This window comes from Aquarana catesbeiana, linkage group LG03 (assembly GCF_042186555.1).
Source record: "Aquarana catesbeiana isolate 2022-GZ linkage group LG03, ASM4218655v1, whole genome shotgun sequence".
NCBI lineage: Eukaryota > Metazoa > Chordata > Amphibia > Anura > Ranidae > Aquarana > Aquarana catesbeiana.
Window position 1 is genome coordinate 280,190,705 of NC_133326.1, and position 138,773 is coordinate 280,329,477.

Consider the following 138,773-nt stretch of genomic DNA (forward strand, 5'->3'; position numbering starts at 1 on the left):
AGCATCCACAGACCAGTGAGCACAGTAGTGTAGTGCTGTGGATACAGGCTCAAGACTTTCCCTAGCTGAATGATCAGTAAGGTAAATTTTGGGTTAGTCAGACATGCACTTAGTCCATGCTCCTAGAGCCTGACAAATTTACATGACAGCTATAGCAGGTTGCTTAGCATGGGCCTGCCTGGGAGAATAAGGACTTGGAAAGGGTTTCCAGTAGCATGTCAACCTGTTCCCTAAAGCAGTATTAAACCCTAAACCAAAAAATGTCATATACTGCAGCTTACAATCATTAGATATGGTGGCTGCAGTTTTTTTTTTTTTTTGGCAGGCTTTTCGCCTGCTGTTGTCACCTGGTGCTCTGGCCAGTAACACACCTTTTGTCTTTGCGCTGTGTTAAAGTACTAGCAGCTTTAAATACACTAACAAATTGAAACCAGGTCCAGCTCTCACAATTTATTTTTAGTTACTGCAAACTTTTTTTTTCCCCCCTTGGATAAAGGTTTTACATAAATAAAAGCTGATCATTGTTAATCCTGCCAGTGTTAAATGGTTTGTTTCATCCCTGTAAACTAATACATCTGGAGGAGAGTTTAACCACTTCAGCCCCTTAGGACATATCCGTACATAGATAGATCATGGCGATCTTTCCCCGGAAGTGGGAGCGGATACCTGGTTTTGAAAGGTATTCGCTCCCCCCTGAAGGGTGCCAAATGTGGTATTGGAGGGGGGGGGGGTGAAGGAATCAGATCCACGGAAGTTCCATTTCTGGGTGGAACTCCCCTTTAAGCATGTAACTGGTGCGAGGCCAACTAATGGATTTTTAGAGTAAAGAAAGACCTTTTTATTCTTAAAAGTTCTTTGTTTTCCCTGTACAGAAGTTATTAGCAGCTTGGTATATAATTTTAAAGCAATATATACACACGCTAGTTGCCTGATAATCCTAGGTCTCCCTTACAATCTGCTGGCATTGCATAGTTAAGTAAATTTTAAATAACCAGCTTACGGCTGTGTGAAAATCAACATTTCTGAAAATGTTTAAATGCCCAGTGTGATGTAGGAAACATGCTAAACCAGTGTTCCTCAACCTTTTTTTTTTTTTTCCAGCCAAGGCATTCTTTAAAATTGCACACAATCTTGCAGCACACCATTCTAAAATACGAAACAAATAGGTTACCGCAGCAAAATCCACACACATAGGACACTCGTTAGAAGTGGTTTATTCTTCCAAAGCAAATACACCTGTGCACACTGGTACTAACTAGTATTCCAGTGTTTCTCTTCTCCCTCATTCAGCTAATGTGATCCCAGTGCTGACAGAGAGGGCAGGGGAGGGTCAAACAAGGATGCTATGCAGGTACCAGATATCCTTATCAACTGATATAATTGGATGTTAGGGTGTCAACAGCTAGAAAGCTGTAACTGGTGCACAATGAAAACCTGTGGCGCTGTGCAACTAAAAGGCAGGCTTGTATACAATTTTTGGGTAATTTTTAGCCATTTTGCCAAGGCACCCTGGTTGTTCAAGGCTGCACTAAATACTAGCTCCTGAAAATGTTTCAAAAGCACTATGGTATCCTGAGGGGGGGAGGCTTTAGCCGGAATGGATATAAAATGCATTCAGATGTATATATTTTAAAATTGGATGGATGAATACAGCTTTTACCGATCATAAACTGCCCCTTACAAAAATACACCAAGGTATGGAGAAAGACATTGATTTTCCAACATAGAGCCTAGGGGTGACTGGCCAAAGTAGTATTTTTTTTTTTTTTGTCAGCCATCCTCATAGTAAGGTATAATTATGCAAAGTCTATAATAAGTGCATGTACAATATGCAAGTCACATAATAGCTTATCCCTGATACTCCACCTTTTAAAACTTCAACAAAATCAATCAGTGCATCATTATAGTGAGTCAGTTCTATTAGTCCTGAACTTTAGAACACAATGGGATTGACACATTTTCCAAATTAAATTTTTTTTTTTTTCCTAATTGAAGTGGGAAAGTTATGTGAAAACATGTATAAACAAACCCATAAAATAGTATTTAAAATATTTTCAGGAATAAATTACTTTTAAAATCTAAAAGATCAGCCTAAATAAGTCTAAAAACTATTATACTTTTCCTTTAAAAACATCTGAGGCAAGTGAAAGGTGTATGATGTGATAAATGTTGCAAATAAACAGGTACATTTGTAACACCCATGTGATCTGAAAATATTGTGGTGCACGTGTCACTAGAACAAAGAATGTTGAAAACCCATTAGTCACAATTATTTACATTATATAGATTCCGGAGTCATACTGCAAATGCCTGCATTAAACCTAGATAAGAGCCTGGTCAACCTACACACAGCAATTCAGCAAAGGAGAATTCAGCTCCTTTGTAAACGGAGGATTTCTGATTCGAAAATTTAAATGTATTTATTTTTTTTTTAAGCAAAAAAGAAAAATTAAGGAAAAGCTTCCAGGGAGTTAAAATGCAATGCTAGTATCTGCAGAGACAAGTTCAAGAAACTTGTGCCAATATATCTGAATATAAATATTTCAAAAGCATCTCAAATGCAAAATATTTTAAACATAAAATTTAGCATAATTAACATTCCCCTGAACCAATGAGCTGAACAAATACTCCGGTTTTTTAAACGCTCTGAAAGTTAGCCTTGCCCAATGTTAGTAAAGCCATGTCTTTAATCCACATTTATTCCAATTTGAGGTGCTGACATTAGGAAATCACTTCTCCAAATAACGCTTACAATATGCTTCCACAGAAGTAGTATTTAGAAACAGGCAGCAAATTCAAAATCAGCTTTAATAGTCATCTCCTCGGCTCACAACTTCCTTGCAGGTTGGGCGCAATAGAATGGTATGTTCAAACTGTGCTGTATAGGAGCCTTTGATATCACAGAGGGGTGGGTAGGGGTCCACAATACCCAAATCACACAGGTTCTTTAGTGCCATCAGGTATTTACTCTCCCCAAGTCGATCCAGCCATCGGCGACAAAAAGCAAGAGTGCCGAAGTTCTCATGGATGACATTTAACAAGTGTTTAGCTCTTGGAAGTCTGAAAAAGGAAAAAACAAAAAAAATATCTTTAAATTCTGAAAAAAACTTAAAACGCTAAAATATCAGCTAGAATGAAGCTCACCAAATTAAAGTAGGATATAGTAGGATAATAAAGATCAACCTATGTTCTTGGCGCCGGCCTCATGCAAATATGCGGGTGGGCCTTTGTGCCAAGCGTTCACATATTTGCGTGAATTATGGTAAATGCAGATGTGCCGAGAGTGCACGCACTGTGCGTTACGACAAGCTCACAGTCGGGAGCTTTCTGATCATGTTGCAGCCAATCACGGCAGTCACATGATCATAAACCTCACCCCCGGCATCTGAAACCTCTTAAAGGGCCTGGAGGCGCCAGCGCAAAAGGGGTTAAAGGCCAAGTTCACTTCTTTTCTCTCAAAAGTACAGCTTTCCTATGTTCCAATATATCATTAATGTACCTCTGTTGCGTACACACACACAAAAAACTGTCCCCAAGTTCTGGAGCAGGCTTTGCCTCAGCCCTTTTATTATAAAAAGCTACTCCATATCTTCCCGGTATCCGTCCTGCAGGATGTCAGAGCCATTAGTAGATTGTTTTAATGAGGTCAGCTGCTGAAGAACTTTCTCAAACTGTGCTACTGCCCTCTTCCTCCAGGAGACTGCTCCCTTCTACCTTAGTTCAGCCCAGTGTTGCAGTGCTTTCTAAAACCAGTAATGAGGAAGGCATGTTCCAGAGAAGTAAAATGCACCCTATTCTGTGCTGCAGTAAGGCAGTGCATGATGGGATATGAAGTTTCCCCAAGTTGGTCACATGATGGTACAGAAAGACAGGGATTAGAATGCATCTATTGAACTTTTGAAAAGAGAGTGTGAAGATTTAAAGCTGCCATGGGCTAGGTAAGTGGGAAATAAGCACATTGGGAAGGCTTGGGCAGAAGATACATTAGAAAAGGCTTCTATTATGAAAAGTGAAATTCTGCTTGAAAAGGTGAACTTGGCCTTTAACGTAACCCAGTTCGGTCTTTCAAATAATTCTCGAATGCCAGCTACCTAGGATGTGTTATAGACAGTAAGTAAGCAGTGCACCTCTACACCTTTCCTTTTTGTAATACTTTACTAAGCACTTATTCTATATCCAGCAAATGGTCTCCCATCAGACTAAACTCGCAGCCCGTGGAGGAGTCTGGAATGATTTACCTTCTACATAAGAGGTAGTAAACTCGCCTCACTGGCAACCCCTTTGTCCCCATCTTTTCAGTGCTGCCTCCACTTATCTTTGACAAGTCTCCAGAGACTTCTCTTACAAGTGTGAGGGCTCTCACTGCATAGGCAATGCCAGCATTTGGATGTAAGCACCAGAGCAGGTCTGGGGGGTGAATGAGAACTTTTAAATGTGGGGAAAGAGAAACGCTTCCCCCTCTTTGCCTATACTGCTGTATCTATATATATATATATATATATATATATATATATATATATATATATATATATATATATATATATATATATATATATAAAAATAGCAGTGGGGAAAAAAGCAACACATCCTTCTAAACATGTGGTCTCAGCAAGGGCACACACCTGAGTATTGGTGTTTACTGTCAGCAGCAAGTGTGCGTCCTTGAGTGCAAGCACATGTTAGCCTTTCCTTTCCACATAAACTAAAAGATTTGTTCATTGCATTTCAATACATACACAAACACCGGTCAGACAGATTTGGAAGACTACAAAGATGTAAAGATACAAAACATTGGTACTGCTGTACACAGCAGTATTTTCATTTAAACATATAAAAATTCAGAAGAGTCTCCTACCTAATTGGCACATGCCCAACACCAAAGTTTTTCATGTAGTGAGAACATTCCATGTCATCATGAACCACTCCCTTCCCGGTGCTACCGAAAGTCTCTATTGCATACACTTCACCCTCCTGAAAAAGAGTTTTTGTCATTTCCATTTCAATATACTATAAAATGAACAGAGATAAAAAGTGCCATCAACTGCAACATGTACCTCCATTCTTGTTGCTTCACCACCTTTCACAATGGGCACAGTTTTTCCACCATGTATTCTATAAGGGCCAATAGAATGACCATTCAGATTTCGAATCGGTTTCACTTAAAAGAAAAGTCACATTACAAAAAGTTAAGAAACAGAACCAATACACACTCTATCCCAACTTTAAGAGAGGGGGAAAAAAAAAAAAGAATTGTACAAGGGTATACATATCCCATGCCCACAATGCTTTACAGTGCGGCAAAAATGATCCCCCCAGTGCACCATTTGATTGGACAACCATATGACAAATGAGGATTAATATTAATAAAATGTGAAGTTATGCAGGAGGTAAACACATGCATGCATCATACACTCAACTGAGAATCTGATCTCCGGGTGTCTTCGTAGATACCTTAACAGCAGCATGCAATGTCAAGCTGCAGTTAATAAAGCAAACAAAATCATTTCTTGTATTAAAAACAGCCATTTAGGAGGGATACAGATCACTTATATAAATACAGGCAAAGGGGAATGGATGGATCGGAAAGCAAAGGCCTGGGGTGAAGACTTTAAGAAACTATGCACCCAAGAAAAGTTTTGAATCTTTCAGATGGACTGTTTGTCTCAATGAGGAGTTAACCAAGAAGTAGATGTGCATACATCCTCAAATTCCTTCTTTCATCCCCAGATGAGGCTGATATATATGCATCATGTTATTACTACAACTATGCTAAATAAGGGTTTTGGGCTTCCTCTGGATCAACTGTGGTTATAAAATTCTATATATGGAGGTTTTCAATTTATTAATTTTTTTTATTGGTTAAACTTGGCTGGTCTCAGGACCACTGCTCGCTACATTTAAAAAGAAACAGATATGTCAATTAAAATGTCAAACAGAAGAAATAACACATTGTGACATTATGCATCCCTGACAAAGCTCTCCATTAAGAGTGTGAAAACGTGTTTTTTTTTTTTTTAATGTCACTAGGATGTGGTTACACCTGATAGGCACATAATTTTTGAGGGGCAAATATTCCTCTAAGGTAAAGGAGCTCTGATCTGATTCATGGGAGGGAAGCAAGCAATAGTGTAGTTTGGGCAGAGGCTGGGACAGTTGATGTGTTGGGCTCTAGGCACTTCAGTATTCACTGTACCTGTGAGAATAGAGCCTTTTCTAGTACACGGAAGGGCAAATTGTGGTGCTCCCTCCGATTATGCCTCTGTGATACTAAACAATAGCCCTAGAGCAGGTTCAGAGACAAACACTTTCAGATCAGACTATATAAGCTATGGATATGCCAAGAGATATCTCAGAGAGAACAGCATCTGGAAGCCATCCTGCACACTACTAGCGGCTAAGAGGAGATGTCAACATGATTATATTTTACTTTTGTATTCAGGTTTGATAGTACGTACTTTAACCAGTTGCCTGCCGCCCACTATTAAATGACGGCGGGTCGGTGCGGCTCTCATTCTGGGACGCCGTCATATGACGACGTCCCAGAATGGCCGCTCTGGCGTGCAACGCAACGATCGTGGCCATAGGACACGGTGCGACCCTGATCTCTGTAAAGACTCTTTAACCATATGATCGGCTGTGTCCAATCACAGTCGGTCAAATGTAAACACGGAGATGCCGGTAATCGGCGCTCCTCACCTCACACTGACAGAGTGTGTGGCGAGGAGAGCCAATCAGCGGCATCTCCACGCAGGGGGACATCTAGGCATGTAATCAGGACACTGATCATCAGTGCCCTGATTACAATATAGTGCTAACAATGCTAGCAATCAGTGCCCACCAGTGCCAGCAATCAGTGCCGCCTATCACTACTATCCAGCAAAGCCACCCACCAATGCCTCATCAGTGAAGGAGAAAAATTACTTAGTTTCTGTCAGTAGATTTTGTAACCAAATAAAAAAAAAAAAAACATTTTTTTCAACATTTTTGGTCTTTTTGTTTTGTTTTTTTAATAACATAAAAAACCCAGCAGTGATTAAATACCACCAAAAGAAAGATCTATTTGTGTGAAGAAAATTATAAAAATGTAATCTGGGTACAGTGTAGCATGACCGCGCAATTGTTAAAGTGCGATAGCGCTGAAAGCTGAAAAATGGCCTGGGCAGGAAGGTAGGCAAGTGGATAAAGTGTTACTAAACCCAGGACCCTGCTGTCACAATATCTGCTCTCCCACAGTACACAGAACATGAAAATTAAATTAAAGCAAATATAAACTGCTACATACTTTTTCTCAGCAGTATACAGCAGTCTTGTGACTATCAGTGTCCAGCCAAGCACTGGTTAAAGCTTGTAGGAGGAGTTTTCTGACTGACCTATGAGACTACAAGGCCCCTGACCATCTGTCTGGACAGTGCCGATTGGCCCTGTGTTGATCACATGCATCCTCCAAAGAAATAAAGAAACCTCGCACGCAATACACACCAAACTGAGCATGTGCAGTCTGAAATCATAGACTGTGTTATCAGTAAATAATTAGGAGTCAGTGGAAGGAGGGGAGGATCAGAGAAGCCAGGAGCAAACCAGCCTTTTTACACAATGCAGAGGAATAACCCTCTAGATTCCACAGTGAGTATAACAAGCATACAGACTCATTTTACTGTTGTGGGTTTAGTAACACTAACTCTATTGACAGCTTTGAAGCTCATTAAATTTCTTACAAGATTTATAAAAAGGCAGCAACCTATGCAATAAGAAATTGCAAGCAATAACACCACCACTGCTTAGGTATTTAAAAAAAAACAAAAAAAACAAAAAAAAAAAACAAAACACTAACTGAAGTGACAAAGCTGGGTAAAGGTAGCTTTAAATCACTAACAGGCAAAAATACAGATTTATTCCAGTTAAAAAGTAGCCCCCCAAAAAAGGTAGAAAATAACAGCAGATTCTAAAGAATGTCCAGTACCTCCTAAGAAAATTTTTTTGACATAATCTGCATATACAGTGGATATAAAAAGTCTTCACACCCCTGTTAAAATGTCAGGTTTCTTTGATGTAAAAAAATGACAAAGATAAATAATTTCAGAACTTTTTCCACCATGTGACCTATAAACTGTATAACTGGACAAACGAAAAAACTAAAATAATATGGTTGTATAAGTGTGCACACCTTTAAACTAATACTTTGTTAAAGCACCTTTTGATTTTATTACAGCACTCAGTCTTTTTGGGTATGAGTCCACCATATTGACTTGGCAATATTTGCACACTCTTTGCAAAAACACTCCAAATCTGTCAAATTGCGAGGGCATCTCCTGCGCACTGCCCTCTTCAGACAACCCCACAGATTTTCAATCATAGTCAGGTCTGGGCTCTGGCTGGGCCATTCCAAAACTTTAATTTTCTTCTGGTTAAGCCATTCCTTTGTTGATTTGGATGTATGCTTTGGGTCATTGTCATGCTGAAAGATGAAGTTTCTCTTCAAGTTCAGCTTTCTAGCAGAAGCCTGAAGGTTTTGTGCCAATATTGACTGGTATTTGGAACTGTCCATAATTCCATGTACCTTGACTAAGGCCCCTGTTCCAGCTAAAGAAAAATAGCTCCAAATCATGATGCTGCCACCACCATGCTTCACGATGGGTATGGTGTTCTTTTGGAGATGTGCAGTGTTTGTGCCAAACATATCTTTTGGAATATTGGCTAAAAAGTTCAACCTTGGTTTCATCAGACCAGGAAACATTTTCCCACATGCTTTTGGAAGACTTCAGATGTGTTTTTGCAAAATTTCACCGGGCTTGGATGTTTTTCTTCATAAGAAAAGACTTCTGTCTTGCCAGTCTACCCCATAGCCTAGACATATGAAGAATACGATGCTGCATCTGTCCCCCGCCGCCTCTGCACTAAAAACCGAGCGAACAAACACCGCTGATGGCTCGGTTCTCACAGTTCCCCGAGCAGAGCTGATGACTGTCAATCAGCAGCTCTCTGCCCCACCCTCAGCTGTGGAGGTGCAGGAAGCGGTAGTCTCAGGCGCTCAGTGGCTCGCCGAGAGTCTGAGATGGGTATCAGTCCAGGCACCTGGCGGATCCAGACTTTGTCGTGATGCGGTGCCTGGATTAATTCCTGTGACATCAGCAGAGAGCGGACTTGAGCCCGCTCTCTGCTAAAAATGGGTCACAGGAGTGCAAAACAAATTGCACTCCTGTGACCCATAGGAGAAGCCCAGCCAAACGAGCTCTGGCTGAACTTCTCCTTTTAATCAGGCCTGTGATCCATGAGTTTTCCAGTTATTGCACTTAGCTTAGGTGTGCACTGACTCCTATTTACCATGAGTTTGAATGTGATTGCTTAATTCTGAACACAGCTATATCTCTAGTTATAAGAGGGTGTGCAAATTATTTTATTTTTTTTTACCCCCCCCCTAAAAGATTTCAGTTTGTTTTTCCGTTGAGTTGTACAGTTTATAGGTCACATTACATTTATAGATCTTATGTTTTTACATGACAGAAACCTTACATTTTAACAGGGGTGTGTAGACTTTTTATATCCACTGTAGCACAATTTTTTCTTTCAGAAGTTTGAAAAGAATTTGAACCCACTCAATAAAAATAGGGCAAATCTAAAATTTTCCCATATCTGCCCACAAACAGGGCTATTCAAAACAATCAAAAAGGTATTAGTCCTGGAGAGAATGCTCTGGTATCCAAAAGCAACCGTATATTCAAAAAAAAGTACATCAAATGCTTATGGCTGTAGATTAGGTATAAAGCCTGGTTTTTAATAACTAAAAAGTTATAATCCAACAGAGTTTTCAATAAGAAGTTTAAAGCTTGGACCAATATAACTATGCATATGCCATACCTGGCCTATCCCTCTGGAAGCTGAATATCACAAGTAGACAACTCTACTCCAGTGAGCTCCACTTGCTTCCAGGTCCCATGAGGGCCAATGCATTCTGAATACAGGAGGTCAGCCGTTCAGCATGGACACCATTTAAAGAATGTTTTTTTTCTTTAAATTAAAGTATTGTTCTGATTGAACAAGTCAATGCCCCGCCAGAAGTCATTGAGAAAATGCAAAATATTCCTATTCTGAGCAGCCAGCCTCCTGTATTCATAATAAATAAGGCCTAGCAGCTCAGCACAGGACCCTGAAGCAAGTGAACAAGTGGGGGTGCCTTCTTCAGCGACTTCCAGCTTTTAGGAGCATCGGCAAGGTATGGTATATATACAGTTACATTGGTCCAGCTTGAACCAATGTAACGGTTTAAAAAATATAACATGCCTGGAATTCAATGATTTGTGCCCTATTCACTTGCTCCTTCACTTAAAAAACCTCCCTTCCTCATTAAATCCCAATTCAAACTGGCCACCTTTGTACTACTTGCAGCAAAACAAACTAAAGCTTTGAAGAAACAATTCATACAATCTACTGACGTTAAACAGCACACTGACCTGTTCCTCATTAATAAAAAACTCACTAGATGCCCACAAAAAGTCATAATGGTTCAAAATCTTTGCATCCAATACACCCATACACTTTCATCTGACAGCCTACATTCCTCTAATCCTACCCTTCCTTCTTCCCCACTCCTTGCAAACATTTTTTTTTTTTCTCTTCGCTTTTTATTTCTGGTTAGTATTTTCTCTGCTGATGATACACACCTGAAAAACAAAAATGATGCACTGTCCTCTTAAATCAAAGTGCTAAAGGTGTTTGAATATTATAAACCAACTGACAATAAAAAGATTGTAAAACCTCTGAACATACTAGCTCATTATGAAATACTTACCTTAGAACGATGCCCTGCAGTTCCATCTCGCACTCCGCTCCCATGATGGACATCTTCCACTGAAGTTACTTTTGGGTTCGCGTGCTCTGACGCTGTGATTAGCCGGAACCATGATTATGTCACTCCCACGCAGGAGCGCAAAGCCGCCGGTCACGGCGTGGCCATTGAAGAAACGCCACCAGCAGCTGTTTCTTCAGTGCGTATGCGCCAATGACGTCGGCACCAGCGCATATAGTGAATAAATGGTGCAAGTTTAGGAGATATTTACAGTACCTACAGGTAAGACTTATTATAGGCTTACCTGTAGGTAGAAGTGGTGTAACAGAGTTTACAACCACTTTAAGATTCAATTAGTAACATCATAAGGACTTCTTGTGCAATAACTCATTAAACAAACTGCCATCTTGCAGAAACTCATGGATCAATAAAGTACTTTATGATTTTACTAACTGAATATTGACAGTTGGTTTAGGATATTTAAGCACATTTAGCACTTTAATGATTTCAATGGACAGTGCACCATTTTTTTCTAGTCTGCACTTATCTTGTATTCAGATATAGCTGCAGTCTCACTTACTGTAGGACACTATACACAGGATTTTTCTGGTTGTTTGGATGATACAAACTTGTACCCACTGAATAAAACTGGGACTTACAAGATGCACATGATCTTAAAAGGTGAAGTTTAGGGTTTCAAGAAAACAAAACATATACTCACCTCAATGCTGCAACATTGGTGTGATGCTTCAGCGGTTTCACGTCGGCTCTAAGAGCGAAAACTTAGTGATCACATGACCACGGATGGCTCAAGTTTCAGTCTGCTCGAAGTGGAGCAGTATGTCAGTCACCGCTCTCCGCCTTACTCCTGCAGCACCAAACAGGAGAGGAGGTGGGCACAGCTGGCTCCAGCTCCAACCAACACAGAGACAGTTAACCAATCAGGCAGCTGGGTGGATCCCTGCAAAATGGTTGGAATCTTTCCAGAGCCTGAAGCAGCTCTGCCCCGGCAGCCCACTGTCAGCTGGTTCTGGGTCACAAGAGAGCAAAATTAGGTGCAGACCTGTGACCCACAAGAGAAATATGGCTTTTTTTGGCCATACTTTTAACAGAATTCCCCTACTATTGCCTATGTTATGCTATTATAACTGCATGTTATCCATTTATGCTGAAAATGTAATAAAAATTTACTAGAAGTAAAAATAAGCAGACTTTAAAGGCTTCACAAAAGGTATACTGCAACCTATTTTATGTCAGCAATAAATGAATGTCTATATGCATACCTTGATATGTTTTGCCATCAATTTCAACCTCATACGATTCCATAACTTCCTGGATTGCTTCACCAACATCACAAAGGCGAACATCAATACCGGAACACTGATGGCGGCAAATAATCAAAGAAATCAGAAACTGATTACACATCCTTGAGATGAAAAATTCAAGGAGGTCTTTATGAAACATACCCGTACTCCAGTGTTTGTAGCATCTTTGACGGCTTCCAGCAACTTGTCATACTTTGAATTGAATGTGACTGTGAAAGCACAGTCAATTATATGGCCTGAGATGAGAAAAGCCAAAAAGAAAAAGATATTTAACATTCTACTCACTATGGGCTTCTTAATTACTGTGCCTATATAAATATGAATCACAGCACCTTACCATTGATATGTGTTCCGAAATCAATTTTGCAAACATCATCATACTGCAACACTGTGGGATCCCCAGCATTGGGAGTGTAGTGGGCTGCACAGTTATTCAAGGAACAGCCTGTAGGAAAAGCAAGCCCAGCATACAGTCCATTTTCCTTAATAAGCTTGCGAGAGCAGTCCTCCAGTTTTTCACTGAAAAACAAACAAAAAATGCATTAGTAACATTTCTACTAATCAGTTTTTCCAGTTACAGCATTACAACAAGAAAGATTGGTTTTGCAAGGATATGTTTTAGCATGTGGTATACAGTTGCTCAGTGTGTATACAATACCTACAAAAATTGAAGCGGTTGAACAAAAAAAAAAAAAAAAAAAAAGAGGATTTTTCTGACCCCTATAATTTATATGCCAACACATCCTTCACCAACGTTTTCAATCTGCCTATTTTATGTGGATCCAGAGCATGCCAAACTAAAAGCTTACCAGATTTCAATCATGGTCATTCCTGGCTTTATCCAGCTCATAACATACTTCCTCACTTGTCTATGAGCTTCAGCAGCTTGTCTAAAATCAAGCCACATTTCCTCACTGGCCTGGTCCAGCGCTTTCTTCTCTTCACTGGTTATCCTCCAAGCCGCAGACCGTCTGAGAAATATGCAAATAAATTCATGAATGCATACTCAAACCTAGAAAATGACATAAAATGGTAGCTTTTCATCAGCAATTATACCAAAGGAGAAATGGTTGAGTGACAGACCAATAAAGCCTAATTGCAGCAATTTTTTTTTGAATGAGGAAAAAGGTAAAATATTTGTCAGGATTTTATTGGCCCTACCACTTAAGGAAATAGGAAAAGGGTATGAACAAAAATGGCAATAAAAATCAGACAGATGTACCAATCTTTTCCCTCTCTATCTAAAATGAACATTTTGATTGGAGTCGAGTTTCAAAGCTCAATATACCATCATAGTAAGCATATCTTGTTTTGCAACCCCCTGGAGAATCTCTGCCAAATCCTAAAATTGGTTTCATAAAAAGTGTTCTGTCTAAATGGTATTCCATCCCTCACTAGCAAAGTACAAAACTTCAAAAATACATAGAAAGTCAGATATTAACCTGCAGGAACAGTCATCTATATGACTTTTGACATCTGCTTTTTTAAATAACCATTAAAGCACAATGTGTAAAAAAGTTCAGAACCTTTCATGTTCTCATATACATACCCATCTTGGGTTGCTGGATATTCACACTCCTGTCCTTTTGGGAAAACCCCACTTGAAAACAGCTCACAAATAGGAATAGAAGGTGGATCTGTTTGCGATTTGGCTGCAATAAAATCAAGATAATAATCAGAACTCATTTATTAAACATGCAATTAAACACGAACCTCAGTATCCTGAACACGTTGTGCTCATAGCTCCTTTCTCCACGAGCAGTAAAACTGCTAATGGCTTACTTTTAAAATAAAGGATTTTATTGTGTCATCATTACTTATGTAAAGTACACTGTGCCCAGGCCCGAAGGACACGAAGGCCCCTTTCACACTTGTGCGACTTTCCCTGCGACTTTGGACAGTCACATGACAAGTTGTACCCCATGATTCCCAATGATGACCATTCATATCTGTGTGACTTCAAGTCGCACTACTTCAAAGTAGTCCCTGTACTACTTAGGTCTAGCCTGAAATCGTGTCATAATCGCGGCAAAATTGCATCAAAATCACAGTAAAACCGTGCGGCTTTCAAGTTGCAGCATTGCAAAAGGGGCCTAGGTGAGGCCCAGCTTCTACTGTTCTCCTTCTCCATCACAGGAGTGACCTCTCAAACACTGAGCTCAGAGCCACTGCATCAGAGGAGAGAAAGCGAATGTCAGGAGGATTGAATCAGGGAAAAAAGCTCACTCCTGTGATGGTGAACAGTAACAACTAGGCCTTGCTTAGCAACATCCTAGCAAGGTCCTGGGAGTTTTCAAGTCATGGTTCATGAGTTACGCAAATGGCCTACACCTATAGCAAGGGCATCATTCAATTTTGGTCAGAGTTGCACAGTTAATCTACAGACATCACCCATCTGCAAAGGCAGTTTTATTGGTGAAGGTGAACTAACCCTTTAAAGCTGGCGACTTTTTTTTTTTTTTTTTTTTCCTTACTAGAAGGATGTTAGGAAAAGGTTTCCTAAAATAGGTAGCAAAACCTCTTTCCTATTGTTTATATTAAGACCTATAAAATGAATTTGCCTATGTTTTTCCATTTTCCCACCTCATTCTCATCATTCTAACACTGCAACTTTTCCTCTCAAATCTTTTAGAAGCTGGAAAGAAATCGGTAAGATTCAGCAGCAAAAACAGATGTGCACAAAAATGCATTTATCTGATTGTAATGCTTTTTTTTTTTTTTTTTTAAACTTATTTAAGCTAAAAATATAAAGTATGAAAAATTATTTTACAATTCTTTAAAAACAAACCATTAAATCTAATGGATAATTATTTGTTTAAACTGGAACTATAGGGAAACAGAAAAATCCATGTGTATATAGCTTTACTTGCCAAAGGAGTACTGTAAAGCCACTCTTGTGACTTACACAACCTCTACCACAGTGCACAAAAAAGATCACTACATCAGATAACCTCCATGGTCATTAGACAGAGCTGATAATGCAGATTCATTGCCCAATGAGCAGGCTGGAGGCACAGGTATGATCTGGGAAGGCCTGCTATGCATTTCAAATTATCCTCATGGTCTTTTTTTTTTTTTCCCTTTTCACCTTTTTTATCCTTTAACCGTTTCCCGCCCGGCCTATTGTACAACGACAGCTGGGCAGGACAGCTCTTCTGACGAACTCCCATTCTTGCCACGCAAACCGGTTGTGAACTGTGTCTCTCGGATACAGCACATAACCGATCAGGGTAAAGCGCCAATGACGTTGGCTCTTTACCATGTGATCAGCTGTGTCCAATCACAGCTGATCACATGTAAACAAACATGTAACAGCCCCAGGACGTTGTCAGGTGTGACAAAACGCAGAGTGAGGAGCGACATGCTGACGTCACCGTGATACACGCAAGTCCTGGAACCACGGGCTGCAATCGAGAGCTGGCCGTCTCAGTTTTTTGCACTGCATGGATTTATTTGTGCAAATGTAAGTGCAATATTCTTTTTATTCATTAAAGTTACCCGAAGATTTTATGCTATGGAAGCTTTTTTGTAAGGGGTTTAACACCTGGGAAGACGCTGAGATCTTGGCTGTATACATAAAAGGCCCGGGCTGGGTATTAAGCCAGAAGCGCATTTGATCACCTGTAATAAGAGATCAATTGGAGTCAGTAAGCGGCAGTGTGTGTGAAGGTGGAAGGCAGATTTTTCTCTCATCACTATTCCCGGGTGTATTGTGTGCTGATTTCACAATGGATATCTACTATCAATAGAATGGACTGTTTATATTGTGCAGTTTGAATAAATATATTTATGATTTTTATTCAAGAAAGGTTGAAATGTTTTAATTCACTGCCCGGATTCACTTTATGGAAATTAGCGCGACTTGATATTGGAAATTGTTGATTGATGTGTGTATCTCGCAGGAAGTCGCAGTTGTTTTTCTATATTCATTTCAATTTTTATTTTTACTAATTATATCACATCATATATAGGACAGCGCAGTCGTTTTTAATTAGTTTGACATGTAAACAAATGCGCTGTCACTGTCTGAGGAAAGGAAAGTCGATAACTGGCTTTCATGTAACAGGGGACATTTACACTGATTTTATAAAAGAAATCAAGAAAAAGGTTTTTTCAAAATGTTTGGACTTTTTTCTTTCGTTTAGCAAACAAAAACCCAGTGATTAACAAAATACCACCAAAAGAAAGCTCCATCTGTCTCAAAATTACACCTACTGTATAGAGGTCAACCGATAGGCTGATATTTGGCTTTTTTTACTTAATCCCGATTGTGCTGATAAAAAAAAGCAGATTATAACTTCAGAGGGACTTGCTAATGACTTCTGTAATAGAAGTCAATGCAAGTTTCCTGGAGTTATCTGTGGAGAGGATTCTCTCCTCCCTGGGCAGCCTGCCAAGTCTGATAAGAAGATACATTGTATCTTTTCAAGTTCTTTTATCAATAGACTGAGCTCTGTGTGTAGAAGTTCTCAGTTTAACCATTTAAAGACTCAATCTTTTCTGATACTTGTTGCTTACAAGTAAAAATCCTGTATTTTCTGCTAGAAAATCACTTAGAACCCCCCAAACGTTATATATATTTTTTTTTAGCAGAGACCCTAGGGAATAAAATAGCGGTTGTTGCAATATTTTATGTCACACGGTATTTGCGCAGCGGTCTTTCAAACGCAATTTTTTTTTTTTTTAAATTAATGAAATAAAAAAAAAAAAAAAAAAAAAGCAGTAAAGTAAGCCCATTTTTTTTCGTCCAAAAGTTTTGATTACCTGTTTTTGTGTATTTAATATTTAAGATATAGTTATTTTTTGTTTAATCTAAATTATACATACAAGTGAACTGATTGGAGGTTTGTTTTGTTTAATAAATGTTTAAATGTAAAAAATTTTCTGTATCACTTATTACTTAAGGTTGCTTTCACACTGGAGCGGGCATGCGTTGATGGTAAAACGCTGTTAGTTTTAGCGGCGCTTTACCGTCATTTTAGCGGCGCTATTCGGCTGCTAGCGGGGCGCTTATAACCCAGCTAGCGGCCGAGGAAGGGGTTAAATGCGCCCATGAAGCGCTGCTGCTGAAACGCTTTGCAGGCGCTTTGGCAGCGGTGCGCATTCATTTCAATGAGCAGGAGTGGTGGTATACACTGCTCCAAAGATGCTGCTTGCAGGACTTTTTTTTAACATCCTGCCATCGCATCGCCTCAGTGTGAAAGCACTCAGGATATCACACTGAGACTGCAGGGGAGCCGTTTTACAGGCACTTTATAGGTGCTATTTTTAGCCCAAAAGCGCCTGAAAAAAGCCCCAGTGTGAAAGGGGTCTAACTGTTAGATTTTATGAGATGAAGGGAAAAAAAAAAAAGAAAAAAAATCGGCCTAATATATCGGCATCATATATCGGCCATCGGCCACCGCGATTTCTAAATATCGGCATCGGCCAGAGAAAAACCCATATCGGTCGACCTCTACTACTGTATAACGATATATATTTGGCTCTGAAGAAGCTCATGTTCACAAACCAAAAAGGTCAGCACGGCGTCATTACCCTGTGATGTCCATTCCTAGACCAGACCCTGCAGACTCCCACACCCACGTTATCTACCTGTGGACCGATACTGCACATGTGGAGCAGGACAACCGAAGAGTGCTCTGGTGGACTACCTCCATGTGGATTCTGTCCATGAGGTATTAGGAGCTTTCAGCATGGTTGGGGACTGGTGAGATCGCACTCACTTACTTTCTGTATACTGTCCATAGAACGCCAACTCAACCACATGTAGCCACCCTCCTAGCAAGATACTGCACGCACACTGCTCCTATCCACACCCGTCTCCCGCTTACAGTCCAGCTTTAAACAGCCAGGTTAGCCGTTTGGCTTCCATTCAGTATATCGATGTGCAGACGCCATTCAGCCTTTACCTGTACCTAAGGCTATACTATGCAAATGTACCACTGATTGACTGTTTCAGCAGACTCAGCCATCCATCCCTCATACTCCATAATACATCTGGCCCTGTACTACCATTCAAGCCATAGACTGGCCAACTGTGGTTAAACCACATTATACTCCATCCGCAGTCACTTGCACTAGTGCCTCTTTGATTCAACCCTCGGATTGGATGAGTGTGTGGTGGATGTGTAATTTGTGTGGGTGTCTGCAGCTGCTTTCTTGTATGGTTTTGACAATGTTGGCATTTTAACTTTGTTATGTCGGATGTTTTTGCCATTTTTCATGTTCTATCATTACTAAATATACTTTAATAAAGCTGTTTATAATTGACCGATTGATCCTCTTTGAAGATTTATTTTTGGACCTTTAGTCCTCCTTAAATATATGTATATTGATATATACTATATACTCACCAGCAGTTTAAACTGATGTATTAGCGGCACTAAAAGACAGCAATACGCATATATGTTGCGTAGGATGGGTGAGCCTTAACGCACAGCCACTGCATATATGTGTCTTATGTTGCTCCAACAAGCACCCCCCCAGAACTGCGACTGAGCCAGCATGGAAAGCTAACAGCTAATCAGGGACTATCAGAAGCCAGTAGGATGGGCTCCTGATGACACTAGCACTGTCAATCAGTGCCACATAATTAGGAGCCCCTACTACTGGCTTCGAGGATCATGCCCCAACATGCCTGCACCAGGTCCCGTTACTCTGGCAAGACGTGTGTAAAAAAAAGACTTAAGATGTGACTTTCTTCCACCCTAAATTATAAAGAGTAGATACCGTATTTATCGGCGTATAACACGCACTTTTTTCCCCTTAAAATCAGGGGAAAATCGCGGGTGCGTGTTATACGCCGATCCCCTGCAATCCTGAGCTTCAAAATCGCCGACCGCGATTTGAAAATGGCGCCGCCAGCGCCGAAATACACAGAGCCGTCTTCTCGGCCACTTTCGGCTTCACTCGAGCGCCGCCCGAACCTAGCCGAGTGTACTCGGCTAAGTTCGGATAGCTCCGTTCACAGTCACGCCCATCCCGGGCGGGACTACGAGTGGAGCCGAAAGTGAACGAGAGCCGCCGAGGACCGGCTCTGTGTATTTCGGCGCCATTTTCAAATCGCGGTCGGCGATTTTGAAGCTCAGGATCGCAGGGGATCACAGGATTTTCAAACTGCGAGCTGCAAGGCTGCACTGGGGCAAGGCTGCAATGATGGGCATTTAAATGTAAGTTTTTTTCCCTTAAAATTCCCTCCTAAACTTGGGGTGCGTGTTATACGCCGGTGCGTGTTATACACCGATAAATACGGTAATCAGAAAGTTAGACCACATTTGTAGAAAAGGTCAGACAGAGCATCTCAATGCTGTCAATCTACTCCAGCCTCTTTAAACAACTTTATGACTACACAATTCATTCTAGGATGTTGTGCATTGCTGCTCTGAATCAGGCTCCTGATGGTGACAAAGCTGGACCATACCGGCACAATGTGTGTCGGCACAGCCAATTTTAGCCTTCACCAGGGGTATGTGCACCAGGGTGACACAATAGAGAGACATTGGTCATCCCATAGAAAAAAAAAAGTTCCTAAACAAGGACCTTCAAGACAGAAACAAAAAAAGGTATTATTTTAATGAAAGCTAAAGAAAAAAAAAAAAATTAAGAGTTAAGATATTTTGGGAATTGCTTTTAGATCTACTTTAAGACAAGCTTACCCCCTCCTTTCTTCTTCTTCTTTTTCTTCTTCTTCCCTGCTGCTCCATCTCCTTTACCATCACCATCTTAACACAGAAGAAGAGAGTTAGAACATAACTGGATCCAGTATAAATTTAGGCGAAATGGGGGAAAAAAAAAAAAAAAAAAAAAGGGGAACAAGCTGATTTTTTTCACAGGTGTCACTAGACGGTCGAAGACAGATAAATGCCAATCAGGATCTATAGTCCTAATCGCACTGGATACATATAGTTTTGTTACAGGCATGGGAACTAAACAGCTTCATTAAAATTCTTGAGAAATGCACTGCTGCAAATGCATTGAAGGTGTGCAGATTGATTTGGTACAAAAATAGAAACCACAAGGGTGTCAGACTGGTACATTGCCGCCACCACCCCCTCAACAATCAGACGTTCAGATAATACAAGATGGACAAACCTTCCTCCTCTTCATCTTTATTTTCAAGTGCTTGTTTCCCCATTTGTTTTGTCACATCATCTATAATCTGGGCTGCTTCTGCTTCTCCTCCTTTCTCGGGTTCTTGTCCTAAAATAAAGAACAGAAGTATTGAAGGATATTCAAGTAACCCCTATCCATTACATGCAGTTCAAGTTAGGTAAATCAGGCACAGGTCAATATTTACAAGAGGAAATTGTTATTGCTTGAATTTTACTGTAAACTAATGTTATCCAGATTGTGAAGGCTCAAAGACGAAGACTACTACAATACAGCTAGTGAAGCTGTACATTTCCCAGTTATATTTGTGTCTATTTTCCAGTGAAACCATTAGCCAATCAGGAGCATTCGAAAATTCTCAGCTTCCCACGCTCCTAAAGTCAGCCCATACATGGATCGAAATTCAGCCGGTTCAGCAGGGACTGGCCAAGCTTCAATCCATGTATGGGCAGGGTGGTTGCACAGAAGCCAATCTACCGATCAACTTCTGTACAACCGCCTTGTCTGATTTTTGCGCTCAATCAGCACTGCCAGCTAAAGCCAGCAGTGCTGGTCAGTGTATTCTGACCACAGGAAAGTGTCCACGCCATCAGAATACAATAGCTCAGCGGGAGGGTTCCCCCATCCATCTCCAATGTGTAAATAGGGGAATTTGGTAATTTTCTCATTCAACACACTGGTTGTAAGAGGAGTTTTCATCCTTTTCTGATTGTCCTATGAGGATGCAGGACCCCTAACCCTCTGCCTGGACAGTGCCGATTGGCCCTGTGCTGATTACATGCACCCTCCCAAGAAAAAAAAGCTCTCTAGGACTACACACCAAAACGGAGCATGTGCAGAGTGCCCCCAATGCTCTGTTCTATCAAGAGATGGATTGGGGAGGGTAAAAGAAGAGGAGGATCAGAAAGGACAGGATCAAACAGCCTTTTGACATAATGAGGAGGATTAAACCCTTAGGTTCCACAGTGAGTATAACAAGCATGCTTTACTGCATATGCAGAATGGTTTTACTGTTGTGGGTTTAGTAGCTTTAAGGGCTGCTGTAAACAGCCTTTTAAAGGGCTGTCTGATTCCTATCTACACTTGGCAGTATTCATGATTTCATGAGCTTGGTGCTGTAGAGTATCAGCTAAGCATAGGACGCTAATCAGACGCTAATCAGATGCTTTGCAATGAGCTCAGCAAAACATCCAAGCACATGAAGATGGGCAGCTGTTCACATCAATTAACCCTATAAGCAGCAAGCAGGGCAAGGGTTTTAGGCTGGATTCACACCTATGCATTTTTAGTGCTTTTTGCATTTTGCAGATTTGCACTACAGTCCATTTAACATGGTTTCCTATGGAACACGTTCTGTAGTGCAAATCTGCAAAATGCAAAAAGCACTAAAAATGCATAGGTGTGAATCCAGCCTTAGACAGCTTTCACAGGAGCATGAATGGTAACTCAGAGATCGACCTCACCTCCTGATAATTACTATTAAAAACAGACCTACAGTGCTGTGTAAACGTATTTGCCCCTTCCTGACTTTTATTTTTTTATATTTGTCACATTTAAATGATTCGGATCAAACAAATTTTAATATTACACAAAGATAACCTGAGTAAATTAAAAATGCAGTTTTAAAATCATTTAATTTAATAAGCGACAAAAACTGTCCAATCCCGCCTGGCCCCATGTGAAAAAGTAATTGCCCACTTAACCTAATAACAGGCTGGCTCTTGGCGGCAACAACTGCAGTCAAACGTTTGCAATAACTGGCAATGAGTCTTTCACATCGCTGTGGAGGAATTAGAATTATTTTAAAAGGGTTGTAAACCCTCGTGTTTTTTCACCTTAATGCATCCTATGCATTAAGGTGAAAAAACTGACAGTGTATGGCAGGTCCCAAAATTCAATCATTGCTTTAAAGTTGAAATACAGTAAAAAGGGTTTTTGTTTTGGACAGAGTATGGGAGGTTAGCATCCGTATTAGGGAAGCATGGGATGAAGGCAAGATGCTCAGTGAGCTTCTTTTTCCTTTTACTACTCAACTTCCAGACAGCAAGCCTTGCATGAACTACAGTGACAGTTTTCTCAGGCTGACTTTCTGGACCACTGCCAGGATTCTGTCTGCTGTCAGGCTGGGAAGATAGAGCAGCTGCAGTGCTATAGCATTCCCAGGAAGTGTCGGAGGTGATTAAAACCAAGCTCCAGCGTGCCATCAAATAATGTATCCAACAACCCAGCCTTGAAGTGGAACTTCACTCTCTCAATCAACGTTGACTATTTTTAATCCTTATGCTGCTAACATTAGTAAATGGATAGGAAAGTATGTCAAATTGACTTGTTTTAAACATTTTTTTACATTTCTTCAGTTGCTTCCTGGTTTCCATGCCTAGACAAAGCATGTCATACATCCCAGGAGTCTTCAGGATGGGTTTTCACCAGCTAAATACACCTTCCTGCTTGCATGCCAGAGCAAAAGGCAGATGTATGCCAGGAAGTAAATGCTACATGAATCATCTGCCCTTATTTAAGATGGCCACAGCCAGGAATTCTAGGAGGGGGATATCAGAGTGATTTCTCATCAAAATAAAGCATGGAGGAGTTTGCTTTGAATATTAAAAATTACTTAAATAGCATTTCTGGTGCTCAGATGTAGTGTAGTTCCACTTTACCTCTGCACTGAACAGACCCCTTCTTTATGCTATGGAGGTTACACAGTGGCAACAACTATCTACTGCTGCATACTACCAAAGGCCAAAGACCGGATGCAAAAATCTGACTCAGGACCCACATAAGTCCTTATAGCTTCCATGGTTTCTGCCCTAGGTTAATGGAGTCCTTTCCCCCGCAATGGTTTTGTGCTGAGCAGCCCCAATCCTTCTCTACTTGGAACCCCTGCCGGCACTCTGCGATCCTCCCACAGACTGCCCCCATAGCAAGCCGCTTGCTATGGGGGGAATCATGCATACTAGTTCCCAAGCCCTGAGCCCCCCGCTCCCTCCTCACTTGCTGTGACTGACAGCTGCATGAGAGGTTGTCTGAACCAATGAGAAGGGAGGGAGCCGCTGCTCTCATGCACATCGCTGGATCGAGATGGGGCTCAGGTGAGTATTAGGGGACAGTTGCAAACAGAAGGTTTATTGCCTTGCATTGAATGCATAAAGGTAAAAAAAAAAAAAACTCCATCTCTTAGAACCACTTTAATGCAGTGATCAGTGAAGGAGGGGGGGGGGGTTACACTTTTCATGGAGGTCAGCTTTAACCACTTGCATACAGGGCACTTTCACCCCCTTCTTGCTCAGGCCAATTTCCAGCTTTCAGCGCTCTCACACTTTGAATGACAATTGCGCTGTCATACAACACTACACCCAAACAAATTTTGTAACTTTTTTTTTTGTTAGACAGATAGGGTGTTCTTTTGGTGGTATTTAACCACTTAAGGACCAGAAGGATTTGCCCCTTAATGACCAGGCCATTTTTTACAATACGACAGTGCGTCACTGTAACTGACAATTGCAAGGATGTGCGATGCTGTACCCAAACAAAATTGGCATCCTTTCTTTTCCCACAAATAGGGCTTTCTTTTGGTGCCATTTGATGACCTCTGCTTTTTTTTTTTTTTGCACTATAAACCAAAAAAGACCGTCAATTTTGGGGAAAAAAAACTATATTTTTTACTTTTACTATAATAAATATACCCCCCAAAAAAATGTAGAAAAATGGTAAAAAATGATTGGTTTGCACAAAAGTTATAGCATCTACAAAATAGTGGATAGACTTATGGCATTTTTATTATTTTTTACTACTAATGGCGATCTGCGATTTTTAGTGGGACTGCGACATTGCAGCGAACAGAATGGACACACTTTTGGAACCACTGACATTTATACAGCAATCAGTGCTAAAAATAGCCACGATTACTGTATAAATGTCACTGGCAGGGAAGGTGTTAACACTAGGGTGCAATCAAGGGGTTAAGTGTGCCCTAGGGAGGTGTTTCTAACTGTGGGTACAGTGTAGTGACTGGAGGAGCAGACAGATCGCTGTTCCTAATCACTAGGAACAACAGATCTGCCTATCCTCCCCTGAAAGAACGGGGATCTGCCTGTTTATATTGACAGATCCCCGTTCTGTCTCAGGAGCGATCGCAGGTGGCCATCGCGCTCCGGCATCGCGCGCGCCCCCTAGTGGTCTTAAAGCGGCCAACGTACAATGACGGTGATTCGCCCAGGACAGCCAACCTGCCACAGTACAACTGTGGCAGCTGTTCCTTAACTAACCACCACTGGGATTTTTAATTCTTGCTAAACAAACGGAAAAAGACCAACAAAAATAAAAGTTTTTTCTTCGATTTTGTTATAAAATTTTGTAAACAAGTAATTTTTCTCCTTCACTGATGTACGCTGATGAGGCTGCACTGATATGTGCCACTGATGGCTAGCAGCACTGATAATCGGTGCCCTGAGTATTAGTGTAGATGTCCCCTGTGTGGATTTGCCGCTTATCGGAATGCTGATTACTGGCAAATCCTGTTTACACTGCGATCAGCTGTGATTGGACACAGCTGATCACAAGGTAAAGAGCCGCTGTGATTGGTTCTTTACACTAATCTGTGATCAGCAGTGTCCCAAGGACACAGCGATCACAGAGCATGCCGCGGTATGCCGCAGAATATGCGATCATGAGAGGACGTCCATAGACGCCCTCCTGGTAATGTGAGACGGCGATGTAGCTAGGGTTGCCACCTCATCCCTTTAAACCCGAACACATTAATTACACAGGTTCTGTGGCTGATTAAGGTGGTAATTAAACTCACTTGGTGCCTTATCTGCATTAAATTAGCCTCAGAACCTGTGTAATTAAAACGTGTTTGGGTTTAAAAGGATGAGGTGGCAACCCCAGCTGTAGCCATCTTTCCTGTATGGCGCGGTAGTGAAGAGGTAGTGCCAATCCCCTTCTTACCTAGTTTGCTGGGTTATGCTCCATAAACATCCTCACACCCCCAGCAAGTCCAACAGCATCCTGTAACAACCCGCTGCTCTCACTTGGTCCCATGCTGCCATCTTGTTCTGCGTCATCAGGAGGCGGTATAACTACATATTCGGCGACCCATCGCAGTTTGCTACGGAAGTGACGTTCCGTCGCCATCTTGCTACACCCCACACTCCTCCACAGTAAAGATACACTAAGAAGGGGGAAAGCGGACAGGTTGTTACACCCATCAGAGTTTTGCATTTTACACGTATTTATAACAGTAAAGTCAGTTTATATAGTGAAATACAGTACTTACAACTCCGTCTGACTACTTAGATCTTGCATTTTAAAAGCAGTGGCAACCCTGCTCATCTCACAGGTTTGCTCATCTGACAGAAGTTTGCTGCTTTTAAAATTCAACATTTAAAGTGGAGTTCCACCCACTTTTACAACTCTTCAGCATCCCTCAATAAACTGTGCACTGTAAATGAATTGGATATTTTTATATTTTTTTTCTCAGCACCCACTGTATATTTGCTGTATTCATTTTTAACTTCCTCCTCCCTGGCTGCGGCCCATCGCATCATTTCCTGTTTGCAATGCCTTCTGGGAAGGGGCGGCAACTTCCTCTAACACTGCCGTTGCTATGGAAACCTGACCTGAAACCTATTACACTGCTTGTGCTGCACTGAGCATGTGCGAGATCTGCAAGGATGAGATACAGGAAGAAATACAGTCTGGCTTCAGATGCCCACGGCCTGCTGTAAGTTTATAAAACTACTGCTATAAACTAACAAAACAGACCTTAGTTTACAGACTAACTTTACTAGAATACATTAGGCTTGTGTATTATAGGGGTATTTTTATTTAAAAAGTATAATTTCGGCCGGAACACCACTTTAAGCAGACGGAGTTGTAAGTACTGTATTTCACTATAGAAACTCACTTTACCGTTATAAATACATGTAAAATGCAAAACTCCAGTGGGTAAAACAGCATGTCCGCTTTCCCCCTTCTTAGTGTATCCTTACTGTGGACGAGTGTGGGGTGTAGCAAGATGGCGGCGACGGAACGTCACTTCCGTAGCAAACAGCGATGGGTCGCCGAATATGTCGTTACAGCGGGAGGCGGGCCAGCCCCGGGAAGAGACGGCCAGCCCCGGGAAGAGACGGCCAGCTCAATACAGCAGCAGCTTGAACAATTTCCACTGCTGACACAAGCCCTCCTGGGATGAGTGATGGGACACATGCAGACAAAATGCATTTATTATTGTTGGGATATGGTGAATGGCGAAGGAAGGATTCAGAATAAAAGGGAAGTGTGTGGGGTGAGGATAAAGTCATAAATAACATATGAGGACGCCTGCCAGGCACATGGCTGGGGCTGCACATCACCCACTAGGCTAGGAGATCTCAGACACACGCCTCTCTCCTGCACTGAGGACTGGGGCCCTTAGCGGTCTGTACACATGGCGCCCCCTCCTCTCACCCGCTTTGGTCTTCTTCTTTTTCTTCCTCTTCTTCTTCCCCGCAGCACTGTCCCCCACCGCCGTCAGCTCGTCCTCGTCCAGCTCCCCGTTCACATGGCGTTCACCGTCCTCCTCCTCCACCCCTGGGCACTCTCGTTGCACCTCGACGCCAGCCATCTTACCAGAGAGAGGAAGGCAGCCAGTCTCCGGGACTTCAGTGTGGTGGGAGGAGCGCACAGGTGCATGCTGGGACGGACGGTGGAGGACTCAGCTGACTGCACTGACCAGCTTGCTGTAGACTCTAGTCATTTCCGTTCTGTTGTGGAATGAGAAGTTTAGAGCTGTTTACACAAGCACTCATAGATTGTATTCTACACACGAACAGGGCCATCTTAAGAGCATTATAGGCCCCAGGGCAATACATTGCACTGGGGCCCTGTCTACACAATCACGCACGATTGCACAAAGATTGCACATTTTCTCTTTTTCCTCTGCAGCCTTTTCCTCTTCTATGCTCCACTCAAAACATTACGTTTCATTTCTGCTCTAAAGGTTATTTTCACCAACAGGTAATAAAGTTTCTTTTTCCTCACCTTTCTTACACTTCCTCGAATTAGTGGTAACTCGAAGATTGATATATACGGGGGACACATAAGATATTACAGTCAAAACTTGGGGGGGCCCGGGCACTAATAACTTTCACCACTAAATCATAAAACTAAAAAAAAAAATAAATGAATATATATAAATGTACACACTCACACTCTGGTCCTGCCTGGTTGGTATTAATGCTGGCGTGGATACTACTGCCTGGCTCCTGAGACGCAGAAGTGTGACAGGAAGCTGCAGCATGCGGCTGCAGTATTTATATCACTCCGCCTGTGAAGAGCCGGAACTACACAGAAAGCATCGGCTCCGTTCTTCACAGTGACAGCTGACTCACACTTCACACTCACCGCCGCTGAGTCGCTGACTGATATCGGGACTGATTGTGCGGCACTCTGTCTCTGTGAGGGAGCCGCACCGCACAGCACTGGCACAATGCGGCAGCGAACTTTGTGACATCTGAATGATGCTTGGCTGGGGTCACTGGGCAGGTGGGGCCCCCCAGGCAAGTGGGGCCCCCGGGCAACTGCCCAGCGTGCCCATGCGAAAAGACGGCCCTGCACACGAACCCTTCTGTATATATATTGTACTATGAAATATTTCTACACAAAGTTTGGGGCTCAGGTTCCTCTACTGGCTTACCAAAGTTATTAACCACTTCCATAATGGGCCTATTCTGGCACTCCTCTCCTACATGTAAAAAAAAAACTTTTTTTTTTTGCTAGAAAATTGCTCAGAACCCCCAAACATTATATATGGGTTTTTTTAGCAGAGAACCTAGGAGATCAAACGGCGGTCATTGCAACTTTCTATGTCACGTGTTATTTGCGCAGCAATATTTCAAACACGTTTCATGAATAAAAAAAGAACAATAAAGTTAGCCAAATTTTTGTTGTATAATGTGAAAGATGATGTTATGCTGAGTAAATAGATACCTAACATGCCACGCTTTAACTTGTTCCCGCCCACGTTATAGCTGAATGACAGCTACAGCGCGCACTTACATTGCCGGTAAGCCGTCAATAGACGTCCTCCCCTTTGCACGCAGGGGGCGTGTGGGGAGCGCGCTGTGATCACCAAGTCAACGAGACTCGGTGATCACAGATCGGAGTAAGGGGCTGATCCCGGCCCCTTACCACGTGATCAACTGTCAGCCAACAACAGCTGATCACGTGATGTAAACAGAAGATCAGTAATCGTAATCAGAAAAAAAAAAGCCAATCACCGCCTTCTGTGTAAGGGACATTGGTCCCGAAGAGGAAGAGGCACAGCCGCCTCATCTGTGCCCACCAGTGCCGCCTGCCAGTGCCCACACAGTGCATATCAGTGCCCACCAGTGTATATTAGTGCCACCAATCAGTGCCAACTATCAATGACCACAAGTGCCACCTATCAATGCCCACGAGTGCCACCTATCAATGCCCACCAGTGATGCCAATCAATGCCTCATCAGTGCCACCTAGCAGTGCTGCCTATCAGTGTCACCTACCAGTGCCCATCACTGCCACCCATCAGTGCCCATCACTGCCACCCAGCAGTGTCCATCACTGCCACTTATCAGTGCCACCTATCAGTGCCACCTATTAGGGCCCTTCAGTGCCACCTATCAATGCCCATCAGTGCCACCTCTCAGTGCCCACCATTGCTACATCTCAGTGCCCACCAGTGCCACCTCATGAGTGCCCACCAGTGATGCCTCATCAGTGCCCACCAGTGCCGCCTATCAGTGCACACCAGTGCTGGCTGCCTTATCAGTGCCCATCAATGCAGCCCATCTGTGTCCATCAGTGCAGCCTATCAGTGTGCATCAGAGCAGCCGCATCAGCGTACATCAACGAAGGAGAAAAATTACCTGTTTGCAAAATTTTATAACAAAATTTAAAACTGTTTTGTATTTTTATTCAAAATTTTCGGTCTTTTTAATTTTTTTTTAACAAAAAATAAAAACCGCAGAGGTGATCAAATACCATCAAAAGAAAGCTCTATTTGTGGGAAAAAAATTATAAAAATGTCATATGGGTACAGTGTTGTATGACCGCGCAATTGTCATTCAAACTGTGACAGCGCTGAAAGCTGAAAATTGGTCTGGGCAGGAGGGGGGTTTAGGTGCCCAGTAAGCAAGTGGTTAAAATTGCGCATACTCGTGGAATGGCGCCAAACTTCGGTACTTAAAAATCATAGGCGACCCTTTAAAAAAAAACTCTGGTTACACGTTTAGAGTTACAGGAAAGGGGGGGGGGGGGGGGGCAGGCATCATTCAGATATCCCCACTCAAAGTCCAGGATGTCATATGATGGCATTGGGCAGGAAGTGGTTAACAATGCAAACTTTAGGGTCTTTTTATATTGGTGATAGTAGGGTTGCCACCTTTTCTTCAAGCCAAACCTGAACACTTTACCATCGCATGGGATTTTTATTTTGGGGTATAAGATTGGAATAGACCTGGGACACTTTTGGGTGTCCCAAGGAGAGCAGTAATGAGGCTTTCATAGAGTGAGGCAGCGAACAGTGGGTGTGGCCAAATTGCTAGTGTTTTATTTATTTAGCAGAGACCCTAGGGATTAAAATGGCAATCATTGTAGTTTTTTATGTCACACGGTATTATAATTTCTTTGGGGAAAAAATACATTTTAATGAATAAAAAAAAAACACAATATATCCCCAATTTTTTCGCATAATATGAAAGATGATATTACGCCAATTAAATAGATACCTAACATGTCACACTTCAAAATTGAGCACACTCGTGGAATGGCGATAAACTACAGTGCTTAAAAATCTCCAGAGGCGACATTTTAAATGCCTTTACAGGTTACCGGTTTAGAGTTACAGAGGAGGTCTAGCACTAAAATTATTGCTCTTGCTCTAAAGTTCACGGCGACACCTCACATGTGTGGTGCGAACCCCGTTTAATATGCGTGCACAGCTTAAGTATGCGTTCACATCTGTATGCGAGCAAGGAGGGATGGGGCGATTTTAAAAAAAGAAAAATTCTTAATTATTTTATTTTTTATTTTTACACTGTTCCTTTGATTTTTATTTATTTTTTTATCACTTTTGTTTCTATTACAAGGAATCTAAACATCCCTTGTAATAGAAGTAAGGATGACAGGTCCTCTTTATGAAGAGATCTAGGGTCAAAAAGACCCCAGATTTTTCCTTTACCTTTAAAAGCATAAGATAAAAAAAAGTTTTGATCTTTTGCTTTAAAAAAAAAAAAATTTGTTTACTTCCACCCTGGACCGGAAGTGATGGATGGCGCTCCAGTCCACAGAGGCGATTAAAGCCGATCTACTCTTTGATCATCTCTGTGACCAGCAGGCGGCACTGTCAGATCTTTTCTCATGGGAGCCAGCGGAAACAGTAAGATTGAGAGATACCATCAGCTTCTGAAAGTGGTCCAGCAGCTCATGAGCCACTTGGAACGCTTTCAAGAGAAAGCCAGCTACCGACTGAAAAAAAACGCACCAGAATTATGGCTGATATCTAATTCCGGTAAACCACTTGCAAACCGCAATGTACATATATGTATTGCGATCGGCAAGTGGCAAGGGGACAGGAGTGTGTAATGCATAGTAGGGATTATGACTACAAAACAAAAAGAGTGCAGGAGTCAGAGGTGTGTAACGTACAGTGTAGGGGTAAAGAGAGTTCAAAATTCCCCCTACAAGCAATACTCTTCCACACTTTACCCTTTCAGCAAAATTCCCCACTATCTCTCCAGAAAAATAAAATCCAGCACTAATCTTTATACTCACCCTCCCCCCCACCAGTAAGAATAATTTCTCCCCCTCCCAGAACAACCCCCCCCAAAAAAAAAAAAAAAATCTTCCCCCTTCCTCAGCACAAGTCCTTCTCCACCATCCCCCAAAACCCCAGTCCTAGCACAATTCCCCTTCTTCCCCATCCCAGCACTTATCCCCACCCTCATCAATTCCCCCTCCTAATACAAATCCTTCTTCCCCCTAATACACCTCTCAGAATAAATTCTCTTCCACCCACCAAATCCTCCCTCCCAGCACATGCCTCCATTCCAGTACAAATCCCCCCTCAAATCTCTCAAATTCCACTTCTAGCACAAACCCTCTCCCCAAAAAATCCCCCTTCCCAGCACAACTTCTCATCCCAGCTCAAATACCCTACCCCCAAATACCCCCAAGCATAAATCCCTCTCCCAGTACAAATCCTCTCCCCTCAAATCTCCCCTTCCAACACAACATGCTCCCCATCCTGGAACAAATTCTCAACCCTCGTCCACTCAAGCACAAATCCTCTTTCCTCCAAGCTCCTCCTACACAAGTCCTCTTCCCAGTTCTATCTCAAATCCTCCCACCCAAATCCCCCTCCCAGTTCAAACTCTTCCTCTCCAACACAAATCTGCTCCCCCTTCTAATACAAATCCATACCTCTCAACCATCTCAGTTTTCATGGGCCTTTCCTGAGATTTGAAAAATATCCCAGCGTCCCATGAATCCAAGCCTGGAGCCCAGTGTGTGAACAAGTTCTGGCACTTGGCTCCACTAACTTGCCTGGCAGGAGAGCGCTAGCAAGGATATCTGGGGCAAATGCCCTGCATCTCTTGGGGTGCCAGGGTCCCAGAGCCATGATCATCCTCTCTGCCGGCATCTCTTTGATTTGGAGCAGGAGGGTAAGAAGTTATGTGCTAGGGGGTGCTTTGGAAGGGGAGAGGACTTGTGCTATAGCAAGGGGGTGGGGGTCAGATATGTGCTGGGTGGTACATTGGGAGGGGGAAATCTAGGACTTGCAGGCGGGGGGGGGGTTGGATATGCAATGGGGGTGCTTTGGGAGGGGAGAGGGCTAGTGCTAGCAGGGGTGGCAGATATGCGCTGGGGTTGTAATAATATGAGAGAGAGAGTTTCAAACAGGCAAAAAAAAGCAGCTCGCAAAAAGTAAGGTAAGGGCAAGTGCTAGCGGGGGGGGGGAGTCAGATATGTGCTGGGGGACTTCTTTGGGAGGTGAGAGTACTATTGCCAGCAGGGGAGGGGTCAGATATATGCTGGGGGGCGCTTTGGAAGGGGAGAGGGCTTATGCTAGAAGGAGGGGTGGGAGGAGTCCGATATGTGCTGGGGGGTGCTTTTTGGAGGGGAGAGGGCTAGTGCTAGCAGGGGGGATGGGGGATCACATATGTGCTGGGGGGTGATTTGGGAGGGGAGAGGGCTTGTGCTAGCGGGGGGGCAGATATGTGCTGGGGGGGTGTAATAGTTTTAGTGAGCGCTCCAAACAGGCAAAAAAAGCAGCTCGCACAAAGTAAGGTAACCGGTAGGTGGATCCCCTGAGGACGAAACGCATTGGGAGGGGCCTGTACGCGTTGACGTCACTCCACTGGCCTCTGGAGTGAGTTCATTGCATTTTTATATACCGTATTTATCGGTGTATAACACGCACAGGCATATAACATGCACCCCAATTTTAGGAGGGAAGTTTAAGGAAAAAACCTTACATTTTAAATAAAGAACTTTGAAGCAAAATTAGGGTCACAGCTCATCAATGCACCCTGCTCAGTGCCCATCTGCAGCCATTAAATTGCCCAACAATGCACCCTGCTCAATGCCCATCTGCAACCATTAAATTGCCCAACGATGCAGCCTGTTCAGTGCCCATCTGCAGCCATCAAATTACCCAACAATACAGCCTGTTCAGTGCCCAGCTGCAGCCTATAAAGTGACCAACAATGCAGCCTGTTCAGTGCCCGTCTGCAGCCTATAACTTGATCAACAATGCAGCCTGTTCAGTGCCCATCTGCAACCTCACCTTTCCCATCATTGCAGCCTCGCCAGTGTTGGATTATCCCTGCTGTCTCCGAGGGAAGAGGAGGAGCGAACGCCGCTGAATTACACAGAGCCGCAATCTCCTGTGTACCTGGCGCTCCGTCACTCACAGCCACGCCTCCTGACCCTGCTCATATGATAGACAGAACAGTGGCCCAATGCGGGGCCAGGAGGCATGGCTGTGAGTGACGGAGCGCCGGGTACACAGGAGATCGCGGCTCTGTGTAATTCAGCAGCACTCGCTCCTCTTCCCTCAGAGACAGCAGGGATCGGTGTATAACATGCACGCACTATTTTTCCCTAATTTTAAGGGGAGAAAAGTGCATGTTATACGCCAATAAATACGGTACTTTCCACGTGGATTGCTTATTTTATGTACTATTGGTCTTATTTTAATACTACACTACATACTATAAAATACTACACGTTATACTTTTTCTGTGTGGGCTTCATGGTGTGAGTTTTATATGCAGAGAAAGGATCACTGGCACCTGAGCTATTGGAGTCTGATGAACATCGGGTGGCATATGGATTGGATGTGTATTTGCTTATACAGTACATTTCATCTATCTGGTGAATGCATTGCAGAGGTGGTGGTGCGGTGCACTGTTGGTGAAACGCGGGTTATTTTTGCACTTGTGGATGCTGCGCATGCATTTATTAAGGAGCAAGATTGATATTCATCCTTGCACCTAATTTTGGGACTTTGCACTATTAACACTTTTAAGGAGGAAGATTAATATTCATCTCTGCACATATTTTTTGGGGGGGATTTTGTTTGCACTGTTAGCATTTTTTTAGGAGGAAGATTGACATTCATTTTTGCATTTGTTTCCACTACTAGGCTCAGGTTTCCCATTGATAATTAACAATTACACTTTTTTTACATTATAGTCTGGGATGCCTTAAGATTTTGCACACTTTTAAAAGGTTCCCGTGACTGATAAAAAAGAAACACTGCTCTAGATAACAACCCCTTGCATATAATGCAGAAACCAAATCCACAGCAGAAAGAATGCATCTGGTAACTAGGCAACCAGCCTTCAAACTCCACAGTGCACAACACAAGAAAGACGACTGCTTTCTCCAGCGATCGCACATACCTCTTCAACTTCTAACAAACTCACCTTCACAATGTAAGTTCTATTTTTAATATTTTTTCAAGAGAAAGTAAAATACGCCTTACTATAATGTGTTTTTTACTCTTTAATTCTCACCCTTAACTTTTTATTTCTTTTGTTTGTAAATTGATAGAATTCACATTGTGTTATAGGTTTGCATTTTGATTAGCTGTGTAAGTGCTACTGCAACACATCAAGGTAGTTAGTAAGTTGACACTGTCAAATGTAATATAATAGAAATGTAATAATCGGTTTGAATTTTTTTGATTGTATCTTACTTAGTCATAAAATTATGCCTGCAAATGACCTTGAAAATGTTCTATTCCTGCATTTACATATACCCCATTTGCTGCATTGTGGGAGTTTAAGAGTTGAATCATATACACCAGGTAGCACATGAACTAAAGTGATATATAAACGTACTGTATGTGTTGTAGCAATAGCTTTTTCTAAATATTGGTAGCAATGAATTTTTTGGATATAGATATGAGATACGATAGCAGTAAAATAACATGAACATGTTTACTACACATTGCTGTCTACAGTTTACCAAGTATACTCTAATGCAGCCATTCTCAACCAGGATTCCTTGAGCGGTGGCTCATTTACCTCCCATTTAATTAGACTTGTGCACAATGGAAATTTAGTTTCGTTTTGTTTCAATTCGTAATAATACATAATTTCGTTCTGTTATATTCGTTATGTTACGTTAATTGGTTTTTGGATAATTCTTTATTTCCGTAGAGTGTGGATATTCGTTATACCAAATCTATTCTTTTCTATGTATATCGATTCGATTTGATATTTATGTATGTACAGTGCCTTGAAAAAGTATTCACACCCCTTGAAATTTTCCACATTTTATCATGTTATTTTTATGTGATAGACCAACACAAAGTGGCACATAATTGTGAAGTGGAAGGAAAATGATAAATGGTTTTCAAAATGTTTTACAAATACATATCTGAAAAGTGTGACGTGCATTTGTATTTAGCCCCCTTTACTCTGATACCCCTAACTAAAATCTAGTGGAACCAATTGCCTTTAGAAGGCACCCAATTAGTAAATAGAGTCCACCTGTGTGTAATTTAATCTCAGTATAAATACAGCAGTTCTGTGAAGCCCTCAGAGGTTTGTTAGAGAACCTTAGTGAACAAATAGCTTCATGAAAGCCAAGGAACACGCCGGACAGGTCAGGGATAAAGTTGTGTAGAAGTTGAAAGCAGGGTTAGGTTATAAAAAAATATCCAAGCTTTGAACATCACACAGAGCACTGTTCAATTCATCATCTGAAAATGGAAAGAGTATGGCACAACTGCAAACCTACCAAGACATGACCGTCCACCTAAACTGGCAGGCCGGGCAAGGAGAGCATTAATTAGAGAAGCAGCCAAGAGGCCCATGGTAACTCTGGAGGAACTGAAGGGATCCACAGCTCGGGTGGGAGAATCTGTCCACAGGACAACTATTAGTCGTGCACTCCACAAATCTGGCCTTTATGGAGTGACATGAAGTAAGCTATTGTTGAAAGAAAGCCATAAGAAGTCCAGTTTGTAGTTTTAAGAAGCCATGTGGGGGACACAGCAAACAAGTGGAAGAAGGTGCTCTGGTCAGATGAGACCAAGATTGAATTTTTTGGCCTAAAAGCAAAACGCCATGTGTGGCGAAAAACTAACACTGCACATCACCCTGAACACACCATCCCCACCGTTAAACATGGTGGTGGCAGCAACATGTTGTGGGAATGCTTTTCTTCGGCAGGGACAGGGAAGCTGGTTAGAGTTGATGGGACGATGGATGGAGCCAAATACAGGGCAATCTTAGAAGAAAACCTGTTACAGTCTGCAAAAGACTTGAGACTGGGGTGGAGGTTCACCTTCAAGCAGGACAACGACCCTAAACATACAGCCAGAGCTACAATGGAATGGTTTAGATCAAAGCATATTCATGTGTTAGAATGGACCAGTCAATGTCCAGACGTAAATACAATCGAGAATCTGTGGCAAGACTTGAAAATTGCTGTTCCCAGATGTTCTCCATTTAATCTGACAGAGTTTGAGCTATTTTGCAAAGAAGAATGGGCAATAATGTCACTCTCTAGATGTGCAAAACTGGTAGAGACATACCCAACAAGACTTGCAGCTGTAATTGCAGCAAAAGGCGGTTTTACAAAGTATTGACTCAGAGGGGCTGAATACAAATGCACACCACACTTTTCACATATTTATTTGTAAAAAAGTTTGAAAACAATTTATCATTTTCCTTCCACTTCACAATTATGTGCCACTTTGTTTTGGTCTATCACATAAAATCCTAATAAAATACATTTACATTTTTGGTTGTAACATGACAAAACGTGGAACATTTCAAGGGGTATGAATACTTTCTCAAGGCACTGTATATATATATATATATATATATATATATATATATATATATATATATATTCATGATAACGATTTATAGTTTGGAAAGTCGTTTGTTTATTGAATCTATTAACACACACAATGACAATATCTCTTCTCCTCTGCTCAAATACAATACAACATCCTTCTCACTTAGTTCTCAGGAATGCTCTTTGCCAGTAATCCAACCTCTAGCACAAAATGAATCAGCTAATTGGGCTGTAAGATTTACTCTGAGTTGACCTTTTGTTTCATTAGACCTTTAACCAATGAACAAATCACATTGAATTCATTCATTATTTTCATTAAAATGTATTTTGTATTCGATGAAATTAGTCATTTTTTCTTCGGGCATTCAGATGCATCCAAGTGTACGATGCAAAATTCGGCTGAATTTAGATTCGTTACGAAACAAATTGCATATGTCTACATTTTATGATACCTGCATAGCTCCACCAATTGCAGTACTAGCTGCATAACACCAATAGAGTTGGAAGAACGGTTCAGGCTGAGCAAAGGTTCAGCCCGAACAATGTCTATTCGCCTGTTTGACGAACACCTGAATTTGTAGGTTGTTGCATGCTGGGTCGGTGACCTCACAAGGGGGCAGGGCCACCGGGTGACATTGCCAGGTGGCTCTGCCCTTACCTATGTAAGAACTGTCAAACGACGTAGCCTGCAGTAGGCAGTCAGCCTTCATTGACGGCGAAGTGTTTTATTTCTTTTTTCGGGTCCGGCGGTGGCAGCGGGCGCTGGATCTACATCGGGGGACAATGTTTTTTTTGTTTTTTTATTAATAAAGGAATTGGCAAAAACCTGGCCACTGTTTTTATTTTTTATTTTTTTTACACTTTTTCTGGTGAATGGGTAGGGGTACCCCCTACTCATTCACATGGGGGAGAGGGCGGTATCTGGGGGCCCCTTATTAAAGGGGGCTTCTAGATTCCGATAAGCCCCCTGCCCGCAGACCTCCGCAACCCCAGCCCAAGGTTGTTGGTCAGAGACCCTTGTCCCCGTCAACGTGGGGACAAGGTTCTTTGGTGTGGGTGGGGGGGGGGGGCAGAGCCAAAGCACCCAGCCCCCCATGTTGAGGGCATATGGCCTGGTATAGTTCCGAAAAATGGGGCGCTTGCTCGTTCCCCCCCTTTCCTGGCCTGCCAGGCTGCGTGCTCCGATAAGGGAATGGTATGGATTTTTGGTTTTTTCCTTATTTTTTTCCTCTGTACTGGTGACAGCTATCAGCCTGGCCTTATCCTCATTTTGTGTCCCCCTGACAACTGTCCCCCAGTGGGGACAGAGAGCAATAATAATTTAATAGCGGTTCCAACCCTTTGCCACTCCTTATCTAAAACCGAAAATAAATTGTTTTGAGTGGCATTTTGGGGGACCTGTCAGCATATAAACAGGGGGGGTCTGGCATTGCTACCTTGTTTTTAAAGATTTAGACATCAGGGCTGTCATCTTTATTTAGTACCCCCTGATCCCCAGGTAAGGTGGGTTAATATTTACCTGAGGACTGAGTCCTTGGCTAGTAATGAGGAATCAAGAAACATTGGGTACTAGTCAGGGCTTTTTTCCCAAACAATAGGTGCTGGAACTTAACCACGGCCCCACAAAACCCCTCCCCCTACACACACCCTCCAAATCACATCAAATAGTGGGTGTGTTCAGTCAAATTTCACGAAAACAGTAGGAGGATCTTAAAGGGCCATTAAATACCAGGATTGCATTACATACAGAGTGCAGAGCTGTCACGTGTAAACACAGAAACCAGACTTCTGTGTTTACAAGTGATTGTGGTGAGCAGGCACCAAAGGGTCTGAGCCAAAGGTGGTGGAACTGAGTTCCACCAAGTTCCCCCTGAAAAAAAGCCCTGGTACTAGTCATTTTAAGGATTTTCAAAGGTTTTATCCTTCTGGCAATTTACAGGAAGAGAAAGGTATGGGCTGCAGATACCCATAGCAATGCTTACAGACTCCAGATCCACTTTCAGCTTGTACAGTGTAAAGGACTTTCAAGCTAACATTGGCAACACTGTAAATAACACACCCCAGATGGCTTACAGAGTTTTCAGTGCTTCATCCCAGGAGAGTCACCAGGCCCCTGCGATGATCCAGCCTCCATTTTGCTCATTCCACTAGCAGAGTCTCCATTCCTGGCTTTCAGTCTTGGTTCAGCTTTCTCCTTCTTCCTGGTTGGCCAGTTTGTGCCAAGTCCTAGCTTCCAATAGCAAGCACGTTAGGTTCATCCTAGGCTGCAGGTCTAGGAGGTCAGATAAATTGATCGCACAGGTCCCCAGGCCAAAGCCTGAGGGAAAGAGACTCTTACAATATCAGCCCCAGATATTTATGTCTTCCCCTTCATGTGCCACTGGTAATAGGCATCCTAGTGGCTGGCAAAAGGGAGCATAAATATTCATAATTCAACATTACTGTGGCCTCTTACTTCATTGCCAGAGCTACAGTACCAGTGACACCTACTGTCAGCAGGCGCAAAAAACAGCAATACCGAGCCTAGGGAGGATCAAATGAGTACAGACTACAAATCAGCCTGGACTGTTTACCTCCCAGCAAGTAAAGTGGTTGTAAACCTTTCCATATACCTAGTGAAGGAGCTATCCTAAGGTAAACACAGAAATAAAACAAATCCTCCTACATAAGTTGTATCTGTTTATCTGCTGCCTTTTCTTCTTTACATTCGTTCAAAGTGTTGAATTTATAAGTTTGTCTGAGAGTTCATAAAAAAGGCGACGGTGAGTGAGAAGTGAGGAGAGCTCTGAGAGCTGATTGTAGTTAAGGGACACTCCCCCCCTTCACACAGCACATAGTAACAGAGCTGAGACTGTCAATCTGCTGAAGGTCCCTCCCTGTCACCTTTTTTCTCTTGGTGTAAGGAAAACGTGTCAGAAGCGACTCATGCTGATAGCAGACAGAAATGACACTTAATGCTTTTAATTGAGATGAGTATACACTATAGTGGGAAATGCTTTGTTCATAATTGTCAGGAAAGGCTTGCTGGGAACAATAGTTCTACACAAGCTGGTGTGCAATTGCGGGTGTCTATGCGCATGCGCGAACACGCGCTCACAGGAGCACGTGCGATCCCCGGCACCAGGCGGGCTATTTAAACTCAGCTGTTACACTGAAACTTTGCTGTCTGATCTACAGCATTCCCTGTGAGTTACTTGCTTATCTGATCTGTTCCTGTGATTACCCAGCTTGCCCTGTGACTACCTTTGCTATTCGCCTGCATCTGACCCCGGCCTGTCCATGACCTTGCACCTGCCTTATCCTCTGGTTCATCCGTGCCTGCCTGTTACCGACCCGGCTTGTCCAGTGACTCTGCTCCTGTCTCCTGCATTTTTTCCAGTACTGTCTGTGTATGACCCGGCCTGCCTGACCTTCCTGTGTTCAAGTCCCTGGAACCTCTTCTCTGTATCCTGTGTATAGCTTCCTGACACGAGCCTGTTCCAGTCTTCAGCCAAGTCTGCTGTCTAAAGTCTGCTGACTTCCAGCCATAGCATCATCCAGAACTCCAGAACTACTTCCCAGCTGTTGATCCTGCCAGGTGCTTGTGATACCCCGCACTCCAGCGCCTCCTGTTCACTCTATCAGGGGCCGCGAGTCAGGGGCATAAGAGAGGCCTTCCTCTGCATATCGGGCTCATCTACTAGGTACATGACAATAATTCATGTCTGAGGTTTACAACTTTACACTTTACTTAGATAGTCTCTCCTGCTTAGGGCAGGATGGCTACACTTGTGTTTGGATTTTAGCTGTAATTTAGGATATTGGCTATAATGTAGAATATCAGTAGCATTCTCTGACAGTTTCAGCAAAAATTAAGTATGTAAGCAGTGACAGTAATAAAATCATGTATTTTTGGAACTTTCCTTTTATATCCCAGAAAAGAAGTAATGTCATGATGGTGCAAACAGGACCAATGTACTTCTATGACCAGGTAAGTTTCACAACCTTGGTCAGTTGTATTACAGTACAATAGTCCGGTGATAATAAAATACATTTGCCAAGAAAATGTAATATTTTTGGGTATGAATTTGTTTATGACTATTGAATTTTCTGTTTTAAAAGTAATAAAGTTAGGGTCAATGGATAGGAAATGAAGTGATAGGTAAATGTTATGGTGCAGGTGAAGTGTTATGGGCTAATGTTAAAGCTGAATTCCAGGCAGATAAAAATGCCTTAGATTAATGCAACTCTGTGTTGATTAATTCATCACAACATTTATACTTTAAATGCCATGTAAGAACATGGACTGACTTGGTTTCAGAGAAAGACCAGATCCACTCTCTGGCTAGACAGGACCCAGGAAATCTCAGGGCTGAATAGACGTTAAGGGAAGTCCTTTGGCAGGTAAAGCATCTCTCCTATATTTATTCGGTCTGTGTTAGTTTGCTGTTTGCCTGAAGTTCAGCTTTATTGCTGGCCTCATGCATAACAATTCTAAGGCAATTCTAACAAGTTTTCAATGGAAAAATACAACCAAATGGATCAAGTTAACCTACCACCAACACTGTACATCATTTTATGGTGTCAGTAGAAACCATTGGTCGTAGGTCACATTAAAAGTTGGTTGAGCATAGGTGAATTCCTTGAACATGGTCATGTGTGGAGCCAATCTTGGGACAATTTTTATTACATTTCAACCACTTTCCATTCACAAGGAATGCCATATATCAGGGGCGTAAATGCAGGGGTCACTATGGCGACCCAGCTCCTCGCTCCAGGGGGCCCTTGAGGCCTGGCACCTTTCCTCCTGGGCTAAGATGTCTGTTTATGGGAGCTGTGGGTACAAGACTGTGTGTGATGTGTACTGCATGCAGTCTGCATATCATCTGAGCACAGTGTAAAGTCCATATAGGATGTATATGGTGGGCATAGTAAAGTCTGCATAGTTGTGTTCAGTATAGTCACACCATGCACTGTGTAATCTATAGTGTGCTGAAAAAAAATAATACTAAAAACCACTATTATGAATCTGCTCATGTCTAATGAAAAAATGTGCAATTGATCAAAACGATTCGTCCATAGGACGGGCTACCTCCCACTTAGCAAGAAAGATACAATAGAAACAAGGAAAAAAGGAGGGGACCACACCGGCCTCAGGATAGCCAACAAAAGGGAGAAGCTGCCACGTTATGAGATCAATGACAAAAAACTTTATTGAAAAAATGAATCACATGAGTTAAAAAAGGAGGGGGATCCCACATGTGTGGAAGGTGGCCACACAGGTGTGGTCCATTCCTCCACGATATCTATGAGTTGTGCAAAGCAAATAACAATGAATAGACTGTGTACATAAAACAACGTTGAATGGTGAAAACAGAACGCTGGTAGACCACCCCTCCCCCTCAGTCTCTGTGTGAGAGCCGTAGAACGCACCTGCAAGCCTATATTGAAAGGAAAAAATCAAAGTCCACCTGAATAGGCTGAACTGCTGGTAGTATGTCCCAAATCATGACTGAAAGTAGATATGCCCTATCCTGGGCTTAGTAGTAATATGTGAACATAGCCTGGTCACGATTGGGATATAAAAATTAAAAAATGATACTGCTGTTAGATCTGGAACAGTGAAAAAAATCACAATGATGATCCTGCCAGTGCTGCCATGCTGGAAATTCCTGCAGGAGTAATGAAGGACAATGTCCACCTTAGTGTGCAGAACTCCTATGATGTATGCCAATGGTAGCTGGGGGTATGTGTGCTCTGGTCAGGACTTGACTGATCACTCATACACGCTGCGGTGAAAACAAATGGGATGTATGAATACCATGTGGCTGATTGTCAAAGATAGTAAATGATGTCACAGGGATAGTCCTGCCTGTGTGGACCTGTACTCAATGCACAGTTATATAGTATAAATGGAATATAGTAATCCCCTTGGAGGGAGTAGATAGAGGTGTGCTATAGTGTGAGCATGGCAAAAACCTGTTATGGCGGTACCTGTAGACACAAGTCTGTACCTTGCACATCTGCTTGCAGCATGCTCTACATCAGTGTTTCTCAACTCCAGTCCTCAAGGTGCCTCAACAGGTCATATTTTTGGGTTTTCCATTATTTTGCACAGGTGATTTGATCAGTTTCACTGGCTTAGTAATTACCACAACCGTTTCATCTGAGGGAAATCCTGAAAACATGACCTGTTGGGGCGGCTTGAGGACTGGAGTTGAGAAACACTGCTCTACATCATATATGTCAATCACAAGGCAAAATTCAGCCCGCCAGGCCCTGTCATGTGGCCCTCTTACGCAGTTTTGCAGCCAGAATGTGTCAAAATTCCATTCTGCCACCTCCAGCTCTCACCCTCTGCTCCCACTCTCTGGTGTCGCTTGTAGGGGGACAGCTTTGCTCTCAGTGGCTTCCAGATGTAACAAATCCCTGCACACACTCACGGCAGAGACAGCTCTCCAGAATGTGAGATCTGTGAGCATGATCTCCCTGCAAGGCAGTGCTGCCTACACAGGGAGGTATAACAGTGCCACCTACACAGGATTGGCCTGGGGCTGCCTACATAGGGAGTTACTAAAGCCAGGCAAGTTGGGGAGTGGGTGTTGCACACTGTGCAAAAAGCACCACTAAATCCTGCATTCTGTACACAGCGCACCCCAGAACTCTGCACTCTGTACATAGCGTACCCCTAAACCTTTTACACTGTACGCAGTGCACCCCTGAACTCTGTATTCTGTGCAAAGGGTACCCCTGAAATCTGCACTCTCTACATAGCGCTTCCCTGAAACTGCACTTATACATAACACACTCCTGAATTCTGCAGTCTGTACGTGACACACTCCTGAATTCTGCAGTCTGTACGTGACACACTCCTGAATTCTGCACTCTGTCCATAACACACTTCTGAACTCGGTACTTTGTACATAACGTACCCCTGGACTCTGCACTCTGTATGCAGCGTACCCCTGAACTCTGCACTCTGTACGTAGTGTACCCCTGAACTCTGCACCCTGTGCGAAGCGCAGAGTGCACTTGCGACTGGGCCCTGGTGTTCCGCCACCATGGTGGTCCCCAGCTGGGGGTCAGGGTGGCTCTTTATGGTTTTCTGCATCGTGGCCCTGAAGGATCTAGTTACTCCTCTGTCATATATGTTCACATCTAATTGCCAAAAACGAAGTAATCTACTACCCACAATTTTTATTGCCATCCAAAATTTGGTTGATTGTGAATGGGAAACAGAGCAATAAATTGATAGCTTTAATACAATTTGTTCACAGATCAAATCAAACTTAAAAAACTATGGCCATTTTGCTGAAGCAGTTAGATTTTTCCAGCAATTTTGATTCCATCTCCTTGTGGTAGATCAAAACCACCATTATATGTATTAAACTGCTCTATCAATTTTCCACGTGTATGGCCAGTAGGAGGTAGCTCTTATGCTTTAGTTTGAACAGGCCAAAAAACCTCCTAATGCAATATGGAAATAGTAACTGAAGTGAAGATTATTAGCTGTGCTGTCAGCAAGAAGGATGTTCATTTTTGCCAACTGTCAAATTGGTCATTGCTAATGCTCATATCAGAACCTAATAATTGTTATCGAAGTGCATATGGCTTATTAACCCCTTAATAATGGAGGGTAAAACAAATGTTAATGCCTGAACACAATTTTGCAAATTTGACAATTTTGCGTTAATAAAACTGTACATGTTATCACTGACTTTGTGTATCCAGGTAAATTATACCTTGTTTTTTTTTCAGGACAAATTGAGCTTTTATTTGGTGGTAAATGGTAAAGGATATCTCCTGATGTTTTTTATTAGCATTTTGTTTTCTTTCTTTTTTTTTTTTTTTTTTACACACTTGTGTTTGTTTACATCTTTCCCTCCATGCAGAAGGGAAAGTAAACACATGGGCAGGCTGCACAGTCACTGATCATTGTGATAGCCAATCAGAGGCTATCGCAACGATCAGGTGACCAGGAATCGGGGGTTCCGATCGTTGAGCGTTGAGCCCAGTCTCTGTGCTGGTAGATACTGTGCAACACACTCCCAGCACAACGAGAGGTACGCAGATATGCGGCCTCATGGTTAAAGACCCACTTCCGTGAGACTGCATATCAGTGCCCGGTCAGCAGGAAGGGGTAAAGGACAAACCATTATAATAACCTCTTCCTGAAGGGATAGTACAATGTACTTTCTGATGTTATGGGGTTGATTTACTAAGGGCAAATAGACCATTCACTTTGCAAGGGAAGTTGCACTTTGTAAGTGAACTATCCCCAGAATTTACTGAATGAAGTTCTGATGACTTCCACAATCCAATCACAGGCAAGCAAAAATGCTGGTTTTCTTTTTCTCTTGTACATGATTGGGTATTCATTGAAAAGTGACATTTCACCACATTCACTAACTTCTGGGAAAAATAAACAGCCTATTTGTCTTTAGTAAATCAATCCCTATATTTTTGACAAAAAGCTGGGTCTAGAGGGCCTCTGCAGGCACATGCAGTTTTTCCAATGCTTTTCTATATTGTAGAAGAAATATATCCTTTTCTTTGTATTAGCTAAAAACCAGGACAGTTAAGCGAAGTAAGAAGATCCCTGAAGAATTACCTTCTGATATGAAGTACTTAAACATTAATCCTCGTCTAGCCAACTTCATTAACAGGTAAGAAACTACTTGGAGTTCTCAGTAAATCCTGACCTTACATTTTTAAAGTAACCCTACATGGTCACTTCTAAGCAAAGTGTTGCACCTTGACTATTTGAAAATTACCAGTCTGTCAAATTTGTATCTAATCTTTGTCTTTTGAAAATCAGCCCGTGCATTGAAACAGCTCCTTGTTTGTTATTTATTGGATTTTCTGATCCAAGAACCATGGCAGCTGGAAGTGTGTGAGATACTGCCACTTTAGGTTGACAGTCTGAACATTAAGGCCTCATGCACACAGGATGTTAAAATAACGTTATGAAAACGCCAGTATCTTTGCAGTGATTTTTTAAAAACTTTTTTAAGCTTTTTTCAACGTTTTTGCAATAGCGTTTTTTTAGCGTTTATTAGCGTTTTTTAGCGTTTTTCCGCGTTAGCTTTTTTAGCTTTTTTTTTTTATCACATTTTTTTTTTTTTCAATGGATCAAAAACGTTTAAAAACTTTGGTGAGTGACGTTTTTGAGCGTTTATCAGTGTTACAGCTGAAAAACGTCTCTCAGAACCCACTGGTCCTGGATTTTTTTACAGCTTAAAAATGCCTATGCCATTTGCAGCTCAAAAACGCCTAGGTGGGCATGAAGCCATAGACTAACATAGACAGGCCTTGTATTAAACCAAAAAAAAATGTAATATATTGCAATTTACCAATCCTTAGATGTGGTGGCTGCATTGGTTTTCCTTGTTTTCCCCCTCTATTGCCACTTGGTGATCCGACCAGTAATAGACCTCCTTTATTAGAGTGGATGAAGGAGCAATAGAAACACCTATGGACAGCAGCATTGCCAGTCTGGGGGGAGTGTAGTGTTAGATGCACTAGCAGATTTGGATACACTAATAAATTGAAGCCAAACTCCAGCTAATACTTTTATTATTAATAATATTATATTAATAATACTATACAGGATTTATATAGTGCCATTAGTTTGCGCAGTGCTTTACAACATGAGGATAGACAGTACAGTTACAATACAATTCAATACAGGAGAAATTAGAGGACCCTGCTCGTTAGAGCTTATAATCCAAAAGGGAGGGTCAAGGGATACAAAAGATTATAAATGTGGGGGATAGGCTGATGGAAAAAACACATGTACGATTATTAGGTGGAGGTGGGATAGGCTTCTCTGAATAGAAGGGTTTTAAGGGAACACCCAAAAGTGGACAGAGTAATGCCCCGTACACACGGTCGGACTTTGTTCGGACATTCCGACAACAAAATCCTAGGATTTTTTCCGACGGATGTTGGCTCAAACTTGTTTTGCATACACACGGTCACACAAAGTTGTCGGAAAATCCGATCGTTCTAAACGTGGTGACGTAAAACACGTACGTCGGGACTATAAACGGGGCAGTGGCCAATAGCTTTCATCTCTTTATTTATTCTGAGCATGCGTGGCACTTCGTCCGTCGGATTTGTGTACACACGATCGGAATTTCCGACAACGGATTTTGTTGTCCGAAAATTTTATATCCTGCTCTCAAACTTTGTGTGTCGGAAAATCCGATGGAAAATGTGTGATGGAGCCTACACACGGTCGGAATTTCCGACAACAAGGTCCTATCACACATTTTCCGTCGGAAAATCCGACCGTGTGTACGGGGCATAAGAGATAGTCAGACAGATTGGGATAGGAAGTTCCAGAGGACGGGGAGGCTCAAGAGAAGTCTTGGAGGTGAGCATGGTAGTAGAAACAAAGACGATTTGGTTGGTATTTTGAGACTAGGTTAGTGATGTAGCTGGGGGCCCAGTTGTGGATGGCTTTGTAAGTTGTCATTAGTACTTTGAATATAATTTGTTGGGTGAGCGGAAGCCAATGGAGAGGTTGGCAAGGAGGGGGCAGACACTGAATGGTTGGTAAGGTGGATGAGTCTGGTATCTTTTAGGGTGTGCCCCCCAAATCTTTGTTTGTCTATTGGTTAGAAAGGGGCACATTTTGGAGATGTTGGTGAGGTTATGGCAGCAAGATTTGAACAGTGATTGGATGTGGGGTCAAAAGGATAGTTCGGAATCCAGGATTACACCTAGTCCCCTAGCATGCGGGGGTGGGTTGATGGTTGCGTCATTGATCTTTACAGAGAAGTCAGGGGAAGGGGCACGTGGGGGAGGAAATATTATGAGCTCAGTTTTGGACAGGTTGAGTTTGAGGAAGTGGTGTGACATTCACACTGATATGTCTGTTAGTAAATTAGTGATATGTGAGGAGACTGATGGATTGAGCTGATGGGTAGAGAGATAGATTTGGGTATCATCAGCAAAAAAATGGTATAGCTGACCCAGGAAGGAGTGGTAGATCGAGAATAGGAGAGGTTACAGCAGTGACAGCAAATATTTTTTTCCATTTGGGATAAAGACTTTGCATAAATAAAAGCTGACCATTTTAACCACTTGCTGATCACATTACTTAGTTATATGGCAGCAGAGCAGCTCTCCTGCGCCGGATCACGTACCTAGTACATGATCCGGCACTTCCTGGGTAAGGGGGGCACGCGCATGAGCCACTGGCGCCACGACTGTGCTGTGATTAGACTCACACAGCACAAGCAGATCAGCGGGTGTTGGCCAATTGATGTCCACCGGCACCGGCTGATTGGAGAGGGGAGATACAGAACAGACCTCTGCCTATGTGAACAAAGCAGAGCTCTGTCCTGTCAGCAGGGATGTGGTGGATTTTCTTTACCTGCAATGCAGGAAAGAAAATCCATCAGATCCCTTTGTAAAAACAACAGACATACCCTGTTTCCCCGAAAATAAGACCTAGCGTGATTGTCAATGATGGCTGCAATATAAACCCTACCCCCAAATAAGCCCTAGTTAAAGTCCTTGTAGGTCTTATTTTCAGGGTAGGGCTTATTTTCGGGGAAACAGGGTAGGGCTTATTTGGGGGGTAGGGCTTATATTGCAGCCATCATCGACAATCACGCTAGGTCTTATTTTCGGGGAAACAGGGTAGTACACAAAAACACTGGTTAGGCACACCTATTAACCCTTTGATCGCCCTAGATGTTTAACCCATTCCCAGCCAGTGTCATTAATACAATGGCAGTGCATATTTTTAGCATTGATCACTCTTAGTGTCACTGGTTCCCACACAGTGTCAAAAGTACCAATTAGTGTCAGACTGTCCGCCGCAATATCACAGTCCCACTATAAGTCGCTGATCGCCGACATTACTAGTATAAAAAAAGAAATAAACTTCCAGTATATATCCCATAGTTTGTAGACGCTATACCTTTTGTGCAATATACGCTTATTGGGATTTTTTTACCAAAAATATGTAACAGAAAACATATTGTCCTAAATTTATGAAGAAATTAGATTTTTTCAATTTTTTTTACTGGATAGGTTTTATAGCAAAGTAAAAAATATATATTTTTAATTTCAAAATTGTCAATCTTTTTTTGTTTAAACCGCAAAAAATAAAAAGCCCAGAGGTGATTAAAGAGAGCTTTATATGTGGGTAAAAAAATTACCATATTTATCGGTATATAACATGCACTTTTTTCCCCTGAAGATGGGGGGAAAATCTCGGGTGCGTGTTATAAGCCGACAGCATACCTTGGAGGGGAAGGAGGGAAACCACAGAGCCGTCATCTCCTCTCCACTTGGCTCTCTGCTCGACTCTAACTTGGCTCTCACATCACACACACAGTCCCACCTCCGCCACCGGCATTGGACCAGTGTTATATCTATCACAGGAGCTGGTCCAATGCCGATGGCGGAGGCGAGACTGTGTATGTGCCTGCCAACTGAGAGCTGAGTAAACAGTAGATGGCTCGGTGATTTCCTGCGAGGAGAGATGGTGAGCTGCATTGATGGGGGAGATGGGTGCAGATCAGGCTGCAGATGGGCACAGATCAGGCTGCAGATGGGCACAGATCAGGCTGCAGATGGGCACAGATCAGGCTGCACTGAAGCTGCAGATGGGAACAGATCATGCTACAAATGGGCACAGATCAGGCTGCACTGAAGTTGCAGATGGTCACAGATTAGGCTGCATTGAGGCTGCAGATGGGCACTAATCAGGCTGCATTGATGCTCAGTGACCATTATCTTGCTTCAAAGTGGTTTATTTAAAAAAAGCAATTTTTTTTCCTGAAACTTCCCTCTTAAATTGGGGTGCGTGTTATAAACCGGCGCGTGTTATACGCCGATAAATGCGGTACATAAATTTAATTTGGGTACAGGGTTGCAGGACCGTGCAATTGTCAGTTAAAGTAAAAAGAAATTAACAAAAAGACACAGAATTTGCGCTAAAAGATATGTGGTGTCCAAAAACAAAATAAAACAAAAAAAAAACAAACACACTGTCCAAGAAATTCTTCAAGTGAAAGAGTTAATGCAAATGTCTATCTGACACCACTCTTCTTGCAGCTCTGTGATCAGCGGGAGACTGGCAGCTGTGAAAATATAAAGAGAGACACGAGCGCACAGGCTTATGGTGCAAAAAACAATTTGAATATAGAAGAATATATATATAAGTTCAATAAAAATTGGATTAAAAATATATTTACATATTCATATATCTTGCATTATTGTGCAATTCGTTCAACCATGTTCTTTTTGGTAAATTCCTTCTTACTGGATTGCTTTTAACTGAATTGCTTTTTAGCAGATTATTCTTTTTTTGGGGAAATGAATTTTTAACCCCTAGAAGATATAAATATATATATAAATCTATCCTTATCTATTTTATTCTATTTATTCATTAGTAAAATTATACTGGCAATAAGGCTTCAAAAGCAAAATTATAAAATTGATTTTATATATATATATATATATATATATATATAATCTCATATAATCAATGTGAGTGTTTTGAAAAATACAGTACATCTCAAAAACAACATATGTGCAATTTCGGAGATGTATTTTTCGAGCCATTGACACTGACATTGATTAGAATGTAATACAACATAAACGCTCAGGGCGTGGCCTGGACATGGCTGAGTGAAGCAGCACTTTGTGAGAGCTTCCGGCTTCACCCTGCCCTTCTCGGCTAAACCAACCACATACCACGGGTATGCTATCAGCAAAAAGGCATAGAACAAGAGCAGCAACCCGGGCGACCCCTTCCAGCAAGTCAAAAGGCGTAATACAGCAGTATTTCTCGCAACTCCAGAGACTCTCACCAGGAGCTAGAGTGAAGGCTCCATGTGGTCTCCCACAGGAGGCCCGGACACGCGGACCCCATCCCCCAGTCCCTCTGCCTCCTCCGAGACACTGGCGGCCTTTCAGCCAAGGATGGCCGCCTCCCCGCAGCTGCCAGGCACAAGACAACTGGACCAGGACATTCAGTCACTATTGCAGGCCCTCCCCACCAGGACGGACATCTAGACTCTGATCCTCCGGCTGGAGGAAACACATCGTCGTGACATCCAGGAGGTGAGAGACAATGTGAATACACTCACAGATAGGGTGACTGCAGGGGAAGCAACATTCTCCACCCTGGAACACCGGGTATCAGCCCTGGAGCACTCTCGAGAAGCCCACTGAGACACGGCCATTGCTCTGTAGCTCCACCTGGAGGACATCGAGCGCTGGAGCCGCCATAACAAGCTGCGGCTCCGTGGGCTCCCTGGAGTCACGGGTGCTGAGAACCTTGGGGAGACTGTTCTGGCGATCTTCCACAGAGTACTGGAGACCCTTCCCATGACACTGGGCCCTAGGCCTTAGGTCTTCGGATCCTGGCAGACTGCGTGATGTAGTGTGCAGACACCACCGCTACACACGGAAGGAGGACATTCTGCGCTGGACGTGGGAGCACGGAGACGTGGACATCGATGGGGCACCGATCAGGATCTTGCCGGACCTCTCCTGGGCGACGCTGTGACCCAGGGCTCTCCTGTGCCCGGTCCTGGAGCTGGTGTAACAAAAAGTCTGCACCTACTACTGGGGCTACCCACTAGCAGTTACGTTCAGGAAGGACACGACCTCCTTCACCCTGCAGACACCTGCCGAGTTACCTACATTGTTCTCCTTCCTTGAAGCGGATCCAATACCAGTTCCGGACTGGCTCCAAATCCTCCCGCGACCCACCGGCAGATCGGGCCTCTATACACTTCATGGCCCGTCGCAAGCCTGCCCGCAGAGAAACACGAGGAGATCCAGGGCGCCCTCTCTGGAGCGGTCACTGAGTCATAAACAAACTGCCATTTTCTCTGTTTCACCCCCTGAGCACCTGTACCATTGCCGCCAGCCTGACCCACGGACAGCTCGCTGCCTACCAGCAGCAATAATTTTGCTGAGTTACCCCTGTATGGGATTGTTTCCCTTCCCTACCCCTTGCCAGCCTTCACCACCCTGACCCTACTCCCACTCACGGACATGCTGGTTCCCTGGACTTACGAGACTCTTTAGTCCCCTCGGATTGAGTGGTATCCCCGGTACCCAACATGGCAGCCCGCAGTGTAAAACCCTGCATACCACCCCGTTTTACTTGACTCCCGGCTGATCTCTGGATGTACACATGTCCCCCAAATTCACCAAGGAAAGAACTATCGAGGGGCTTTGCTCCCTAATGTTTTAGCCCTGCTATTGCTGCAGTTGTGCTTCCTCGCATACTACAGGGGCCCCAGAACTACAAACTCCAACTGCCCCACGATATGCTGACCCCTATACGAAGATGGTGCAGCATTCTGATTGAAATATTTCCTGCATATCTTTTTTACTGAAGGACTATGTGCCTTAATGTTTGTTTTCCCATGCGGTAATACATATAGAATGTGCATACTATGTTCTACATAGGGTAGCTGTGAATGTAAGGAACTCGTTGTCTTAGTCTCCATGCAGGACCTGGTTTGCTGGACCCTACCTCTCTAAGGGGGGTTTTTGCTTAGCCTTCAGGAAGCTCTGAGATGGAACCACCCCGGTGATGGCATGCTACTACCGCATGCTGGTCCCATCGGGCTGTGCCAAATGACCGGGATGCTGGTAACTGCGTAGAGACTCACATGCCTATCCAGGGTGGGGGCGGTTGATGACCTTGCGGGGTACTGTACTTGTAGGGGATTTGCCTCATGTGCGGATGTGGACACCCCTGCTTGGAACTTTTGGGGTTTTTTTAGGTTCTCGTTACCCCACTATTCCACACTGAGGGTGCTACCTCACTGACACGGCATGTATTGGGGGGCAGACCTTTGAGGGATACTAGGCAGGCGGGGAGACCACCACCCCATGGATGTAATTCTTTGCGGTGTCTGTGCCACTCCTGCTAGACGTGACAGGGACCCCGGGCCTACTTAGGGTTGCCATCTGTCCGGTTTTCTCCCGGACAGTCCGGTTTTTATAAGATGTGTTCAGGTTTACACCGAGACACCCAGACACATTATTTACACAGACTGCACCGAGAGTGACGAGTCTCCCCTCTCCCTGACAGCAGCTTGGTTCAGCAGAGCAGAGTGTCAGTGAATCAAAGCTCCTCCCCTCCTCCCCCTTCTCTGTTCTGTACACACACAAGGAGGAGGGGAGAGCAGGGATGTGCTAATACCAGGTCTGTAGAAAGTTTTTAATATGCTCTGTAGATGGAGGAGGGAGGGCAAGAGAGCGGCTGGAAAGGAGGACAAGGAAGAAAATATGTGGAGTGATCGAGGGGTTTGGAGGATATGTTCTGGGGGGGCTTTGGCAGGGGCAAGACAATGCTAGAAGAGTGGATTGGATTTGAAATCTGGCAACCTCTCCTTGCACTATCTCTCTTACTTCCCAAAGGACCCCTCCAGCACATATCCTACCCCCCTACCCCTACCCCTTGCACTGGCCCTTTTGTCTCACAAAGTGCCCCCCCAAAAACATATCTGACCCCCCCCCCCCCAGCACTCCCAGGACATATGGGCACAGGCTGCATATGATGGGCACAGAGGCTGTATGATTGGTTGGAACAGAGGCTGCATATGATGGGCACAGTGGCTGTATGATGGGCACATAGGCTGTATGATTGGCACAGAGGCTGCATATAATGGGCACAGTGGCTGTACGATGGGCACAGGCTGCATATGATGGACACAGAGGCTGTATATGATGGACACAGAGGCTGTATGTGATGGGCACAGAGGCTGCATTTTATGGGCACAGTGGCTGCATTTTATGGGCACAGTGGCTGCATTTTATGGGCACAGTGGCTGCATTTTATGGGCACAGTGGCTGCATTTTATGGGGCACAGTGGCTGCATTTTATGGGGCACAGTGAGGCTGCAATTGATGTCTTTTTTTCAGAATTTATCAGTTTGTTTGCGCCCCCCAAAAAATTTTAAGCACCAGTCGCAACTGTCACCCAGCACATATCTAACTCTCCCCACCTCCCTACTAGCACTATCCCTCTCCTCAGGACATATCTGGCCCCTGCATTCCGTGCAGAACATTCACAATTCAGCCACGCACACTGTTTGCTGCGGCAAGCTATGCGCCACATTACTACTCTCTTTCAGGCCACCAAAAGTGTCCCAGGTCTTTTACAATCTTATAGCGTATACCCCCCCAAAAAATGCCGCCGCTAAAGTATTCGAGTTTGGCTTGAAGAAAAGGTGGCAACCCTAGGCATACTGCTTGGGGCTCGTGCCACTACCGGGGGCGATTTGAGGGTCGTGGCGGAGATGGCCCTATAGACCCTTTGGGGGGGACTCAGAATCAGATCGCCATCCAAGCATAACCTTATGTCAAAGTTATGTTTAGTTCATGCCTGTTGTTATCACACGTTTCGTTACAACTGTTATCTGCGTACTGTTAAGTTACATAGAATGATTTCCATTGCTGGGAGGGGCGGGATGGGTCGGAGGCTCTCTTCCCGGCTCTGTCTAACCGCTCCTCCACATAGAACTGTGCTCAACTCCCAGTTGCTTACTGGAGAGCGTCTTAGTGAGGATTTGCTACTGATACTGTTTAGACTGCGGATGTTCGCTCTAGTAGCAGCCTCCTATTTTCTTGGTATACCTAACCCTCTATACTACCCTTCTGCTCTCCTACTTTCTTAGCTTTCTCTCCTGTTCTTGACTATCCCCACTCCTATACCCTATCCCTGTCCCTGTCTTCCCCCCTTTCACTTCCGGGTGCTCTCCCCGCTAGATTCCACGAACATGGACGAACTTAGAATAATTTCACTCAATGCGAAAGGACTTAACGTCCCTGAAAAAAGACGGATGCTCCTATATGACATGCACCGCCTTAAAGCAGACATCATCTTAATACAGGAAACACACTTTAGAGATGACAAACTGCCCATACTCAGGAACAAATTTTTCCCCACGACATACCATTCTACATACTCGGCAGCTAAGACTCGGGGTGTATCCATCCTATTGTCAGCACGAATACCCTGGACACACCTTGACATACAGACGGACCCTGCAGGTCACTACCTATTTTTAAGTGGCATGAACGCCAGCATCAAGGTGACACTAGCGAACCTCTATGCCCCTAATAGTCATCAAGACCTCTTCCTTAGTTGCCACCATGAAAAACTCCTGAAATTTGCAGACGACCAGCTAATCATTGGGTGGGGACTTCAACATCCCTCTGATCCCCACAGAGGATACTTCATTGGGATCTTCCTCAGTCCCTCTGAGCATCTGCAAGCGTATTGTTAAAACCCTTCATACTGCACAATTGATAGATGTCTGGCATCTATTCCATTCTGGCGAACGAGACTATACATTTTACTCCCAGCGACATCAAGTATATTCACGAATGGACTACTTCCTAATCCCCCATGCCCAAGTTCACGTTATCAAGGACACTTCCATAGGATCCATTACCTGGTCAGACCATGCTCCTGTGGTCTTGAGGTACGCTCTCTCTGACTGCCTTATGGCGCAACACAAGCCATGGAGGCTGAATGAGTCTCCTGCAACATCATGATGTGTTGGCTGATGTCATCAAAGAGGTAGGACATTACTTCCACACCAATGACACACACAACAGCGACATGGGCATAGTCTGGGAGGCCCACAAAGCAGTGATACGTGGGGTGCTCATTAAACACGGGTCTAGGATCAAAAGGCAACGTACAGCACAATTGACCTCCCTTTTAAACGACTTACAGGCCATAGAGGCAAGTCATAAGAAGGGCCCGTCCCGACCTTTGGAAAGAGAACTTAATACCGTCCGTAACCAAATCACTGACCTCTTACACTTTAAAGCCAAGGCAGCACTCCAAGTCTGTTGTTAGCATCTACATACCGCACATTATATCCCCTGTGGTCCGGGAATTTAAATCTTACTATGAATCTCTTTACAACCTGCGAACAACAACCCCCTCCCAAGGGCAAATGGCGGAATACATATCTACCTCTCAGATGCCTTCGCTACCGGCTGATGTGAGTAAATTACTGGAAGACCCCATTACATTATCTGAACTCCAACTAGCCATAAGACACACTAAACCAGGGAAAGCACCAGGGCCAGAAGGCCTCACGATTCAATACTACAAAACCTTGCTCCCTTTTCTCGGAAACTACTTAGTTAAACTATTCAATGACCTAGGCAAGGGGAAGACATTACATGGGTCTACTCTTCAAGCCCAAATTTCAGTGTTCCCAAAGGAAGGCAAGGACCCCACCCTGTGCGGGAGCTACCGGCCCATATCCCTATTGAATACCGACCTTAATTTATTTACTAAAATCAGAGCAACCAGACTACAGCACTACTTACCTTACCTAATCCATCTGGACCAAGTAGGCTTCGTACCATGCAGAGAAGCCAAAGACAATAAGACTAAAGTCCTCAATCTACTACATGTAACCAATACCACCAAAACGCCATGTGTGTTTATTGGGACAGATGCGGAAAAGGCCTTTGATTGGGTGCTCTGGCTCTTTATGTTCGCAGTCCTGCGACATTCAGGTTTGGGGAACAATATGCTCAACTAGATTTCTTCCATTTACACTGGCCTGTCACCCAGGATCAGGGCCAATGGAATGCTCTCCAACCCTTTCCGATTGCAAATGGGACTAAACCGGGATGCCCGCTATCGCCTCTCCTTTTTGCCCTATCCTTGGAACCTTTTCTGTCTCATGTGCGGCTTAATCCAGATGTCTCTGGTATTGAAGTGGGACACTCGCAACAAAAAGTATCAGCATATGCAGACGATATGATGTATTCACTTACGAACCCAATCATCTTCCTCCCAAAACTTCTACGTGAATTCGCAACATACGGCGCACTCTCCAACCTAAAAATGTATTTTTTCCAAATCAGAGGCGATGGGGGTTGGTATACCACAACCACATCTTCTACACCTTCAAGCAAGTTTTAAATTAAGATGGATGGAAACCGCTCAGAAATATTTGGGCACATTCATCCCCCTGAGGTTCTCAAAACTTTTAAATCTCAACTTCCCTCCTCTCCTGAAAACACTTGGCACACTGGCCTCCACTCGTGGTTTGGCCGCTGTAACATACTCAAAATGAGTATTCTCTCTACATTTTTGTATCTCTTTCAGGCCCTACCTATCCACATCCCCACAAGTTACTTTAAACAAACACAATCAACGTTCATAGAATTCATTTGGGCCCGCAAACGACCACGTCTCAGCAGGAAAATGCTTTCCCTACCTAAACAACACGGAGGCCTAGCGATGCCGGACATCCGCACTTACTACCATGCAACACATCTAAGTAGGCTAATAGACTGGTGCCGACACCAGGATACCAAGCTATGGCCTCAATTGGAGCAAGCCCAAAGTGTAATTTCCCCTACATAGGGCACCCTGGTACTACGCATTGCTACCCACTAATATTAAACAACATCCTCTTATCGGTCCTACTATGCAAGTTTGCACACTTCTCTCCCAAGCTTCTCTTTCACCCCGGAACTCACCCTTAATCCCTATACTGGGAAACCCTCTGTTCGCTCGGGGACTGCATGAGGTGATATTTCAAAATTTGATCAGCTAAGGCTTTTTCCAAGCCTCTCATTTCTGAGCCATAGGATGCTGGAAGACCATAACAGAACTTTCGGACCCCGCAGGTCCTTTCTGCTTAGATTTTTTAAGAGCACTTCAGCTCCACCATTTCTTAAGGTCTGTACCACCTCCCAATGACCGTAGCCAACCCCTCACGACCATATAAAAACAATAAATAAATAAAAACAATTGGTAAATAATAATCTTCCATTGTATAGAGATACTTACATGAATAGGGGCTGTCCTAGTAAGTATGATAAAGTGTGGGTGGCTGGACAAACCGTATACAGCATTGAATGCCCACAGAGGCCATTGTTTATAATAGGTGTGCTCCCATATGAGAAATGTTTGGGGTCATTGGGAAAAGAAGGAACTAATGTTTACTTTAAAAATCTTTTGCTCTTTCTTTTTTTTTCCCTCTCTTTCTCTTTCCTTTTGGATTAATAATTGATATATTGGATTTTGAAATTTGTATTATTATATTTTTGGTTCAGTGTGTATGATGTCTTGTTGTGCTTTGTTTTGTCTGTTAAGAAATTTAATAAAAAGATTTAAAAAAAGAAGAATATTGTATAGAGACTGGAGCGCTACCACACACACACTCTCTCTCACCTACAACCTGTTGATTGCTCCCCCAGCGAACTAGCAACCTCCGGGTCTGATCGGGTGGGAATGGGAGCTAAGTCGTCAATTCAACCCCAACCAACGACATCGTATCCTCAGATTGACACACAAATCCTCCATCTGTACAAAAATTCAAGAAACTAACTACAAAATTATGTTGAGGTGGTACAGAACTCTATCGCTACTGCATAAATTCTTCCCCGCAACGTCCAACCTATGTTGGCGGTGCCAGAGGGACTGAGGAACTCTCCTACATATCTTCTGTCATGCCCCAAGATTGTAGACTTTTGGAGAAATGTCCACCAAATCGTACAGAAATTCAGGGAATGTCCTGTTCCAGACGACCCCGCCTTCTTTCTCCTCCATGCTTCCACGACCCCGGAAAACACTTATAGGAGGTCCGTAATCAGTTAACTCCTTGACGCTGTCAAAGCACGTATTGCCCTCCACTGGAAATCCCTATACCCACTGACCATAGACCTGTGGCTTAGAATGGTTGAGGACATAAATAAAATTGAGAACCTTATTATCATAGCCCGACATCGACGGGACCAGTACTTCAAAATTGGATGCTTTGGAACCTATTTGTGTTCTCGGAAGAGGGCCAGGTGCTCCGGGGAAACGACACAAATGTCTGAATCATACAAATTCTCCTGTCGCATATCTACTTTGCAACAAACTCACTGGGTCATGCTATAACCTAGCTACTCTGTGGAACCCCCCCTTTTTTTTTTCCTCTTCCCCCCACTTTCGATTTCCTTTCCCCCCCACCTACTGTCTATGCTATTTCTCTCTACTCTTAGTACTTCAGATAAAAGGAAAACTGTAAGGGACGAGGCTCACGGAATAGCACTATATTTTCTCACCGCGCATACAAACACGCTCTCATAGGGTAAGGGAGTGCACAATATGCCTAGTAGAACTATATATCAAGAAGATCTGACCCACTATACACTCTGGAAATCAATTCAATCTCCGTCATGAATCTCTCCTCTCCTGTAATAGTACAAACTGTTATGAGGTGTAGCACCACATATGTCCATGTAATACGTTTTGCTTCTGTATCTTCATTATGTTGACCCTGAGGGTCTTGTCTCTTGGATTAAATAAAAAACAATAAAAAAAAAAAAAAAAAATGTAAACGCTCATGTTTCATCTACACTTGTAAGTGTATCGATTTTATATCTTTCCATTTCAGTAACCAAACGTTATTTACACCATGAGCCTGTGCGCTCGTATCTCTCTTTATATTTTCTTAGTTAACCACTTCAGCCCCGGACCATTTGGCTGGCAAAAGACCAGGACGCTTTTTGCGATTCGGCACTGCGTCGCTTTAACTGATAATTGTGTGGTCGTGCGACGTTGCTCCCAAAAAAAATTGACGTCCTTTTTTCCTACAAATAGAGCTTTCTTTTGGTGGTATTTGATCACCTCTGCGGTTTTTATTTTTTGCGCTATATAAAAAACAAAATAGCGACAATTTAAAAAAAAACACATTACTTTTTACTTTTTGCTATAATAAACATCCCCAAAAATTATATAAAAAAACATTTTTTTTCCTCAGTTTAGGCCGATACGTATTCTTCTACATATTTTTGGTAAAAAAAAACGCAATAAGCGTTTATTGATTGGTTTGCGCAAAAGTTATAGCGTGTACAAAATAGGGGATAGTTTTATGGCATTTTTATTAATAATTTTTTTTTTTTTTACTAGTAATGGCGGCAATCTGTGATTTTTATCGTGACTGCAACATTATGGCGGACAGATCGGACACTTTTGGTGCTATTTTGGGACCATTCACATTTATACAGCGATTAGTGCGATTAAAAATGCATTGATTACTGTGTAAATGTGACTGGCAGTGAATGGGGTTAACCACTAGGGGGCGCTGTAGTGGTTAAGTGTGTCCTAGGGAGTGATTCTAACTGTGGGGGGAGGGGCTATGTGTGACACGACACTGATCACCGCTCCTGATTACAGGGAGCTATGATCAGTGTCAGTGCCACTAGGCAGAACGGGGAGATGCTTGTTTACATCAGCATTTCCCCATCCTTCCTCTCCGTGAGACGATCGCGGGTATCCCGCGGACATTGAGTCTGCGGGACCCACGATCACACTCACGGAGCTCGCGGCGGGCGAGCCCGCAAGCAGCTTCTTAAAGGGCACCATACAGGTACGTTAATATGCCTGTACGTGCCCTTCTGCCAACTTATATCGGCGTGAGCTGGTTGGCAAGCTGTTAAAGTAATAATATGCTGTTCATGAAGGGGGGGTGAATCTTCCAGAGGTCAAGTGGTTAATCACCCCTGTCATTAGTAAATAGTTTGCCTCAACCCGTCAACTGCTACCTCTGCAGGGCAGCTTGTTCTGTTGAAAAACAACAAGACTTACTGGCAGGATCACCTGGTGAAAATAAAAGAAAGAAAGTCTTATGAGAATACTGTTTAATATGGCTTTATCTGCAGCACACATAGCAATTCCTCTTGCTTCAAATGGATCTCACAGTTGTTTTTTTAAATCAGTTCGTACTGTAGTTACCCATTGGTTTGTTGATTTATGTTCAGCCTGAACAGGAATAAGAAAGGAGGTCCCGCTCAAGCTGAGAGGAAGCAAAATGCACTTCCCAAGGATGAAAAAATGCACAAAGAAAAATATGCGGTATTGCCTGAAATCGGCAGCTCTACTTTACAAAAGAATGTTGTGGAGAACAGTAGCCAAAAACTCAGCCATGTCATCACCGATGATGAACACTTCATGAACCCCTTTGATGATTATAAATATGTTGCTCCAACACTGTTATATGAGCTTGGGAAACTACTGCATTTTTTCTCTCAGTATGAGATCATTTTTCCTCAGGGTGTAGTGAATGTGCTTAACTATAGCTGGCAGGAGCTCATCGAGGGTGCGGTATACACAAAGAAACATTGTCAGTCCTCCAAGAAGATGACAACAGACACAAGTATGGCCCCTGAGGAGAGTGACTACAAAGCACCTGGAGCCAGCACAGTACCCCCTGAGACTGTAGACAATGTAAAGCACATTAAAAATAAGGCTAATGCCACCCTTCTGGAGCACGGCAAGGAGAAAGCAGGCCAAGAATTTGCACAGTCCAAGCCTACAGGAAACAGATGTGAGTTTATAATCACAAAGCAAACATTCATTAGATTATGATTGCTTTTTTATGATGAGCATTTTATTTATTTGGTTTAAATACTCTTTATTTAAAAATGTTTAATTGTTTAAAGAAACAGAGCATTAGGGTAAACTCATAGCTTCCAACTGTCCATGTTTTGGTTGGCCTGGGGTTGATTTACTAAAACTGGAGAGTACAAAATCTGGTGCAGCTTCCAGGTTTCTTTTTGTGAAATCTTAAAGTGTTACTAAACCCACAGCAGTAAAATCAGTCTATATATGCAGTAAAGCATGCTGATTATACTCATTGTGGAATCTAAGGGGTTAATCCCCTGCATTGTAAAAAGGCTGTTTGATTCTGTCTTTTCTGATCCTCTCCTTCTTTAACTGTCCCCAATCCATCTGCTGATAGAAAAGAGCCCTAGGAGGCACTTGGCACATGCTAAGTTTGGTGTGTATTGCTAGATTGTTTTGTTTTTTTTGGAGAGGGTGCATGTGATCAGCACAGGGCCAATCAACACTGTCCAGACAGAGGGTCATGCACCCTCATAGGACAGTCAGAGGAGAATGAAAACTCCTCCTACCAGCTTTAACCAGACACTGATAGAAGTCACAAGACTGCTATATACTGCTGATGAGAAAAGGTATTTAGCAGTTTATATTTACTAAAATAATTGCATTTCCAGGTTCTGTGTACTGTGGGAGATCAGATATAGTGAATGCAGGGTCCTGGGTTTAGTAACACTTTAATTGAACAAGTTGAACATAGAAGCTGATTGGCTACCATGCACAGCTGAATCGGATTTTACACTCTCTGGTTTTAGTAAATCAACCCCAATGTCTCTCTTTTGGAACCAAATCCCTACATTCCTCTTTCCTTCTCATTTGTCCCTTTTTTTGGTCTGATGTATAGACCTCTAGAAAGAATTACACTATTTAGTTACCAGAATGTGACAATGCAGTAAGTTGTAAATCCAACAACTAAATGATTGTATTAAGTCTGAAAAGCCAGCAAAAAAAGAAAAAGTACCGGCGAAAAAAACACTTGTGGGTTAAAACAATCATTTTGTGCACCTCAACTCTTCATGGTCCATGTACCTGGTGCATCACAGGAATGTGTCCTTTGTCCACATTACACTAAAAAGTTTCCCTCTTACTCATCTCAGAAAGTTGCGAGGTGTGGTAAACTTTTTTTTTTTTTTTTTTTTTTTTGCTGTTACCGAAAATACTAGTTGCCCAGTCTGACTTTGGCTTCAGTATTTTAGGCTCTTTTCCTAGGACTAGTATTCACATCAGGAAAGTCAGAGAAGATTAGGAATCTTGAGCTGCATACTTGTTAGTCACTCAAGTTGCATACTTGTTAGTCACTCAGTCACTTAGTCACTCAAAGTATTAAAGCCAGAGACACATATATATTGAAAAAGTTTGATGCGTTGTAGAATAGCAATTATACTGTACATTAAAGCAGGTACATGCTCATTGAAAGCTTCACAATGCAAAAATATATAGTATTGGCTCATCAGGTACATAGTTAAATCCATTGTTATGGTAGCACCCTCCTAGATAGGTGCTAGGCTTAGATAGATCGATTTAGTGTTTGCTTGCTGTGTTTTGTGGAGCTGTGTTTTTGATGGGTAAATTTAGCTTGTCACACTGTATTTAGTGTGGCTGCAATTGCTACTGGTATGTTAGGTAAATTTAGTTGCTCACTGTATCCAATCCAGCTGCATTTGACTAGTTAGGTCTGCTCAGTGTTCTCAGCTGCTTCCAGTCTGTTGACTCCCTCTTCTGTCCAGGAATGCTGTGAGAACCTTCTGGAACATAGGTGTGGAGTTATGCAGATGGCAAACCTCCCAACTTTTTGAGATTGGAATGAGGGACGCCTATCAGCAAAAGTATTCAGGCATAGGACACACCCCTTGCCATGCCCCCTTAAAGGAGAATTGTACAAAAATACAAGATTGGTTAAACCCACAAGTGCTTTTTTACCACTACTATTCCTTTATATTGGCTTTTGGAATTTACAAATGCAGCAATTTAGAAATTAGATGAAAGGTTTAGCACTGCAAAACTCTTTTTGATAGATAAAAAGTGCATTTTATACACAACTATATAGATCAGACCAAAACGAGGGACAAATGAGGAGGAATGAGGGACAGAGGGACATTGCTCCAAATCAGGGACAGTCCCTCAAAATCAGGGACAGTTGGGAGCTATGAGATGGCAGTATACATATTTATACAGCCCTGGCCAATCCCAGGGAGCAAGGCCCTGATGGCATGCTGCATAACTGTATATAATCTCTGAGCACACCGAGCTCTGGCTCTTTCCCTGGAGAGGATCAGTCCAGACTGAAGGGCTTGATGCCCTTCAGGGCAATGCTGCCATGTGCCTCAGGTGGGTGGCTAAGGCTAAGGGGCTGAGTGTGCGTTTACCTACTACTAGTACCACCTCAAAGCTAAGCCCACTGTTTATTGCAAACATGGACTTTACTACAGATTTTGTCAGAAAGAATACATAGTTCCCAAGTTGTACATAGTTCTTGTTTTTGAAGTATCCCACTCACTTCCCTCAACCATATCTAAGTTCTCCAAAAAAAAAGGACAAAAACATCATCCCTAGACGAGTCATTGAAGAAATGTGTAACTGAGCTTATGTGTGGGGCTGTGGGGCAAAACATCTGGGGAAGACCTGGGCAATATTCTTTCGGCTCATATGGGAGTAGTGCTACATTATTAACCATGAAATTATAATTCAGCAATACGATAGATCTGTTTAAACCCAGCGATTTTCCTCATGGAGTAAAAAGTTACTTTTTTAAAACTTCAAAAGAAAAATAAGTATTTAATTCTACTGTGCCTTTGTCTATGCCAAAAAATGAGATTTTTTTTTTTAGTGCAGTTTATGTTTAATGTATTTTTTTTTTTATTTAAGCTCCTCAGAACTTTGCATCACATGTACCAGTCACCATCAGTTTCTCTATGTCATCAAGAGTATGTGAAGATAAAGGTAAAGGAAATATGATGGTTTGAAAAAATAAAAAATTCAGAGGAATTGAATCAAAAATGTACAACACTTTTCTCGCAGTGTGCCCTTATACATGGCACTTTTACCTCTTCTTGCTCAGGCCAGTTTTGAGCTTTCAGCGCTGTCCCACTTTGAATGACAATTGCGTGGTGATGCAACACTGTACCCATATGACATTTTTATAATTTTTTTCACACAAATAGAGCTTTCTTTTGGTGGTATTTAATCACCACTGGGTTTTCTATTTTTTTGCTAAACAAACGAAAAAAGACAGAAAATGTAAAGAAAAAAATAAATTAAAAAAAATTGTCATAGTTTGTTATAAAATTCTGCAAACAGGTCATTTTTTCACCTTCACTGATGTGCGCTGATAAGTCTACACTGATGGGCACTGATAGGCTTCACGAATGGGCACTGGTGGGCACTGATGAGGAGGCACCGATGAGGATGCACTGATAGGTGGCACTGATGGGCACTGATTGGCAGCACTAACGGGCACTGATTGGCAGCACTGATGAGCACTGATTGGCAGCACTGGTGGGCACTGTTGGAACTGCACTGATAATCAGAACACTGATAATTCCGATGTCCCTTTAACACAAGCCATTTATCAGCTCTTTTTCTTTCCTCACGCTTTCAGTGTGATTGAAAAAAAGAAAAGCCGCTAAACGGCTTGTGTTTACTCCCACGATCAGCTGTCATTGGACAAAGCTGATCATGTGGTAAAGGGCTACTGTGACTTGCCCTTTATCCCGTACTGTGATCAGCTGAGTCCGAAGGACTCTGTGATCACAGAGCACACTGCCCGCACGCCACAGGAGGCGTGCAGGCAGCGTGATCATGGGAGGACTTCCATGTACACCCTCTTCGCAAATTAAAACTGCACTGTAGCTGTCTTTTGGCTATAACGTGGGCAGGACGGGGTTGAAGAATACCTGTTGCCGGTTTCGGTAGCTTTACTGACATGTGCGGAAGATTCAGTGGTTCTTTATTTACAAAGTGATGCTATCGCTGCACTAAATTAAAAAATAATTACCTCCAGTTCGTAGTGAATGACAGTCAAAGTATTTAGGACCAACTCTAAGTTAGTGTACAGAGACAGGCTGAGTGACTGTCTGTGGTAGGCTGTGTAGCAGGGCGACTTGTTTGCCACCACTACCCCCTACCCTCCCTACTTCTACTTGTCACTGGTTGTAAAGGATGCTTTCAGTCAACAGGCTTCTAGCAACTAGTGATGCTAGTTCTAAACTGGTGCTGGTTCTCAAATTTTCCGACAACAAGACTTGTCGGAAAATTCTGAGTGTGTGTACACAATTTCAGAATTAAGCAGAAGAGCCACACTGGCTGTTGAACTTCATTTTCTCAGCTCGTTCTACATGTTGTACGTCACCGCGTTCTTGACGTTCGGAATTTCCGACAACATTTATGTGACCATGTGTATGCAAGACGAGTTTGAGCCAACAGCCGTCGGAAAAAAATCCACGGTTTTGTTGTCGGAATGGCCGATCGTCTGTACGCGGCATAAGAGTCAAATCAATTGATCCTCAACAATTAGCCAAGGTAGCTATCCCTGGCAAGTAAATTTAGTAGCAACCTTGCCTAAATTCCAGGGTGCTACACTTATACCCTGGAGGCTTTCTTTTGGACCTTAGAATGTATACGTTTTTCTGGGGGGGTTTTTTGCCCTTTTTTCTTTCTTTTTTCCTTTGTACCTGTTGCATTATCTCTTATAAAAAAAAATGAATCCTTGTATTCTTACATACAGCTTTGATTCAACCTAGCTAGGGCAGATGGTCAACATTATATTATTCTAATGAATTATTCTTCCTGAAACGGTGAATGTTGTTTTTATGGAAATGTGTATTTCATGTACTGTACATGTTATGCTTTATAAGCTGTGCCGTACTTATTTTTTGTATTCAATAAACTTACAGTTTAAAAAAAAAAAGAAATGTTTTCATAATATTGCTGCTACATTGTCCATTCAGAACGAATGGAGTGCATTCTGAACCCAGCTGAACTGCTTAGCTGCAGTGTAGTCAGCAGGGAGGTATAGAATATGGCTGCACTGTCTGGCAGGGCTTACCTGATCACAAAACTTGCAAATCCTGTAGTAGGTAAAACAGATATATATATATATATATATATATATACTGTACATACATATATATATATATATATATATATATATATATATATATATATATTATATCAACAGTGTATTAGAGTACATTCACACCATTATTATTGTATTACAATGCAGCGGCTGGGATGTGATGGGATGACATCGCTGATCGCAATGCTTTTCACTGTTAACTTTTTACACAGTGACATTTTACTAAGTTCTATTGTGCGAGGCAGTGGATTGCCATAATTTGTGCCAGCGCACACCACCCCATTTTGCCTTGTCTTGCTGTGGGACTGCATTGAAGTAGCTGTCCAATGCAGTACCAATGCACCTGGTATGAATGTTCACCTAAATCTTTAATATGGAGTTCCTTTAAACTTATGTACACAATTAATGTTGAGCCACAGAACATTCAGTACAGGATGAGATTTAGAGTCTTAGTCTGTATTAACACTTTAGCGTTTCTTGCACACCTGCGAAACTACACGCTTTTGCACGCATTTACAAAATGAGCAAAAATTGCCTGACGCATTCATTGTTAATGGCACCCCAAAGTGGCAAAAAAGATTTGCGGTTATTGCAAAAAAAAAAAAAGGCAAAAAACATGAGCGCGCTCACAAAACACTACATGTGAATGCAGCCTTAGTCCTCATGCACACAAATTTATGATTCAAATAGGCTGCACTTATTCTGCCAGAACTTGGCAGCAAAAATAACTCTCATGTTGTACATATATATAAAAATGTATTCTGGCTATTCATTTTATGCTCATATGAGTGCATTTACGCTCATAAATTATGCTTGCAGGCTCCTCTCCAAAAGCAGCTTTGGTGTATTTTTTACGGCCTTTTATGGCTTAAAACAGTTGTAAACCGCAGATGTTCAAAAGAAAAAAAAGCAAGACAGTGGCATAATGTGCTAGTTTGCGTCGCACACTAGCACATTATAAAATAATCACCTTGGAACGAGTTCTCACTGCTGAGAGGGCTGACATCTTTCCCTGACGCGATGATGTCACTCTAGAGCACGTGTGCCAGTGATGTCACTGGCTGCATGCAGGGCGAATATTTCCTAAACGGTGCACATTAAGGAGATATTCATTTTACCTACAGGTAAGCCTTATTATAGGCTTACCTGTAAGTAAAAATTACCAAGAGGGGTTTGCAACCGCTTTAACACAGAACTGCGTTAGGCCTAACAGTACAAATGAGATCTGACAGCAAACTTGAGTTGCATCACTTACACATATTAGGCTGTGTATGGTGGGCTAATCTGTCCCCTTTTGGACTTCTTACTAATACAAGTGCAATGCAGATGTTACAGGCTATTTCTCATTTGTATTTCTTTGAATTGTGGCCAAAGATTAATGCATGATTTGTCCATTTTAAACTGGTGTCTGACATATATCTGTTTTTTTTTAAGGGTGGATTTTTGAAACAAAGGACTCTAAATCTGAAGAAATGGAATGGAGAGGTTTATTTGCCTGGGCACTAGAGAGACTGCAGCTTGCACAGATCCAAATGTATGGACTCAACACGGTTATGAATTCTTTAATCCATACAGTCTGTAGAGCCAGTTTAGTGCAGCAGAAATAAGCCACCTCACAATGTAAAAATTAAAGGGCCACATAATAGAAACGATATCCTGTTCTCTAACTGGTTTGTACAAATATTTTTAATACGTTTCTGTATGAATATGTAAATGTTCCTGGAGATTTTTAGAACATACTATATTTAAAAAAAGGTGACTCTGTTGAAAAATATATATTTTGCACAGTTTACTTTATTTCAATCCTGCAATCCTGTAGCAGAAATCTACCAGATGCAATGTTGGTAGCTCCATAAGGCTAACATGACAGCCAAGGCTGCTTTCACACTGAGGAGTTTTTCAAGCGCTTTTACATTAACAAAAAAAGCAACTGAAAAGCTCAAGACAATTTCTTTCCTTTAAAATCAATGAATATGTTCCACTGCGGTGAATAAAATCCTGCCTGGAGCATGTTTGGGGAGATAAAAAAAAATGCCCCAAAAACGCACCTTCCCATTGAAAGCAATGGAAAACGAGGTAAAAATGCAGCAAAACCCGCAATGCGCGTTTGGTGCGGTTTTTGAGTCACATGTCATTTAAAAACCACACCGCAAACGCAGTAAAATTTGTGGCATAAACATTTTTTGCAGGGGATCAGTGTGAAAGTAGCCTAATATAGCGAAACATGCAGCTGATTGGAGGGAAGGGACCCCCCCCCCTTTTTACACAGCACACAGGACACAGAACTGAGGCTGTCAATCTGCTGGAGCTCCCTCCCCTGTCACCTTTTTCTGTTGGTGTCAGGAAACTTTGTCAGAAGTGTTTCATGCAGATAGCAGAGGAACAAGCTGCAGACAGAAATTACATGTAGTGCTCTTAACTGAGACAAGTACACACTATAGAGGGATATGCTTTGTTCATATTTCATGTCTGAGGTTTGAGGATTGGTAATAGCTGCGGCGCCCCCTCAATACCGCGAGGGGCACATGCCCCCCCCCCCCCCCCCCCCCACTTTGGACCCTGATAGCTACTTTAGTATGTATTGTGAATGACATCGGTAGCTCTTTCACATAATAGTCTCAATTCACTCAGCAAAAATACATGTAGTCTTTGACTTTCCAATAGGTATTGTCAGCCATGTGACAGGTATTTTCAGCTATTATTGGCTCTCATTGCTTACAGTGGTATTAAACCCAAATCCCAAAATATAGTATATTGCAGCTTACCAAGTACTAGATGTGGTGGCTGCATTGGTTTTCTTTATTTGAAAAGGGGAATTTGTGCTAAAATAACATGGCTGCATAATAAAAAAAGACAAACACAAACAGTGAATAATTCAGCTCTGTATTCAGAATGTGTTAAGGTAGAGGCTGCATATAAGAATCACTGCAGAATAACGCCATGTAAACTGGTTGTATGAGGTTAATTTTGCCTCAAATTACTTACCTTTCCACGGTCAAAACACAGCTTTGAAACCTTCTGTTTTAATTCCGTGAGTTTGGTTTTGTACTGTATGTTTCGTTAACTTTTTTTTTTTTTAGTTTGGTGAAATTAAAGTGGTATTAAACCCCCCCCCAAAAATGTAATATGTTGCAGCTTATCAATCATAAGATGTGGTGGCTGCATTAGTTTTCTTTATCTAGGTTTTTTCCCCTCTGTTTGCACCTGATGATCTGGCCAGTAACACACCTCCTGTATTAGAGTGCCCCCACTCTGGATGAAGGAGCACAGGGGGCACCTTTGGACAGCAGCATTGATAAAGGTTTAAAGTTTTTAGATAAATAAATAAAAGCTGGTCATTGTAAGCACCCCTGTAGTAAATAGTTTGCCTTCACCCTGTAACTGCTACATCTGCAGAACAGCTTGTTCTATTGAAAAACAACCTAAAAACACAAACTAATTAAGCCATCACATCTAAGAATTGGTAAGTTGCAATATAATAAATGTTTGCTTTTTTTTTTTTTTTAATAGCGCTTAAAAATAACATACATTATGGCAAATAATTCCTGTAGGATTGTTTCTCCTTCTAAAAAATGCTAGTTACTTTCACACTAATGATTTGGCTTCAACACTTTTCCAGTCATTGACCTAGTAGTATATAGTATTTATATTTGAAAGCAAAAATATATTTTTTAATTCTTTAATTAAATTGTTTTTTTTATTACAGAAACAAACAATTATCAAGTTTAAATGACAATGGTTTCAACAAGCCGGTTATTCTTCAACACTATGGTGGTACTAAAAAGAATCTGATATTGAAACAAAAAAAGAATAGTAAACCTGTATTTGTACTAATGAATGGAAAACCACATATCCCAGAGATCAGGCGGGACAATCCATCTCTGCAAAAACTCCACTATGCTTTGATAGATGGCTCATCAATGGTTTAGTATCCTCTAAGAAAAAGAAAGAAAATCTGACTTACCATCTACAAGACTGTAACAGATAGTCCTTGACTCTAAGACCCCATACACACTATTACATTTTCTGCAGATTTTTGTCTTCACATTTACTAAAACCATGTAGTGCAAGGGCCTGCCTGATTCAATACAAATTGAAACTCTTAAGGTTTGACCTCCATATTATATGGTTTTGGTAAATCTGAAGACAAAAATTTGCATAAAATCTAATAGTGTGTATGGGGCTTAAGTGCCGCTCATCGCCCATTTCATGAAGTTTCATATTTTTTTTTAAACCCCAAACACTTATTATATTAAGATAATTTAATACAATTGAATACCACTTTAAATGATAGTACTGTGAATAACAATAATAACCATCATAATGCCCCTGGCTGCCTTTTGTTAAACACAAATTCCAGGGCTCAGGTCCCTTTAAGACCGTTGTTACTGGCATCAAACCATCCAAACCTGGGTAACATTGGGGTTAATTTACTAAAGGTAAATAGACTGTACTATCAGCAAGGGCATTTGTGCAAGAGCTTAGTAAATGAGGGGAAGCTCTGCTGGCTTCCGTCATCCAATCATGTGCAAACAAAAATGCTGTTTTTTTTCTTGCATGCAATTGGGTATTCTTTACAAAGTGAAGCTTCACCTCATTTACTAAGCTCTGAAGCAAATGCACTTGCACAGTTTATTTGCCTTTAGTAAATCAACCCCATTGTCTTACAACTAGCCACCTTACATTCAGAAGAAGAAACTAATGTGGAATTATACAGACCCTAAAACATATAAGTTAACCTCAGCTGACCTTCCATTGACCATCCAACTGACCACCTATTGACCCCAAGGCATTTACTGACTCCCTTAAACCCTTTGGGGTTATTATTGACTACTTCTCCAGGAATACCTAGAGCAGGATTGTTCAAAGTTCAAAACACCTTCAGGTCAGCTGGGAGGCCTAATACAACCCCAGGCCATCTTCCTATTTGGACAAGCCTAATAAGCTCCTGGAAAACCTTCTAGGAGTCATCTGTATAAGATGCCCAAACCAGTCTAGCAGGAATTTTTTTTCAAGAGCTGTTGCAATTCTGAAAAGCCTTCTAGGATTGGCATAACTCCCATATCATTATTAATGCCCATAGGGCCATATTTTTGCATAGCCAATATAGACCATTGCCTAGGGTGGCAGGGTTGGAAAGAGCAAAACAAAGTCACCCATACTTTATTGTGCCAATAGTAATAGATTTTCATGTACAATAAAAGGCTTCAGACTACAACTCTGCCTGCTGTTGCAATCTGACAGGGTCCTCATTGTTGCTGTCCCTACACTTCAACCCACTGGATCTGCACACCTGGAACTGAATTGCCAATAGACTAAAATGGCAGCTTTGTTGTCAGTTCTATGTGTACTGATACAGAGTGAGCAAACTGTCACCTTCAACCTTAGCGTGCTTTTAGACACCTGAGGCTCTACAGTATTCACAAAGCTTACATGCCAGAATAGGAAAACTTTAAAAAAAAAAGAGTCCAACGAGAATTGAACACAAAAACACAGATAAATATCTCTTATTCTTGTGTTAAAATTAAGCCTCTGACAGTGTTAAAGCCACTTATTAGTACAGATTGCAAGTTAATTTAGGTAGGGCTAGGGCAGCATAAGACAGTTGGCCTAGGTGGTTGTTGTGGGGACAGAAGAACAAGAAGATCACCATTTGTAGATTGTCTTTTCCTCCATATATTTTACAGTATATATGTAATTCATAAGTCTAAGTATGATGATGAAAAACATTCTCTTAACTTACTGTCCATTTATCCAACTGGGCAACTCGCTGTTTGTCAAAGCCACTCAGGCCTTTCATATGGAGGACTTTATACTAACATCTTCTCTCCAGACGAAAATATTCTGGGTACATTCACACCATTTGGACATGGCAGCGTTTTTCTTCCTGACAGGTTAGTGCTACTTTTAAAGTGTATTCTCTCCAGTAAATTATATAATCATATTTCTTATTTTTAAAGCTATTTTAGATGAGAATATAGACTAGAAGATACATACCATAAAAGTGTAATTACCATTCTGACATAGTGGGATCGATTCCTAAAAACTGGTAGAAAGGATGGAATCGTCAAATCATTTTTTTTTATTTTTAACTCTTTTTATTGAGATTTTGATATGGTAATAACATCAATTAAGACAACATTTGAAAAACAAACAAATCCGACACCTGTGACTAACACAGTAAATACTCCTGCTGAAAAAGCTGAAAATAATTAGGTCCCAGAGGGCTAATGTGGCCCAAATTTGTACGTCTCAACGTTTGGTGTAACATTCCCAATGGACTTAGGGTGCAACAATCCTTGTATATGGCAAGTATCCAAAAAACCACACCTTTTAATACTCCACCTATTATTATTGGTTTGTACATTGTCTAATATAACCTAAGCCCTGATTCAAGCACAACACTTATTGCATGCTTCAAAATAGATGCTTTCTAAGAAATAGGCAGAGTTTGCAAAAATAGGGAGTTAGTGTGGCCTCATTAAGACTAAGAAACCTGTACTGAAAGAAATAGTTAGTCTGCCATTCTTCTCCTGAAATTCCTAGCTGCCTGGCTCTAATGCTGATCCATTATCTTTGGTACATTGTAGGTAACTAATCTGGGATAGGTATGCAGATCAGGTAGTCTATCTTCACTCTAACCAACTTGCTGCTAGTGGAATGTATTAAAAGTAGAGGCAACCAGTATTTTCAGAATGAGGTCAGTAATTTGCCTACATATTTTGTTCACTGTAGGCATGATATTAAAATCTAAACTTAGCCTTTTAATATAAAAAATATAAAGTAAATTTCTATTTTAATTCACACAATGTATTTTTTACATACAACAGTTTTTAAATTAATTTTATTACAATTAATTATATGTAATTTTTTGTTTACGTAGCAATTGTTACATACTGCACTATAATCAGACTGGTGGAGTAATGAGTGACAAAGAAGGCGAGACTATAAAAGAATGGGACTGGCCAAAGAAAGGAAAATTACCTGACCCTATTACATTACAGGTAAATTTGTGCTATAATGATACATAATTTATATATGTATTGTCAATTAAAGAGACAAGATTCATGTAACCAATAGCAGCTTCCATTAAACTAGTTCTCATGTAATTTAGCAGGTAAAACAACATACTCCTTAGAATACAAACACTTTCTAACACAGTCTCCTGATTGCTTAGGATTTGTTTTGGTGAGGCCTTTTACATGATATGACATGACATGACATTAGAGGGTAGGATTTTGGTTTCTGAACCTTTAAAATTAAATGGTCTGTGTCAAGTTCTCTGGAGTGCCTTAAAACTTTCCCTTTTTATCTCTAGGTCAATGAATACCTCTCTATTAGAATTTCTGGGCAGTTTGCCATTAGTTTGAGTTACAAATGGCAGCATGAATTTGTACGTTTATCTCTCTCACCACTTCAGGACATCCCTCCTCCACAGGCTGAAGATCTGGTAAGCTCTTCCAAAGACCAACATTTTTTAGGCCTCATACACACTGGGCGTTTACCCAGCTCTTCTAAAAGCCCTTTCTCCTGGCAGAAGAAAAGCAGCTTTAAAAACGCACCTACAGGGGTTGGACAAAAATATGGAAACACTGTGATTTGTATGTGAGAAAGTGATAACATGTTCCGCGTTGAAAGCGGAAGGGATGTAAAATGGGACAGTAGGTGGCATAAACTCCAAGAATACAGAAAACACTAGACACACCAAACTGGACTAATAATGGTCACGACCTGGTTTTCACAAATATACACAATTAATTCACCATAACTCTTATAATCAATAAATACTTTAAAACTGTAAACAAAATCAGCCAAAGTCAGTGGGGTGCTCTTCAAATATCCCTCTGGTGCTGTCTTCGGGAAACAATGTCTGCACCATCTTTAGTGGCAGCGGAAGCAAAAGAATGTGAGAAAAAGGGGGATAGCCTGTTTTAAGGCCCCTCTTTCCCTCATGGGATGGTGGCAGTAGGAGTTTCAAGCCCCCATTGAATGATTTCAGGGTTTGAGATAGGTCAGAAAAGGTCAGCTGATAGCTGGCAACCTCCCCCCCCCCCCTCTTCAGCCTCCTGCTTAAAGTAATACTAAACCCAGTAATATGAAAATAGTTCATCCGCCCCCAACAGTGCCCACAGCTTATAAATCTTCTTTTTACATTAAACTATTGCCACTATATACCTTTTTAGCTGATCTGTATACCATGGTCAATGATAAACTGCACAGCTTCTCTAGTGCTGAGAGTTCAGGTAGGAGGAGATTTCCATCGCAGCCTGTATACACACCCACATGTGTGATGTCAATATCATGTGACCTGGCTAGCTCTGAGAACAAGTAAATGTTCTCTCCAGCATAAAAGACACAGCTGAGCATGTGCAGGTCGGGTACCCTGCCTGTGTTAGCTGGCTTCTCTCAGATAGACAGTGCAGGAGGGAAGGATCTGTGCATACCGCATTAAACAACCTTTTTACCCAATGCAAAGGATTAACCCCTTTAAGTTCCACAGTGAGTATAACAAGCATGCTATGCTGCATATACAGACAGATTTTACTGTTGTGGGTTTAGTAACACTAGTTCAACAGCTCTCATGATTGGCTGGCAAACATTCAAGGGTATACCCTTTACCGCAAGGATAGAGAGGGTAAAAAAGGGGAGGGGTATGCCTATATATCAAGAATAATGTACAAGTGAATGTGAGAGATGACATCACTGAGGGAGCTAGGGAGGAGTTGGAATCCTTATGGGTAGAGCTCCAAAGGGATGAAGCTAAGGGGAAAATAATACTGGGAGTATGCTATAGGCCCCCTAACCTGAGGGAGGAAGTGGAGACAGATCTCCTATCACAATTTGGATTAGCAGCAAGGATGGGAAGTGTTATCATAATGGGGGATTTTAACCACTTCCAGCCCACGGACGTCATATGACGTCCTGGGCTTTGGGCGGGTATATCTGAATGATGCCTGTAGTTACAGACATCATTCAGATATTGCCGGTTTCACCAGGCGAATCTCTACACCATAGGAACGATCATAGCGGCAGTTCCGCCGCTTGATCGTTCCTATGGGAGGCGAGAGGGGACGTCCCCCCCTCCCGCCGCCCTCCGGTGCTTGCTCCGACTCACCGTTACGATCAGTGAGGCGGAGAGTGGATCCGCCAGCGCCGGATGTAGATCATAGAGATTTTCGGGGAACCAGATGGTCCCCGGAGTCTCTATGATCATCGGAGGCTGGGCGCGATGTTATGACGTCACGCCCGACCTCTCCATTCAAAAAAACGTCGCCGCTTCGGCTGGGAAGCGGTGATCGTTTTATTTTTTTTTTTAATTTCAGGCTTCCCAGCCTAGTGGTGAGATATGGGGTCTTACTGACCCCATATCTCACTATTAAGAGCACCTGACATGTCATATTGCTTTTACAAGGGATGTTTACATTCCTTGTAATAGGAATAAAAGTGATCAATTTTTTTTTTTTTCAAAAAAGTGTCAACATAAAAAAAATAAAATATAATTAACAAAAAAAAAATTTTTTTAAAGCGCCGCTGTCCCCGTGTGCTCGCACGCAGAAGCGAACGCATACGTAAGTCCCGCCCACATATGAAAACGGTGTTCAAACCATACATGTGAGGTATCGCCGCGAACGTTGGAGCGAGAGCAATAATTTTGGCCCTAGACCTCCTCTGTAACTCAAAACATATAACCAGTAAAAAAATTTTAAGCGTCGCCTATGGGGATTTTTAAGTACCGAACATTGGCGCCATTCCACGAGTGTGTGCAATTTTGAAGCGTGACATGTTAGGTATCTATTTACTCAGCGTAACTTCATCTTTCACAAAATGCAAAAACATTGGGCTAACTTTACTGTTTTGTTTTTTTTTTTAAACACAAAACAGTTTTTTTCCCCAAAAAAAGCGTTCAAAAAATTCCTGCGCAAATACTGTGTGAGATAAAAAGTTGCAACAACCGCCATTGTATTCTCTAGGGTCTTTGCTAAAAAAACATATATAATGTTTGGGGGTTCTATGTAATTTTCTGGCAAAAAAATGATGATTTTTACATGTAGGAGAGAAATGTCAGAATTGGCCCGGTATTGAAGTGGTTAATTATCCAGACATAGACTGGGCGGAGGGAACCGCGCATTCATTTAAGGCTCGCCAGTTCCTTAATGTCTTGCAGGACAATTTTATGGGTCAGATGGTAGACGCACCAACTAGAAATAAAACATTACTGGATCTACTGATTACCAACAATACAGACCTGATCACGGATGTGGAAATACGGGGCAATTTAGGTAACAGCGATCACAGGTCAATTAGTTTCAGTATAAATCACACAAATAGGAAACATAAAGGGAATACGAAGACACTGAATTTCAAAAGAGCCAACTTCCCTAAACTACAAACCTTGCTAGAAGGCATAAATTGGGATAAAATATTAGGAACAAAGAATACGGAGGAGAGATGGGTTTGCTTTAAGAGTATATTAAATAAGGGCATTAGCCAATGTATCCCATTGGGTAATAAATTTAAAAGAGCGAACAAAAGTCCTGGATGGCTTAACGCCAATGTAAAAATACATATAAAAGCAAAGGAGAAGGCCTTCAAAAAAATACAAGGTTGAGGGATCATCCTCAGCATTCAGACTTTATAAAGAATGCAACAAGAAATGTAAGGGTGCAATTAGGACGGCTAAGATAGAACATGAAAGACACATAGCGGAGGAGAGCAAAAAAAATCCCAAGAAATTCTTTAAGTATGTAAACAGTAAAAAAGGGAGGACAGACCATATTGGCCCCATAAAGAATGAGGAAGGACATCTGGTTACAAAGGATGGGGAGATGGCGAAGGTATTGAATTTATTCTTCTCCTCAGTCTTCACGAGTGAATCGGGGGGCTTCAATAACCAAAACTGCAGTGTTTATCCTCATGACACAACACAGGAAGCACCTCCATGGTTAACAGAGGACAGAATTAAAATTAGACTTGAGAAACTTAACATTAATAAATCACCGGGACCAGATGGCTTGCATCCGAGGGTACTTAGGGAACTCAGTCAAGTGATTGCCAGACCGTTGTTCCTAATTTTTACAGACAGTCTACTGACTGGAATGGTACCAGCTGATTGGAAAAAAGCCAATGTAGCACCAATATTTAAAAAGGACCCAAAATACATCCCTGGGAATTACAGACCAGTTAGCCTAACATCAATAGTATGTAAACTCTTGGAGGGGATGATAAGGGACTATATACAAGATTTTAGAAATGAGAACGGTATCATTAGCAGTAATCAGCATGGATTCATGAAGAATCGTTCTTGCCAAACCAATCTACTAACCTTCTATGAGGAGGTGAGTTGCCATCTAGATAAAGGAAGGCCCGTAGACGTGGTGTATCTGGATTTTGCAAAAGCATTTGACACAGTTCCCCATAAACGTTTACCGTACAAAATAAGGTCCGTTGGCATGGACCATAGGGTGAGTACATGGATTGAAAACTGGCTACAAGGGCGAGTTCAGAGGGTGGTGATAAATGGGAAGTACTCGGAATGGTCAGGGGTGGGTAGTGGGGTCCCCAGGGTTCTGTGCTGGGACCAATCCTATTTAATTTGTTCATAAACAACCTGGAGGATGGGATAAACAGTTCAATCTCTGTATTTGCAGACGATACTAAGCTAAGCAGGGCAATAACTTCTCCGCAGGATGTGGAAACCTTGCAAAAAGATCTGAACAAATTAATGGGGTGGGCAACTACATGGCAGATGAGGTTCAATGTAGAAAAATTTAAAATAATGCATTTGGGTGGCAAAAATATGAACGCAATCTATACACTGGGGGGAGAACTTCTGGGGGAATCTAGGATGGAAAAGGACTTGGGGGTCCTAGTAGATGATAGGCTCAGCAATGACATGCAATGCCAAGCTGCTGCTAACAAAGCAAACAGAATATTGGCATGCATTAAAAAGGGGATCAACTCCAGAGATAGAACGATAATTCTCCCACTCTACAAGACTCTGGTCCTGCCGCACCTAGAGTATTCTGTCCAGTTCTGGGCACCAGTCCTCAGGAAGGATGTACTGGAAATGGAGCAAGTACAAAGAAGGGCAACAAAGCTAATAAAGGGTCTGGAGGATCTTAGTTATGAGGAAAGGTTGCGAGCACTGAACTTAGTCTCTCTGGAGAAGAGACGCTTGAGAGGGGATATGATTTCAATATACAAATACCGTACTGGTGACCCTACAATAGAAATAAAACTTTTTCGCAGAAGAGAGTTTAACAAAACTCGTGGCCACTCATTAAAATTAGAAGAAAAGAGGTTTAACCTTAAACTACGTAGAGGGTTCTTTACTGTAAGAGCGGCAAGGATGTGGAATTCCCTTCCACAGGCGGTGGTCTCAGCGGGGAGCATCGATAGCTTAGAGAAACTATTAGATAAGCACCTGAACGACCACAACATACAGGGATATACAATGTAATACTGACACATAATCACACATAGGTTGGACTTGATGGACTTGTGTCTTTTTTCAACCTCGCCTACTATGTAACTATGTAATAATTATCTGATTCACACAGCTGGTGTTGTCAAGTCGTGATTTGATGAGCATGCAAACAAAGTCATTCCCTGAGCGCCACAGTTGCCGAACCTCAATATCATAGAGGTTTCGGGCTCTTTTCCACCTCCGGCATCTCTGCGAGAACTGGAACAATTTTAGCATGAAAAGTGGTATCAGATTCCATTATCCACCATCCAAGACTTATATTTCTCAATTCTTAGGAGAATTCTGTCTGTCTTGGATGCCAAAGGCAGTCCAACACCAGATTAAGTAACGATTTTGTTCTTTTACCTGGTGTTTCCATGATTTTGTCCAACCCCTGTAAAGTCGTATTTTGCAAATGTGTTTAGGTATGTTCAGGCTTTTGGGTGTTCATACATTTCATTGGCCGGAATATTAATTTACTCTGGCCATTGAAATGAATGAACACTCAAACTAAAGCACCTAGCACATTTAGATGTGTTTACACGCATTTATGCACATTCCCCTTTTTTTTCTGCCAGAACACTCCTTTCCTGTACAACATTGACAAGTGAGGTTTTTTTTACTGCCTCTAAATGGCTATAAACACCTATGTGTCCAAGGACACATAGGCTAACATGAAGGGTATTTTACAGTCAGAAAAAAAGGAGTCAAACACCCTGAAAAGTGGCATTTTTGACACACAGTGTGCATGTGGCCTTAGTTTTCTGGTTATAGCTTCCCCCTGTTCTTCCCCTATTATGGGCATAGCTTCCTTTTGGGTATAGCTTCCTCCAGTTCTTCCTCTATTATTTTAGGGTCAACTTATAACAAATGAAAACTTTTCATCAAGAACTGCCAAAGAAATGGCCAAGGGGAACAGAAAGAAGGCCAAGGAGAAGGATTTAAAGAGAAGTACGAAGAAAACTGTAAGTAAAGGTGTTTGCGTAAGCAAAACAGGTTATTAGGACTTAGGAAAAAAGATTTATAAAATTGTACTTTCCATGTGGCTGATGTCTTAGCTCAAATGTTCACAGTATCTATTCTTAGAACTCCCTCTATTGACTAATCCACAAATCTCTCTATCTAGTACATTAACAAACGAGTAAGCATGTAGAAATGTGGATGTCACATTAAAAATGACTTTAGGGAAATACAACAATAATACTCTGAATGCGCTCACTGAAAATACACAGAGCTTTACTCAAAAGCAAGGTTTCCTAAACTTTTTAACCTGAGGGACCAAATAAGACAATTGTTACTATACTGGGACCCAGGAAGAGAATTTGTACTAAAATAACATTGCTGCATACAAAAAAACAAAAAAAACAAAACAAAAACACAAGCAGTGAATAATTCAGCTCTATATTCATATTGTGTTTAGACGGGGGCTGAATATGAGAACGACTACAGAATAACGTCATGTAAACTGGTGGTATGAGGCTAGCTAGTTACCCACAGCTGTTGTCTTATAAGCTAATTCTGCCTCAAATGACATACCCTTCTACGGTCAAAACACAGCTTTGAAACTTTCTACTTTAATTCCTTGGGTTTAATGTCACAGTGTATGTTTTTGTAATTTTTATTTTTGTTTGGTAAATTAAAGCGATATTAAACCTAAAACCAAAAATGTAATATATTGCAGCTTACCAATCATTAGATGTAGTGGCTACCTTAGTTTTCTTTTGCTTTTTTTCTCTCTATTTTTACCAGGCAATCTGGCCAGTAATACAGGGGCACCTTTGGACAACATCATTGTTAATCTGGGGGGAGGGAAGTGTTAGATGGACTAGCAGATTTAGATATATTAGATGATATAAAAATAAACTTTTTTAAAGTAAAATTTTAAATGTAAAATAAATGCATCCTTCTGCTATATCTTTGAGTCACCTACATAGGGAATATTTCATTTACTATTTACAATATTTATACCACTAATAAATGTCTGTAATACTAAAAAAATATGATTTTGAAGTTTCAACTTTCCCTGAAAAGGGCAGTCAGGTCACATCACTTCAATAACCCTCTACTATGCAGCATGTCTGGATTCACTGAGGATAATATTACTGACTGTGTGCCGATGTCTCATACATTATAAACTACAGCTATTGTTCTGAATTCTATTCTATTAAATGCAATCATTAAACCGCATAATACAAGCTACTCATGAAATCTCACAACATTGTATTTTTCATCTCCTTTATTGCATTAAAAGACAAAAGGGTAGTATGAGAGCAATTTTTTCTCAAGAGCTGCTATGTGGAATCATGCAGCAGAGGAGCAGGTAGGTTTTTTATGTTAGCTGTGCTATAATTTTGCATTCATAAAATCCTTGTGTTTATAGTCAGAATCCTTTCTTTAGCAAATCTGCAATAGTATACTATATTATAAACAGGTTTATCTTTATTACAGTTGACAATGACAGATGTGTTACTAACACCTTTATACTCTAAATTAGGGGTCTCCAAATGTTTTAAACAAAGAGCCAGTTTAGCGTCTTTTAGGCTGGGTTCACACTGTTGCAAATTGGATGCTGTCTATAGAGCCGGTTCACACATCTCTGCAGCGGCTCCGGTGCAAATTGCCCAGGCGCCCTGTGTGTCTTTTGGTCCGTTTCAGGCTGAAATCAGACCTGAATCAGTGAATGGAGACGCACCAGACTCCTGCTGTGAGCCGCTGCGATCTCTAGTGTGAACCCAGCCTTATGCAGCGTACACACGGTCGGAAATTCCGACAACAAACGTTCGATGTGAGCTTGTTGGAAAATTCCGACCGTGTGTAGGCTCCATCAGACATTTGTTGTCAGAATTTCCGACTACAAAAATTTGAGAGCTGGTTCTTTTCCGACAACAAAATCTGGTGTCGGAAATTCCGATCGTGTGTACACAACTCCGACGCACAAAGTTCCACGCATGCTCGGAATCAAGCAGAAGAGTCGTACGTGTTGTATGTCACCGTGTTCTTGACACTCAGAATTTCCAACAACATTTGTGCGACCGTGTGTATGCAAGACAAGTTTGAGCCAACATCCGTCGAAAATAAATCCAGGATTTTGATGTTGGAATGTCCAATCGTGTGTACGCGGCATTAGACTTTCAAGGGGCCAGAATGTGGCCAGTGGAAGTAGAAAATGCCCCAACAGCAAGTAAACGAAGCCTCAGGCTTGATGGGCAAGAGGAATTCCCCATCTTTGTTGTCAGTGGACAGAATGGTGCCTCATCGTTGGTTTCAGTGGGAAGAATAGTGCCCTTGGGGCCAGATAAAGGCGAGCAAAGGGCCGCATCGGGCCTGCAGGCCGTAGGTATCAATGGGAGGAATAGTGCTTTGTATCAGTGAGAGGAATACTGCCCTTGGGGCCAGATAAAGGCAAGCAAAGGGCCGCTTCGGGTCTGCAGGCCGAAGTTTGGAGAACACTGCTCTAAATAGTTCGGATTGAAAGCTGTAACAAAAGATGTAGTAGCCCATATATCTGTCATGACAAAGAAACCCAGTGCAAAAATACAGGCCTTGTATGGCATCATAATGGTCTTTGAAGACAATATCAGCGTTTGACAAATTATAATACTTATCACTGCTTCTTTAACTTAACCAACTTGTTTTGAAATGACCATGTAATTATATCAGTTCCTGCCCAAGTGAACCATACAATATAATGTTCTTAACACATAAATGTAGCACACACACTTTAGAGTTGGATTTCATTGATGCAGAGCAGCTGTTGTCATAACTGCAGTAGTAGCATGAAAATGTAATTATTCCTATGGGTGCCAGTTCTTGCTTGCAATGTTTAGATACAGCATATCAAAATGGAAACAAATAATGTATGGGTGCTCCCATTCTTTTTGTATACAATCTATGCAAAATTTATATACGGTACATTGGAAAGGTTGATGTGAATTTAGTGGTTAAGATTTGCATGTCTTATATCACAATATGCATGTATCCATTTTTATTTTGCAGACAATTTTATCTGAGCTGGTAAAAACACTTGAAATTCCTGAGGACCACATCAGCCCTTCAAATGATGTAAGTGCAGCAACTGAGCTCCGGAGACTACAACGAAAGATCAGAAATATTGCTGAGGATTGGATGGAGCATTATAGATTGGCTTCTGGTGAGTTCCATCTATTGTCCCATGAAATGGAAACATACTTTTTCAATAAATACATTTTAACAGAAATGACTTCTTCTGTTCTGTGACAGCCATTTCCCTGATAACTAGAATGAGGGAAAACACGTCACATTTAACGTTATATTAATACAGTTCAGTTCTTGTGGTGGCTCCCGTTTGCATTCCATCAGTTGTATTTTCACAAAAGAGGAAAAGTATTCATTTTGTTGTTGTCATAAATTCCTAGCTGCATAACAGTAGCACTGTGCCAATTAAAAGCCTGCCCCTGCCCTATTTGCCCTATTCCTGGGTGTCTATGTTAACAGTTAACTGCTGTAAGTTCAGGGGTAAGTCATCGATCGTCCTTGCACAGGAAAAGAAAAGGCAGAACAAAACAGAAACCAAACAAAATTGAATCGGCTGAGTGCTTCTCCACCATTCACAGGAAGTCTTCTATTTTTATCAATGTACACAGACAGGGATTCCCCCCGAGATGGAGATGGTGAAGTCATGGGGTTGAGTTACTAAAGACAAATAGACTGTGCACTTTGCAAAGTGCAGTTGCACTCTGCAAGGGCAGTTGCTCCAAAGCTTAGTAAATAAGGTAAAGCTTCATTTTGCAAAGAATACCCAATCACGAACAAGGAAAATAAAAAATAAAAAAAGCATTTTTGCTTGCACATGATTGGATGATGGAAGTCAGCAGAGCTTTTGCTCATTTACTAAGCTCCGGAGCAACTGCACTTTGCAAAGTGCGCGGTCTATTTGCCATTAGTAAACCAACACCTATATGTTTGCCTCTTCTCCTCATTTATGCCTCGTACACACGATCGGACTTTCCGACAACAAAACCGTGGAATTTTGTCCGAAAGGCGTTGGCCCAAACTTGTCTTGCATGTAGACGGTCACACAATTGTTGGCCAACAATTATGAACGTAGTGACATACTACGTGGTTTTTCAGCTCTTTAGCGCCACCCTTTGGGCTCCTTCTGCTAATTTCGTGTTAGCAGAAGTTTGGTGAGTGTTGATTGGCGCTTTTCATTTCGCACTTTTCATTTCGCACATTTCAGTTCGCGTTTTTCAGTTTGTTTTTGAATGGCCGTTCGTCAACCAGACATGTTGCGGAATTGGAGGAGATAACGTGTTATTTATTATTAGCCTTGGAGTTATTGCTTTGACATTATTTTTTTGGTTGAATAATGATTTGATTTGGTATATTTTCTATATTTTTGGATGCATAGAATGCACTTTTTGGTTAAGTTCTATTGGCAGATAGCATTTCTAATTGTATTTGTTTTATTTTTTTAATGCACAATAAAAAAAAATGTGGAGAATAATACTTGGCTATGTGTTTTACTTCAAATTACAGTTTGGGAGTAGACAGTTATATTTTAAAAAATACAATGTAAAATTGACAAGGGACACCAACATAGTTGTATATTTGATGTTAAAAATTACGGGATAATGGTGTTGTGGTAACGTGCTCAAATAAAAAAAAAAAAAAGGCATAATAATATTATTCTTGATATCACTAGAAAAAAAAGCCTTTGAAAATTAGTTTGCAATAACTCCATCAGTATTACCAGCAAAGCAGCTTCATTATTATTCCATTAAAGAAGGAGAATTATGCGCTGCATTTTGAGATTTCATAATTTGCCGCATCACGATTAATTCTCCATTACGAGCGCTAGTTTACAAGACCGACCGCTTCTGGCTCATCCTTGCTTCCGAGCATGCGTGTTTGTACTTTGGACTTTTGTCCGATGGACTTGTGTACACACGCTCAGAAAATCCAACAACACACATTTGTCCGCGGAAAATTTGAAAACCCGCTAGCCAACATTTATTGGCAGAAAGTCCGACAACAATTGTCCGATGGAGCATACACATGGTCGGATTTACCAACAAAAGCCTGTCATTGAACATTTCCCATTGGAAAGTCCGATCATGTGTACAGGGCTTTAGGCTTTAGGCTTGGTTCACACCGCAGCACGCTCCGGCTCACAGCAGGTGTCCGGTGCGTCTCCATTCACTGTTTCAGGTCTGATTTCAGCCTGAATTTTTGGGCTAAATTTAGACCTGAAACAGACCAAAATACGCACAGGGCTCCTGGGCAATTTGCACCGGAGCTGCTGCGGAGATGAGTGAACCGGCAGAGCCGGTCACAATCTCCTGCTATGTGAATTGGATGCGGGGCAACTCACATCCAATTTGCAATAGTGTGAACCCAGCCTCAAAGTATTCATTTCTAGCAGCCCTTTACTTTGCCAATGTTTTAATAAATCAACACTATACAGTATGTTAACTAAATAGCTTATAAATAAATCACTGGTACTCTTACACAGCATAGGCAAAAAGTCCAAATTTGAGTTTGTTTAGGCTGCACATCTGGGAAAGGAGGGAATGCAAGGAAGTTGATGAAACAGATTATGAAGGTACTTCTATGTTTACATACTAGAGGAATGCAAAAGTTTAATTTAAGACAAAGCATTTTCCTGGTTACTGTGGAGCCAGTCAGCCATGTAATCCGCATATGACTGATAATATACAGTATAATTAAAGTACATGGTAGTATGGCTGGAAAATGGAATAACGTGTAATGCTCCATCAAGATATATTAACTTACAGGTTTAAATGCTTTTATGGTATGCAGATGTATTTTATATACAGTGGACCACCCAAGATCAGCCCAGGTGATGTCAGATGTTCTTTATGATATCAGATTAAAAGTATTTCAGATGAGACCATTATGAGTTTTTCAAGATTCAGAGGTTTAGTTCATGACATCAATCTGATTTTGTAGGACTTGATTCACCTCACATACAGAGGATGTCTGACGCACCTCCAAAAACATCACGCAAAAGGAAAGTCCAATCTGCTACTTCTTTCCCTATAACTACACCCGTGCCGAAGACTCAGCCTGTCATAGAAACAGAAACTAGGAATATACCAAGCAAAGAAGGTTCTCAGCCATACGGACGCTTTCTGTCAGCACCTGTCCGTGCTCATTTTACACGCTGGGATACACCCCGAAGCTCTGCTTCCCCCAGGTATAAAAGTTTGTATATTTATTTACTATATTATGAGACATAGGCTGAATTTACCAAAACTGGAGCAGAGTCTGAAGCAGTTGTGCATAATAACCAATCAGCTTCTAACTTCAGCTTGTTCAGATAAGCTTTGAAAATGGAAACTAGAGAATGCTTGGTTGCCATGCACAACTTTCCAAATTCTGATTGCTCAAATGTTTTACAAATTCCCCTCATGGAGTCTATCAGTTGGGCCTGAGTGTGTACCCGTAATACTTTGAAAGCATTATAATACAGTATTTCCTAAGCTGTTTGAATAATCACAGTAGTTATTTGTCTGATGTTAGGTTCTAATAAACATATCTGTAATACATGGGTATGTTAAAGAAGAACTGAAGGCAAACCTGTCCAGTTTTTTTTGCCAACTGTGTCCCATTGGAGAGATTTTCCTTAACTTCCTGTCCCATAACCACAACAGGAAGGGTCACCAAAACTAGTGTCCCCCTTGAAAAAGTTCCCTTCTATTCCTGTTCTGGCAATAACCCAAATTTTGGCAATTTTTTTTCACTTTCAGTGATAATGGTCACCAGGACAAATAGAGAGAGTCTCCTTAAAGGGTTACTAAAGACTCACATTTTTTTTTCTTTAAAACAACAAACACGTTATACTTATGCTGGCCATACACTATATGAAAAATCAGACGAAATTCGTTCATTTAGACAGTTTGTTAGTTTTTCGTCCAGTTAATGGGCACAAAATCGCTAATCGTTGAGACAATTTTGCGCCGAAAAAAATGAAGGTTAATGTGTTTCCCATCCGAACTGTCTGCACTAGGTATATGTAAAAAAAACGAACAAAAAATGCATTCATTTATGTCCACTGAACGATTTATCGGTCATTACATGATGGCACTATCGTTTGCGCTCACGGTGGAATGTTCGCTTTTCGAAAATGGGTTCAGCCAATTTTTCGTATAGTGTATAGCCAGCATTACCTGGTCTGTGCAATGGTTTTGCCTCTGCTTCTGGGGGCCCCCGCTGGCGCTACAGGCTCCACCCACCCAGTGCCCCATAGCAAGCCACTTGCTCTAGGGGCACTCGTGCATGCTTGTTCCCGAGACCTGCTCTGTGTGTCCATAAGACACACAGAGAGCAGGGCTCAGCCTCTCCCTTCTCACTGGCAGTGATTGACAGCAGCGGGGGCTGATGGCTTCCGCTATTGTCTCTCAGCCAATGAGGAGGCAGAGACCTGAGACAGCAGCCGCTCTCATGCACATCGCTGGCTTCGAGATCAGACTCGGGTAAGTATTAGAGGGGGCTGGGAGGTGTACTGCATACTGAAGAGTTTTCACCTTCATGCATGAAGGTAAAAAACCTTTAGCCTTTATAACCACTTTAACGGGGGGTGCAGACAACAATAAAAATAGGTGTTCTGATCCCTCTCCACTCTACCCAAAAACTAGAGAAAAAAGTTTTGCCTTTAGATATACTTTATATACATACTGACAGTACAGTATATATACAAAATGTAATATATTGTCAATATTCGCTGCTTGAACATACTGCAGTTGATGCATCAGTATTTTTTTGTTGTTATTTCAGGCCTTCTTCATTGTCGAGCACCAAAAAGGAGCACACATCTGCTGATCCAATCTTTAGTAAAAGTGTATCCGGCTTAAAAGTTGTTAGTAAGTCAGTGTAAGTAATAGTAAGTATTACATCACAGCTATTTCAAGCTAAAGATTGCTTATTTGGGACCATTAGGATTTTTTTACTTCTACATGAATGCTCCAAAAATGTGTTCTGTTTTTTCATCTATGTCATAAAAATAAATACAGACAGTATTATTCAGCATACCTGCACATACCTGTAGTAGCATCCCAAACCTTTCCCAGCTAAATACTAGATTGTTCTGACAGGTAAATCTTTAACACCTCGGGTAATGTCAGGGCTTGCTGCTAAGTTTCACTACTTATATTCCTACTGGACTATTACTATAATGTGCATCGGCTTCAGGGCCTTTACATATGTATATGAGGCTACTATAAAAAAATCTAAAGTATCAGAGGAGGTTATCACTTGTCTTGCAACAAAAAAATGTTGCATGTGGCAAATTAGGTAAAAACCACCTGGACGTTCTTTTTTTCAATCAAAAAGTTTTTATTAAGTTTTTTACATTATACAACAAAAGAGGAAAACACACATACCATTTCCAACACACAACCCCACCCATCCTCAACACGACAAAAATAAGTTCTATATCTCCATTGGAATAATGTTCTGTGGATATATGGGACAAAAGTTTTAGTGTACTGTAAAGCACAGCGGGGAACATTTACTAAAACTGGAGTGCAAAATCTGTATTGTCAAAGCCTATTTGAACATGCTGAAGTTAGAAGCTGATTGGCTACCATGCACAGTTGCACCAAATTTTGCACTCTCCAGTTTTAGTAAATCAACCCCAGAAAGAAGTGTAATTGTATGGAACTTACAATCATTTAATGTCAATGAATTCCAAATTGGATCAGGTAATGCTACAGCAGAAATCCCAACAAAGTTGGGTGATGTAACATGATAGTAATTCACAACATAGGAATAAGTCAACAACAGATTTGTGCTGACAGATGAAATTGTGAGGGGAATTTATTAAGGCAGGTTATAGACAATGCAAATTTCTTTCCTGTAATTCCCCCATCAACACAGACAGTGCTACCTTCTGCCGAGCAATTGTCTGCTGCCGGGGGGGGGGTACTGTCCCTGACGGGAGTGATTATTGCTGGGGGCTGTAGCAGCCACTAGCGAAAATTGCAAGTGAATCTGGCAGGCTGGTTGTGCCCAGGTTGACGGATCAATCAACTTAGTACATTCAGCCTGGCCACTGCTGAATCAGCCCAGATTTCAACTGTCTATGGCTGGCCTAAGATTGGAGCAGCCAGAATTTGGAGCAGCTTAACTGACCAAGCTGAAGTTAGAAGCTGATTTTTTAATATGCACATGTGCTTCAGATCTTGTCTGCTCCCGTTTTAATAGATTCTTTCCTGTGTGTGAGATGATTCTTAAAGCTGAACTCCAAGGATGATATATTTGGCATACTTACACAGTGCTAGTTTGGCACAATGTAAATATGCATATGTGATACCTGATTGCCCTCTGTGGAAGTTGTAGCCCGAGCTACTACAGTGATGGCTACTGCCTTCTAGGTGCTGTGCAGAGTGTCTGCCCTTCTGCATAGTAACCACAAGGAGTTGTTTGCTCAGCATGGCCACCATTCAGGGAACGTCTTGCATTTTTTGCAATGAATGCAAAGCGTATTCTGATTGGATGAGGCTTAGATCATGATGCCCCTCCTCCACCACTATCCAATTAAAGAACGCTTTGAATTTATCAAGAAAAATGCAAGGCATCCTTTCAATGAAGGACCTTGCACCGCGAATTAGCCCCTGTGGTTACTATGAAGGGTAGCTGTTTGGCATAGCACTTGAAAGACTGCACCCATCACTGTAGTAGCTACTACAGTGATCTACAGCTTACGCAGAGGCCGATCAAGAATAATATATGCTTATTACATTGTTGCAAGCTGGCCCAAAGTAAGTATGCAAAATACTTATATCATCCCCTGGGTTCAGATATAAAAAATGTTATCTACATTTATTATTATGTGAAGATACAAAAAAGATCAGATCACCTTCGCTAACCATTTCTCAGATCTCTCTCCCTCTAACATTTTACATTTTGGATGGCTTTAGCCTGACCCAGTGGTAATTCATTCTACTAGCACATTAGTATCCACGTGTGCAGCTACAGTATGTGAATTTGTTTTATCCACTATGTGGCAAAATGTAAGTCAACAATGTAGATGTCAACACCTAAAATTATTAGTTGTCTTGTATGTATTGTATGTTTGGCACATTACTTCTTTCCTCCGTGTACTCCAATTAAATGTCCCTTTTGTCTATTTTTTTTTTTCTTTCCCTGTTGTAGGCCTGAAACAGCACTATCAGTTCCTGTAGGTATTCTTGAACAAGATTCTGAAAAGCTATGGCACACATCACACTACACCTGCCCTGTAGTCTTACAGAAAGTCTTGTTGGGTGAGGAAGGTGGGATATGTAGGTGTAGTAACCACCAGATCCCCTATGTCACAGACCTGGAGTTTGACCAGCTTGTTAACAATAAATTCTTGCCTTCAGAGCAAATCATTGTTATATGTGTTGCGTCCTCTCTGGATTCAGGGGAACAGCACAGACCAGATGTGCTTGATCAATTGTATGAAAAAAAGAACAAATACAGAAGTATGCCATGCATGCAGGTATGTATAGAAACACTGTAGTGCTATCAGTCTGTTTCCCAGAAATGGATATCTGTCTTTATAATAGCAGTATATAGTCCTGAAATAAATATGTTCAAACATTCTTCTGTTTGCTTATGCTAAGGGGTTAGTAGGGAGCAGCCTAAGTAGTGCAGTCCACACTTTCTATTACCCAGCCACAAACTCAATCTCTTCTTTAGCAATGCCAATCTGATATCAGCCTTGACAGAACTTCCTATGGGGCATGCCAAATACCCAACTTACCCAAATGGGATCTCTTGATTATTAAGGGGTTCACAGACATTAACCTTGGTTGACACTGCTGCTGAATAACCATGCACTTTTTAGTGCATTTTTGTAGCACATTTTTACACGCATTCCATTTTTTGGGTAGAAAGAGACTGGTTGTGAAGCACAGAACCCTGACCAAAAACGCATCAAATTGCATGTACATGTGTTTTTCAGTGTGATCCCTTTGAAGCCTATTGGGCCCAAAATTCAGTATGCTGCAACTTTTCAACAATCACACTGCACCGTTTTGCATTGATATGAACAGGAACCATATAGAATAATGTGACTTGCAATGTTGTACACTGTAGTGCGGTGGCAGACGTAGAAGAAATTGCACTACTGTGAACGGGGTCTTAGATAACAGTCTCCCAAAGTGCCTGGAATGAGTAATGATGCCAGTGAATGGGAAAGTGCACAGAGTTAACAAATATTAATTAGAAAATAACCCTATCAAACAGTTTAGAATCTGGTTCAATTGCTCATGTTATCATCCGTGCACAGTTCCTCCTCCGTTGGCTCAGACGATAGTACTCATCTGACTTGATCAGGGGAGAAACTGGCACAGAGGCCATTATTAAATAGTAGATTGTGCATGAACATCCAACTGTCTATGACCAGCCTAAAGCTCATCATACGCTATACAATCTGGTTGTTCAATCATCTTTAGATCTACTAGCTATCCTGTGCAACTAGATACAAAGCGAATGGATTGTGTAGGTTAACTGTAATAGTACATGGTTTTGGTAAATTTTTAAAGGATTGTACAACCAAAATGTAATGTGGTGTCACACTCCACATTGTCCAATCAGAAAATGCTTTGCATGTATTGAGAAATGCCTACTACAGTGTTTTCCAGCTTCTGGAGGGATCCCACAAGTATGGTACTCTATATAGTTACATTGGTTCAAGCTGGACCAACATAACTATGTAAAAAAATCCATACCTGCAAATGCTTTTTAAGTGCAACAGCCCTTTACAGAACCTTCTTTTATCTGTTTGTACTAGCAGTTGTGTTCTTTGTTTACACACTATATTTTGTACATTATAAGGTATGGAGTCTAGCAGTTGGACCAATCTGAACTTGTAGGTGTGATACATTTAAAACATTATAATTCCATTTTTTTTACTAAGCTGGTTTGTTTGAATAATCACGGTAGTCATTTGTCTAATGTTAAGTTCTAGTAAACATCTGTATTACATTGGTATTTTAAAGTGAAACTAAAGGCAAAACTTGTTTTTTTAATAGAGTAATGGAGGGTTACAAGCCCTGTCAGGTTTTTTTTTTGACACCCGTGTGCCATTAGGGAGATTTTATTCACTTTGTGTCCCATAGCCAAAACAGGAAGTGAGAGGAAATCCTTCATCCTTCCAAACTCAGAGAATCGCTGGTTGTCACCAGGGTCACAAGAACTAGAACTTCTCTATGGGAAGATTTCCCTTCTAATACTGTTCTGGGGACAAACCAAAATTTGGCATTTTGTTTTTTCTTCACTTTGGTTGATAACAGTAAGCATGGCAAATAGAGAGGGTGAATGTCCCTAAAGGCCCATACACATGATCAGACTTTTTGACAACAAACATGCAAATTACCTGTTTTAAGGCAACATCCGACTGTGTGTACGCTCCATCGGACAAACTTTTTCGGTTTTCATCTGACAAATGTTGGCTGTGCGAACAGACAAACTAAGCGGCAACAAAAGTCCTACGTCAGCAAGTCCGATCGTGTGTACACAAAACCATCGGACTTTAGTACAAAGTACAAACATGCATGCTCAGAACCAATGCAAAAGATCAGACAACAATACAGAAGTTGACCAAAGGTCGGCGTCGGAGAATTGAACGTCCTCTTTTGAAGTGTCGTCAGTACTTTGAAACGTCACTATGTTCGTGTTTGTTGCCTAAAAAGTCCTGCCATGTGTATGCATACCAAGTTTACTGCCAACGCCCTGTGGACAGAAATACACGGAAAAGTTTGTTTAAAGTCCGATCGTGTGTACGAGGCTTTAGAGGGACACAGACAGGTGATCCCTCTCCACTCTATCCAATACTTATAATTAAAAAAGGTTTTGCTTTTAGTTATACTTTAAGATAGAAAAAGGAAAAAAAGGCCTCATGCTTCTGTAAACTCCTATTTGTAGATGATATTTTTAAGACTGTATCTGAATATAGGTGCTACATTACATTTTGACACATCATACTTTTCTGTTACATTTTAATTGTATCGAAATATATTTGGTGCAAGCTTCCTAAACTAACAAACTCTTCAATTACTTCAGTAGACTAATAGACCAGATGTTCCATATCCAAACATTTCTTTTAATTGACACAGTTAATACTTGTTATCCTGTATTACAGAGCCGATTAGACTCTTTCCGCCTTTTGAAGTACGACATTAACAATTGCAATCTGTGCACTGGTCACAAGGATCCTTTGCTCGTTCAGCGGCACAACATAGCACCTGGAATGTTCCTGGTATGATCTAAGGATGAATTTTACACAATTTCTCAGAACATCGGGATAGAGGGATGGGGGTTATGTATACCTTACATAGGAGAGTTATGGTCTAAAAACATGCAGGTAAAGACTTAAAGTACATATACACTGGGAAAAACTGGTAGAATGCCATTGCTGACTCCTTCTGAAACTGCCTAGCTGTCTACAGCTTTGATACCTCCTGGGTCACAAAGCCAGAATTGGAATGCACCAAACTAAGTCTGATTGAAATGAGCAATCTGCATACTTGTTTCAAGGCAGTGACTCAAAAGTTATTAAAGTTGAAAGTTCTCCATACTCATCAGCTTTTGGATACTTGGTGAATTTTTCATCCTTAGGGGAGAAATTTTACTAATTATTTGTCTAATCAAGATACATATTTCAGAACTGATCTTTTTTTGATCCCCTGACCACAATGATTCTTGGTGCTCCGACTTTCCCAAATGCCACCTAAGTCAACTAACTGGACATTAAAAGAGACCCAATTGCAAAACTCAAACATAAAAACAAACTTAAAGGGTAAGTTCTCCTTTACCAAAAAGCACAATATGCTGCCCCATATGAGTGTAGCACCCTGATGTTTAGGCAGGGTTGCTATTATATTTATTTGCCAAGTGATAGTTGCCTTTGCCAATTGTTAGGAGGTCAATTGATTTTGCAATAATTCTGGAATTGCTGCACTTCTCTCTTCTGTCGCTAGGTGGCCAGGTATCTGTTGACATTAGACAAGACAAGGGCATTGCAAGGACAGATTAGGAATGAATTGGGTGTCTCAGCCAATGGGCAGGGATTTTCTTGGGTCCTTTGGCCTGCTGGGAGAACCTATTTATTCAGGTGGAGTCAGGTGATCGGGGATCTGTGCCACCTGGGCAGCTGTCTGGGTGGACGTGCGTTGTATTACCCCGGGCTACTAGGCCAGAAACCTAAGGCCTATCCCGGGGACATCTGGCTGCTAGGCTGTCTGAGGGCCTATCCAGAAGCAGGAGAGCAGCGTAGGGTTGGGACTGTGGATTTTGTAGTCCAACCAGAAGTAACGGTTCTGCTGGCCAGGGAACCAGTTGTGGTCGGAGGTAGAGGGGAAGCTGTCGCCACTAAGGGACCATCCACCCTACTACTGGAGATCACAGTGAGTGAGCTGAGGCCAGTACCAGAGCAGACTTCTCGCCAGCTGGGGACGGTGAAGAAGTGTGAAAACTTCAGCAAGTGCCAAGCCTTCAGGACAGCAGAGGTGATGCTTGTGGAGTGCTCAGCCAGGGACCTAACGTGTCAGCAGGGGTGAAGCTTAAAGAGTATCTGTGAGTGCCAGGCCAGGGACCCAGCAGGGAAGTGGGGGTGACGCTTGAGGAAGATACTGAGTGCTACAGTGAAAGAGCTCAAGGGATCCAGTGTCTAGTGTATCTGAAGTCTAGTGAGAGAGACTGGGAGCTTGTTGAGCGAAGACCCACAGTGAGTGAGTGTGGGGTAAAGAGAACTGTTCGTGTTGCAGACAGTTGAATATCATTACCGTTAATTACAGCTACAAGATTGTTGCCATAGGAGACAGCGGTCCTACCTATACAGAAGTGGTGTGTGCGGCTGGAGGCCTTCACCTGTATAGCTGTCTACCTATAGAAGTCTCGGAGTCTGCTAATTATCTTTGCATCTACCTAAGGGTGTCCTGGACCTAACACTCTCTCCAACAGCTCTGTTTAAGAGACAATAAATCTCTTTGCATTCAAAAAAAGTGTCTGGCACTCACCTGTTCTTCTTGCATTACACCCACCATGCCTTGTAACCCACTCTACATTGAAGGATGTCCGTTCCCCCTAACTCTGGAGGTAACCATTAGGCCTAAAGAGGCCTGGGACCTTGCTACATGAGCATAGCAGCATTGTGTGCTACACCTACTTTCTGTTCAAAAAGTGTAGGCCTAAAACACATTAGTAAGAAACTTCCTTAAAATCTTCTACACTCTGTGATGGTTATGTCCTGAGGGGTTAATGTAGGGAAGGAGCAGCCATTGGGACCAGTAGGAGGGAGTCCAGTCCTGTTCTTTTTGGCCACTCGTGCAGTGTGTACACGCTCCTGTTGTGGCTGTTGAGCTCATCATAGGTGACAGGAGAGAGTACACACTACACATATGCGGCATGAAGGAACAGGATAATACTCACTCCTGTGGCACTGGTCCAAATGGCTGCTCCATCTCTACAGTAACTCAAAGCAATCACAGGCTGTAGACATTTTTAAAGTGATAGTAAAGGCTCATGCTTTAAAAAATAAATACATAAATAAATAAACATGTTATACTTAACTGCTCTGTGCAGTGCTTTTTCACAGAGTAACCCCGATCCTCTTCTTCTCGGGTCCCCCGCTGGCACTCCTGGCCCCTCCCCTTGCAGCATGGCTTGGCTCCGCCCCTACTTGCTCCCCACTGGCTGTGATTGACAGCAGCGGGAGCCATCGGCTCGGCTGCTGTGTCTCAGCCAATGAGGAGGCAGAGACCTGGGAGAGCTGCTGCTCTCATGCACATTGCTGGATCGAGATGGGGCTCAGGAGTGCATTAAGGTAAAAAAAATTCTGACACTGACCGGCCCCCCATTTTACTCACCTGAGCACGTTCGTTCCCTCGGCGGAGACGCGCTCTAGCTCTCTGCCTGGGTTTCTCGGCTCTTGACTGGATAGATTGATAGCAGCGCAGCCATTGGCTCCCACTACTGTCAATCCAATGACGCAGGCGCCGGGGGTGGGGCCGAGTCCAGCATTCTGTGTCTATGCACCCAAATGCTGTACTTGGGAGTGTGCCCGCAAGGTAACCCCCAAGGGGGTTTACCGATGCGAGGAGGAGCCGCAAGCGCTGCCGGGGGACCCCAGAAGATGATGATCAGGGCCACACTGTGCAAAACGAACTGCACAGTGGGGGTAAGTATGATATGTTTGTTATTTTTAAAAAAAAATCTGAGATTTACAATCACTTTAAGGGGGGCATGTAAAAAACCTTCAGCCAACCACTTTATGTAGGCTTCTTTATAAAGTCGTCTTGGCCTACATTCTTTGAGTTGAAAGGAAGCCCTGTCTGGAAGGTAGGTTTAGCACACTGTACCCATATGGGACAGCCTGGTGTGCATTTTGGTAAAGGTTAACTAGAATTACCCTACCCTATGTAATCTAGAATTAGATTCTTTCTTTGCCATAAACAAAGGCTCAAAAGACAATCCCGTCACCTTGTGGTCCTCCTCTAAATGCTATATTTGTGGCATACTTGCTAACAAGCTGCTGCTGCAGCAGATCCAAAGTTTCACACTTAAACATACTAAATCAAAACAAGAGAAAGCTCCTATACAATGCCACATGTACCTTGAGAAACAGACAAAAAAAAAAATAAGATATTAAAGTCTGGGCCAGCATGACAGGCAGGTAAGTTGTGTTTTCACAAGCAAAGGTCAGCAGTGGTAGCCTTCACATTTCAGATGCTGTAGTGTTACAAAAGATTTTATTATACTGCCCACTGGGTGGCAGTATGAGCCTTCACTAATACCATTCTAGAAGTGTGACCCTCTTATGTCACATCAAGCAGGGACATGCTGTACTTTATTTCCTTTTGTTCATGTTATTGCCAGTGATTTTTTATTTAAAAAGACAACACTGGGACTGAAAAAATATAGGTTGAACGGTGATTGCCTGCCATTGTCAGCAATCTGCGCATACTTCCACACACATCCATAGAAATACTTTCTTCAGTAAATGATGTCATGTTTGGCATTGCTGCAAACAAAAACCATACTTGACAACATTGTTTACTGTACACAGATGAGGGGAATTTAGCTGTGCTGGCTTATATTCTAGTACATTTTGCTGTTCTAGTACTATTAGAGCAGACAACATAAACCTTTATTGAACATTTATTTTTCAGAGGTCTGCTTTTACAGCAAATTACGTGCATATGGTTCATTATATTGTTTTTTCAATGACTTGGCTACATGCACACTAGGCATTTAGCCTGTGTTCCTCCAGTCCCAGTGTTTAAGTGTGCCCGGGAGGCACAGCTTCAGCGTCCAGTCCTGCTGCCTGAAGCAGACAGAAATATGCTGGATGGGGCTAAATACTGTGTTGTATTTAGGGCCCTATGTGTCCAGGGCAATGTTTCTCAACTCCAGTCCTCAAGGCACCCCGACAGGTCATGTTTTCTGGCTTTCCATTATTTTACACAGGTGATTTGATCAGTTTCACTGCCTTAGCAATTACCACAGCTGTTTCATCTGAGGGAAATCCTGAAAACACGACCCGTTGGGGCGCCTTGAGGACTGGAGTTGAGAAACACTGGTCCAGTGTATACATCCCTAGTGTGCATGTTGCCTGAAAGTAATTTGAAAAGCACTCTATGAATGGAGGAGGCCAGCATTTCATTAATCCACTCATCAGCCATTCATAGAGTGTTTTTCATTGATGGAAGCTAAACTACAATTTTTTTAAATGAAGGAGGTGGGCGTAAGGGTTGCCACCTGTCCGGGATTCCCCCGGACAGTCCAGGTTTTGAGTCACGTGTCCGGGTTTCAGGTGGTCTGAAACCCGGGCACATTATTCAGACCAGGCTGTGGCTCCCCAAGTAACCAAGACAGTCGCACACAAATTTGTTGCTGTACGGGAGCTATGGGCAGGTTCGGCATCACTGGGGAGCAGGACGATGATGTCAGCAAGAGCAATTTGGCCACACCCACTGTTCGCTGTGGCACGCTATGCACACCGCATTACTATTCCCCTTGAGGCACTCAAAGGTGTCCCAGGCCGCCAAAGTGTTCGGGTTTGGCTTGAAGAAAAGGTGGCAACCCTAGGTGGGCGGAAAAGGCAGGCAAAGACAGCACTCTTGACAAGTGCTTATGAAAGATCAAGCAACTTGTATTAACCCCTGTAGCACTGGAAAATTATCACTGGGGCAACTGAAGACTTACCGAGAGTCTACCAGCACAAGGGACACTTCCCACTCAACGTAAGTACTGTGCCTTGTTCTGATTTAAAAAAAATAAAATAAACTTAAGCTTGAAAGGTGAACTCCAAGAACTGAGCCAATCTGTAAAAAGTGCTGGCATATTATGAGTTAAGTTTAAATGGAGTTATCTCATTGACAGTTTTACAGAGCTCCAGGAGTACAGCTATCACTGCGCTCCTGGAGGGGAGACACTGGAGTTAATTTACTAAAACTGGAGAGTGCAAAATCTGGTGCAACTGTGCATTGTAGCCAATTAGCTTCTAACTTCAGCTTGTTCAATTAAGCTTTGACAAAAAACTGGAATCTGATTGGTTTCAATGCAGAGTTTTAGTAAATCAACCCCACTCTGTTCTCACACATTGCATCTCTGCACACCATTCTCCCCTCTGCTGTTCATTCACAGAAGCCTTTGTATGCTGTGAATGAGTTCACCTAATACAAAGCACTCTGTGATTGGACAGAAGGAGGCGTGGACATAGGGGCTGAATGCGACTCTGCAATATCACGAGCCGAGACTAGAGGCTACAGTGTCGGAGCACCAAAAGCATAGATATAGTTATGCTCTTGGCACTCAGAAAAAATGTGAACTGTGAATTAAAGAGATAAGTTCATGAGGTGGCATGCCCTACATAACCCTATAAAAGATAACATATTATATATATAAATAAAAGATACATAACCCTACTAACACATTTCACAAAGTGCCTGAACTTCTGAAGCTTAATTGAAAATGACTTTCATTAAAAAATGATAATTACGTTAAAACCTGACTAGCTTTGCATCACTTTAAATAGTTTGTTTGGGCCAAGCTGGTTCAGACAAACTATTTCCTATTTCCCTTAAAGCGGACCTTCAGTCATTTTTTTCAACTTTCCATCTATTAAATCTTCTGCCCTTGTTGTTTTAACTTTGAATAGTAAAACTTTTTCTGCCAGTAAATACCTTATACATCCTAGTTCCTCTTTCTTTTCTGGTAAAAAGCCTAGGCTTATGACATCATGCACAGCTCTCTCTATCTAACTCTTGTGAGAGTTTGCCAGGAAGGGAGGGGGGATGAGTCATAAGAGGGCCAATCAGAGCTGCACAGCTGGAGGTGTGCCTCTGTGTCTGTGTATATGCAGGCAGCAGCTTCAGCTGCCCACAGTTAAAATGGTTGCAGCCAGACTCCGTGGAGGGAGATTTCTGCAGCATATTCGGCAATTACAGAATCACAGTATATATAAAATAATATGCAAAGTGGTTGGAGGGAAGCTTCAGAATGGCAAAGATATCTTTATTACAGATTATGTGAGCAGACTGCAGTTCCTCTTTAAAAAATGTGCCTGGCTCTAACTTTTGAGGTCACATGTCATATGTCACTGCCTACAACCTAAGTTGTGAAATTTGATTTGCATTTCCTCCCCTTTTATATGATGTGTTCTATATTTCTTACTCTTTCTATGTGTGGGAGACAATTGTGCTTATGTGTCAATCCCACTATGTTTTGTTTACCCCCTTTTTATTGGAAAATAATAAAAATTATTTGAAAAGAAATGTGTTTGCCATCAGTGCAGTATAAAGCACATGTAGCATTAGCTATGTACAGTATACAGCACTATGATCTGACAAGTGAGATGGAGACTTCCAGTTCCACTTCTGGAACAAAATCGAGTTGGGCTGAGCTGTTACTCAGTCATTCACAGGAAACTTTATATTTTATGAATGAAGCTTTGTGTTTTGATGAATGAATGCAAGGCTTCCTCTGATTGGCTGAGGTGGAGCTTGCAACATCATCCATCTGCCTTTCCACCTCAGCCAATTAGAGTGAGCCTAGTACTAATTCATAAAAATACAAAGCTTCCTGTGAATGACTTAGCTCAGCAGCACTCAGCCTGACTTTGTTTTATATTATAATTGTATTTTTTTCTGTATCTTTTTGTTCTAGATGTATATTTGTGGGAAGCTGATGTTTGCCAACTATATTTTAAATGGCTATAGCAGATCCATAAAAGATCTTCAGAAACAAATAGTGAAAACTAGGAATGAATATCAGACAGGAAACCATTTACCCAGCGACTTCAAGTTTGGGTAATTACGTCTTTCTCCACAAAAGTGTCTTCTGTGTGAAATTGTGACGTGTATTGCTGAAGTGATGTGTGCTCAGTAAATTTAGCTAGAAAAGAGAAGAAAGTATAACTAAAGGCAAAACTTTTTCTTTCGCTTTGGATAGAGCAGAGAGGGATTAGAATACATGTCAGTCTTGGCCCCATTAGGAAGATTCACCCTCTTTATTTGTCCTGTTTACCACTATCACCAGAAGTTTAAAAAAATCCACAATTTTAGGTTGCCCCCAGAACTGTATTAGAGGGAAATCTTGCTATGTGGACACTAATTCTGGTGACACCCAGAGATTCCCTCACATTGGAGAGATTTCCTTTGGCTTCCTGTTTTGGCTATGGGACAGGAAATAAAGAGAAATCTCCCCAACGGGACACGGATGGAAAGGGGATATAATCCCACCTTACTCTATCCCAAAGGGGAAAAAAAAGTTATGCCTTTACTTCTACTTTAGCCATTGCTTTAGTTTTGGTTTACAGAGGAATACCCTACTCACCCAAGAGGAGACCCTCGTCCTTATAAGTCAGATTTTCATTCAATTCCAATTTAGTCCTACATATAGTACATAAACAGTGGCTTCAGCAAAAACATTGTTTTTTGCTTTGGATAGAGCAGGGGAAGGGTTTAATCCTCTGTCGGGTATTAATTGAGGCCTGCAGTCTGTTGGGAAGACTTCCACCCTATGATCTCTGCTGTTGCGCTAAATGGGGCCACGCCAAAACCACATGCAGTGCACAGTATTGGGCATTATTGCGGCTCTTAGGAGTTGTCAAACTACTTCTGAAAAGTGATCCATCGTGGATAAATAAGTAAATACTGTATATACGTAAGTTAGTCTCTGGTTTGGAATAAGTATGCATTTCCTTATTAATCAGTTATAATAGCCATAGGTCGGTCTCTGTCTCAAATAAATATGGGAGGAAAAAGGAAAGCACTGGCCATACTGGGGGAAATTAACAGAGGAGTCTGAAACAACTTTGTCTTAACACAGTGCAGCCAATCTGTCTTTACATTTTTATTTTCTAAACTGTGTGGAAAAAAATTTAAGATAGAAGCTGATTGGTTGCTATGCTATGAGCAATGGCACAAGTTGAGATAGAACTCTCCCCCCTTGTGAAGGTTCAGAACAGTTTTTTTTTTAATATTAGAAATCACATCCAGTAAAAGCCAATTGGGGAAATTCAATAAAGTCCTAGTGTTGCAGAGCATCTGCCCTTGTACGCTGTTCAGGGCCGAGACAAGGAGTGGGTAGGAAGAGCGGCTGCCCTAGGCACTGTGGTGTAGGGGGGGGAGGGGGGCGCCACGTGGAGATGGGGGGGAAGGGATTTGTGTTGGGAGGAAGAATTTGGGGGTGGCAGGGGGTAAGAATTGTTTTAGGAGGGGAATTTTTTTTGGGGGGGGGGGGTTGCTAGGAGGATTTGTGTTGGTAGGGAAGAAGATTTGTGCTAGAAGAGGTGATATGGTAGGGGAAGAATTGTGCTACGAAGGGGAATTTTTTACTGGGGGGGAGGGGGGGGATTTGGGCTAGTAGGGATGATTGGGGGGTAATTGGTGATGGGAGAGGATGTGTACTTTGGGTGGAAATTTGAGTTGTAGAGGATTTGTGCTAGGAGGGGTGATTTTTTTGGGGGGGAGGGGGGATTTGTATTGGGAGAATTTGGGGGGGGGGGCAAAAATTTGTGCGGGGAGGGGGGATTTCAGCAGGGGGGCAGATTTGTACTGGGTGGAGGGGAAGTTTATGCTTACGGGGTAAGCATGCAGGTTAGCGCTCAATTTTTTTTTTTTTGGGGTGGGGGGGGGGGGGAATTTTGCTGACACATAAAGCTCTTGGGAGTGGTCGCAGTTCTGGTATGTTTGCCCTGGGCTCTAGATGACATTGTCCCGGCACTGACACTGTTCAGCAGGCAGCATATTTGCCACTTCTTTCTCTCCTCCCCATCTGTCACTGGTTGTTAAGCAAGTTGTCAGCTTCACAGCCGACGGCCTCCTAGCAACCAGTGATGCTGACATTGGGCAGAACCTGATGAGGAATCTAAGACAATAGTTCTCTATCAGGTCCACTCTCTCCTTGTCATTGACAGCAGGCAGTGGGTGGATTCTCTAAGAATAGCAGGCTGTCTATTGGCTAACGATCTGCCCATCTGGGGAACTAGTGTCTGTGAATCCCCATCATTCTCTGCCCAACTACAAAACTCCCCCGCCACTGTGCTGTCTGTGTGACAGCTGCAGGAGGGAGTACAGTAATGCCCCGTACACACGGTCGGATTATCTGATGGAAAATGTCCGATCGGAGCGTGTTGTCGGAAATTCCGACCGTGTGTGGGCTCCATCGGACATTTTCCATCGGATTTTCCAACACACAAAGTTGGAGAGCAGGAGATAAAATTTTCCGACAACAAAATCCGTTGTCGGAAATTCCGACGGACAAAGTGCCACGCATGCTCAGAATAAATAAAGAGATGAAAGCTATTGGCCACTGCCCCGTTTATAGTCCCGACGTACGTGTTTTACGTCACCGCGTTTAGAACGATCAGATTTTCCGACAACTTTGTGCGACCGTGTGTAGACAAAACAAGTTTGAGCCAACATCCGTCAGAAAAAATCCTAGGATTTTGTTGTCGGAATGTCCGAACAAAGTCCGACCGTGTGTACGCCCTATTACAGTGAGGAGGGAGTGTCATTATGAACAGTTTAAAACAAGTGCATGAATTTGTCGCCTTCACCAAAATGTGTCGTGTGGAGGTACATCAGTGTCCTAAAGAGTGTCATATAATAGAATTTTTGAATTTTCCTGAATGTGTTTTGGGGGTTCAGTGGATCACCCTTCATCGCAGAATGCTACAGACACTATAAACTGGACTGTTTAAATCGGCACCTGGAACAAGTTGTTTTGCTATTAATCAGACATTAAATTTACCCATCAGGATTACTGCACTCCCACCAGTCCAATTTATACTACCTTCAACATTCGCCAAGCACTGATGAAAGAGGACACATTGAACTTGAGACAGATCCATGTACATGTTGATAAGGTGTACATGAATCGGTCGGAGCTCTGATAGAACTGTCCCAGCATTTCCACTTAGATTAATTAATTAATAGGACTGTTTCTTTTTCTTTTTGTCAATTTATAGCAGCCATAGTGACACTATGTAAAAGTGTTGCAATGAAGATCTACTTGTTGCACACATCAGAAACAGCAAGAGAGCTGTGGCAAGGCAAATGCATTTAGCACAGGACTTTAGAATATGGCCATACCACCACAAAAATGTTGCAACTGCTTCATTAAATCTCCCTGACTGGTTTTCATTATAATTCCTTAGAAAAACATGTTCTGGACTTTTAGGCTACGCATAGACATGTGCCTATTATCGCTGCCCCTGTGAAAACCAATTTGCGATGGATAGTTTTTTAGAGGCACTTAACAGGAGGTGAGGAGGCAATAAGTTGCTTCCCCGCTGCCTGTTTTAAAGTGATATTAAAGGCAGATTTTTTTTTTTTTTAATAACAAATATGTTATACTTACCTGCTTTGTGCAGTGGTTTTGCACAGAGTAGCACCAGTCCTCCTTTTCTCAGGTCCTGTGCTGGCCCCTCCCTCCTGCCAAGTGCCCCCAGAGCAAGCAGCTTGCTCTGGGGGCACCTGAGCAGGCTCGCTCCCGAGCTGCTGCTCTGTGTGTCCATTCACACACGGAGCGTGGCTTGACCCTGCCCCCCCTCCTCTTTGGTGCACACCCAAAACGGAGGAAGAGACCTGGGAGAGCCACCTCTCTTGTACACATCGCTGGATCGAGTTGGGGATCAGGTAAGTATTAAGAGGGAATTGGGGGGGGGGGGGGCTGCTGCACACAGAAGGTTTTTTTACCTCCATCCATAGAATGCATGAAGGTAAAAAGCCTTGAGCCCTTACAACCACCAGGTGGTTGCGGCGTGGCCCGATTTATTGGAACTGCTTGCGCTCAGCAGGGGTACTGCCCATGAAAGGTGACAGAGGGTATAATTATTGCCATGGCCACAAATCAAGGCATTACAGCAGTTGCACGCCACGTATACACCGGAGAGCCTTGCTGCCTTTTCAGCTTAAAGGAAGGAAGGGGGTGGTGGGAGTTGGTAATAACATAGCTCGACTGACTTTTTTACTGCCCCACCAACCCCAAGTGTAAATGAGCCCTTATACACCCTTATATTGTTAATGGGACAAGAATTGAGGACATTGCTGCAATGGAAATACAAATATCAACTAACCCATTTTCCAATTCCAGGTAACAAAGGTGTCACTGTGGCAGGAAGTGACATAAAATGTCTCTAATAGTGCCCAGAGGCTGCAAACCCTCTCCCACTCAATAGAAAACAAACATTGTTTGGTTCACTTTCAAATTTTATTTCATGTCTTGTGCTGTGTGAGATGTGTAGCACAGTTCAGATCTTGTTCACACTGTCTTGTTAATCACATACAAATACTAAAACTAGGAATAGTTCACGTTGTTTGTTAAACACTCTCTTCTTTTTTACCCTGCCTTTTTGCCTGTGTTTATTTGCATCAGTATGTTTTGACAGTGTCTGTGATCCCATTGTAGTTTATGTCAGTGTGCCTATTTAAAGTACAACTAAAGGCAAAGTTTTAATTTTTTTAAGCCTTTGAATAGAGTAGAGAAGAATTAGAATATCTGTCAGTTTTTATTGCTGTCTGTGCCCCATTAGGGAGACTCACCCCCTCTTTATTTGTCCCATTTACTGGTTTCACTGAGAGTGAAAAAATCACACACACCAGAACAGGAAGGGAAAGCTTCCAATGGGGACTCTAGTTTTAATGACAACCAGGGATTCCCTTAAATTGGAGGGATTTCCTCTCACTTAACTTTTGGCTATGGGACAGGAAGTGAAGGGAAATCTTCCCAATAGGACACAGATGATGGGTTATAACCCATTACTCTATCCAAGACGAATAAGACCCCTTTCACAAGGAGGCAGTTTTCAGGTATTTTAGCGCTAGAAATAGCACCTGTAAAGCACCTGAATACTGCCTCCCTTTCTCTGCAATCGGTGCTTTCACACTGGAGCGGTGCACTTGAGGGACGTTAGAAAAAGTCCTGCAAGCAGCATCTTTGGGACGGTTTGGGATACAGCACTCCCAAAATGCCACTGTCCATTGCAATAAAGGGGCAACGCTTCCGAAGCGTCTGAATAACGATTCCGAATAGCCGCAACACGGGAGTTTTTAACCCCTTTTTTGGGGTTCAAAGCGCCCCGCTAGCAGCCGAAAAGCGCTGCTAAAACGGGCGGTGCTTTACTGTGAATGCACGGGCGGCCCCAGTGTGAAGGGGGTCTAAAGTTTTGCTTTAGTTCTACCTTAAACTTTATTCAGTGACTTTCAAATTTGTCTTAGGCTGGGTTCTTTTTTCATTACTTACTACTGGTGCATACCTGACCTGATTACAAATAATTACTTTTACCTGCCCTGACCTGTGCTAGATTTGGTGTATTGTTCACCTACAACTGTGTCTAGTCAAATAACCACATAATACTGTATAATTGCACTCTTCCACTTTTATAGTTAGGCTTTTAGCCTGAATAAAAATGGAGATTACAGTTACTACTTTGATCAGTTTCTGTGTGCAGAAAGGGAAAAAGTTTTTAAACCTAACCATCTGTACAACATTTACTGATTTAGAATATCTATTAAAACATTGCATTTGACGATAAGCTCTTGTTCACACTGCCGTGGCTTCAAAGTCGCTCGACTTTGAATTCAACATCCCTGCACGGACCCAGTTCTGTTTCTTCAGAATAAATACTGGTGGTGCCACGCTCCTTTATAACTGAAAGGGTGATGCTGTTCAATAATGTTACTGTCTCTTTAAATCATCATAAAAAATCCCATATCAAAAACAAAAGATCGTGACAGAAAAATATATAAAAAAGAGACAGAAAAAATAAATAAAACAGTTCATTAATGCCCTTTGATGTGATGTGTAGCTTAAAAATCACCAACTCCAGCAAAAAACGTAAATCTGCTGTAAAGTTGCCTATGTTCCCAAAGAAAAGGCTTATTCACAAGTATCCACCGCTCTGTGCTGCAAATATCTTCATGCAATAGTGACTGTCCTTTCACCAGATGTGCCCTCACCTGGGGGATATTACTATGACAGAGCTACCTCCTCCATTCTCCATATAAAGCACAGAGATCAGAGGGAGGGTTCGTATGCTGCCGTGTATTGGCATCAGGAAAGGAAAATTATGGTAAATATTTGATACAATTTTCCTGACGCCAACATGGCAGCATACATATGATACATAATGACCTTCTGAAAGGGAGGGTTTAATGCTGCAAACTTAGTCTTTTTTGACAATAGACATAAAAGCTTGGATAGCTTCCCTCCCAAACTCTACTGTAGTAAGAGCTACTGGATCCACCCTGTAGTGTTTTAACAATGTATGATGTGATGACCAGCTAGCCACTTTGCAGACTATCACCAGAGACACTCCTGCCCATGCCGCCCAAGAATAAGACAGCACCCTGGTTGAGCGGGCTTTAACCACCTCCGGAGGATCCTTCCCGGCCGCTCTATATGCCCAGTGAATAGTCTTTACTATCCAGGCTGAGATGGTTCTGGCCAAGGCCTCTTTCCCTTTAAATTTTCTGGTAGGTATGATGAAAAGTCTGTCAGAACGTCTGAATGTAGAAGTAGCTTGGAGATAGGCTTTGAGGACTTTTGGAATGTCCAACTTGTGCAGATCAGCATCCGATTCCGCTGGGAAGGCTGGAAGCACCCATTAAACAAACAAAAATGTGGCGCTAAAAAATAGTGTCCGTTACCGGGCAACCACCAACCAGAATGGTCATCTGGAGGTATGAATGCACAATAAAGTTTTATTAGGATGAAAACTCCACTGTAAGGGAATCATCAATGTTTTTTGCTATATGGATAAGTGTATTATACTCGTGAAACAATCAGAAATATGTATTGAAGCACATGTGACTAAGAAACTAAATGGCACTCTATGACAAGTGAACTAATAACCATACATCTGTGTACTCTCAAAAAGAGCATGCTAAGAAAAACAGTGTACATAAAATGGTATACCCTTAAAGGTTAGGTGACATAATAAATGACATCCAATAAATCATAAAAAAGCGCTTCCGCTTGGAAATGTTAGAAAAGAGTATAGATAATAAACTGTGAATAATATAATCCCAACATGTACAATTAATATTTGTCAGAAAGTCCTGAGAAATACATATATCAGATATTAGTAAGGGCCAACTCAAAAAGTTCCCGTATATCGAATCCCCTTAATCACTAATGACAGGGATAGACCTTGTGTTCCCGGATCTTGGGAAACAGGAATGGACCTTGAACCGACTTGACATCTACAGGTGTGTATGAATGGTTGGATAACCCTTACCGGAATTGGTGGACGCCCTAGCCAAAGGCTGGGAGTCAAATAAGGCTTGTATCTGGAACATCCAAGGACTGTTATCCCGCCAAGGGAAGGTGCAGACCCCTGTCTTGGTGCAGTGAGGCGTGATGACAGCTACTCACCGGTCATCCCAAAAAGTTGTCTCCCGATCTAAAGCTCTCCTTGGTATAGATGTGGAGGTGATGTTTGTGTATATACACAATGCAGGTACATCTAGGGGACATATATCCCTCAAAAAAGAAACAGAAAAATCCTCCACATAGTGTAAATCCACTTCCAAAAGGTTTTAATGCGATAAAAATTATTCCGGTACCCCAACAAACAGGGCCGGATATAAAATGACAAACTAGTATAAAAAAGCGCTTTACAACGAATGTGGCTCAGCAGGCATAACGGACCCGACGCGTTTCGTCCGCATGGACTTCAACTGGGGTGTATACCTGCTTGCCACTATCATCCTTATATATAAAAATTAATAACAAACCTCATAAACACCTGGTATCGCCATGTGAAGCAGTACTTCCGGGTTTATCGGAATGGCGTCGTGGGCGTTATACTCGGAGTGTGATAGCCAATCGGAATGGGTAGAGGGCCAGGCCTCACTTTAGCTAACCTGTAGGGAACATCTTTAGAGCCAACCCCCGGCACGGTGTGACGCATGATATCATGTGTGCGTACCTTTCTGCCAATCGGAAAAAAGGTCACCTGATAACCCAAGGAAGAAAGACCTCCCTATCCAATCACTTGGTATCTTACAATTGTGTCCATAGCCATATCATGTCGGGCGACGCACACTCATAGCTGATGGAACTAATAGTGGAACGCATCTGCGGACCACGCCTCCGTATGGGCTGCAGTTAAAAGTCCCGCGAGATGTACCACAGGACTCATCGTGGAACGCATCTGCGGACCAAGCCTCCGTACAGGCTGTGGTTAAAAATCCCGCGAGATGTGCTGCAGGACCGATCATGGAACGCATCTGCGGACCAAGCCTCAATGTTAACTCCACTGAGTATTAAACAGCCACGATGGCTGATAAAAATAAAAAATATATAAAAATGAAACTACAAATATCCCGCAATGTTAAGTGATGACAATAGTGTTAACCACTAGTATCCGTGTTAAGAATGGGGTGTTTATAAAATGTTTCAAAATATGTTCTGAAACAACGAAAGAAAAAGACGAAAAAATGTGAAAAAAACTTCACATAGCGATATCTGTGCACTAAAATTACATAAAGAAGATCCTCAATATGCTTACAAAAAGGGTAATTCTACCTCATTACAACAACAAAGGACAACGAATAGCATAATCCGTATCAAGTCTGAAAGTTACTTAAATAAGTATGACATAACATTCCTGGCCAGTATATGAAAAATTAAATTTAAACAATGAAAGAGAAGAGCAGATCTAAAATATAAATAAACCATAGAATAAACAGACTAGGTATATGAAAATTGTTAAAAATAAAACAGTAAAGAGACGAACAAATTCAAAAAATCAACCACTAGATAATCAGGATTGATTTATGAAGGCATTTATATCCCAGTCAATGTTGAGGCCATGAGGTTGGAAGCTTTTTAATTTGGTGTATCCAGAAAGTTTCCAACTTGGATACACCTCTCTTCATTGACTCCCCCCTCCAGTGTGGGACAAACTTATCTATGGCTTGAAACTTTGTCCCTGTTGGATCTCGATTATGACACTGAAGAAAATGTCTCGGGACACTATGGTTGGTGTGTCCCTTTTTTATATTGGTTATATGTTCGTTTACCCTTGTGGAGAATGTACGTATTGTGCGGCCTATATACTGCTTCCCACAAGAGCATGTAATTAGGTAAACAATAAATCGTGTTTGGCAAGTCAGAAAATGCTTAATTTGATATTCTTTGCCTGTGACTGTGGAGAAAAACGTTTCAGTGTGTCTTCTCCCACAAACATTATGTATACAGACGTTGCATCTGCGGCAAGGAAAAAATCCTTTCATGTTGTGAAAGAAAGCCCTAGTGACTGGAGGGTCAATCACATTGGGAGCAACCTGACCCTTTAGTGATGGTGCCCCTCTATATATTACACCTCCTTGTTCAGGAAGTAGAGGGCCAAGTACCTGATCGCTTTTCAAAATCTTCCAATGTCTGGACACAATGTCCTTGATGTGTTTGTGTTGTATTGAAAAGTTAGTGAGAAGCGACCACCTATGTTTATTATCTCGTACCCGCTTTGGATGTTCAGATAACAATAAGTTTCTATTGATCGAAGAGATTTTTTTAATCTCATCATCTATATCCTTTGGGTTATACCCTTTATCTAGGAATCTAGACTTAAGGATCTGGGCTTGATGGAAAAAATCGGGAAGGTTGCTACAATTCCGTCTGATACGGGTAAGCTGACTACGTGGTACTGATTTCAACCAAGACGCGTGGTGGCAACTATCGACCGGAATGTACCCATTCCGGTCGGTGGGCTTGAAGAACGTTTTCGTTTCTAGATGGTCATTAACTACGGTTATTTCAAGATCAAGAAAGTGGATACTTGAAGAACTGATTTCATACGTCAGCTCAATGCCAATATGATTGGCATTCAATGTGTTGAAAAAAAGAAAGCAAAGACTCTGTGCTACCTCTCCATAGGAGGAGGACGTCGTCTATGTACCTAGCCCAAGTCCATGCGGACGAAACGCGTCGGGTCCGTTATGCCTGCTGAGCCACATTCGTTGTAAAGCGCTTTTTTATACTAGTTTGTCATTTTATATCCGGCCCTGTTTGTTGGGGTACCGGAATAATTTTTATCGCATTAAAACCTTTTGGAAGTGGATTTACACTATGTGGAGGATTTTTCTGTTTCTTTTTTGAGGGATATATGTCCCCTAGATGTACCTGCATTGTGTATATACACAAACATCACCTCCACATCTATACCAAGGAGAGCTTTAGATCGGGAGACAACTTTTTGGGATGACCGGTGAGTAGCTGTCATCACGCCTCACTGCACCAAGACAGGGGTCTGCACCTTCCCTTGGCGGGATAACAGTCCTTGGATGTTCCAGATACAAGCCTTATTTGACTCCCAGCCTTTGGCTAGGGTGTCCACCAATTCCGGTAAGGGTTATCCAACCATTTATACACACCTGTAGATGTCAAGTCGGTTCAAGGTCCATTCCTGTTTCCCAAGATCCGGGAACACAAGGTCTATCCCTGTCATTAGTGATTAAGGGGATTCGATATACGGGAACTTTTTGAGTTGGCCCTTACTAATATCTGATATATGTATTTCTCAGGACTTTCTGACAAATATTAATTGTACATGTTGGGATTATATTATTCACAGTTTATTATCTATACTCTTTTCTAACATTTCCAAGCGGAAGCGCTTTTTTATGATTTATTGGATGTCATTTATTATGTCACCTAACCTTTAAGGGTATACCATTTTATGTACACTGTTTTTCTTAGCATGCTCTTTTTGAGAGTACACAGATGTATGGTTATTAGTTCACTTGTCAGAGAGTGCCATTTAGTTTCTTAGTCACATGTGCTTCAGTACATATTTCTGATTGTTTCACGAGTATAATACACTTATCCATATAGCAAAAAACATTGATGATTCCCTTACAGTGGAGTTTTCATCCTAATAAAACTTTATTGTGCATTCATACCTCCAGATGACCATTCTGGTTGGTGGTTGCCCGGTAACGGACACTATTTTTTAGCGCCACATTTTTGTTTGTTTACTGTTTCACCATTTGTCTATTGGTTATGTTGGCTGCTTTTTTCACTTAGTTGGCGCAATATTATTACACATATTTTTTTGGAAGCACCCATTCACTGGAGAGATGAAACTCTTTGACACTTGACACTTTTGGGACAAAATTATCCAATGGTCTTAGCACAACCCTGTCTGGGAAGAACATGGAATAAGGTTCGGCTGCCCCCAATTCTTAGAGTTCCGACTCCCTTCCCCCTGAAGTTATGGCTATTAGGAAAGCTGTTTTTAAGGTGATATCCCATAATGAACAGTCTTCTGTCGGAGCACAAGGAGGGGTTTGCTAGAAAATTGAGGACTACTGGAAGGTCCCATTGAGGGAACCCATTTATCTTGGGAGGGCGTAGTCTAAGTACCATGAAGTGCTCTATCAACATGTTTGCTGCCCATTTCTTTTGGGTAAAAGGTGAGATTGCTGAAATTTACACCTTAAGCGAACTTAGGCTGAGCCCCAAATCCAATCCGGATTGCAAGAAAGACAGGATTTGAGATACATTTGGGTCACTAGGGTCAAACTGACATCCAGTTGCAAAGCTTGTGCACTTATTCCATATTCTGGAGTAGATGACATTGGTTGACCCCTTTCTGGAACGCTGTAAAGCTCTAATAACCTCTGGAGAATATCCTAACTCTTGTAACCCCTGCCTTTCAATCTCCAAGCCGCTAAGGCCAATCGTGATGGTTGCGGATGTAGGATATCTCCTTGCGACAGGACAGGAGGAGTCACCAGAAGAGTGATCAGTGGGCACATGCTGAGATCCATTGCCAGATAGAACCATGGTCTGCGAGGCCAGTAAGGTAATACTTCTATGACTGTCAAATTCTCTATCAACAATCTCCTCAGGAAATTCAGGATTAAAGAAATTGGAGGGAAGGCATAGGCCATTGCACAACCCAAGGACGGTTCAAGGCGTCCGTCCCATCCGCTAATGGATGAGGGTAGCGTGAGGGGAACCGGCTCACCTTGCAGTTGGTTGATGATCTGGTGGATGATCTGTTTGAACACTTCAGGGTGAAGGGACCATTCATTGGGATCCTTGAATTGTCTGGATAGGCGATCCACTTCCAAGTCCTGACAGCCTGGAAGATATATGGCCCTCAAATCTGGGAGATCTTGTTGTGCCAATGTCATGATCGGTTCCACCTCTCTCAAGAAGGGTTGGCTATGCGTCCCGCCTTGTCGCTGTATGTAGGACACTGCTGCCGTGTTGTCCAGATGGACTGGGCGACCCTGTATGTAAGGCAGCAAGGTGGCCAACGCCATGAATGCTTCTCAAAGTTCCAGAATATTGGAAACTAGGCCCTGAGTGGGAATCTGCCCTGGATCTTGAGTTGTTCGCCGGTGGTGCCCCACTCTGCTGCGCTGACATCTGTGTTAACAATGATCCATGACTGCAGCCCTAATGGACGATGTTGTTTAGCGTTTCTAGTTTTGTCTACCACCAGAGACTCTGGTGCCTCCGGCTAGTGAACCTTGATTGGCTGGGCTAGACGAACTCTCTTCCACTGCATTAGGAAGCCTTGTTGGAGAACTATGAGTTTCCAGTAAGCCCAGGGGTTTATTGGGATACATAAAACCATCATCCCGAGAAGACTCATGCACTGGAATGCTGACATCACTGGTGCAGCTAATGCCTGTTGAAATTCCCTGATTTTGGGGAGTTTCTGAAATGGCAAAGAAACTGTGGCTGTCTGAATTGGACCCCTAGGTAGACCATATTGTGTGTAGGTTTCAGCTGGCTCTGGTAATGCCTGTCCCCAATGCAAATCTGGTATGACTGAAGGATTGGGACATGCTGGTAGGCATCCTGCAAGTCCACTGAAATCCTCCAGTCTCTTGAATAACCTAGATTATGGTATGGAGAGACTCCATCTTGAGTCTCTCTATCCGGATAAATTGATTCAGCCTCTTGAGGTCATTCTGGAGGCTGCCGTTTGAACAGCCAATAATGTCCTTGCAACACTGTGGAATCCGATGTTTGACAGTGATCTTGCCAGAACTGGGTCACTTTGAGCCACCTGGCTCCAACTGCTTCCTGGGCAGGCCTGGCATTAAAAGGGCTTCTGGGTATCTGAGGAAGCCGCAGGGGCCTTAGCTCTCTGCGATCTGCCCCTCTGGTGTCTGGACCTTCGATCTTGGAGCAGAAGACCTGATTTTCCTCCTGTAACCCTGGAGATGGCAGTCTCCAGTTTTTTGGCCAAACAGCGCCTTTCCATCAAAAGGCAGTTTACAGCAATTCTGCTTTGAGGATGGATCAGCCGCCCAGGGTTTTAGACACAACGCTCTTTTAGCTGAGCTGAGCATGGCTCTGGAGGACCATCGAATGATGTCTATAGCTACCTCACCTGTGAAGTCCACCGAGAGTTTTATCTCATCAAGAGCCTTGATGATTTTTTTCTTTTGGCAGCTAGTTTTTGATCGCATACTCCAAATTCTGCGCCCACACTCGCATTGCGCTTGCTACAGATGTTAATGCAATGGCGGGTTCACAAACACCACCTACCGCGAGGTAAAACTTTCTTAAGTCCATGTCAATGCATCTATCAAGGATATCACGAAAGGAGGAAGAGTCTTCCATCGGAGGTGTCACATTCTTGGACAGTCTGGTGACTGCCGCATCCACCGTTGGTGGGTTAAAGGAGCCGCATCCTCCTCCGTGAGTGGATACAACTTCTGCAACCTATTGGCTGAGGAGGATTTACTCTCCCTCTTCTCCCATTCCTCCTGAAACAGGCCTCTTATTTCTGTCATAAGAGGAACGATAGCTACCTGTTTCTTTAGGTTCCTTCTATGGAACCCAAAGGCTTGTTCACACTTGCAGCAGGCTCTGCTATTGCACTGAAAAGCGATCTATGCTTAGGTCACTTTTCAGAGGCATTTGATATTATCAGGTAGAGGGGACAAGTGTTCCTGCTATGCAATTTTCAAAGAGTGATTTGCACGCAATGTTGCAACTAGCATGGGGCTGCCCATTCACTTGGCTGCCCTACGCGTGCAAAAAGAAGCTCCTTCTCCCTCTTTAGGGAGCATAATGTTTTTAAAGGTGCGTTCTCCCACGTGACAATCACAGCAGAATCGCATCGCATTTGGGGTGCCCTGAAAGGATAAAGGCACCTAATGCGTGTTGTGCAGCAATTGCCACACAATTTAAAATCAGATTGTATGGTGTGTAATAATAGGTTTTCTCCTTCTTTGGAGGAGGTTCTGGATCCTCCCATTCCAGTGCAGCTTTTACTGCCTTAATGAATGGTGGTATCAGCGCAAAATCAAAGTCTGAACCTTCAGGATCCTCTGCCGAGGAGGAGGCGATATCTTCTCCCTCTGTCTTGGTAGGTTTGCTTTAATACTGGGGCTGGGGAATCAGCCCGCCTAATCCGCTGGGCTGGAATCACCCCTGAAGTGCCTGGTACCCCTCTAGTTAGAGAGGGTTGAATGGCTTGGTTTAGACCTGGTGCAGGGCCAAAACAGTTCGTCTGCTTCTGTCCCTGGTTGTCTCCGAGACGACCAGAAAACTCTGCCAGGGAGTCGTGGACTACTTTCTTGAGCAAGGTTGTCACCTGCTGACTCTCGTACTCCTAGTCTCTGGCAAGCTGCCTGAAGCAGTTGCTGCAAAGTAGCTTTCCTGGCATAGGGCCACCTCCACATGACCAGCATTTGCCTTTCGGGTGCTGAGCCCTCGGAGGAGAAGCTGTGTGCTTTCTCTTAAGCGTACATTTGCGCCCTTTGTGCTGGGGTCTGCCAGGACTGGAGGAGTTACTTTCTGCCCTGGAAAAATCCTGCCGATCCAGAGGGCCTCTGGACCTCCTACAGCAGGAGTGTGAGTGGCCGGGGCTGCAATAGACAAGAAGGCACGCTTGTCAGGGCATAACACACTCTTTTTTCCCCACATCTTCTTACTTAGCCAAAGTTACCTGGTATTGTGGAGGTCTTGGTTATGCAGTGTTAGGCTCATGCTGGCGGAAGAACCGAAAGGTGCAAGGGGGACTGCTTGGCAACAGAGAGAAATAAGAGAAGTGAGAGAGGGGGAAAAAAATACATATATACCCCCTTTTTTTGGCAAAGGGAAAACAAATTTAAATAAAAAAAATCTGGGTAAACCCCCCCCCCCCAATCCCCTAGTAATACATACTTCCTTGCTCCCCCTCCCTTCTATCCCCATTACTAGAATAGCAAGACCTACCCGTCATTGACTGTTACTCAGAATGAGATGCTGCCTCCATGGATGCCTGGATCGCAAAGGCATCCACTACCTGGTCATTTTTGCCCTTTAAATAGAGCACCTGAGAGAGAGACTCAGTCCTCCCCAGCCTCTGCACTAATCAAAAAAGGGCTGGTACAATGGTAGGGAAGCCAACACCCATCCACACAAAAAAGACACTTTTAAGCTGGCTACACATCATACAATCTTCTACAGATTTTTTCCCTCAGTTTTACCAAAACCACACAATACGAGGTCAAACCTTAAGAGCCTCAATTTGTATGCAATCAGGCAGGCCCCTGCACTACATGGTCCAGGCAAATCTAAAGGAAATCAGACAAAAGCTGCACAGTGTGTATGGGGTCTTTAGAGACATGAGAGCAAGAAAAAGAAAAAACATTTTGAAATTGACAGACCTGGAAAGAGTTCCATAGGAGAGATGACATCATGCAGTCCCAGCTGCTGGATCTGGACCCCACAGCAGGCATACCACAAGAGGGATATCGTCTTTGATTAGAGAACACCTCGGCCCCAAAAGACCACCAGAAGGGGCTCCTCATTTTGTTGGTGCATTTAGCAGCCTAAGATGTGGGACTGTGTGCTGGGAGAAGCTTGAACCCAGACGGACTCCAACATAATCAGCAGGTAAGAGCTTAGCTCGAGTGTAACAGTCTGTAGGTGTTAATCTTTGAGGACAAAAAGGAGAATGGGGGAGGTAGCTCTCAGTCAGACTTTTATAGAGCTAAACAGGTCCTGTGGGTGGATATAGGGGCGGGACTATATCATATGTATGCTGCCATGTTGGCGTCAGGAAAGAAAACTATACATATGGTTACATAGTAGGTGAGGTTGAAAAAAGACACAAGTCCATCAAGTCCAACCTATGTGTGTGATTATATGTCAGTATTACAATGATATCCCTATATGTTGTGGCCGTTCAGGTGCTTATCTAATAGTTTTTTTAAACTATCGATGCTCCCCGCTGAAACTGCTGCCTGTGGAAGTGAATTCCACATCCTTGCTGCACTTACAGTAAAGAACCCTCTACGCTTAACCCTCTAAGGTTAAACCTCTTTTCTTCTAATCTTAATGAGTGACCATGTGTCTTATTAAACTCCCTTCCACTGAAAAGTTTTATCCCTATTGTGAGGTCACCAGTATGGTATTTGTAAATTAAAATCATATCCCCTCTCAAGCATCTCTTCTCCAGAGAGAATAAGTTCAGTGCTCGTAACCTTTCTTCATAACTAATATCCTCCAGTCCCTTTATTAGCTTTGTTGCCCTTCTCTGTACTCGCCCACAACTGGACGGCATACTTCAAGTGAGGCCGGATGAGAGTCTTGTAGAGTGGGAGAATTATCGTTTTATCTCTGGAGTTGATCCCCCTTTTTAATGCATGCCAATATTCTGTTTACTTTGTTAGCAGCATCTTGGCATTTCATGTCATTGCTGAGCCTATCATCTACTAGGACCCCCAGGTCCTTTTCCATCTTTGATTCCCCCAGAGGTTCTCCCCCCCAGTGAGTAGATTGCAATCATATTTTTGCCACTCAAATGCATTATTTTACATTTTTCCACATTAAACCTCATTTGCTATGTAGTTGCCCACACCATTAATTTGTTCAGATCTTCTTGAAAGGTTTCCACATCTTGCTGAGAGGTTATTGCCCTGCTTAGCTTAGTATCATCCGCAAATACATAGATTGAAATGTTTTCTCCATCCTCTAGGTCGTTTATGAACAAATTAAATAGGATGGGTCCCAGCACAGAGCCCTGGGGACCCCACTTTCCACCACTGACCATTCCGAGTACTCCCCATATATAACCACCCTCTGAACTCGCCCTTGTAGCCAGTTTTCAATCCATGTACTCACCCTATGGTCCATGCCAACAGACCTTACTTTGTACAGTAAATGTTTATGGGGAACTGTGTCAAATGCTTTTGCAAAATCCAGATACACCACGTCTATGGGCCTTCCTTTATCTAGATGGCAGCTCACCTCCTCATAGAATGGTAGTAGATTGGTTTGGCAAGAACGATTCTTCATGAATCCATGCTGATTACTGCTAATGATACCATTTTCATTACTAAAATCTATATATATAGTCCCTTATCTCCTCCAAGAGCTTACATACTAATAATGTTAGGCTAACTGGTCTGTAAATCCCAGGGATGTATTTTGGCCTTTTTAAATATTGGAGCTACATTGGCTTTTCTCCAATCAGCTGGTACCATTCCAGTCAGTAGACTGACAGTAAAAATTAGGAACAATGGTCTGGCAATTACTTCACAGAGTTCCCTAAGGACCCTGGGGTGCAAGCCATCTGGTCCCAGGGACTTATTAATGTTAGGTTTTCCAAGTTTATTTCTAATTCTGTCCTCTGTTAGCCATGAGGGTGGTCTTCCTGTGATGTGTCATGAGGATAAAACACTGCAGTTTTGATTACTGAAGTGAAGTATATAGTGCTTATCCTTAAAAATAACAACTGGTCTTTATTTAAATGCAACTAATACCAAAACACTCACATATACATGGTGCTGTAAGTGCACCAGACTATAAACAGCATGTAACCATAGCCATGTAGCTTAGAATAATATTCCTGGGTAGTTTGTTTCCTTGTGTCTTGAACACTCCGTGACGTCTAAAGGCCTCTCACCTAAGCTTTGCAACATGTAGGGGAGGGGCCTTCTGACGTCTTCTTTGGGAACATAGGCAACTTTACAGCAGATTCATGTTTTTGCTGGAGTTGGTGATTTTTATGCTTCACATCACATCAAAGGACATTGATGAACTGTTTTGTTTATTTTTCTGTCACAATTTTATGTATATTTGTCAAAATCTTTTGTTTTTTTATATAGGCTTTTTTATGGCTCATTTTAAAGAGACAGTAACATTATTGAACAACATCACACTTTCGGTTATATAGCAGCACCACTTGGTTTATATTTGCATAGTATATACACAGTTTATGAGAGTGTGTTTTGTTGTAAGCGATCCAATAGCACCAGATGCACATATTTTTGATTATAGATATATCACCTTATTGTTTTGAACAAAGCAGCGTGCAAGTATACCTATTATTTTCTCTGTTTCTGTTCAGTATGCTGCAGCATTGGGCAGAGTGAATTATACAATAATTATGAAATGTTTTTTGATTTCTTTGCTTACAGTTATGACAGACATTTGAACGTTTCTTCAATCAATGCAATGTAGACATAATGAGATAATACAGTTCTTGAAATTGCCTCTCCCAGATAATATTGATTAAACCAGAACATGATGTACAATCATACCCATAGCCCCTGTACTGGTGTGTATGAAGAAGACAGCTCTGTTCCTTATGAAGACAGGTGTTTCTGGATGTAAAGCTTATTCTAAATTATGTATAAAAAAACCCATGTACTGGAACTGTGACCACTCATCATGCCACCCTGTATGACATTTTCTTCCTGCTTAGTCACTAATATCGCAACATCCAGCTAACCATGATGCAGAATAAAAACTTTGTCAACATTGACTATGCAGTATTATTCAGGCACTGCGTGTATTGGAGGAGAAGTCCAAAATAATTTCATCATGCACCTAAACTTGCTGTACAATGCAGACTGTATATTCCCAGTACCAACAAGATATGTCACTTACTAATATTTAGATGTAACAATAACTGTGCCTAAAATGCATATACAGCCTAACCTTTTTTTTTGACAATTGAGAAGGATTAGAAGCTAATGTCTGTGCAGCTACTAGAGATATCCCCCCCCCACCATTTCTGCTGATGACCACCATCTACTGTTGTCACCCGAATTGGAGGTAAGGGGAAATCTTCCAGTGGAGGCACCTGGTTAACTAAGGGCTCATTGACATGGGCATTTAACCACTTGAGCTCCTGGAGATTTTACCCCCTTCATGACCAGGCCTTTTTCGCTATTCAGCACTACGTTACTTTAACTGGCAATTGCTCGGTCATGCAATACTGTACTCAAGTTACTTTTTATTGTTTTGTTTTTTTCACACAAATACTGTAGAGCTTTCTTTTGGTGGTATTTGATCACCACTGGGTTTTTTATTTTTTGTGATATAAACAAAAAAGACTGAAAATTTTGATTAAAAAAAAAAAAAATTTCTGTTATAAAAAATATCAAATAAAATCCAATTTCATCATAAATTTAGGCAAAAATGTATTCTACTACATGTCTTTGGTTAAAAAAATCCCAATAAGTATATATAGATTGGTTTAAGTGAAAGTTTTAGCGTTTACAAATTATGGTATATATATTTAAAAATTGATCAGTTCTGATACTGACAGCCTATTCCATTTCTTGAGGCCTTAAAATGCCAGGACAGTATACATTTTTGTCTCAATTGTTTGGAAAATAAAGAAATTTAATAAATTTAATAAAATAATTTTAATAAAATAATTTTTTCCCACAATTCTGTTTTTCTACATACTGTCACCAGTGCAGTATAGCATTGTCATATGGCTGATGTGGCGGTGATCAAGGACACCTGACTGGTGACAGTATGTTAAAATATATATATATATATATATATATATATATATATAATATTTTTTTATTTTATTTTTTTATTCAATAAACATTTTTTTCCCCTTTTTTTTTACATACTTTTATCAGAGTAGTTCAATGTCACCATAGTAACACTGTACTATTTTGAGGGGTGATCAGGGAATTTTTTTTATATACTTTGCTGTTACATTGAAGATCATTGTAACAGCAAAGTTTGGGTTACATTCATGACAGCTCTGATCACTAGTGATCTGTGATTCGCTAATCACATGGTACAGGGTGCTGTAATTTGCCCACGTACCATGTTATAGCTGTGGGCAAATCACGGCATAGGAAACACAGCTGCTATGAATGAATTAATTCATGACAACGTTGTTGATAGGCATTTGAAAAACATACAGTATCTCACAAAAGTGAGTACACCCCTCATATTTTTGTAAATATTTTATTATATCTTTTCATGTGACAACACTGAAGAAATGACACTTTGCTACAATGTAAAGTAGTGAGTGTACAGCTTGTATAACAGTGTAAATTTGCTGTCCCCTCAAAATAACTCAACACGCAGCCACTAATGTCTAAACCACTGGCAAAAAAGTGAGTACCCAAGACTGGGTCAGAGAGTACAGGGCGTAGTACAAGAGAGGGTCAGGGACTGCGGGTGTACTACAGGACAGGGTCAGAGACAGCAGGCGTAGTACAGGAGAGGGTCACAGACTGCAGGAGTAGTACAGGAGAGGGTCACAGACTGCTGGCGTACTATGGGAGAGGGTCAGAGACTGCAGGCGTAGTACAGAAGAGGGTTAGAGACTGCTGGCTTACTACAGGAGAGGGTCAGAGACTTCACAGGTAGTACAGGAGAGGGTCAGAGACTGAACACGTAGTACAGGAGAGGGTCAGAGACTGCAGGGCGTAGTATAGGAGAGGGTCAGAGACAAGCATAGTACTTGTGTGTACGGCAGTCGGTAGTATATGCAGGATAGGGGTATGGAGTATATGGTGGTGGGTGGTATGGGCAGGAGAGGGGAGCCTACACACGGTCGGAATTTCCGACAACAAGGTCCTACCACACATTTTCCATCGGAAAATCCTATCGTGTGTACAGGGCATTAGACTGACAGCACCGTAAAAAGCAATAGAACCCTGTAGGTACAGAATGTTGATCCTTCTTTTATATACCTACTCGAGGTTCTGCTTTTGTGTAGCTTCTTCACCTCATTTCACACAGCTCAACAATATATAAAAAGCATTTTAAGTTAGGCCCCTTTCACACTTGTACGACTTGTCCTACAATTTGGGACTGCAAAGTCCCATGACAAGTTGTTCTCCATGATTTCCAATGACAACCATTCATATTAGTACGACTTCAAGTCGTGACGACTTCAAAGTAGTCCCTGCACTACTTTGGTCCGACTTTGATGCGAGTTACACAGGCATTCCCTGAAAACGCGGCAAAAATCGTGGCAAAATTGCGCAACTTTGTAGTCGTGGTAGTGTGAAAGGGGCCTTAGCCCTGGTTCACATTGATGCTACTTTGAAATTGCTCCACTTCACTTAAAGTAGCGTGGTTTCAAAGTAGCAAGGTCAGCGCAATTACAGCTGTTACTTGATAGACATCTGTGTGGCTTCATGCACAGATGTCTATTGAAGTCGCACCTGAAATCGGCAAAAGTAGTGCAGTAACTTCTTTTGCAAATCACTGCGGCGCCGCAAGATTGGTGTCACACTGATTGGAACAGTGCCATTGCCTCCAATAGGCTGCGACTTGTCATGCGATTTGATCTATCGAATCGCATGACAAATCGCTCCATTGTGTACCTAGGCTCAAGGCTGCATTCACACCTGAGTGCTTCAAAGTTGGGTGTGTTACCGAGATTTTGCAGCGTTTTTACCGCAATTTTGTTCAGGTCACCAATGTAAAAGACAGAAAAACGCCTATAATCTGCCCCAAAGAAGCTCATGTTCTTTTTTGAGCTTAGGGTGTTTTTCAGGCATTTTGCTTCAGGTGACAAAACGCTCAGATGTGAACAGGTGCCATTGAAAGTAATGCATTTTGAATTTTGCTTGTTGGGCGTTTTTCAGACATTTTTTCAGGCATTTTACGATCTGAAACAATCAGACATCTTCTTTTGCAAATCGTTTTATGAGCTGAAAATGCTCAGGTGTGAATGCAGCCTTAAGCAATGTTTGAAGATCATAAAACATTACTTTCTTGCTCCAGATCCAGTCAAATCATATGAGGAGGACAATATTACACAACATGAATATTTATAGCATCACTTTTGATTAGCTTGAACAATATGGTCACTGATTTCCACAGAACCTTGTGCAATATGTGATCATTACTTACTGAATCATAAGCCACAAGATAACTTCTGTTTTGTTTTCTCATGACAAGTTACTTTAGTAAATTAGTGGAAGTGACAATTGCTACTTATAGAAGTGACACATAAAGTGACGATAGTGCAAACCTGTCTCAAACTTTGGCAATTCAAAATGAGCATACTGTTTGATGAAAAATTGAATAAGCATAAGTTCCCCTCATATAATAGAACACGCTATACAAACCAATAAATAGAGTGAAATGTATACATAACTGAATGTTATTAAAACTTGACTTTCCTGTACAAGTCAAGCTTGGCCCCACCTCCTACTACCCCCCCAACCTTCTTTTGTGGTCTCTGATATTCCCCATCATACTACAGGACCTATAAGAATGGGTGGTGTCAAACTCAACTATAATTGCATTTATCTATGGACCCACTGATTGATTCATCCCTCAAGATTATTTGGTCAGGGAGTTGTTTTCAGAACCTGCTGAATGCCCATTATCTTAATAATATCCCTTACCTCTGTAGATTACACATTTCCGATGAAAAAGCAAACATAGTTGTTATTAATATACTTTATTTGCAGTTTCAGGGTGAGAAAATCTGCCCTGGTTTAATTTGATGGCAGGGTTTCGGGTTCAGGGGGCTGAATCCTGATTCTCTCCCCAGTCTTTATCGGACATGCAGGTTTTTTGGGAAGAGGGGAATGAGGCGAGGATGACACACTTGCCCTGACCCCCAACTCTTCCCCCCATTCCACAATATTTCCCCCGCAGCAGCCTCCTGGGACATATGTGCAGTAGGGAATCAGGAGTGATTCATCAGTAAGTACCAGCCAGCTCCTAAATTCAAGACAATGGCACCATGGACCCACATTGATGAGAAGAATCGGCTGCGGGAAGACAGTGCTGGAAACCACAGACTGGCAAGTCCCAGATTTTTAAAAGTCAGCAGCTACAGTATTTACAGCTGCCTGCTTTTAATGTTCTTCTTTCATCTTGAAACGAAAAATACAACAAAGATGACTCAAGGCTGTTGAGCAGTAAGAATCCTATATCAGACAAGAGTTTGACAACACCCCTCTCCCAAAACTCCAGCAACTGGTCTCTCCATTTCTCAGATGTTTACAGAGTGTTGTTAAAAGAAGAGGAGATGCTATACCGTGGTAAATATAGCCCCGTACCAACTTTTTTGAGACGTGTTGCTACCATCAATTTCAAAATGACCTTATTTTTTTCTTAAAACGGTCCATTTTCTCAGTTTAACCTCTTACAGTCGAGGGTACGTATATATTTGGCCTCTTGGAGGGTGGGCTTTAACGCAGAGAGGCACATATATGCAACCCTATGTAAACACTTTTCCTGTGCCCTGTGCGCTCCTAGCACAATCACGGAAAGCTCCTGATGCATACTTGCGATTGGGAGCTTTCCGATCATGTGACTGCTGTCACAGCCAATTACAGCTGTCACATGACCCAAAATGCTTGGCTTCGCCTCCGGCATTTAGTAGCTCTTAAAGGGCTGGAAGCAGGGCCAGACTGGCCTACCGGGATACCGGGACATTTCCCGGTAGGCTGCCTGCCCTGGGGCCGCTTTGAGCTGAGCTGTGGCTGCAGCGCTCCCTCCTCCTCCCCCTCCTGTTGTTTACATGTCACACACACAGTGGGAGACTGCTGTGTCACGGAGCTCAGTTGGAAATGTTCGGCCGCACTGTGACAAATGCCCTGCCCTCCTCCTAGACCAGCTCGTGTGATAGACGCAGTGTTCTGTCTATCACACGAGCTGGCCTAGGAGGAGGGCAGGGCTTTTGTCACAGTGCAGCCAAACATTTCAGACTGAGCTCCATCACACAGCAGGAGATGCCTGCTGTGCATAATCCAAGCACTGACTGGTGAGCCTGCATGGACGGGCATAGTCAGTGTAGTAAGGCTACATTGATGGGCACAATGAGGCTGAATTGATGGGCACAGTAAGGCTGCAATGATGGGCACGATGAGGCTGCAATGATGGGCACAGTGAGGCTGCAATGATGGGCACATTAAGGCTGCAATGATGGGCACGGTGAGGCTGCAATGATGGGCACGGTGAGGCTGCAATGGTGGGCACAGTGAGGCTGCAATGGTGGGCACAGTGAGGCTGCAATGGTGGGCACAGTGAGGCTGCATTGATGGGCAGTGAGGCTGTATTGATGGGTACAGTGAGGCTGCATGGATGGGCACAGTGAGGCTGTATGGACTGGCATAGAGGCTGTATTGATGGGCACAGTGAGGCTGCATTGATGGGTACAATGAGGCTGCATTGATAGGCACAGTGAGGCTGCATTTCATGGGCACTGGTGAGGCTGCATTGATTGGCACAGTGAGGCTGCATTGATCTCTTGTATCATGTCCACAGTCTCTGACCATCTCCTGTATCATGTCTACATTCTCTTACCATCCTTTAGTATCATGTCCTCAGTCTCTAACCATCTCCTGTACCATGCCTGCAGCCTCTGACATCTACTATACCATGCCCACAGCCTCTGGCATCTCCTGTACCATGCCCGCAGCCTCTGACATCTTGACATCTCCTGTACCATGCCCGCAGCCCCTGACATCTTGACCTCTCCTGTACCATGCCCACAGCCTCTGACATCTCCTGTATCATGTCTGCAACCTCTGACCATCTCCTGTACTATGCCTGCAGCCTATAACCATCTCTTGTATCATGTCAGCAACCTCTGACCATCTCTTGTCTTATATCATGTCTGCAGTCTCTGAGGGAGTCTGGAGAGTCAAGAGTGGGAGCGCCGCCAGGATGGGGGTCATGGGAGAAGTCAGACGTGTGTGGACTGTGGAGAGGAGACTATAAGAAAACCAGAGCCACCAAGCTGGAGCTGACTGACTGAGCCCTGCACGGTGCACCTGAGAGGAGGCCAGTGACAGCGCCGCCAGGCCGGCCTGAGGGGGGGTCAATGATGTAAGAGGGGAGTGAATACAATAATGTAAGGGGGCACTGATATAAAGGTTTCCCCCTTATATCAGTAACCCACCCCCCTTACCTTAGTGTATTCTTTCTGCGGAAGGTGGTCTCTGGTCACCAGAGTCCCCCCCACATTCCCGGAGTCCCAGGTTTCCCCCTTGATGATTACTCCACTTTTACCACTTTTAACTGGAAATTGCTGATATATATATATATATATATATATATATATATATATATCCCTAGCCCTACGTGTTTGCTTTCATATCTGTCTTATCTATATATAGATATATATATATCTATATATCTCTATATCTATCTATATAGATATAGAGATATATATATATATATATATATATATATATATATATATATATATAATATGCACTTCAAATTTGCTTTACAATGCATGGTTTTCCCTTTTATGAACAAGAAAATAATGACGTTATACAAAATACATAACAAAATTAATAGCAGTTACCTTGTAGTGTCTCTGTTTTTATGTCCTTTTGTATTAAATGTTTAAAACGCCTTCCTGGTTCACTAGCTGGTTATACAGCAAGTAGTAGTTTTGGCCAATTAATTTCTTCACTATAAGTTTAATAAACTGACCTCATCCTGTCTCCTGGTTGGTAGCTTCTCCCTGTAGACTGATGGCAACTATGAGGCTAGATGAAGCACCTTTGCCTCCAAACTCTCTGTTGATGGCCCTCTTCTCTTCTGCATAGACCTAAGTGATCAGAAACTTCCACACTAACCAACATTAATGGAGGTGCAAGAACCACCACATTACAAGAAACTGGCACAAAGCTATCCCCCACAAGAAACACAGTGAACGGGGACTAATAATTACACTACTTCTTTCTTTCAGTTTCAGGAAATCCTTTAGGCTCTGTGGTTTAGGATGGTCCTGTAACATTTCTGTGTCTCTTGTCCTTTCAGGTAAGTCAACCTTTCTCAGTAATGGAGATGTAATGAAATCATGCAATAGATCTCACAAACAAACTTTACGCTTGCTATCAATAAAATACGTACTGTCTGTTGTATATAAACTAAACCAAGAATTAAAAATTAAATTAAAATTAAAAAGAGAGGACACTTTTTATGCATTGTTTTCCACAAAGTTTGTTGCATAGCATTGTCTAGAAAGAATAGTGCAAGGAGACAGTCTGAGGCTATTAATTAGTTTTACTAAATGAGCTCACCTCATACAACCCCAGCATAAATATTTCCTTCCATTCATGTATGCCAGCCACTGCGTTTCTCCTCTTTTCATCGAATGACTGGATTAGAAAAGAAAAGAGTTAAAGATGCTGTGCTGGGTCAATATGTCTGGGCCTGTCTGTAAGTAGGCCTGCAAAAATCCCAGGCAGAGCTGGCCAGCTTCCGATTTACAATAAAGAGTGCTTCTAAGCCCTGGCATGGAATGACTCAAAATCATTGTTCTACTCTGTAAACAGGAACAGTGGTAAACTACACATAAGACATTTTACTAACACCAAGTAAGCCTTCAGATGTACCAAGATATATTTTACTACAAAAGAGAGAAAGATGATATAGGAGGGAGGAGAAAGAGATTTAAAGTCCTAATCCAGGCAAAACCAAAAAGAAACCCCTCCCCTCCACTGCAAGGGTTAAATACTTGTTAAGTTTAGGGGTACAGGAAGAGGCTGCATTATTTACCAGACTCTCTGCTCCATCGCTAATCCATCTTCTCCTTGAGACTCCAGTCTTTGGCGGAGCCTTGGCATCATCAATTAACCCTAAATTGTATGTAGGGGAGGCAGCAGCTTGTGGGTGACAATGTGGACATCACATCTTCCATGCTTTCTTCATCATTGGGCGCCAAGCAAGGGTCACATGAGAGGCCCAACCCGGGATTGGTTCTTCCGGGCTAAGCTAGGCACCTGTAGCAGGATCACTTTTACTACGCATGGGGGGCGATTTACTAAGAAGAAGGCACTGCACCAGTTCATACATTAATTGGAAAAGTCATTAATTGAACGTGCAAACCGGCGCACATTGAAACGCAAATAGTGATAATAAATACCCGCATATGTAAACTGCAACTGTCGCTAGGGTAACTGCGGTTTTCTCATTGATAATAGCGCACGCCCAATACAATTGGTTATTTTTATCTCATTGGATGTGTCTTGTTAGGCAATTAGTAGGTGTTCTCAGTTAATTAACCCTTTTGATGCTAATCTCATTCCTATCACTTCTAATACAACTTTGAATTGTGTTTTTTTTTCTTTTTTTACTCAAATCTTTCAATACATTACAAAGAACAGAGAAGAGTTTCTAAACCCAATAAATTAATATTTTCAGATCTTGATCTTTAAAGGTGACCATACACTGTAATCAGTTTTGGTAATCAGTTTTTAAATAAATTAAGATTTAGTGCAAAAGCCTGTTTGATTTCCTATAATTTGAATTAATTGCTCAAGTGTGTCTTCCTATTACCTATTTCGCCTAAATATCAAGTTGTACAGAGATTGGCCAATCAGATTGCATAGTGCATGACCATCTTAAGTGCCAAATTTGGAATGTAGATGTGCCATGACCCACTTGTATTTTCCAAACAATATTTCTTGGGCATTATACAAGGCACATGAAAAAACACCCTTTTTCAAGACATGCCAGAGTGATCAGGAATCTTCAAACTACGGCACTCCAGCATTTAGGAGGGACAGGCTGAGCCTTGTCTACACCCACCTGTCCAGCGTCTTCAATTACCGTTCCCCAGTAGTGGAGTGGGCCCCGCCATGCACCTTGCGTGGGCTCCATACATGCACTAAACGTAACTCTTGAACTTCCGTACAGGATGGGAACCTGTGCGGCACAAATCCACTTCCGTTGCTCGGGGAGACCGCTGACGACATGTCCCACGCTGATAGAGGCCATTCCACCTGCAGCAGGTACAGTGAGAGAAAGTCCCTGCTGATTTTGTACGTTTGCCCACTGACAAAGAAATGATCAGTCCATAATTTTAATGGTAAGTTTATTTTAACAGTGAGAGACAGAATAACAACAAAAAAATCCAGAAAAAAGCATTTCAAAAAAGTTATCAATTGATTTGCATTTTAATGAGTAATATAAGTATTTGAACCCCTATCAGCAAGATTTCTGTTTTTTTTTAAAAGGGAGTGCTCCTAATCTCATCTTGTTATCTGCATAAAAGACACCTGTCCGCAGAAGCAATCAATCAGATTCCAATCTCTCCACCATGGCCAAGACCAAAGAGCTGTCCAAGGATGTCAGGGGCAAGATTGTAGACCTACACAAGGCTGGAATGGGCTACAAGACCATCGCTAAGCAGATGGGTGAGAGGGTGACAACAGTTGGTGCCATTTTTCGCTAATGGAAGAAACACAAAATAACTGTCAATCTCCCTCGGTCTGGGGCTCCATGCAAGATCTCATCTCATGGAGTTTCAATGATCATGAAAATAGTAAGGAATCAGCTTAGAACTACACAGGAGAATCTTGTCAATGATCTCAAGGCAGCTGGGACCAAAAAAACTATTGGTAACAATCCTGCAGCACCCGCAAGGTCCCCCTGCTCAAGAAAACACATGTATGAAGTTTGCTAATGAACATCTGAAAAATTCAGAAGAGAACTGAGTGAAAGTGTTGTGGTCAGATGAGAAAAAAAAAATCTAGCTCTTTGGCATCAACTCAACTCTGTGTTTGGAGCAGGAGGAATGTTGCCTATGACCCCAAGAACACCACCCCATCCGTCAAACATGGAGGTGTAAACATTATGCTTTGGGGGGTGTTTTTCTGCTGAGGGGACAGGACAACTTCACTGCATCAAAGGAATGATGGACGGGGCCATGTACCGCCATTTCTTGGGTAAGAACCTTCTTCTCTCAGCCAGGGCATTGAAAATGGGTCGTGGATGGGTATTTCAACATGACAATGACCCAAAACAGGCCGAGGCAACAAAGGAGTGGCTCAAGAAGAAGCACATTAGGGTCCTGGAATGGCCTAGCCAGTCTCCAGACCGTAGCCTCCCTGGCGGTATTCCCGAGTGTGGCTCGGGGGTTAAAATTCAGCACCATTAGCGGTAACCCCGAGCCACACTCGGGATTGCATCGCAGGATCCTGGTGCCTCCTTACTTACCTTGTCCCCGGGATCCTGCGATGTCCCCCGCAGTGTCCGCGGGCTGTGTCCTGTTCCGAAGCCTCTCTGTGCCAGGCTCCGTTCCCTGCGAGCGTCGCGACGCACGGGGGGCGGAGCCTGGCGGCAAATTCAAAAAAATGTAAAAAGCATAACACATACAGTACTGTAATCTTACAGATTACAGTACTGTATGAAATCATTTCACATCCCATTTGTCCCCAGTGCTCTGGCCCATGCCCTGCATGCAGTTTTATATTGCATATACTGTTCTTTCTGCCTGGAAACTGGAGATTGTCCATAGCAACCAAAAAGTGTCCCTTTACGTCAAAAATGGCTTTAGACCAGCTAGAAAACAGCGATAGTAAATTAGAACACTTGCAGAATTGAGCGATAGTGAATCGTGTGGAAATTTATTTTATTACTATTTATTTTTATTTTTTTTAATTATTATTTTTTTTTTATTATATTATAATTTATGTTTTTGTGTTTCAAACCTTATCATACCCGGGATATCTACTAGACTCTTGTTTGGACAGATTTAAGTGTGTTATTGTTAAGAATTACAGGCCTACAATATAAAATGCCAAATTTCCATGCAAAATAATTGTACCGCTTTCAGCACCTAAAATCAGAAAGAATCATACCGCCAGGGAGGTTAATCCCATAGAAAATATGTGGAGGGAACTGAAGGTTTGAGTTACCAAACATCAGCCTCAAAACCTTAATGACTTGGAGAGGATCTGCAAAGAGGAGTGGGACAAAACCCCTCCTGAGATGTGTGCAAATCTGGTGGCCAACTACAAAAATCATCTGACCTCTGTGATTGCCAACAAGGGTTTTGCCACCAAGTACTAAGCCATGTTTTGTGAAGGGGTCAAATACTTATTTCACTCATTAAAATGCAAATAAATTTATGACTTTTTTGAAATGCATTTTTCTGGATAGTTTTGTTGTTATTCTGTCTCTCACTGTTAAAATAAACCCACCATTAAAATGATAGACTGATCATTTCTTTGTCAGTGGGCAAATATACAAAATCAGCAGGGGATTAAATACTTTTTTTCCGTCACTGTACACGCTACCGACAGGCTGCTTGTTAAACTTTCGGTACCCTAGGTAACCACTTGTAACTTTACACTGTATTACTCTTGTACTCATGTCTTCATATCCCAAGTGCCCTAAACCATGGGATTGTGCCAGTTACTTGCATTACACCCCTTTGAGTAACTTCAGACAAGGTGGGAACAAGGTTTTCAAAACTTAAGGCTGGATTCAACTGGTGCAATGCGGGAAGTTCTGCGAATCCTTTGTGGGTTCCCGCAGCGCACCTGAATCGCAGATCGCAGTGTGAACTGTGAAATGGTGCAGGAATCAGATTGCATAGGTGTGAACACCCATGCAACCCGATTCCAGTGTGGAACAAAATAAGGGTCTTGCACTACTTTGGTGCGAATGCGGCTCGCTTTGGCTGAATTTGCATCGCACATACATGGCATGTGTTCTTCACAGAAATGCGGTGCGAATCACATGCGATGTCTGTGATCGCACAAGTGTGAACCCAGCCTTACTTAGAGAGGTACACATGGTATGGCAAAGTTAAATATTCCTTGATGGATGCTAATCATCCATTCACTCCCTTCGTGTTTGAGCAGTGGCGGCTGGTGCTCCAAATTTTTTTTTTTTGGGGGGGAGGGGGCGCAAAAAAACTGAAAAATTCTGAAAAAAACCCCCATCAATTGCAGCCTCACTGTACCATCAATCACAGCCACTGAGCCATCAAACGCAGCCACTGTGCCCATCAATTGCCACCACTGTACCATCAAATACAGCCACTGTGCCAAACGCAGCCACTGTGCCCATCAATTGCCGCCACTGTGCCATCAAACGCAGCCACTGTGCCCATCAAACGCAGCCAATGTGCCATATCAAATGCTCCCACTGTGCCATAAAATGCAGCCACTGTGCCCCATCAAATGCAGCCACTGGACCATCAAATGTAGCCTCACTGTGCCCATCAAATGCAGCCTCACTGTGTCCATCCCAATGCAGCCTCACTGTGCCCCATCAAATGCAGCCCCACTGTGCCCCATCAAATGCAGCAACTGTGTGCCCCCCGCCCACCATCTGTACTTACCCTGTCTCGGTGGCAGTGGGACAACTCCTCAATGTCTTCTCCCGTCCTCTCTTCCCGTCCCCTGCTATGACTGGACACCTGATAGGCGTCCAATCACAGCGCCTGTCGTTTCAGCCAATCAGGTGACGGGTAACAGATCCGAGTATCTGATTGGCGGAGAGGTGGCTTTGTGTTAGGAAAGCGAATATTCATTCACTTTTCTAACACAGCTGAGTGACTTGCAAGGGCCCAGCATGGCGCTCACAGGTTACGATTTTTGATACCTATTAGAGCCTATGTCTCTAATCAGGTGCTTCAAAAACACCCCCCGCCACTGTAATTCAGGCGCCCGAAAAGGGACCGGCGCCTGACTAGGGGGCGGCGGTGGTGGCCATAGATAGATTCATGCAATGCATGAATCTATCTATTGGTGCTAGAGGGGTGGCAGGAGAGAGGGGGCGGCGCCCGTATGGACGCACAGCCACTGCATTTGAGCCCTTAACTTCAGCATGGTCTGCCATATACATTGTCCCACACATTAATATGTTCACTACCATGGTTCATTCATGCACACACCATTATACATTCATCTCATTTATTTCACTGTCTCCGAGTTTCCAAGTCCATCTAGGTTTGAACAACATTGGTTTATATGTGTATATATATATATTTTTTTTTCATTACATTAACATTAACTTCATGGTTACTCTGTCGGTATAGGACCAACTGATATACATATATTCTTTTTTTATTTGACATATACAATGGACTTGGATACATGCTATGCGGGACACACACTCTATCACACTGTTTTTGTCATTTTTTTTTTTTACCTACACATTTTATTTTTATTTTTATTTTATTTTATTTTATTTTTTCTATTGTCCCCTAGATTCTAAGCCCATAACATTATTGAAACAGATTGGTTCATCCATATGCATACTTATATCATATACTACTTTACTTTTATGCTGTTATGACAGCATCTATTAATACATATGCATTTATGTTTCAGTTGACATTATTAATGGATACTGGGAGATCTTTGGTGACACACACCCCCATCCTGGCCATGTCTGCCCCCCGTTTGTGCTCTGTTGGGTTGGTGTTTCCTCTGCCTCCTCAGCTCCTGAGCCGGTTGCTCATTACTGCCCCCTCTGGGTATTCAGCATTTGGTAGTCTGATCCAGCCTTTGGTGAGTAGAGGACCATGTGTTTTGGACCCTCTTGACTAATTGTCACGATACCATCTCGGTGTTGATACTTATTTGGTTCATTATAATCCCTACAGATGTACTACACACGCATCTACCCCTGATGAAGCGAGCATAGTCTTGAGAAACGCATTGAGATACTTTTAATGCCTGTGTACTTTGCAATTCACATTTTATACCATGATACGTGTAATGGCATTTTTTACTGTATGTATCATTTCAGTGGCTTGGCTATGATTCATGTTGTTTATGTTTGCATGACAATTTAAATGAGCTTTGAGACTGCATTTACTCTGTCAATTGTTGGCTAACCGCATTCACCTCATTTAAAGTCCCGGGGCGATTTCCTGTATTTTGTGGCAAAGTCCAACATTCAGAGACATAATTCTAATCCCTAACCCAGGCTATGTGCTGCCCCAGCATACCTGCTAAGGCAGAGTGCATGTGAATACAGAGTTCATCAGTTGGTGTCTTTGGAGCAAACCCCAAGTTCTGATGACTTTACATCCAGGTAGTAGTGAGTGACATTCTTCAGCTTCTCAGGGGTGTTGTTCTCCATTTCTCTCCCTTACGAGCACACTCTCAGCTCTCTCTCTTGGGTCCTGGACCCCATTGGACCTCCCAAGATCTCTCTGCTCCAGACCACTGTCCCTCTTATATAACACAGGATCAGTGGGTCTGACCCAAAGAAAAAACAGCCAAAAGACAAGAGAAACAGGAAAGCATACCTAACTAGTTATTTCCAACCCGCTTACAGAGGAGGCTGAGGTGGACCACTCCCACGGATCGAGGGAGCCTGCTAGAGATGGAGAGTATAAGTAATACAGCCCCCTTCACTTAATGAACATTTAATCTCTGCAGTCTAGGGGGTCCACTGCAAGGTATTTTTTTTACCCATAGTCGGGCTTTAAAAATGTGCCTTTATGTGAATAAGGAAATTTTAAGGAATCTCATAATACTCATATTTTTTCAAGGTATTATGATCTTATGACCAGCTAACCAGTGACAACTGTATTTTCTACCATGAAACACTTTTAAAATATGTTTAATCTCATATTATTTAAAGTTCAAACATAGAAACAAAGCATATAAAAGGTACACTTGTGCTCAAAAGTTTGGATACCCTGGTAGGAATTGTGAAATTTTGGCATTAATATTGAAAAAATATGACTGATCATGCCAAAAAAAACGGTCTTTTATTTAAGGATAGCAATCACATGAAGCCATTTATTATCACATTTTTTTTTGTATCCTTTTTAAATCATAATGATAACAGAAATCACCCAAATGTCCCTGATAAAAAGTTTACATACCCTGGAATGTTTGGCCTTTCCCACATGTGTGGCTTTTTAAATCACAATTAGTGTCTGTGTATAAATAGTCAATGAGTTTGTTAACTCTTACATGGATGCACTAAGCAGGCTAGACACTGAGCCATGAGGAGGTAGAAAAGAACACTCAAAAGACCCGCGTAACAAGGTAATGAAACTTTACAAAGTTGGAAAAGGATTTAAAGAGATATCCAAAGCCTTGAATATGCCAGTCAGTTCTGTTCAATCACTTAATAAGAAGTGGAAAATTAGGGTCTCTTGATACCAAGCCAAGGTCAGGTAGACCAAGAAAGACTACAGCCACAACTGGCAGAAAAAAAAATGCTCAGGATACAAAGAAAAACCCACAGGTAACTGCAGGAAATTAAACTTTAATTGCCATTTTATCCTGTGTGTGCAACCTTCTGTGTCTGTACCAAGGCCAAACATTCCAGGGTATGTAAACTTTTTATCAGGGCTATTTGGGTGATTTCTGTTATTATGATTTAAAAAAAGATCCAAAAAATGATGTGATAATAAATGGCTTCATGTGTTTGCTATCCTTAAATGAAAGACAGTTTTTTGGCATGATCAGTCATATTTTCAATATTAATGCCAAAATTTCACAATTTCTGCCAGGGCGTGCAAACTTTTTAGCACAACTGCATCATATACATTGGATAAAGTGGACAAAGTTAAAAGAAAAGCATCATGGGATGAAGTAAATCATAGTAACATATTACCTGAATAGCAGGCACAAATGACAATAATGGTTTTGCTTTGCATTTATCTAGCCAGGTTACTTTGCAGTATATGCAAGGAAGCTCAGACACAACACAATAACCCACAGTAGTTTGTTCCAAAAAAACGTAAAACAGAATATTCATACAACTATTATCTCTGAACATTATTGACAAAGGATTTGAGTATCTTTAAGTATATCTTGCTGATATGTGCAAAATATGATGACATCTACTGAGCATTTATGGTAAAAAGCTATGAGTCAAGCTGTAACAGAGCCAAAATATCTGTGTATATTATTCTGGTTAAGAGGTAAAGTATAAATATGTTGCAGGGGGGACACAGAGAGGTAATGACATGTTTCAAATTAAATTTTAATAAAAAGAGATTAGAGAAAGGAGGAAAAGAGGGGAGGGGGGGGGGGACAAAAAAAACCCTAGCCTCAGATATGTGGTTTACCTGACCACCTCCAATGGTCCTGATTGACCATAGAAAAGAAGACAACCATAATCCCCCTACAGCCCTCCATAAGTTTATTCAAAAATACAAGGGGAAGATGGATAAATACCTGTAGTGTTCCCATATAGTCCATCTTTTGTTCTTGAAAGAACATTCTTGCCAGTGTCCCTAGAGACCAGTCTTTCCATGTGAATCCAGTTCACAAGCCCAGTCCGTCATAGATGAGGTATACGGTTTGCACCAACATCTGGCGATTATAGTACGTGCGGATGTTAAGAAATGTTGGAGTAAACCCTGTTTAATTTTTTTGTATGACCCAGGTAAAATGGTTAATAAAATGATCTAGGGAGTATTAGGAATTATGTCAACGGCCGGTTTGAAGTATATTGCCAGTATTTTATCCCAGAAAGGACAGATCAGAGGGCATGCACTCCAAATACGCATCATAGTATCCAAGGCTTGGAGGCACCTCCATCATGTATTGGACATAGAACATTCAATATTATGTAAGATCATAGAGCATCGGTACCATCTACACAGGATTTTATAGTTGCGCTTCTGTGCTCTAGAGGATACAGAGGTCTGGTGTGTGAGCATAAAAATCTCAGTCCAACATGTCAGCAGAGACATTCAATTCCCTCTCCCATTTTGATTTAAAACCCAGAGTTTGGTGAAATTATTCTCTCACTAAAAGTTAGTATATTAGAGACAAAGGAGGTTATTTACTAAAGGCAAATCCACTTTGCACTACAAGTGCAAACTACAAGTGCAAAGTGCACTTGAAATTGCACTGAAAGTGTACTTGGAAGTGCAGTCGCTGTAGATCCGAGGGGACATGCAAGGAAAATAAAAAACAGCATTTTAGCTTGCACATTATTGGATAATAAAATCAGCAGAGCTTCCCCTCATTTCAGATCTGCCCTTCAGATTTACAGCGACTGCACTAGCATTTTCAGCTTCCCACATTGCCATTCTTTATCTGCTTGTGATCACTTTTTAACCGTGTATGGTGTTTATACAATAAATCCCATTTTTGATCTGCACTATGTGGAGCTTCCTTTTTTCTCTTTCCACGGCTCCATATTGAATTGCCACCTCTGGATTATTCCGCCCTGGGATTGGAAAACGTGAGTGGCAGTTGTCCAACTTCTGCCTGCGACCACCATCTTCCATCGGTGCTCGTGGCCCACAAGACACCGTCCGGATGGACATCACGGGAGATCCTTCCCATGCCTATTTGACGCACTGCTATACGGTATGTGTGTCCTACGGATCTGGTAAGGGTATCTATTTACTTCCATTGAACATCTCTGCCTTTGGTGTCCGCTGTCCCCCTTCATTTGAGTATTTACACGTCTTCTGGTGTCTACTGTTATCTTCCTATTGGAGAAGATACCCCTTCACAATTCACCATATGGACTTCCATTATTTGCTGTTCCATATTTCACTATAGACACTTTGATTATATATTGTTTGTATGTTGGTATATATATTTTTTCTTCCCACATGTGTATTGAGTACATGTTAAACCTAGTGACATTGATTTATTTATACATTTTTTTTTCACATGTATATGTAGTACATGTTAGATAGTTTTAGCGCTGCACTTTATGTAATTGTAATACTTGGTAAAGATGGAGTTTACCCCCAGGAATCAAGTGGCACAAAAGGGCCCCATCTTCCTTTCTCCTGGAGAGAAAATGGGAGCATGATAGAGCAAGAACAAATTCATTATTACCAAAAAATGGGATTAAGGCTAGGTTCACACTGCTGCGAATTTTATTGCGAATTTGAGCCGCTGCGATCGCTCAAATACGCAAGTAATTTTAATAACATTGTTTTCCATGAGTGCTGTTCACATCAATGCGTTGCGAATTTAACCTGTGTAAAAAAAAGGGTCCTGTCCGAGTTTGATCCGTGTGCAATGCGAATTCAGCTCCATAGATTGCAAAATTTGCAGTAGAATCGCAAGAACACACAAAGAATTCGCAATGCAAATTTGCAACGCAATCGGATCAAAATCGCGCTAAATTCGCACTGCAGCAGTGTGAACCTAGCCTAAAAGGACTAAGTCTAATGGAGAGAAGGCCCTTTTTTTGCATAGGTGTCTCAGATCTTAAGAGTTGCAGCTACTAGAAAGGGTACAGTGTCACGGGGAGGTCCACGAGCGGGTAGTGCCCAAAGCACGGATGTTAGGTCTGGAGTGAAAAGATCATTCTCCAAACAGTCCACAGTTTAGAAGGGCCCTCATGATACCAATCTATAAGCCTAATCAAGGAAAAGTCATGTAAATACTCATGTATTTACTTTGTCGTATTTGGCAGGGCCACTCCTCCCATACTATTAGGGTTAAACACAATGCCTTGACGTTACCCAAGTTTCTTACCACACCATATGAAATTGCCTACAGTTGTATTAAGTTGAGATAGGAAACAGCAGTACTGTCAATCTGGGGAGAAGTTCTTGTTAGCTGCACTAGCAGCTTTAGACTTGACTATCAAATTAAAGCCGCACTCCAGATAATACTGTTAAAACAGTTAAAGCTGCATTTTTTTTTTCCTTTTTGGGATAAAAGTTTTACATAAATGAATAAAAGTGGAGCATTGTAAGCACCCCTACCAGTGTTAAATGGTTTTCTCAGTCCTCTAACGACCACTTTTGCTGGGCAGCTTGGTCTTTTAAAGGAAGTTGGAAAAACAATAGAATCACTTGCAGGATCAACACATAAAAAATATATATATATAAAAGTAATCGCAGCCACCAAGCTGCAACATATTAAAATGTTGTTTTGCGTTTTAATATCGCTTTAAACATTATACAGTTTTATTAGCACAGTTGCAAATTTACCATATATCATTTGATAAACTGAAGTCTGCATCAAGTCTTTGAAAGAGAAACCATTATGTGCAATTAACACAATAGGAACAGTGCACTTGAAGAAAAGAATTTATGTCTACAAAACAGCTTTTAGCACTGCTGAAGAGACTGCTATATCTTAAATGTATTGCTACTGGTTTATTCTCTAGGGTTCCCAATAAACATGGCCCTAAACACTAGTACCATTGTCAAGACATAAAAAGAGCAGGAAATGCCTCATTTATATAGTGAGATCATGTGAACCCCTGCAGAAAGTGAGGATAAAATAACCTTCTGAACGGTTTCAGGGAAACGGGAATAAGCCCCAGCATGATGTATGTTTTAAAGCTTCAATAAAAGTAATTATTCAGTCTTACAACCTATCATTTCTCTGGTGAAAATTGTTGTAAGCTATATATGAAATATGATGTGGAAAATGATACATCATTGTGAAGAAAATAGTTCCTATGGCACAGTGGTTTTGTGGTTAGCACCGTTGTATGTGTATATTCTGGGCGCTTCAGTTTTCTTCCACAGGAGGTAAAAAAACCACAAATAAAAATTGAAATGATATACAGCAGTTTAGAATAACAATTTTTTTCTGTGAAATGCATCCCAGTAAGTAAAATAAAGCAGCACACTTACCCCCTGCATAGCACAATCTACAGAGACAAAAAATTAAGTGCTAGGCTCAATGTAAACAAACCATACCGGTCTTCGGAAAATACATAACCTTGCAAGGACCTTTGAGCTGGCATAACCCTCTTGCTAATATGCAGGGATAAATCTGTCCAAGTGCTTAGAAAGAAAAACACAAACCATGGTACATACCAGACAGAGAAAACATAATTTAATTTAAAGACTACAAAGCAAAATAAGTATTGCACTTACAAACAGCCCATTTGCATACAGGCAGTATCATGACGGG

At 42.1% G+C, this 138,773-nt stretch overlaps 3 protein-coding genes across 3 annotated transcripts; 2 read left to right on the plus strand and 1 right to left on the minus strand.

Annotated features, from left to right (window-relative positions):
• Positions 1–1,198: 1,198 nt before the first annotated feature.
• Positions 1,199–26,886, minus strand: METAP2 (methionyl aminopeptidase 2). Its single transcript, XM_073620155.1, has 11 exons — positions 26,668–26,886; positions 20,200–20,307; positions 19,764–19,829; positions 13,658–13,760; positions 12,918–13,079; positions 12,446–12,627; positions 12,250–12,344; positions 12,067–12,163; positions 5,055–5,158; positions 4,856–4,971; positions 1,199–3,060 (listed from the first exon to the last, which is right to left on the minus strand). Exons 1-11 carry the CDS (start codon positions 26,822–26,824, stop codon positions 2,808–2,810), a joined length of 1,443 nt encoding a protein of 480 aa, XP_073476256.1. The 5' UTR covers positions 26,825–26,886; the 3' UTR covers positions 1,199–2,807.
• A 7,155-nt stretch (positions 26,887–34,041) lies between these two features.
• On the plus strand, positions 34,042–71,459 carry LOC141132111 (uncharacterized). The gene is made up of 7 exons (XM_073620158.1): positions 34,042–34,178; positions 40,475–40,528; positions 45,100–45,203; positions 60,322–60,887; positions 63,824–63,898; positions 67,467–67,566; positions 69,739–71,459. Exons 2-7 carry the CDS (start codon positions 40,490–40,492, stop codon positions 69,959–69,961), a joined length of 1,107 nt encoding a protein of 368 aa, XP_073476259.1. The 5' UTR covers positions 34,042–34,178; positions 40,475–40,489; the 3' UTR covers positions 69,962–71,459.
• A 129-nt stretch (positions 71,460–71,588) lies between these two features.
• LOC141132110 (uncharacterized protein C3orf20 homolog) lies at positions 71,589–118,729 on the plus strand. Its single transcript, XM_073620157.1, has 11 exons — positions 71,589–71,926; positions 72,916–73,036; positions 73,351–73,482; positions 79,353–79,463; positions 82,495–82,648; positions 85,450–85,696; positions 87,277–87,372; positions 89,656–89,983; positions 92,630–92,746; positions 99,655–99,797; positions 118,383–118,729. Exons 2-11 carry the CDS (start codon positions 72,956–72,958, stop codon positions 118,423–118,425), a joined length of 1,452 nt encoding a protein of 483 aa, XP_073476258.1. The 5' UTR covers positions 71,589–71,926; positions 72,916–72,955; the 3' UTR covers positions 118,426–118,729.
• The last annotated feature ends 20,044 nt before the right edge of the window (positions 118,730–138,773 follow it).

Bases quoted from the DNA above. Each gene is read 5' to 3' on its own strand.
- METAP2 (XM_073620155.1), bottom strand. From the start codon at position 26,824: ATGGCTGGCGTCGAGGTGCAACGAGAGTGCCCAGGGGTGGAGGAGGAG. The intron at 12,628-12,917 runs GTAAGCTTTTAG...TTTGTTTTTCAG, and splicing joins ATGACCATGATTGAAATCTG to TGAAAAACTGGAGGACTGCT. The intron at 12,345-12,445 runs GTAAGGTGCTGT...TTCTCATCTCAG, and splicing joins TTTCGGAACACATATCAATG to GCCATATAATTGACTGTGCT.
- LOC141132111 (XM_073620158.1), top strand. From the start codon at position 40,490: ATGATGGTGCAAACAGGACCAATGTACTTCTATGACCAG. The intron at 40,529-45,099 runs GTAAGTTTCACA...TCTTTGTATTAG, and splicing joins CAATGTACTTCTATGACCAG to CTAAAAACCAGGACAGTTAA. The intron at 45,204-60,321 runs GTAAGAAACTAC...ATTTATGTTCAG, and splicing joins CTAGCCAACTTCATTAACAG to CCTGAACAGGAATAAGAAAG.
- LOC141132110 (XM_073620157.1), top strand. From the start codon at position 72,956: ATGAGTGACAAAGAAGGCGAGACTATAAAAGAATGGGACTGGCCAAAG. The intron at 73,483-79,352 runs GTAAGCTCTTCC...CTATTATTTTAG, and splicing joins CTCCACAGGCTGAAGATCTG to GGTCAACTTATAACAAATGA. The intron at 82,649-85,449 runs GTGAGTTCCATC...CTGATTTTGTAG, and splicing joins GCATTATAGATTGGCTTCTG to GACTTGATTCACCTCACATA.